General features: G+C 38.1%; 2 protein-coding genes across 4 annotated transcripts; one reads left to right on the plus strand and one right to left on the minus strand.

The window, feature by feature from the left end:
- Positions 1 to 31,581: 31,581 nt before the first annotated feature.
- Positions 31,582 to 33,763, minus strand: LOC102190109 (nucleosome assembly protein 1-like 3). The gene has a single exon (XM_005709617.3). The coding sequence runs from the start codon at positions 33,687 to 33,689 to the stop codon at positions 33,033 to 33,035; it is 657 nt and encodes a 218-aa protein (XP_005709674.3). The 5' UTR covers positions 33,690 to 33,763; the 3' UTR covers positions 31,582 to 33,032.
- FAM133A (family with sequence similarity 133 member A) lies at positions 33,433 to 74,288 on the plus strand. Of its 3 annotated transcripts, none has more exons than XM_005700113.3 (4): positions 33,433 to 33,511; positions 35,076 to 35,145; positions 52,756 to 52,842; positions 71,301 to 74,288. In XM_005700113.3, the coding sequence occupies exon 4, from the start codon at positions 71,404 to 71,406 to the stop codon at positions 72,154 to 72,156; it is 753 nt and encodes a 250-aa protein (XP_005700170.1). In that variant the 5' UTR covers positions 33,433 to 33,511; positions 35,076 to 35,145; positions 52,756 to 52,842; positions 71,301 to 71,403; the 3' UTR covers positions 72,157 to 74,288. The 3 variants fall into 3 exon arrangements, with proteins under 3 accessions (XP_005700170.1, XP_017899760.1, XP_013831584.1); XM_013976130.2 differs by lacking the exon at positions 33,433 to 33,511 and adding an exon at positions 34,540 to 34,653; XM_018044271.1 differs by lacking the exon at positions 52,756 to 52,842.
- The last annotated feature ends 69,891 nt before the right edge of the window (positions 74,289 to 144,179 follow it).

Below are 144,179 nucleotides of genomic sequence, written 5' to 3' on the forward strand. Positions count from 1 at the left end.
TTCTCCATAGTGGCTGTACTAGTTAATTATTGTTATTATATTCATTAAATTAGCCATGTTTATCTTAAAAGATACAGGAGAAGGACTTATTTGATGCTATGTTAGTGAACTAGCTTGATCTGTGATTGGTTATAAACTCCAAATTCAGGAGAACATGTATAAAGTAATCAAGGAACTGCTCTGTGATTAACCTCTGAGCTTTCTTAATTAGTTTATCTAAAGTTCACTTTCATTTGTCACCACCACCTATATCCCAGGCTCTTTTGTACGATCTAGGGAAATTATAATAAGTAATGAAACACACCACCTCAGCCCTTATGGATCTTAAGAGGAATAATAGGGAACAAATACTTATAAATGAGGGGAAGCAATAAAAGTTGTACTGAGGGTGCTCTGGAAAGCATACATTTGGTGACCTAACGTTCAAGTCTCTTATAGGCATATTTTTGTTTAGAATAGCACCCCAAGGAGAACAAAGGGCTTTAATTATTTATAAAATACATTTATCATTTCTTTCCATCTTCATTCCATCATCCCTCTTCTCTCAGTCATGCCTTTCCTCCAAATAATCTGTTAGAGAAGTGTTGATATTTTGAATGGTTGGTAGAAAGCAATCTGAAAGCATGTCAATGACAAAGGACAGGACTTATCATCCAAAGATCCATTTATTAACAGCAGTTATTCTTCTTTTCTCCCTTCCCTCACTTCTAACAGCCAAAACTCAAGACTATATGTTAGAATGGGAAACAGTAAAATATGATTATATCTCAGTCCACCTCAATATTTACCTGTTCTTTGTCAATGTAAATTGACTTCAACAACTGATACTTTTTTTAACCAGTTAAGTCATCAATCAGCACATTAACATACTTAACATTAGTATTTCTAATAACAACATTACTATCTTTGAAATAAACTGCCAACAAGGTACTCAGTAATAACTGACCTCACTACAACAGTATTCTTTTATATATGAATATTGAGTTAGTGATATTTGGTTTAGATTTAGAATGTGCAGCTGAGCTAACATGCCTTATCGACATGTCTCTAAGCATATGCCATTAAGAAACATGCATATTTAAAGAAGGGAGGAAACAAAATATTATATATAGCTATAAAAAATAAAATAATTACTGGCCTGTTTTTTGTTTTTAGTACTCAGAGAAGCATGCACCACTCCTGCCTCCACTCCATCACTATCCCTTTGCCTTTTTATACAAGTACATCGTTCTTTAATGACTTAATAAATATAGCCTCTTTCTAGCCTTTCTAAAAACACACCAGAAAGATATACAGTATTCCTATTCCTCCCTTATTGATTTTATTATAGATATTCACAATATAGTCATATCACCCCATTAACAAGCACATATTTTGTTTCAAGCATGTTAATGGGGGATAATTTCTAGCAGCCTAGTCAATCTATTACCATTCTTCTTAAAGACTGGAAGAGTTTCAAACCTGAAAATTTTATCATCAACCATGTGGGCCTCGATCAAAGAAAAGGCAAATCGAACACTGCATAAGAAGATCAAGTAATTTAAGCAGTAATTTAAAGCAGTGTAAAAAACGATCAGGGCCTTTAACTTATTTTCAATAGTACCTCTAGCTTGTTATAATCCTTCAAATTCTTTAGTAAAATAAGACATGGTCTATTTTGTGGTCTTCAATCTTTTGAGGTGAGGTTACTTTACATTTCCTGGAATAGCTACTATTTCTTGAATACCACCTTTAACAAGCCTTTCATATGTGTTCATTACCTTATATCCTACAATATCCCTACAAAATAGGTATTTTTTAAATGTACAATTTAAAGAAGAGGATCCAGAGAAATAAGATAACTCGCCCCCAGTCTTATAGACAGTAGATGGTGGAGATGGGAATTTGAACTTCAATTTCATCTGATTCTGGGGCCTGAGCCTCTGGTTACAATAGTGTACTGAAAAAAAAAAAAAAAGATTCCCAGGTACCTCTGAAGTTTGGCCAAATACATACAAAGTTGGTAGGAAGAAAACCTCAATGTCTGGAGGAGGAGAGAGAAAGATGCCTGAGGTTCCCTGAGTTCTGCTTTTTATCAGCACTGTTGAAGAGTTAACAAATCCCAGAGAGGGATGATAACAAATCCTGCAGAGGAATGGCTGTGGGGTGGGTGAGATCCTTGACACAGAAAAATCAAGCTTCAACAGAGATTCTTGTATCCAGGTTTGGTACAAAATTAGCTGTTTTCCCCCATACCTGACAGTTACTTAGGCTGGGATAATGGACATCTCAGTGGTATCTGTATGGACAAGTATCTGAAGACCAGAATGTCAGCTAAAATACTGGGACAACTTAAGACCCTAAATGTGTGACAAACTCTACAGAATACAGAACCTTAAACATAAGAGTTTACATGTCCACTATCCCTATGGAATGGAGACTAAGTAGAGATCATGTTATTACAGAAAATGATGTCATGTCTCTGGCACACTGAGTCCATCCATGCCTCTATACTTATTTCTACCTGCAGTGTTACAATATTTCCCATTTAACTAACACAGTATGTGAAGTATTAAGTGCTGAATTGCTAAGTATTTAGTACAGAACTTGGCATATAGGAAGTGCTCCATGACTATTAAAACAAGCACATACTAGATAATAATAAATACCTTTTGAGTAGACCTAAATCTATGCGTCCTACTAGTTATTTATTATACCTCTCAAATTCAGTTATTTCGATATAATATTAAAATCTCATATTCATTTTTAAAAACAAACTTTAAAGCAATGAACCTTTAAATCTGATTTCAAAATAGCTTTTTTATCCCTAAATTTAAATTGATGACACATCTAGTCTAAATACATTACTTCCTATTATAAATATGTTCATTAATATCTTACTCTCTTAGTGGAATTTGGATATAAGTGTGTATGTGTATATATATGCACACAATTTAAACATGCAAAATTCAACTTGGTCAACCTAAAATGCATGTATAGAGATATATATAAGGAAAATGTAAAGAAATCAAACAGTTCAATGTCATATAGTATTTATCAGATTTGTGTTCTAGTAATATAAAAAGAATTACAAGCAATGATGTATGTGTGTGCTGTTAAGCTGAGTCCAGATTATTTCAGTCCCATTTATGGTATTGGAGAAGTGAAGTGAAGTGATGTGAAAGTTGCTCAGTTGTGTCCAACTCTTTGCAGCTCCATGGACTATACATACAGTCTATGGAATTCTCCAGGCCAGAATACTGGAGTGGGTAGCCTTTCCCTTCTCCAGGGGATCTTCCCAACTCAGGTATCGAACCCAGGTCTCCCACATTGCAGGCAGATTATTTACCAGCTGAGCCACAGGGAAGCCCAAGAATACTGGAGTGGGTAGCCTATCCCCTCTCCAGCGGATCTTCCTGAACCAGGAATTGGACCGGGGTCTCCTGCATTGCAGGCAGATTCTTTACCAACTGAGCAATGAAAGTACTAAAGTGCTTCACAAATGTTTTCCATGTAAATTGTGAAAGCAGCTCACTCCTTCCTTGGAAATGCACTTACACTCTGTGCTAAAAAGCGGAACATATCTATAAACTATATTTTATATGCTATATTTTAATACAGAATTTGATGATTTTATATGAATACATTAAAGTAACAAACAGTAGAGAAACAGTAATAACAACAATGTATGAAAGTGTATCAACAAGCAGTAAACCTCCCCCTTTTCCTCACTCCAGTCATTACTGCTAATAGTTTCTTGTGTATTCTTCAGATATTTTTGTTTTACTATTTAAATTTTCATGCATATAGGATTTGTTTCCTGCCTTCCTAATTAGAGGCTGAGCTCATTAAGTACAGGGACTGCAGCATATATTTCTTCCATATTCTACATACTGTCTAACTCTGTGTGCTGGATACCTTATAAGCATGCAATAAAAAAAACCGCAGCTGTGATGGTTCCATTGACTCTCTTAAAAAGGGGGAGAAATTCAAATCACGCATATTATATGAAATCAGGGCAACATTCTAAGGCCAAGTAGTAAAAATTTTTGTTCAATAATCCCTGGGTCATAGTATTAAATTCTGATGGCTCATTTTTTAAAATTTGTAAAGAGAGGCACTCATTCGCTGAGTAAATTAATGCAGAATCAAACCTGGCTCTATACTGTGGGATATACAGAAGCACAACCATCTCATGAAGCAAGCATTATTAAGTTCATTTTATAGACAAAGAAACTGAGATATAGAAAGGTTAAGTATTTATTCAAGATTTATGCAATTAGTAGATGCCCAAGTTGGAATTCAAATTCAGGCAGTCAGGTTCTAAAGTATATGTCCCTTGAAGGAAAGGAATATACTAGAGAGTTGGCATAAAGTAAATATTAGAACATGCTTAGCAATCCATTCATTGGGAAGGGGTTGTGAAAGAGAAGTAGGCAAAATGATTGTGAGGTTTCAAGCTTGCATTTCTCAGGAAATAATTTGAGACACCTGCCAGACGAGTATTTCAAAACACCTATCAACATTGTATATCCTTTCTTGCAAATAAGAAATCAAGCTTCCTTAGTGATGATTTAATTTTAAAGTTATAAAATATAATTATCACTCACTAAATAACATCACTTTATTTTCCCTGTATCACTCTACTACCCATACAAGTATACTAGGATTTTTCACTTAATAATAATATAGGTAACTAAAATATTCTTGGCTAAATTTCAGCTTCTTAGCAGACTTACGTGAAGCAGATTAATAAATGATGCTTCCCTGGCTCAGAGGTTAAAATCTTACCAAATTCACATAATCATGGCAGGATCAACTATCTGTCAGTCAAGTATTCTTTCCAGAAGTTTCTGGGCATTCAATTCCATGTTTACTGCTAGTGTAGATTTAAAGAATAAAAAAAAAGGGGGGGGGCAGAAAACTGCAGCAGAAGTATGGAGAACAATATTCTTGTACCAATATACTTTCGGGATCACAGTTCAGTTCAGTTCAGTTCAGTTGCTCAGTCGTGTCTGACTCTTTGCGACCCCATGAACCACAGCACACCAGGCCTCCCTGTCCATCACCACCTCCTGGAGTCCACCCAAACCCATGTCCATTGAGTCGGTGATGCCATCCAACCATCTCATCCTCTGTCATCCCCTTCTCCTGCCCTTAATCTTTCCCAGCATCAGGGTGGATCACAGTAGGTGATCTCTATTTTTTCCTGATATTTAGAAGCTACATCTTGTTAAACATTATCCATAGGTTATCTAAAAATTGCATATGCAGATCCAAGGGTCAATAAGATTGAAAGAAATTTCACAACAGAAAAATTATAAGAATACTGTGACTTCCAGAGACACTGACAAATACGGAATACTATGCCAGAATGCCTATGTATGTTCTCATAAATGTACTTAGTGACTTCTACCATGTGAAAGAAGCCAGAATTCACTCAATTGGATATTAATTACTGCCTGGAAAACCCTTCTTCCATACTAATATCTCCATGAATGTTTCCCTTTAAATATCAAAGCTTTCCCTCTACGAAAACCTTGTCACATGCAGAGAACTGGTTAACCGGGGGGTGGGTGGCAAAGAGCTATTTGATAGGACTATTTTTACCGACATGCATCTAATCTGGAAATCTCCAACTTGAACACACACCTTTAAGCAAATTTGTACTTCAGAGACTTTGAAAAAGATCCTAAGTCCCAGCCTCTAGGAAAAAATTCATCTCCTGCCAGTATATTCCATAAAATGGAACGCTTCTGTGAAATATACTCATCATGAAAGTATTAAAGGATTTAGAGAAGATATGTTGTTGCTAATATTATTAAGCTACATCTGCATAGTCATGCACACTGGATAATAAAATAGGTAAATATATTCAGCTATATTTATTTGCCATGGTCCAGTCTAACCCTTATGATTATACAGTGGAAGTGAGAAATAGACTTAAGGGCCTAGATCTGATAGATAGAGTACCTGATGGACTATGGAATGAGGTTCTTGACATTGTACAGGAGACAGGGGTCAAGACCATCCTCATGGAAAAGAAATGCAAAAAAGCAAAATGGCTGTCTGGGGAGGCCTTAAAAATAGCTGTGAAAAGAAGAGAAGCAAAAAGCAAAGTAGAAAAGGAAAGATATAAGCATCTGAATGCAGAGTTCCAAAGAATAGCAAGAAGAGATAAGAAAGCCTTCTTCAGCAATCAATGCAAAGAAATAGAGGAAAAGAACAGAATGGGAAAGACTAGAGATCTCTTCAAGAAAAGTAGAGATACCAAGGGAATATTTCATGCAAAGATGAGCTCAATAAAGGACAGAAATGGTATGGACCTAACAGAAGCAGAAGATATTAAGAAGAGGTGGCAAGAATACACAGAAGAACTGTACAAAAAAGATCTTCACAACCCAGATAATCACAGTGGTGTGATCACTCATCTAGAGCCAGACATCCTAGAATGTGAAATCAAGTGAGCTTTAGGAAGCATCACTACGAACAAAGTTAGTGGAGGTGATGGAATTCCAGTTGAGCTGTTTCAAATCCTGAAAGATGATGCTATGAAAGTGCTGCACTCAATATGCAAGCAAATTTGGAAATCTCAGCACTGGCCACAGGACTGGAAAAGGTCAGTTTTCATTCCAATCCCAAAGAAAGGCAGTGCCAAAGAATGCTCAAACTACTGCACAATTGCACTCATCTCACATGCTAGTAAAGTAATTAATGCTCAAAATTCTCCAAGCCAGGCTTCAGCAATGTGTGAACTGTGAACTTCCTGATGTTCAAGGTGGTTTTAGAAAAGGCAGAGGAACCAGAGATCAAATTGCCAACATCTGCTGGATCATGGAAAAAGCAAGAGAATTCCAGAAAAACATATATTTCTGCTTTATTGACTATACCAAAACCTTTGACTGTGTGGATCACAGTAAACTATGGAAAATTCTGAGAGATGATAATACCAGACCACCTGACCTGCCTCTTGAGAAATCTGTATGCAGATCAGGAAGCAACAGTTAGAACTGGACATGGAACAACAGACTGGTTCCAAATAGGAAAAGGAGTACGTCAAGGCTGTACATTGTCACTGCTTATTTAACTTTTATGCAGAGTATATCATGAGAAACGTTGGACTGGAAGAAACACAAGCTGGAATCAAGATTGCTGGGAGAAATATCAATAACCTCATATATGCAGATGACACCACCCTTATAGCAGAAAGTGAAGAGGAACTAAAAAGCCTCTTGATGAAAGTGAAAGAAGAGAGTGAAAAAGTCGGCTTAAAGCTTTACATTCAGAAAACAAAGATCATGGCATCTGGTCCCATCACTTCATGTGAAATAGATGGGGAAACAGTGGAAACAGTGTCAGAATTTATTTGGGGGGGCTCCAAAATCACTGTAGATGATGACTGCAGCCATGAAATTAAAAGATGCTTACTCCTTAGAAGAAAAGTTATGACCAACCTAGATAGCATGTTGAAAAGCAGAGACATTACTTGGCCAACTATGATTCGTCTAGTCAAGGCTATGGTTTTTCCAGTAGTCATGAATGGATGTGAGAGTTGGACTGTGAAGAAGGCTGAGCACCGTAGAATTGATGCTTTTGAACTGTGGTGTTAGAGAAGCCTCTTGAGAGTCCCTTGGACTACAAGGAGATCCAACCAGTCCACTCTGAAGGAGATCAGCCCTGGGTGTTCTTTGGAAGGAATGATGCTGAAGCTGAAACTCCAGTACTTTGGCTACCTCATGCGATGTGTTGACTCATTTGAAAAGACTCTGATGCCGGGAGGGATTGGGGGCAGGAGGAGAAGGGGACGGCCGAGGATGAGATGGCTGGATGGCATCACTGACTCGATGGATGTGAATCTGAGTGAACCCCGGGAGTTGGTGATAGACAGGGAGGCCTGGCATGCTGCGATTCAAGGGGTTGCAAAGAGTGGAACACAGCTGAGTGATTGAACTGAACTGAACTGAGTGTAATCCTGAAGATTTCAAGAATTCTAAAAGCCACAGTGCTACCACCCTACCCAATCATCTCAGTCACAGAGAATAAGACCTGCTGGCCCAGTTCTCTAGTCAGAGTTGATAATAAACAATAGATAATGTATTGTGACAGAGAATATATTTTTCATGAAATATGCATGGAAACGTTTTGTTTAACAGGTATGTTACTTGTCTGGAGAAGATCTCCTGTAACAACATTCCTGTATTTTCATGTAGATGGACAAAATCATGTTTTGGGCCCATTGTTAAACTTTTTTTTTTTTTCAATAGCAATTGGAACTAGATTTGAACCCAAAAATCTAGAAATATTTGAACTACTAATTCCTAATTCTCTGAACTTTTTGTTAAAAGGTAAACTCTCATTTCTAACAAGTGCCTCACAATAGACTCAATGATCTGAAATATTTCCTTTATGTATATATGTATAATTTAATTGCAAAAGTTAATACATATAATATTTATTAACTTTTATTAGTATAATATTTTATTAATAGTATAAAGAATATGGACAGAGACATGATTCATAATTCATATATCCACTACTTTTAAAAGTGATTACCTTGCCCAAGATGACACAACTAATAACTGAAAAAGCAATATGCTTTTGAATCCCAGGTCATACTCACTCTAGAGTGAAAAATATAAAAATGTTATGGAGATTTTGCAAAGAACATACTTCTTTGTATGCAAAGAAAAAATTTAAAGCAAAGAAAAATTTAAAGCTTATTCATGCATGAATTTTTACTTTAGTAAAAATATAAGCAATGATCTACTTGAGCAACTGGAATGTAATATCATTAATAAATTTCCTTTGCTTAGAAACTCAAGAACAGGGGTTGTTTTATGACAGGTAATGATAAAGCTGTCTATTTTGTAAAACTGCACTCAAAATAACATCATTATTTGATCATAATTTTCACATAGAAAGTCTTAGGCATATACTTTGTGTGTGTGTATGCATGTGTGTATATATGGATGTATGTATATATATATAGTGGTATGTGGGATCTAGTTCACTGGCCAGGGATTGAACTCATGGTTATTATTATCAAAAGGAAGCACACACACCTATGATCAATTAATCTTTGACAAAAAAAGGAAAGAATATACAAAGGGAAAAAATCTCTTTGTTAAGTGGTGGAAAACTTAGACAGCCACATGTAAATCAAAAATAACACACCCTCTCACAAAAAAAAAATGCACAAAAATAAACTCAAAATGGCTTAAATACTTAAACATAAGACATGACAACATAAAACTCCTAGAAGAGATCACAGGCAAAATTCTGACATACATTGCACCAATGTTTCCTCAGGTCTGTCTCCCAAGGCAACAGAAATAAAAACAAATGAAAATAAACAAATAAGACATTTCAACCTCACAAGCTGTTTGTATATCTAAAGAAGCCATAAAGAAACAGAAAGACAAATTACAAAATGGGGGAAAAATATATGCAAACAATGTGATTGACAAGGGTTTAATGTCTAAAATATGCAAATACAACTTAACAACAAAACCAAAAAACCCAATTGAAAAATGGGCAGAAGATCTAAACAGACACTTCTGCAAAGAAGAAATACAAACAGCCAACAGGTACATGGAAAGATCTTCAACATCGCTAATTATTAGAGAAATGTATATCAAAACTACAATGAGGTTCCACATTATACCAGTCAGAATGGCCATCATTAAAACTCTTTTACTACAAACAACAAATTCTGGTGACAGTGTGGAGAAAAGGGAACCCTCCTACAATACTGGTGTGTATGTAAGTTGATATACCACTATGAAAAACAGAATGGAGGTTCCTCAAAAAAAGTAAAAACAGATTTATCAATTCAGCCGCTCAGTCGTTTCCGACTCTTTGTGACCCCATGAATCACAGAACGCCAGGCCTCCCTATCCATCACCAACTCCCGGAGTTCACTCAGACTCACGCCCATTGAGTCGGTGATGCCATCCAGCCATCTCATCCTCTGTAGTCCCCTTCTCTGCCTAACCCGAATCCCTCCCAGCATCAGAGTCTTTTCCAATGAGTCAACTCTTCGCATGAAGTGGCCAAAGTACTGGAGTTTCAGCTTTAGCATCATTGCTTCCAAAGAAGTCCCAGGGCTGATCTCCTTCAGAATGGACTGGTTGGATCTCCTTGCAGTCCAAGGGACCCTCAAGAGTCTTCTCCAACACCACAGTTCAAAAGCATCAATTCTTCAGTGCTCAGCTTTCTTCACAGTCCAACTCTCACATCCATACATGACCACTGGAAAAACCATAGCCTTGACTAGATGGACCTTTGTTGGCAAAGTAATGTGTCTGCTTTTCAACATGCTATCTAGGTTGGTTATAACTTTTCTTCCAAGGAGTGTGTTTTAATTTCATGGCTGCAGTCACCATCTGCAGTGATTTTGGAGCTCCAACAAATAAAGTCCGATACTGTTTCCACTGTTTCCCCATCTATTTCCCATGAAGTGATGGGACCAGATGCCATGATCTTCGTTTTCTGAATGTTGAGCTTTAAGCCGACTTTTTCACTCTCCTCTTTCACTTTCATCAAGAGGCTTTTTCGTTCCTCTTCACCTTCTTCCATAAGGGTGGTGTCATCTGCATATCTGAGGTTATTGATATTTCTCCTGGCAATCTTGATTCCAGCTTGTGCTTCTTCTAGCCCAATGTTTCTCATGCTGTACTCTGCATATAAGTTAAATAAGCAGGGTGACAATATACAGCCTTGATGCACTTCTTTTCCTATTTGGAACCAGTCTGTTGTTCCATGTCCAGTTCTAACTGTTGCTTCCTGACCTGCATACAGATTTCTCAAGAGGCAGGTCAGGTGGTCTGGTATTCCCATCTCTTTTAGAATTTGCCATAGTTTATTGTGATCCACACAGTCAAAGAATTATCATATGGTCCAGCAAACTGGCTCCTGGTATATATCTGGACAAAACTCTTAATTCAAAAAGATACATGCATCCTTATGTTCATAGCGGCACTATTCACAGCAATCAAGACATGGAAACAACCTAAATGTCCTTTAGCAGAGGAATGGATAAAGAAGATGTGGTACATACATGCAGTGGAATACTACTCAGCCATAAAAAATGAAATAACACCATTTGCAGCAACATGGATACAATAGAGATTATCATACTAAATCAAGTAAGGCAGAAAGAAAAACACATAAATACTATATAATATCACTGACATGTGCAATTTAAAAAAGACACAAAGGACCTATCTAAGAAATGGAAACAGACTCACACACATAGACAACAGACGGGCGATTACCAAGATGGAAGGGACTAGGAGACAGAGTGGGAGATTGATGTTAGCAGATGAAAGCTATTATATATGGAATAGATAAACACTAAGGTCCTAGCATATAGCACAGAGAATTATATAATGTAATGTATGATAGACCATAATGGAAAAGAATACTGTAAAAAATTATATCTATCTATCTATCTATATATGACTGAATCACTTTGCTGTACAGAAAACATTAACACAACACTGCAAATCAAAAATACTTTAATAAAAATAAAAACTTAAAAAGGAAGTAGATCTACTCCTTCCTCTTGTTCACTTTTAAAATGTCAATTGATAATCAATAATTATAAATCATCTTTTAGATCTGGCTCAACATCATTAGTCATCAAGAATATTCAAACCAAAATCATTTTGAGAAACCACTTCACACTCTCTAGAACCACTGGAATCAACAATAGAGATAATGACAATTATTGGAAAAGATACAGAGAAACGGATCCTTCATATTTAACTGGTAGGAATGTAAAATGATGCAACCACCTTTGAAAACAGCCTGTCATTTTCTCAAAACGTTAAACAGAGTTATCACATGACCCAGAAGTTCTGCTTTTAGATATATACTCAAGAGAAATTAAAACACATGTTCACGTAAATGTTCATAGTAGCATTATTCGTAATAGTCAAAAGTGGAAGCACCCAAATGCCATCACATTATACAAGAAAATGTGATATATCCATACAATGGAATATATTTAGCCATTAAGAGGAGTGAAGTATTAACTCGTGATACAAAATGGATGATCTTTGAAAACATTGTGGTAAGTGAAAAGTGCCAGTCATAAAAGGCCACATTATATATGTTTCTATTTATAGGAAATTTCCAAAACAGGAAAATCTATAGAGACAGGTAGTAGATTAGTGGTTGTCTAGGGCTGGAGAAAAGGAGAACTGGGAGAAATAAGGAGTGACCACTAGTAGGTATAGGATTTTTTCATGTGATGAAAAAAATGTTGATCATGGTGATCGTTTCACAATTCTGTAAATATACTAAAAACCATTAGATTGTATTATACATTGTAAAAGTAAATAGTAATATCCATGAACTCTCTCTCAAAAAAGCTATTATTTTCAAAAGGATAGAACAACAAAATAATAACTTTTGAGGGTTGGAGGAAGGAGAGGATTTCTTGATTTTTCCTTTGTGATCATGAAGAGGGAGGAAAGGGAAATTAGAAAGGGGAAAAAATGTGTGCTACTTTTACTCTAGTATTAGTTAAAATAAAAGTTATAGAGTTGTTTCAGGTATTTAGCAATTATAAAAACATATTAACAAGAGAAGCGGAAGTCTTAGAAGAATATAGAAGAAGGTATGTTCAGTATCAATATATACTCTATTTTGATTTCTATACTGGGGATGTTTGAATTTTTCAGGCATTTTCTGCTACTAAGGGTTCTGCTGTTAGTGCATTTTGTATCTTTATGAAGACAGTGTCTCTGTTGGGATGTCTTCTCATCTGAGATATTTAGAACCAGATAAATTGGCAAATCTATCATACTTAATTTAGAAGTAAAAACAATCCTCTTGTCTGAGAATTTCAATTCATCTTTACATATTATAGTACATTAACTATCAAAAAATGGTATAGAAAAGGAGTAAGTCAAAATTTACTTAATCATTTGTCTAGGAAGCAAAAAGCAACAGAACATGTGAAAAGAGAAGAGAAGGAGGAGTGAAGATAGACAAAGTTAGAGAAAAAGTAGAACACTAGAAAAAGTGAGAGACAAACTGAAATAAAGAGAACAAAAAAGAAGCAACTGAAAAGATGATTTAGGCCTTGCAACTGAAAATCCTTTGTTGGTTCACAAAATAATAACTTCAGAGAGTTTAAGGAAGGAGAGTAGTTGGATAATAGAAAAAGCAAAAGATCATAGAAAAAGGAAGAGAATTCCAGAAAAACATCTACTTCTGCTTCACTGACTACACTAAAGTCTTTGACTGTGTGGATCTCAACAAATGGGGGGAAACACTTAAAGAGATGGGAATACCAGACCACCTTGTTTGCCTCCTGAGAAATCTGTATACTGGTCAAGAAGCAACAGTTAGAACTAGGAGTATGACAACGCTGTATATTGTCACCTTGCTGATTTAACTCATATACATCATGCAAAATGCTGGACTAGATGAAGCACAACCTGGAATCAAGATTGCCCAGAGAAATATCAATAACCTCAGATATGCAAACACCACCACCCTTATGGCAGAAAGAGAAGAGGAACTACAGAGCCTCTCAATGAAAGTGAAAGAGGAGAGTGAAAAAGCTGGCTTAAAACTCAACATTCATAAAAACTAAGACCATGGCATTAGTTCCAGTCACTTCATGGCAAATAGATGGGGATACAATGGAAACAGTGACAGATTTTATTTTCTTGGGCTCCAAAATCTCTGCCAATGGTGACTGCAGCCATGTAATTAAAAGACGCTTGCTTCTTGGAAGAAAAGCTATGATCAACTTAGACAGCATATTAAAAAGCAGACATTATTTTTGCCGAAACAGGTCCGTCTAGTCAAAGCTATGGTTTGTCCAGTTGTCATGTATGAATGTCAGAGTTGGACCATAAAGAAAGCTGAGTGCTGAAGAGTTGATGTGTCTGAACTGTGGTGTTGGACAACACTCTTGAGAGTCCCTTGGACTGCAAGGAGATCAAACCAGTCAGTCCTAAAGGAAATCAGTCCTGAATATTTATTGGAAGGACTGATGTTGAAGCTGAAGATCCAATACTTTGGCCACCTGATGCAAAGAACTGACTCACTGAAAAACACCCTGATGCTGGGAAAGATTGAAGGCAGGAGAAGGGGATGACATAGGATGAGATGGTAGTATGTCGTCACCAACTCAATGGACATGAGTTTGAGCAAGCTCCGTGTGTTGGTGATGGACAGGGAACCCTGGCCTTCTGCAGTCCATAGGGTCTCAAAGAGTCAGGCATAACCAAATAACTGAACTGAACGTATATATAAAGACCAGACTGAGAAATATACTATTAAAAATATTCTATCTGGAACATTGTTGTGGCAATGATGGAGTTTCTGCTGAAGGAAATGAGGTTTTTAACTTTCCTATTGGCAAAACAGTCCTTTGACAAGGAGAGAGGAAGAAACTCCTTTTTCTCTAATCTCCAAGACCAATTAGAACCTTAATCACCTATAATGAAGAAGCAGGTCAAGAAACCCCAATGTGGGAAATAAGCTGGTGCTTGCAAGATATATGGCATCAGGGAGGACTGCAATTCAGGGACCCCTGTTCAGATGCACAGACAATGGACCTCTGATGGCTAGTTTTAAAATTTCCTGTTTCTAAAAACATAATAATAATAATAATCCAGTACTGCAGACATAGAAAACAAACATATGGTATGGGGGCACAGGCATAGGAAAGGTAGGTAGGATGAATTGGGAGATTGAGATTGACATATAGATACTACTATGTATAAACTAGATAACTAACAAGAACCTACTGTATAGCACAGGGAACTCAATACTCTGTGGTAACATAAATGGGAAGTAAATCCAAAAAAGAGGGGATGTATGTATACATACGGTTGATTCACTTTGCTGTACAGCAAGAAATTAGCACACTATAAAGCAACTATACTCCAATACAAACTAATTTTTTAAAAAACTTCCCTTTTCTGTCTGATAATTTTCTTCTGCCATTCCCAAACCATCAATAAATTATTGTTAAGCATTTAAGAGTCAGATATGAACTGTGTTTAGGGGTTTACTTTCTAGAGTGATGTGTTCATTCTTAGTGTAATGTGGGTTGGGTAAGAGGCAGTCGCATGAAGAAGAAGTTGTAAGACAGCACAAGATGACCAGTGGAAAAGTCCGAAGCACATTCCTTAAGAAAGAACTTTTAAATAACCATCAGGCACACTTTGGGAACATACGACCAAGCATTCGCTAGTATTTCTAGGAAATACTTAGAAAGGAAACTGGGCAGAGACTAGGTTACTTGATTAGGTTAGTTAGGTGACATGGGGGAAGGAAGGCTGAGGCTAGGTTATTTGGATATTTAAAAGGAAAAGCAGCCACTGAAGGTTAGAGAGGTTGGAAAAACTTGGATTCATAGTAATAGTTAATTATCCCAATAATGGAAAGGGAAAGCATTATGGTTTTGTAAACCTCTCGTTACCTGGTTGTTGCATGATCTTAGATGGTATTTAGATGCAGTAAGCCCAATATTATTCATCTATAAAATGAGGAAGTAGATCATCTTTAACATTCTGTTAGTGTCAGCATAATTGGAGTAAGTGTTTGGTCTTAAGGTGATCACTGGGAAGGAAACTACACTTGTGCATATACTTTAAAAAGTTAGTTTCCAATATTACATAGCCAAATATGCGCCTTATGGCACCTTCACAATTCCTCATTTATTTACTGACTCTACACATCCACATAATTGTTTATAATTCTAAAATGTTCCTATTTCTCCTGCTCTCTTTTCTGATCACAACAGTAAGCTCTGATCATTATATAAAATTTAGAATACCAAAAATCATGAATATAAATTACCTAAAGCTCCATTACACATAAATGACTAGCATCAACATTTTTGGGCACTACATATAATTTACATATATATGCATATATTTCCATATTTTGAGATGTTTTTCATTAAACAATTTATCTTAGCTACCTTTCAATGTTAGCATAGATTATTATTTTAAATGCCTTTACATTATTCAACTAAATGAATAAACAATAGCTTATAAATCGAATCCCCTCTTTTTGGACATTTAAATTGCTTCAGAAATCTCAGTATTGTGAGTTCAGTTCAGTTCAGTCGCTCAGTCGTGTCTGACTCTTTGCGACCGCATGAATCGCAGCACCCCAGGCCTCCCTGTCCATCACCAACTCCCGGAGTTCACTCAGACTCACGTCCATCGAGTCAGTGATGCCATCCAGCCATCTCATCCTCTGTCGTCCCCTTCTCCTCCTGCCCCCAATCCCTCCCAGCATCAGAGTCTTTTCCAATGAGTCAACTCTTTGCATGAGGTGGCCAAAGTACTGGAGTTTCAGCTTTAGCATCATTCCTTCCAAAGAACATCCAGGGCTGAGCTCCTTCAGAATGGACTGGTTTGATCTCTTTGCAGTCCAAGGGACTCTCAAGAGTCTTCTCCAACACCACTGTTCAAAAGCATCAATTCTTCAGTGCTCAGCTTTCTTCACAGTCCAACTCTCACATCCATACATGACCACTGGAAAAACCATAGCATTAACTAGACGGACCTTTGTTTGCAAAGTAATGTCTCTGCTTTTGAATATGCTATCTAGGTTGGTCATAACTTTCCTTCCAAGGAGTAAGCGTCTTTTAATTTCATGGCTGCAGTCACCATCTGTAAGCTTCACCAAAATGAATATTCTTATAACTGTTTTTGCTCACTATTATTTCCTTGAGATAAATTTCTTGAAGATTTGCCACATGAAAGAACATGCACATTTTAAAGGTTTTTATTAAATATTGCCAAATCATACTCCTGAAAATCTGTACCATTATACCTTCCCACTTGCAGCTTGTGGTCAGGTATTTTCTTCACATTTTGGAATGATGATGGAAAATTTTAAATTTTACTTTGCCAAGAAAACAGGTAAATAGCAGTATCTTAATGTTCATCTTTTTTATTAGTAGTATAGCAGACCATTTTTCATATATATTATCCAAAAGACTAACCTATAAAAATATTCTTCTGAATTACTTATTCATTTCCTTTCCAAATAATTTTCTCCTAAGATTTTCATTCCTCTTATACATTACCTTATAAATGGTGTTAGTGTGGTTTTAAATAGGAATTATCAAGACAGACTCTAAAATTGGATGAGAAATGTCAGCCTGTGTTCTCTCTCCTATTTTCCTTTAGGTACAAGGTACCGTTAGGAAAGTTATCACAAATCAGGTTGCTAGATAAAGAAGAAAAGCTAAATAAAAGCTCTTAGACATCAACAAATTCTGGTATTTAAAAAAAAATCATTTAATACATTTTTGGTAGATGAAAACTTGTTAATCTGCCCTGAGTAACAAAACTTTGACTCAACTGCACTTTACAATACACAAATACTTTTTGTGTACTAAAAAAGATGATAACATTAGGACAGAGATTTAAGCCATATTTAATATGAAATAAACGTTTCTGCAATAAATACTCTTTTTCACATATAAACATTATAGTAATTGAGGTAAGCCATTTGTGAGCTCTTGCTTCCTTGTGAAATCACTGATAATTATACTAATGGGAATATTTAAGAACATGAGCTAAACAAACCTAAACACAACATTTCAAAAGATCTAACTTATTTCCAAAACAGTTGTGCAGAAAATCAACTGGGTATTTCCCTAAACTAGAGAAATTTTATGATACTTTCCCATGTTCTGCTTAGAGACTGATCATTTAGTAAAGTTGCAACTGCAAAAAGTCGATCCATTTCCGTAAAGGCTCATCATCTATACAGATTTTTTTAAAATACCTATGCTCTTTTGCTAGGCCTTCAGCATAATTAAATGCAGCTGTAGTCTTCATGTAAAAGAATTTCTAACAATTAATTGGCAACCTACTGAAAGTAATTATGCTGTGAAAATTCAACTTTTCCAATATTCAAAAGTATATTACGCTTGTTGAAATGTTTTCCTAGCACCCTGAACCTAGTCAAAAATAATGAAAAAATGTTTAAGCTATATATTTGTTTTGGTGCCTTTTTAAATTTGTTTTTCAATCCAGAGACTGATGAATTCTATTATAACTTGAATTACACCTAAATAATTATAAGTAATGCATCATATTCCCATATTTTTACTGGATTAAAAGGGATGTTTTCCCTTAAAGCAAGACAGGCTGGTGCGAGTTAATACCAATTTCAACAGCTTTACAGCTGATATTTTATGTGAAGCTGTATATAGTCGTGACAGTTTAAAGAAATCATTACAAGAAAAATTTTTACTTTCCTCACATTTCATTTCTTACACAGTGCAATGCAAATGTTTTAAGTGATGCCATCTGCTATGCTACTTCTTGTGTTCTCTTAAACTTCTGCAAGAAGTTCTTATAAATGAATTTCCTGACCAAAAGAACATTTTTATAAACCATGGCCAAATAAATAAATAAATAAATAAAATCACTGATCTGACTTCTATGTTCCCAGTTAATATCCTGGTCAAACCTAAGAGGAGGTTATGGGGAAAACAGTTCACACTGGTGATGGTTTGTAAACCACTATCTTGCACATAAATGCATGTCTGGGTTCTGGGAATGGTCCAGATGTATTCAACATTACCAAAGAAAAGCATTTGTCATAGACTTTTAGTTAGAAAACAAACTGGGTAGAGTCCTGACTCCTTGGAGGAATGGATAAAAATTCAAATTCACCTTCAAGGACTGTAGACATAGGGAGTAAGGAAGTATGCAGGCAGGTTGGTGTTTACCAGGAATTAGTTCAGAGCTAGTGATTTAGGGAGGAAAAATTCAAGAAAGAACAGTAGTGGTTATATGAAATCCATGAAAGAAAGAGGATTTTCTTCCTTGAAGACAGACAAACCTAAATAAGTTAATATCAACTCTAACATCTTTAGCATTATGATATATTACCTGGAGTTATCAAGTAAAACTCAATTATCCTAAATATAGCAATAAATTCTTATTTGAGTGGTCACTGCATATCAAACACTCTAAAAGCACTTGATAAACAATATATCATGTAAACATTACAATAATTCTATGAGTAGTCAGATAACAAGCTTCCCAGGTGACTCAGTAATAAAGCCTGCCAAAGCACAAGGAACAGGAGATGTGAGTTGGATCCCCGGGTCAGGAAGATACCCTGGAGAAGGAAATGGCAACTCACTTCAGTATTTTTGCCTGAGGAATTCCACGGACAGAGGAGTCTGGCAGGCTATAGTTTATGGGGTCGCAAAGAGTCAGACAAGACTGAGTGACTGAGCACACACACACACGTACACATACATTCAGATAAATAGGCCCATTTTAGAGATAGGAAAAACAAGGATTAGAGAGGCTTCGTAACTTGCAAAAGGTCACACAGCAATAAGTGACAAAAGTGGGAGTCAATACCAAGACTAATAGACTTCAAATATGAGCTTTCATCCTCTATATTGCCCAATTCCTGTAAATGTCCCTTGGGTGCTGCTCAAGGATGCTTAGGAGTAAACCACATTTTCAGCTTTTTTTTCCCTTCTTACACCTACTGATTGTTAGACTCTTGCAGTTCAGTTCACTTCAGTCGCACAGTCGTGTTTGCAACCCCATGAACTGCATCACGCCAGGCCTCCCTGTCCATCACCAACTCCCAGAGTTCACTCAAATTCACGTCCATTGAGTCAGTGATGCCATCCAGCCATCTCATCCTCTGTCGTCCCCTTCTCCTGCCCCCAATCCCTCCCACCATCAGAGTCTTTTCCAATGAGTCAACTCTTTGCATGAGGTGGCCAAAGTACTGGAGCTTCAGCTTTAGCATCATTCCTTCCAAAGAACACCCAGGACTGATGTTTAGAATGGTCTGGTTGGATCTCCTTGCAAACCAAGGGACTCTCAAGAGTCTTCTCCAACACCACGGTTCAAAAGCATCAATTCTTCGGCACTCAGCTTTCTTCACAGTCCAACTCTCACACCCACACATGACTACTGGAAAAATCATAGCCTTGACTAGATGGACTAATGTCTCTGCTTTTGAATATGCTATCTAGGTTGATCATAATTTTCCTTCCAAGGAGTAAGCGTCTTTTAATTTCATGGCTGCAGTGACCATCTGCAGCAATTTTGGAGCCCAGAAAAATGAAGTCTGACACTGTTTCCCCATCTATTTGCCATGAAGTGATAGGACCAGATGCCATGATCTTCGTTTTCTGAATGTTGAGCTTTAAGCCAAATTTTTCACTCTCCATTTTCACTTTCATCAAGAGGCTTTTTAGTTCCTCTTCACTTTCTGCCATAAGGGTGGTGCCATCTGCATATCTGAGGTTATTGATATTTCTCCCGGCAATCTTGATTCCACCTTGTGCTTCTTGCAGCCCAGTGTTTCTCATGATGTACTCTGCATATAAGTTAATAAGCAGGGTGACAATATACAGCCTTGACGTACTCCTTTTCCTATTTGGAATCAGTCTGTTGTTCCATGTCCAGTTCTAACTGTTGCTTCCTGACTTACATACAGGTTTCTCAAGAGGCAGGTCAGGTAATCATGGAATGATTAAAAATACAAGCAGTTGAAAAGGTAAAATAAATCTTTAGTAGTAATGGATCACTATATATTTAATTGAAATAGAAACTTACTAAGTCGTTCTCATCAAACTTCTGTGTATGATAAATACGACCTTGGGGCTTATCATTACCCAGTGGTCTCACTAAGTTACAAAATTTGATAAGATTTCTCATACATGGGTGACAAATGGATTCAGGGGACACTACTGCTGGGGAAGTGGAAAGGCATCCCCTTTTCTTCCAGGTTGTACTTATTTCTTCTCTGCTGCTTCCCTTGGGCCTTATCTACTCCTAAGTATGGACAAAGAAGGTGCTTCTCTAGGTGGTATAGCATGGTAGACAGGTGGAATAATAGAGCAGTTTAGAACATGGACTAGAACCAGATTCCCAAATTTAAAGCCTGACTTTGTCACTTACTGATTGTATGTGCTTGGACAAGTTACTTAATCTCTCTATACGTCAGTCTCCCCATTTGTTAAATAAAAACAATAATTTACCTAATTAATAACACTGTAAGAAAAATTCAGTTCAGTACAGTTGCTCAGTCATGTCTGACTCTTTGTGACTCCATGGACTGCAGCACGCCAGGCTTCCCTGTCCATTGCAAACTCTCAGGGCTTGATCAAACTCATGTCCATCGATTTGGTGATGTCATCCAACCATCTCATCCTCTGTCATCCCTTCTCCCACCTTCAATCTTTCCCAGCCTCAGGGTCTTTTCCAGTGAGTCAGTTCTTTGCATCAGGTGGCCAAAGTACTGAAGCTTCAGCTTCAGCATCAGTCCTTTCAATGAATATTCAGGGCTGATTTCATTTAGGACTGACTGGTTTGATCTTGCAGTCCAAGGGACTCTCAAGAGTCTTCTCCAACACCACAGTTCAAAAGCATCAATTCTTTGGTGTTCAGCCCTCAGGTTTCTTTAGAGTTCAACTCTCACATCCGTACATGACTACTGGAAAAACCATAGCTTTGAGTAGATGGAACTTGTTGGCAAAGTAATGTCTCTGCTTGTTAATATGCTGTCTAGGTTGGCCATAGCTTTTCTTCCAAGGAGCAAGAGTCCTTTAATTTCATGGCTGAAGTCACTGTCTGCCATGATTTTGGAGCCCCCAAAAATAAAGTCTCTCATTTTTTCCATTGTTTCCCCATTTATTTGCCACAACGTGATGGGACCAGATGCCATGATCTTAGTTTTCTGAATGTTGAGTTTTAAGCTAAGTTTTTCACTCTCATTTTTCATTTTTATCAAGAGGCTCTTTAGTTCTTTGTTTTCTGCCATAAGGGTGCTGTCATCTGCATATCTGAGGTTATTGGTATTTCTCCTGGCAATCTTGATTCCAGCTTGTGCTTCCTCCATCCCGGCGTTTCTCATGATGTACACTGTGTATAAGTTAAATAAACAGGGTGACAATATACAGCTTTGATGTACTCCTTTTCTGATTTGGAGCCAGTCTGTTGTTCCATGTCCAGTTCTAACTACTGCTTTTTGACCTGCATACAGATTTCTCAGGAGGCAGGTAAGGTGGTCTGGTATTCCCATCTCTTTAAGGATTTTCCACAGTGCTGTGATCCACACAGTCAAAGGCTTTGGCGTAGTCAATAAAGCAGAAGTAGATGTTTTTCTGGAACTCTCTTGCTTTTTTGATGATCCAATGGATGTGTAATAAAGATTAATAAAGATTACACAAATAATAACATGTATACTCCTAGGGTACAGTAAGCACTGCATAAACATTTTCTGTAAGGAGACAAAACCAATCAATCCTAAAGGAGATCAACCCTGCATATTCACTGAAAGTACTGATGCTGAAGCTCCATACTTTGGCCACTTGATGTGAAGAGCTGACTCAGAAAAGATCATGATGCTGAGAAAGATTGAAGGCAGAAGGGGATGACAGAGGATGAGATGGTTGTATGGCATCTCCGTCTCAATGGACATGAGTTTGAGCAAGTGTCAGGAGATGGTGCAGGACTGAAGAGACTGGCATGCTGCAGTTCATGGGGTCAGAGTCAGACGTGACTGAGCTACTGAACAACAAGAATTAAACTTTCAGATTTTGGGAAGAAGGACCTTTTAATTATTCCCTTTGTCCCTATGGGAGGTTCTTGCCACTGGCAGTCCTGTTTCCTTTCCACTTGTTTTTATTCTCCTATGGTGGTTGTGGTGGTTTAGTTGCTAAGTTGTGTCTGACTCTTTGTGACCCCATGGACTGTAGCCTGCCAGGCTCCTTGTCCATGGGGTTCCCCAGGCAAGAATACTGGAGTGGGTTGCTATTTCCTTCTCTAGGGGATCTTCCCCATCCAGGGAACAAACCTGCATCTCCTGCATTGCAGGCAGATTCTTTACAGACTGAGCCACCAGAGAAACCCTTATTCTCCTATAAAGAGTCATAAATCAGTGATTAACATGCTGGAATACTATTCGGCAATAAAAAGAATAGCTTATTGATACAGGTACAAATTCTACGGATTGTAAGGTTATTTAGCTTAGCGAAAATATGTCATCCTCAAAAGGTTACATGCTATATAAATCTATTCATGTAACAATCTGTATAATTTTTTCATTTCAAAATTGAGAACAAAGTAATAGTTTTCAGAATTTAGGGGCAAGAGGAATAGTTTTGAATTTTGATTTTAGTAGTAGTTCCATGAATCTATACATGTGATAAAATGACAAGGAACTACACACAAATACACATTCACACTCATACACAGAGAGAGAGAGGAATGCATGTAAAATCTAAATCTGAATGACATCTGTAGACAATCCAATGTTAATTTCCTGGCTTGGGTATTTACTCATGTAAGATGTTATCATTAGTTGCAGCTGAGTGAAGGGTATACAGGAATTTTCTGTACTATTTTTGCAACTTTCTGTGAGTCATTAATTATCTCAAAATAAACTTTTTAAGTGCTGATTAAGGATGCTTTTCCTAGTAGATAAAGCTGGGCTAATTTCCTTATTTGTCCAAGGCCAAATTCACCAGACTGGTATTTCAGAACACTATAAGTTAGGAGAATTGTTAATAGCTGTGCTGCAGAAAAGCTTTCTGAGGTCAATACATTTAGGGAACATGACATATCCCATCCCCTCTTGGAGAGTCCCTTCTACATTGCTCTGTTTTTTTCAATCCTTCCTGTGGACCAGAATTATCCAAATAAAAATTAAAGGCAGAAATGATCTTTAAATCAAAGAAATCATCACAATCCTTAGCCACACACTAGAAATAATATCTTCTACTTACAATGAAATTTAAACAAAAATATTGTATAACTCTGAGCTAACGCTTGCTTTTCCCTTAAGTGTTCAAGCTGTGAATATCTGATTTAGGCCTGTGACAGACATTGAAAGCAGCAAGAAATGGCCTATTAGGAAAATAGCTTCATAAGATAGAACAAAAAGGGAGCTGGAGTTAAGGAGAAATTATACCAACACATCATCTTCATTTTCAGAAGGCAGCTAGAGACTGCTTCAATATGAGGAGACAGATAAGCAACAGATAACGAAAGATGCCAGCCAGTCTGTTGAGCAGAAATTAATGAGAAGATTGCCACAGAATACCTCTAAAGCAGGCATTTCACTGAGTCATGCTGACCTACTCAATCCAAAGCTGGCACTAGTGAGGGCTGAGAAAGTAGAGAATACCCTAACCTGAAGATAGAAATGGCCTCCAGCAGAAAATGAATACAGCAATTCAGAAAGAGAATGAGACAAACCTGAATTGAAGTTTCTGTGATGCACAGGCTCATTCCTCCTACCACTTCACACATCAGCAAATGCTTGCTCCCATTCAAAGCTGGAAATAAAAGGGACAATGCCTAAGCACAGATGATTTGAAAACAAGAAGCAGAACAGCATAAGCAAAAAGTAGATGAAGGAAGAAGAAACTGAAGAACAGGCTTTGAATATTCTTTAAAAGCCTCTTTTAACAGGTAAACTCTACAGTTCTACTGAAGGATATTAAACACAGCTTGTTCTTGGATAAGAAGACAATAATATGCTACTCCTGTTTCTCTGTCAATGAAATAATAAAATAATAATCAAAATATCAATAGGCCTTAGGGAGGGAGCCTGAAAAAAACTGATATTACAGTTCATCTCAGAAAATAAATAGATGAAAATATCCCTCTAAAATCTTAAAAACAAGTTTTATAAGGACCTTTCTTACCAAATAATAAAATGTATATGAGAAATTTGTTTTAGAAGATTTATACTGGCACAAGAATAACACTACTAAACAGAACAGTCCAGTTCAGTTCAGTTCAGTCGCTTGTCGTGTCCAACTCTTTGCGACCCCATGAATTGCAGCACGCCAGGCCTCCCTGTCCATCACCAACTCCTGGAGTTCACTCAGATTCACGTTCATCAAGTCAGTGATGCCATCCAGCCATCTCATCCTCTGTCATCCCCTTCTCCTCCTGCCCCCAATCCCTCCCAGCATCAAAGTCTTTTCCAATGAGTCAACTCTTCGCATGAGGTGGCCAAAGTACTGGAGTTTCAGCTTTAGCATCATTCCTTCCAAAGAAATCCCAGAAATTGGTACAAACACATAAGGGAATGGGTTACATAATAAAGGCAGGAATTAATTACATTGGATATTCAATATTCAATAATGGTGTCAAAACAACTGATTAGTTGTGTAGAAAGATAAAAAGTCATATAGCTATCTAAATTCTTGCTTGGGCTTGTGCTTACTCATTCAGTTGTGTCCAGTTCTTTGCAACTGCAACATTTTCCCTTAATTCAAAGACAGTTCTTAAAATTACCAATCAATTAGAAAAATTTGCTCTTAAAACTATACCCTTGTAACAGAGTTTGGGATTTCACTTTGTCCACTCCTGGCATGTCATTGTTTGTTATCAGAGCAAAAAACAAACAAACAAAAAAATAAGATTCTTCAAGTCAGACTCAGTGCACTACAATTATCTACAAAAGCACAGGGATAGAGAGGGAGGAAAAATGGCTAAGAGTAGATTTAAGAATCGAAAATAAAAAAAAAAGAAAGAAAGAAAACTCCCCAAATAATGATAGCCTGAGTTTTTATAGTTTTGGGGAAGAGATATGGAACATGGTGGTTAAAAGTATTAGATCTGGAGCCAAAACCTATGGTACATCCATAAAATGGAATATTCTTCATCAACAAATAGAAATGAGCCATGAAAAGACATCAATGAATGATAGATGCATACTGATAAATCAAAAAAGCTAATCTGAAAGGGTTACATACACTATAATTCCATTAATATGACACTCTGGGAAAGGCAAAACTAAAAAGATAGTTAAAAGCACAGTGGTTTTTGGATCTGCAAGCAATAAATGCTGGAGAGGGTGTGAAGAAAAGGGAACCCTCCTACACTGTTGGTGGGAATGCAAACTAGTACAGCCACTATGGAGAACAGTGTGGAGATTCCTTAAAAAATTGCAAATAGAACTACCTTATGACCCAGCAATCGCACTGCTGGGCATACACACCGAGGAAACCAGAATTGAAAGAGACACATGTACCCCAATGTTCATCGCAGCACTGTTTATAATAGCCAGGGCATGGAAACAACCTAGATGTCCATCAGCAGATGAATGGATAAGAAAGCTGTGGTACATATACACAATGGAGTATTACTCAGCCATTAAAAAGAATTCATTTGAATCAGTTCTGATGAGATGGATGAAACTGGAGCCAATTATACAGAGTGAAGTAAGCCAGAAAGAAAAACACCAATACAGTATACTAACACATATATATGGAATTTAGGAAGATGGCAATGACGACCCTGTATGCAAGACAGGAAAAAAGACACAGATGTGTATAACGGACTTTTGGACTCAGAGGGAGGGGGAGAGGGTGGGATGATTTGGGAGAATGGGAATTCTAACATGTATACTGTCATGTAGGAGTTGAATCACCAGTCCATGTCTGACGTAGGGTGCAGCATGCTTGGGGCTGGTGCATGGGGATGACCCAGAGAGATGTTGTGGGGAGGGAGGTGGGAGGGGGGTTCATGTTTGGGAACGCATGTAAGAATTAAAGATTTTAAAATTTAAAAAATAAAAAAAATTAAAAATTAAAAAAAAAAAAAGCACAGTGGTTGCCATGGGCTGGAGGGTGTAGTTAAATAGGCAAAGAATCTAGATTTTCTTTACATTTGTTAAAACCAATAGAACTTAATGGCACAAAGAATAATGCATACAAATCTTTAGATTTGTAAATAAAGTAAAACATTTAAGAAGTTGTTGGATCCCAAGATGAAATGATAACTGTAACAAGAATCTAACTGTATTACAACTATATGAAATAATTTCAATGAAGGTGGTGGTGGAAAAATGTTCTAACATAGGTGACCTTGGAAATTTAGACAAAAAATAATAATAAAGCAAAAAGGAACCATAGTCCTCTTTTGGGTAAAGTATTTCTCATGGAGAACTGGTTAACAATTTTGAAACTACTCACTTCAAATATATAGTGGGAAGAACAATTATGTAAAAGGATAGCAGATAGTCAAATCCATGTTTCTTACTGTTGGAGTGGTATGTTAGAAACAAGAGGGGAAGGCTAGATTAACATATATTAATCCATGTGTTAACAGATTAGAGTTGGAGGCATCAGTATGAATTCATGAGTACCTAAATATAGAAATGAGTAGTTAAATATAGAAATAGAAGTATAGGCATATGTTAATACATATACATATATTACCTTGTGCTCTCAGTTGAAATGGATTAGAAGCAAGAAAACCTATGGAACAAGCATACCCAGCTTCCAATGTTGTCTCCAATAAACAGAACCATGATCTTTGCAGAAATGGTTGTTTTTTAGGACCAGGGCAGAAATAAAAAAAGCAAACCTGGAGCATCTTATAGTCCCAGAAAATAAGAAAGTGATAAAAAAACAAGATGGATCTATCAAAGCGACACAGGATCCAACTGAAAGAGCTCCCAGTGGTCAAAGTGGAATTATGTTGTATTCAACAACATAGCCAAGGCTTAAATTTTATATGAAAAGATGAGACAAAATAAAATTATTGTGGAAAAGCAAGACATAGCTGGTGCATCAAATACATACAAGGAAATTCTATATGCTTGTAAAAGGGCATTAGGTAAAAATGAAGGCAATATGAATAAAACATTAATATATATTTAGTTAATAATTATGTATCATGTTCTTTATTAATTGTGAAAAACATACCATACTACCATAAGATCTGAATAGCAAATGAAATTAAATGTGGGATATTTGTAAACTCTGTGCTATCTTAACAATTTGTATATAAAGCTAAATTTTCCTGAAAAAAAAAAAGAAGAAAAAAGATTCTCCTAACCTAAATGCCCATAAGAAACTGATGAAACACATTATGATATATTATGTTAAGCAGAATGAAGTTTACATGCTCTGATTGAGAAAGGGTTCCAAAATATATCAAATGAAAAGTTAAAGGGATAGCAGTACATAAATAAAAATGATAAAAATATTTTCATGTGAAATGTGGTTATCTTTGAAGATAGGATTGTTTAAAATATTTTTTATACTTTTCAGTATATTTTCCATATTTTCTGTAATGAATGTATTTTATAATCAAGATATAATATAATAATAAAGTGATAACTTACAGTGAAGTATACTGCAAAAATATAATTAATACCCATAGTTTACATAACTTATGTCTAAAAGATGAGAAAACCACTTCCCAACACTTTTACTAGCAACACAGAAGGAAATAATATCTCCATTATATTTATTTTTTCTTTGGAAATATCTGTTATGCAAAATTTAAAAACATAAATAATTCAGAAGTGGTATTAATGTGTTATTAAAATTCATAACTCTATGCTTACTTTAAGTCAGTGATAATGTACTATATGTAAAGTACTATAGCATAATAAATAATTTATAATTTATAGAACAATAATAAGATACATCTGGTCGAAGTTGATTTAAACTCTTTGTAACTCTGAGGAGCAGACATCACACATGTAAACTGGCTCTGTAAAGTACTTTTTTTTCCTCAAGTAAATATTAGCTTCAGTGGAGTTCTGATAATTTTCCCAGTTACACTCTAAAAGGGCATCATAAGGACTAAACTATACAGAGGCTTTACAGAATGTGTTGTGTTCTACATCTCTTGTAAAGTAGTGTATTTCTAAACGCTGTGTGTTACAATACTTAAATTTTTCATTTTTAAATTTGAAAGACACAAGAAAAACACAATACATAAAATTTGAATGCATGTGTCTTGGAGTTATTATACTGCAGGTTGTCCTAATCCTCGTGAACACCTAATCAAGTGGGGATTTATCCTTTTTTCCAAAGCAGCCAATTCCTTTTTAAACTCAGCTTCTATCTCATCAATTAACCCCTGAAGCTCTTTGAGGTCTAGGACACCTATACCGTTAGACCCAGTCAGAATGGGAGCATTTGCATCACTTGACTATCTGTGTAGTCTCTTTCTTAACTCCTTTCTTCCCTGACCTCTTCAGGAGCCCCTGCTGCTGTTTAGGAAAGCCCTTCCATTATCTACGTTTGCCATGTTAAAGGGAAAGAACAAACTTTTAGAGTGACGACCTGGACCCTCAAGGCCAAATTCAGGTTGCTAAAAACTCTCAAAGGAGAAGGCGGGGACGACTGCAGCAGCGGAGGAGGTGAAGACCTTTAGGTCAGGCTCGGGGAAGAAAGGAAACGGCTGGCCTCATCCTTAAACACTGCCAAAGGAAAGAGCGCACTAGTAAGAAAGCACTGAGGAAGACCCCAGAAAACCCTTCTCACGCCCTGCCCCCTGCCAGTGAACTGCATTCCCAGCCGGCTTTTTTTTTTTCCTGGCATCATTCATTGGCTGAGAGTGTGATGGACAAACCTGCAGCCCAACGGACCTGCAAGCTCATGGGCTTTCCTGGCTCTTTTTACCTTTGACTTAGCCTAGGTAGTTGAAGCACCCACCTCCCACCTTTTGCATTCCCAGAATCCTAGCTATACTGATTAAAAAATCTAGGACACCTGCCCACTTCCCACCCAAACCCCCACCAGACTTAACCTGAAAAGACCAGTAAGTTGTCTTTCCAATTAGCTTCTTATGCCCACCCAACTTGATCTGAGAAAAGAACTTTTGGTAAAACCTAATTAAAGAGATGAACTGGAAGAAAATACACCAATCTCCGTACACCAATCTTCCTGTAGTGTGCTTCTGAATGATTATCTGCATTTCTCATTTTATTCTGCAAATATTTCATAATGACATGTGTTCCTTTAATACTGGAAAGTACAGAGAAGGAAGGGGCTAAATACTTCAGTAAATGTGCTAAGCTGCAATAAGGATGTTGCATTCCATGTAGAAATTTTAAGGGCTCTACTGTGATGTCTGGCAAGCACGGTATATGATCCCATTTGAGAATCTCTGCAGCAGTGACCCAGGTGTTGTGTGTGTGTGTCTGTGTGTGTGTTCAGTCATGTGCAACTCTTTGCGAGACCCCATGGACTACTAGGTTCCTCTGTCCATGGAATTTTCCAGGCAAGAATACTGGAGTGGGTTGCTATTTCCTCCTCCAGAGGATCTTCCTATACCAGGGATCAAACCCACATCTCTTGACTCTCTTACATTGACAGACAGATTCTTTATCACTGCACCACCTGGGTAGCCCATAGTGAGCCAGGTACATGCTTTTTACTACAGTCTTCTATTTGGCACTGGCTTATAAGTAAATCTGCTGTCACACCATTTTCTCGATGGATGTAAAAGTCTCAGAACTAAAATACAGGCACTCTCAGAATAGCACAGGTATCGCTAAAAGCAATCATTTGCTTCCTGATTTTGTATAAATCATAACCTAAATATCCAAACATGCATGACTGGTTAAACATATATTTCATGGGTTGGGACATTTTTACATTTATAGACACGAAGGGGCTTCACAGTGGCTCAGGTGTAAAGAATCTTCCTGCAATGCAGGAGACACCAGTTCAATCCCTGGGTTGGGAAGATCGCTTGGAGGGCATGGCAACCCACTCCAGTATTCTTGCCTGGGAAATCCCATGGACAGAGGAGCCTGGCAGGCTATGCTCCGTGGGGTCGCAAAGAGTCGGACACAACTGAAACGGCTGAGCACACAACAAACACATAGACATGAGGGGCCACTGTTAAGCAGGGATAAATGCAAGATACTAAACTATATATGGTGGGATCTGGGAAGACTATTGGGTAATTTCATGGCAAGAGACCCTGAAATTCGCAAATCCTGTCTTCCTCCTGCTGCAACTCTTTCCTGTAAGGTCTTGAAGAAAATATATGCAGTTGGGGAAATGGCAGATGTGAAATAAAGCATTATTTGCTGTGCTTGTGACTTTGTGCCTAGTACAAAGCACTCTGGTAAACTGAGTTTAACGGATCTCCTCCTTAAAATAAATTCAAACCAAAATCTTAGGATCATGCATAATATTACTTACAAGGAAAAATAAACCACACAAGGGAGGGAGACCTCCTCCCAAGTCACAGTGGAAGATGGGCCTGGGTCATTTCAGATCCTACTCTGGGAAGTGAAAACTTTTATTGATGTCCTTTCTGGGTGAGGCACTCCTGCCTATCTCCCCCCTTCCCCATCCCCACTTCTTCCCATTCTTCCCACTCCCTACCCTCCTCCCTTCCCTTCTCTCCTCTCATTTCCCATCCCTCTCTCTTCCACTCTGTTCTCCTTCCACCCCCCTCCTCCCCCTCCCTCCTCCTCCCCACTTTCTCTACTTCAACCCTCTTCCCCTTCTCTTCCTCTCCCCCATCCCATTTTTCTACAATCACTTGAATGTATATCCTCCAAAAAAGACCTAAAATCTAGCAAATGCATCAGAACATTAATTATAATCATATATTTTAAAATATCCCTTTTCCTAAGGATTCCCTACTTTTTCTATAATAAACAACACATTTTTATAGAGGCAAATATTGTAGATTTTTATAGCATGATACACTTTATTTGACATTTCTTTATTTTAGGTTGCAATAGAACACGAAAAACAAATACCAAATGATATAAAGTGATCATTTCCAGTGAAAGGCAAAGTAGAACATATTACAAAGAAAATGTGGTTAGTACCTTTAGTTCACAGTTACACAGGATAAGATGAGCAGAATTTTTTAAAAAATGCTATGTTATATTAACACCTCAGCAGTAAACAGTAACTTCATTATACTTAAATTTATAAATCACTATGTCACATTAACATGCTCAGTCATATCATACATGGTTTGATGGACATTATTAAATGTATGCTAATCTTTTTTCAAGCAGTCAAATTTCACAATGCACTGTGCAAGCTAGTATAATATTGTATTTCTGTAGCAAATGAAAGCACAGCTAGTACAAAGCAGATTTAAAGCCTTAGTCTTCCAGTCTGGAAAAAAAAAAAAAACTTGCATTGATATTTCAGGAACTTTGTTTTATTCCAAGGAAATATTGTCTTGGTTAACAATTCTTACAGTTTTCACAGCTATATTGTAATAGGAACACAACAAAAAATTTCACAAAAATTAAAACTTTGTAGCACCAAACAACATGCTTTAGACAACTGACAGCAAGTTACACGTTTTGAAGAATATTACACAACAACAGGCTAGATAGAATCAACTGATATTTAAGACAATTTAAGACTATATTTGAGGCTATGAAGAAAGTACAAAAACTCAAGACTATGAGGAATACTAGTGTTGAGATTACAGGGCAGGTTTTTTCAAAGCTATATAAACCTGTTTCATTTCTGCTTGAAATTTGAGATTCCTGAAAATTCTTTCATGCAGCCTCTTTTATATTTTCGTTATTTCCTATTTCCATAATCTTTATGGAATCATAGGTACCGTTGACTTCTCTTGTATAGTAATAGATTGATTTCAGGATGATGTTATCATGCAAAGTTTGACCAATTTCAAAATCTTCATCAAGGATAGCATCTTCTCGTGGTTCAAGCTTTCCGATAGTAGGAATCTCAGGAGGGCTAAAGATATTGAAGAATGATGCATCAGGAACCACTCTTGGCTGGGTTTCAACTTGTCCAGTAGCTGCTGTGCAACTCTGGGTGGTTGTCATCGTGACATCCTTTCCTCTTCTCCAATCTTACAGCCTTTGCAATCTTGGATTTCCCAGTCCCAAGAGAAGAAGGGATCATTGCGATCTGCCTTTGACTTTATTATATATCTCTTGGTCAGCACCTCATTCTTGAAGTATGGATTGGGTAGAAAGCAAAATTCAAATGTGTAACTTACAGGCCTGCTGGGTTTTTAAAACTTCAGGCTAACATCAGACAAGAAGTTCAGAATGGGCTCATCATACTTCTGAATCATGGGCCCCAGCTTGTCAACATTCTTGAACACAGTCAGCCAATAGTCAGGAATGCCTTTAGGATCTTATCTTTTAGGCTTTCCCTTTCGAGCTCTTTTAAGAGCTCTGTCTTTAGGCGTGACCTCAGGAACTCTTTTTGGAGCCTCTTTTCCTGGAGTCCTTGCCTTAGCCTCTGCTGCTTTAGCCTGCCCTTTATCTTCTGCCTTTGCCTGGAGGGCTTATTTTGGATCTTCTTTAACTTCAGGCCTGGCCTCCAGAGCATCTTTGGACTGTGCTTTTTCTTCAGTCTTTGCTTCGGAATTTTCTTTTGGTGTTACATTTTCTTCAGCCTTGACCTCAGGTTTTGCTTCCAGGTCATCCTCTTCTTCCTCACTCTCTAAAGCAGGCATCTCACTAGAGTCTTCCTGCATCTCTTCATCGCTGCTGAACACCTCATCCTCCGAATTCCATTCACATTTTTCTTCCGTGGGCTCATATTCTGCATTGATGATTTGGAATAGCCGGTTGTACAGAGGCCTATTGAGTTCGGCATATTTTCGTTCGAGATCGTGAACTGCCTTTAAGAACAGGGCGTCTACCTTGTCACATTCGTCTTGAATATTTCTGAGAGCCTGCACACGATTTCTAACCGCCCGAGGCAGCTGATCCACGAAACTTCTACCTGACGGAGCCCGCCTCACACTTCTGGAGGGCCCAGGTACACTTATACGTCTATAGAATGGGCTGCGGCCACTGCTGCTACTGCAACTACTGCTGCTGCTATAGCTGCTGCTGTCAGACTCGTCCCCAGAATCGCTAGACGAGATAGCTACCATCTCTCCATCCACCCCCTGGGCGGCAGGTTCCGAGACCCTGTTAGGATCCGCTTCTGCCATTCTGCAAGTCTGCAAACCTCTTAGGGTGGTCACTACCGCGTGCCCAGAGATGGGTAGAAAATGACTCACGGATGCTTGGGTGGTGGCGGCGGAAGCCGGGGCTGAGGAAGTGGCAGCGGTGAAGGCAGCAGGAGCGCTGGGCGGGGCGCGGCTGGGCCGAGGTGATTGCACCGGAGGTGGCAGCGGCAGCGGAGGCCTGGGCGACAGTGGTGGAGGGAGGCAAGGCCTCTCTGACCTGCAGCTGCGGCGGACTGAGGTGTGACGCAGCTGAATGTCGCACTGCGAGAGCCCGAGATCTCTTCACTGCTTACATCTTGAGCCCCCTCCCCTCGCAGTCAGACCTCCAGTTCCTTTAGTTCCCAGTGTGCCTTTAGCTCGCACCTCATTTGCTAGACAAACTCGATTGACCTTGATTGACAATGCCTCAGCCCAATAAGTGCGCAAGCACACCGCCGCCTCTAGGCTCCGCCTTCCTTTCCAGTCGCTCCTTGGTTGCTGAGGCACACACCACTGAAGACTTTTTTTCCCCTTAAAATTCTGTCTTTATAGTTTTATAATTTCAAAAAAAAAAAAAAAAGCTTAGATATGAGGTAAAAATACTAGTCATGGTTCCTAACAAGGGAAGAGGAGTACGCTCCCATCCACTCATCCTTAATTCCCGTTTGGTTTGTCAGGGGCCTCGTGACAAAAAGCTGTTCTTAAAAAATTGGAAGAAAATGCTCCAAATGGCATCATTGGATAGTATGATTATGGATTTTTTTTTAATTCTCTTTCTTTTATCTGAATGTCTTATGAGCATGTATTTTTACACTGGGTAAAAAGGGGGAGTCGTTTATTGGCGAAGGGGGGAGGGGCTAGAAAGCAGGCATATTGAATTCCACGTAGCAGCTTTAATAAGTGCTGTTTGTGATGTTTGGCAAGCCTGGTTTATATCCATCTACAAGGTTTGCGAACCCATGTTGCCGTGAGTCAGTTACACCATTTTTTTTTTTACTGTATTTCTCTTTTTAATCTGACATGTAATAGACCCCGTCCTTGCTGGTGATTTGCCACGTAGTCTTTCTCCATGCTTTTAACAACCTTGTAGATAAAAAGGATAAACGGGCGTTCAAATGTTAGGTAGTAGTATTTAAAAGCAGATGGTTTATTCTATACTTTCGTGCAGCAGCTTTTAATTTCACGAATAGCAGGATGGGAGGGGGAATCTGTGTTGATGAAACTGCATCCTCTGTCAGGGTGTATTTTACAATGTCATCTGCCACCAGTTTCCTTCTAACATTGTACAATTCTAGCCATACTGAAGTATGATTTACAGGTTCAGTAATAGATGAATACACTTTTGCAAAATGAAGTTTAAAAACAGGTATCTGTTATTTTTATTTACAGGATTCTTTTCTGCAACAGAACGACTCCCTTGGTACAACCAAAAAGACCAGTGTATACTTTTCATTGAAAGGTAAGGAACATATTTAGCCCTTTTTTATGAATGACAAGAATTACCTATCTATATTTGAATAAAAATTCACAAGATGTAGCCTTTTATTTGGAAGATATCTTGTTAGTTCCATGGAAGCAGAAAAATCCACAGAGGTGATTTGGAATACGAATGTAGAAAATAACCTAATTAATCACATTCACTTTTCTGAACTTGCTCATAGACTACAAGCAACAAATTAAAATATAAAATATAATGAATTATTCATTTCAAATGAGGAAAAGTATTAAAGTTAGATTAACTCTTATCTTTCCTTTTTATTACAGAATTTGTGCTTATTTAGTTGTATTTTTTAAGTTAGGAAACACTTTTATTTCTATTTTATAAATGAATTTACTTTTATTATTTATTCCTGATTGTCAAAGTATGTAAGCATTGTAAGGAAAAATACAGCATAGAAAATTTCAGTGATAATACAAACACAATCAAATGATAACCACTGTTAGAATTTTGATGCATTTTCTTCCAGAATTTTCTTTATAAATATATACATATGCCTGTTTATATATGCTGTTTTATCTATGTGACATCATATTGTGTTTTGTAATCTGCTTATTTATCAATTAATTGTGGCTATATTTTCACAGTAAATGGTTGAACATCTCATTTTTAAATAGATGCATATTCCATGAAAATATTTCCCATAGTTTAACCAGATTCCTATTGTACAGCAGCTACTTATACTACCTCTCTACTAGTACACATATTTTTCCTGTTACAAAATAGTTATCTCAGATACCACTTGTAAAAATTAGCCATATGATGAATTCCTAGAAATGAGAGTCCTGAAATAAACTGCCTGATCATTTTACTCTTTGATACATAGTGCAAAACTTCTCTCCAGAAAAAATTATCACAATTTGCAATTACGCCAACAATGCATCAGTTCATTTATTTAGTCATTCAACTATTATATTTTTGTGCCTGCCATGTGCCAGGCACATGTGGTAGAGGAAGATGATATAAGTCTCACTAAAACTTACTGGGTGCATATCCTTTCATTTTTATAATTTTAATTAAAATATATACTATGGAAACAATGATTTAAATCAATGAAGCTATGCTGTAAACATTGTTCTATAAATTATTATTTTCCCTTAAAATGATGGACACATTTTGTTAATGAAGGAAGTTATATTTTATAGTACTTTAATGGTTTAATATACATGTTAAGTTTTGTACCAACAAGAATTAGTATTTTGGTTCTTTTTTAATTTTTTAAATTTTCTTATATTACTTTACAATACTGTATTGGTTTTGCCATACATCAACATGAATCCACCACAGGTGTACATGTGTTCCCAATCCTGAATCCCCCCTCCCACTTCCCTCCCCATACCATCTCTCTGGGTCATCCCAGCGCACCAACCCCAAGCATCCTGTATCCTGCATTGAACCTAGACTGGCAATTCATTTCTTATATGATATTATACATGTTTCAATGCCATTCTCCCAAATCATCCCACTCGCTCCCTCTCGCACAGATCCAAAAGACTGTTCTATACATCTGTGTCTTTTGTTGTCTTGCATACAGGGTTATTGTTACCATCTTTCTAAATTCCATATGTATGCGTTAGTATACTGTATTGGTGTTTTTCTTTCTGGCATACTTCACTCTGTATAATAGGCTCCAGTTTCATCCACCTCATTAGAACTGATTCAAATGTGTTCTTTTTAATGGCTGAGTAATATTCCATTGTTTATAATAGCCAGGACATGCAAGCTACCTAGATGTCCATCAGCTGATGAATGGATAAGAAAGCTGTGGTACATATACCCAATGGAGAATTAGTATTTTGAAGTAAGCAATGAGTTTGGGATTCAGACTTTTTAATGTATTTTTATTAGCTAGTTAATTTTCTGAGTATCACGTATTTGATAATCTTTCTATCTCACACATATTTGAAGTGTCACCTTTATTGTATTAACTAAATCATTTGGTTCTGTTTCTGAATTCTGTTTTCTGATCCATTCTCCATAAAGTTAGTTAAAGTGTTAGGTGCTCAGTCATGTCTGCCTCTTTGCAACCGCATGGACTGTAGCATGCCAGGGTCTTCTGTCCATGGAATTCTCTAGGCAAGAATATAGGAGTGGGTAGCCATGACTTTCTCCAGAGGATCTTCCCCACCCAGGGATCAAACCTAGGTCTCCTGCACTGTGGGCAGATTCTTTGCTATCTGAGCCACCAGGGAAGCCTGATCCAATCTCCATAATTTATCTACAAATAACTAAGGAGGCAGTTTTTAAAATAACTTTATATTTTCTAGAAATAATATGGATTGAAGGAAGTCAGTATGTTGAATTCCAAAAAATAAATTTAAAATAACTCAAAACGTGCTGATAGTCACCATTCACATTTTAATAAACATCTCCAAGTTAATTTCTTATTATTATGCATTTGTATTTCTTAGATTAGTGGTAAATTGAATGTCTTTTCATATGTTTATCGTCCACTTGGGAATTGCTTATTCATATTCTTTGTTTTTCTGCTGAATTGAGAAAAAAACTAATCAGTGGTTGAAATCCTAAGGGTGAAATAATTTTGACCTTAAGACAACTGTGACTCATTTAGAAAATACCTCTCTTCTAATTTATGATATTGGATAAATATGGCTCAACCACAGCTTTCATTCTAAAATTACCTACTTAGAGCATTGTTTACATGCTTTTCAAGCATTAGTTTCTTAATCACTCGTGCTGATACAGAAAAATTTGGAATGGAACAGGGAGAGTAAAAAGAGAAAAAAGTACTTGTGAAAAAAACCTCATACAAAGATAATATATTAATGAGCTATGCTGTTTTTGATTGGAAGTATACCCTTCCCCACCAAGCCATAGATTTTAGGTGCCTATTTCTAACAATGGTCTATTTTTGATGTGCATGCACTACTTTAGGTATCTCAAGAAACACACTTATTTCTGTAGCTTTTTTTGGTCTATAAGTTAATTTTATAATGGCAGGTCCCTAAAAGAAAATAAATATTGTATTCATATAATGAATTTAATTTATGTATAATACCATTGTTTTTCTATTTTAAGTATTAGTGCTAGTTTTCTTCATATAAGGCTATCTGTAAATTTAATTTAGTTCAGTTCATTTGCTCAGCTGTGTCTGACTCTTTGTGATACCATGAATCATAGCACACCAGGCCTCCCTATCCATCACCAACTCCAGGAGTTCACTCAAAAATCATATCCATCTAGTTGATGAAGCCATGCAGCCATCTCATCCTCTGTAATCCCCTTCTCCTCCTGTCCCCAATCCCTCCCAGCATCAGGGTCTTTTGCAGTGAGTCAACTCTTCACATGAGGTGGCCAAAGTACTGGAGCTTCAGCTTCAGCATCAGTCCTTCCAAAGAAAACCCAGGACTGATCTCCTTTAGGATGGACTGGTTGGATCTCCTTACAGTCCAAGGGACTCTCAAGAGTCTTCACCAACACCACAGTTCAAAAGCATCAGTTCTTCAGTGCGCAGCTTTCTTCACAGTCCAACTCTCACATCCATACAATACCACTGGAAAAACCATAGTCTTGACTAGATGGACCTTTGTTGCCAAAGTAATATCTCTGCTTTTCAGTATGCTATCTAGGTTGGTCATAACTTTCCTTCGAAGGAGCAAGTGTCTTTTAATTTCATGGCTGCAGTCACCATCTGCAGTGATTTTGGAGCCCCCCAAAATAAAGTCTGACACTGTTTCCACTGTTTCCCCATCTATTTCCCAGGAAGTGATGGGACCAGATGCCATGATCTTAGTTTTCTGAATGTTGAGCTTTAAGCCAACATTTTCACTCTCCACTTTCAGTTTCATCAAGAGGTTTTTTAGTTCTTCACTTTCTGCCATAAGGGTGGTGTCATCTGCATATCTGAGGTTATTGATATTTCTCCTGGCAATCTTGATTCCAGCTTGTGCTTCTTCCAGCCCAATGTTTCTCATGATGTGCTCTGCATATAAGTTAAATAAGCTGGGTGACAATATACAGCCTTGATGTATTCCTTTTTCTATTTGGAACCAGTCTGTTGTTCCATGTCCATTTCTAACTGTTGCTTCCTGACCTGCATATAGGTTTCTCAAGAGGCAGGTCAAGTGGTCTGGTATTCCCATCTCTTGAAGAATTTTCCAGTTTACTGTGATCCACACAGTCAAAGCCTTTGGCATAGTTAATAAAACAGAAATAGATGTTACTTGTATAGTAATATGATCTCTGTTCCACTGTTATATGATATTCTTTTGCTGGGTTAAATGTTCTTTGTTCTACATGAGATGGTTAACACAGAAACTATTTCAGGTTGAACATGACTCTTGGACTTCTGTTTATACCTTCCCTATTATGATAATATACACAGTCCTACCCACCACCCCTGCCACACAAACATGATACACAATACACAATGAAAACTGCTCTAGCATTATCTTTTGTTGTAGATGTTTAAGAAGCCAAGCATTGCAAATTCATTTATTTTTGGAATTTTTTTTTAAATTCTTCTAGACAGATTTTTTCTGAGTAAAAAAAAAAATAGTTATTTTTAAAACAATTTTACTGAAGTATAGTTGACCCTGCAACAACAGTTTTGAGCTGCATGGACCCATGCATATTTTTCAATAAATATCACAGTACTACACAAGCCACAGTTAGTTGAATCTCAGGATGCAAAGATGTGGATACTATGGCACACTATAAAGCTATACACAAGATTTTTGACTGCACAGAGGATCAGCACCCCTATACCCAGAGTTGTCCAATGGACTGTGAAAGAAATACAATCATACATAAAGTGTGCAGTTTGCTAATTTTTTAAAATTTATTGATTTTAATTGGAGGCCAATTACTTTACTATATTGTAGTGGTTTTGTCATACATTGACATGAAGCAACCATGGGTGTACATGTATTCCCCATCATGTAGCCGCCTCCCATATCCTTCCTCATCCTATTCCTCTGGGTCATCCCAGTGCACCAGCCCTGAGCACCATGTCTCCTGCATCGAACCTGGACTGGCAATCTGTTTCATATATGATAATATACATATTTCAGTGCTATTCTCTCAAGTCATCACACCCTCAACTTCTTCCACAGAGTCCAAAACACTGTTCTATACATCTGTGTCTCTTTTGCTGTCTCACATATACAGTTATCATTGCCATTTTTCTAAATTCCATATATATACATTAGTATACTGTATTGGTATTTTTCTTTCTGGCTTACTTCACTCTGTATAAGAGGCTCCAGTTTCATCCACCTCATTAGAACTGATTCAAATGTATTCTTTTTAATGGCTGAGTAATATTCCATTTTGCATATGTACCACAGCTTTTATATCCATTCATCTGCTGCTGGAAATCTAGGTTGCTTCTGTGTCCTGGCTATTATAAACACTGCTGCCATGAACATTGGGGTACACATGTCTCTTTCAATTCTGGTTTCCTCGGTGTGTATGCCCAGCAGTGCGATTGCTGGGTCATATGGCAGTTCTATTTCCAGTTTTTTAAGGAATCTCCACACTGTTCTCCATAGTGGCTGTACTAGTTTGCATCCCCACCAACAGTGCAAGAGTGTTCCGTTTTCTCCGCACTCTCTCCAGCATTTATTGTTTGTCAACTTTTTGATAACAGCCATTCTGACTGGGGTGAAATGGTACCTCATTGTGGTTTTGACTGGTATTTCTCTGATAATGAGTGATGTTGAGCATCTTTTCATGTGTTTGTTAGCCATCTGTATGTCTTCTTTGGAGGAATGTCTGTTTATTTCTTTGGCCCATTTTTTGATTGGGTCATTTATTTTTCTGGAATTGAGCTGCAGGAGTTGCTTGTATATTTTTGAGATTAATTATTTGAGTTGCTTCATTTGCTATTACTTTCTCCCATTTTGAAGGCTGCCTTTTCACCTTGCTTATAGTTTCCCTCGTTTTGAAAAAGTTTATAAGTTTAATTAGGTCCCATTTGCTTATTTTTGCTTTTTTTCCCCATTACTCTGGGAGGTGGGTCATAGAGGATCCTGCTCTGATTTATGGCAGAGAGTGTTTTGCCTAGTTTTCCTCTAGGAGTTTTATAGATTCTGATCTTACATTTAGATCTTTAATCCATTTTGAGTTTATTTTTGTGTATGGTGTTAGAAAGTGTTCTAGTTTCATTCTTTCACAAGTGGTTGACCAGTTTTCCCAGCACCACTTGTTAAGACATTGTCTTTTTTCCATTTTGAACATGGTATATTTCTCCATCTATTTGTGTCCTCTTTGGTTTCTTTCATCAGTGTTTTATAGTTTTGTATATATAGGTTTTTTGTTTAGGTAGATATATTCCTAAGTATTTTATTCTTTTTGTTGCAATGGTGAATGGAATTGTTTCCTTAATTTCTCTTTCTTATTTCTCATTGTTAGTGTATAGGAATGCAAGGGATTTCTCTGTGTTAATTTTATATCCTAAAACTTTATTATATTCATTGATTAGCTCCAGTAATTTTCTGGTGAAGTCTTTAGGGTTTTCTATGTAGAAGATCATGTCATCTGCAAACAGTGAGAGTTATACTTCTTCTTTTCCAAACTGTATTCCTTTTATTTCTTTTTCTGTTCTGATTGCTGTGGTCAAAACTTCCAAAACTATGTTGAATAGTAGTGGTGAGAGTGAGAACCCTTGTCTTGTTCCTGACTTTAGGCGAAATGCTTTCAATTAATGTTTGCTGTGGATTTGTCATATATAGCTTTTATTACGTTGAGGTATGTTCCTTCTATGCCTGCTTTCTGGAGGGTTTTTACCGTAAATGAATGTTGAATTTTGTCAAAGGCTTTCTCTGCATCTATTGAGATAACCATATGTTTCTGTTTTTGTTTTTTTTTTTAGTGTTAATGTCAACTTCTTTATTTTTTTTTAATTTTTATTTTTACTTTATTTTACTTTACAATACTGTACTGGTTTTGCCATACATCGACATGAATCCACCACGGGTGTACATGCGTTCCCAAACATGAACCCCCTTCCCACCTCCCTCCCCATAACATCTCTCTGGGTCATCACCGTGCACCAGCCCCAAGCATGCTGTATCCTGCATCGGACATAGACTGGCGATTCGATTCTTACATGATAGTATACATGTTTCAATGCCATTCTCCCAAATCATCCCACCCTCTCTCTCTCCCTCTGAGTCCAAAAGTCCATTATACACATCTGTGTCTTTTTAGCTGTCTTGCATACAGGGTCGTCATTGCCATCTTTCTAAATTCCATATATATGTGTTAGTATACTGTATTGGTGTTTTTCTTTCTGGCTTACTTCACTCTGTATAATTGGCTCCAGTTTCATCCATCTCATCAGAACTGATTCAAATGTATTCTTTTTAATGGCTGAGTAATACTCCATTGTGTATATGTACCACTGCTTTCTTATGCATTCATCTGCTGATGGACATCTAGGTTGTAAAATATACAAGCAACTTATGCAGCTCAATTCCAGAAAAATAAATGACCCAATCAAAAAAAGGGCCAAAGAACTAAATAGACATTTCTCCAAAGAAGACATATGGATGGCTAACAAACACATGAAAAGATGCTCAACATCACTCATTATTAGAGAAATGCAAATCAAAACCACAATGAGGTACCACTTCACACCAGTCAGAATGTCTCTGATCCAAAAATCTGCAAGCAATAAATGCTGGAGAAGGTGTGGAGAAAAAGGAAACCTCCTACACTGTTGGTGGAAATGCATCCTAGTACAGCCACTATAGAGAACACTGTGGAGATTCCTTAAAAAATTGCAAATAGAACTGCCTTATGACCCAGCAATCCCATTGTTGGGCATACACACCGAGGAAACCAGAATTGAAAGAGACACATGTACCCCAATGTTCATCGCAGCACTGTTTATAATAACCATATGGTTTTTATTTTTCAATTTGTTAATGTGGTATATTACATTGATTGATTGTGGATATTGAAGAATCCTTGCATCTCTGGGATAAAGCCCCTTGGTCATATTTTTAATATATTGTTGGATTCTGTTTGCTAGAATTTTGTTAAGGGTTTTTGCATCTATGTTCATCAGTGATATTGACCTGTAGTTTTCTTTTTTGTGACATTTTTTTCTGGTTTTGGTATTAGGGTCCTGGTGGCCTCGTAGAATGCATTTGGAAGTTTATCTTCCTCTGCAATTTTCTGGAAGAGTTTGAGTAAGATAGGAGTTAGATCTTCTCTAAATTTTTGGTAGAATTCAGCTGTGAAGCCGTTTGGTCCTGGGCTTTTGTTTGCTGGAAGATTTCTGATTACAGTTTGGATTTCCATGCTTGTAAATGGTCTGTTAAGATTTTCTATTTCCTCCTGGTTTAGTTTTGGAAAGTTATACTTTTCTAAGAATTTGTCCATTTTGTCCAAGTTGTCCATTTTAGTGGCATATTGTTGCTGATAGTAGTATCCTATGATCCTTTGAATTTCTGTATTGTCTGTTGTGACTTCTCCATTTTCATTTCTAATTTTGTTGATTTGATTCTTCTCCCGTTGTTTCTTGATTACTATGGCTAATGGTTTGTCAATTTTATTTATCTTCTCAAAGAACCAGCTTTTAGCTTTTTTGATTTTTACTATGGTCTCTTTTGTTTCTTTTACATTTATTTCTGCCCTAATTTTTAACATCTCTTTCCTTCTACTAACCCTAGGGTTCTTCGTTTCTTCCTTTTTTAGTTGCTTTGGTGTAGAGTTAGGTTATTTATTTGACTTTTTTCTTGTTTCTAGAGGTAAGCATGTATTGCAATGAACCTTCTCCTTAGCACTACTTTTACAGTGTCCTATAGGTTTTGGGCTGTTGTGTTTTCATTTTCATACATTTCTATACATATTTTGATTTCTTTTTTTATTTCTTCTGTGATTTGTTGATTATTCGGAAGCATATTGTTCAGCCTCCATATGTTGGAATTTTTAATAGTTTTTCTCCTGTAATTGACATCTAATCCTATACTGCATTGTGGTCAGAAAAGATGCTTGGAATGATTTCATTTTTTTGAATTTACTAAGGCTAGATTTATGGCATAGGATGTGATCTATCCTGGAGAAGACTCCATGTGCGCTTGATAACAAGTTGAAATTCATTGTTTTGGGGTGAAATATTATATAGATATCAATTAGGCCTAACTAGTTTATTGTATCATTTAAAGTTTGTATTTCTTTGTTAATTTTCTGTTTAGTTGATCTATCCATAGGTATGAGTGTGGTATTAAAGTCTCCTACTATTATTGTGTTATTGTTAATTTCCCCTTTCATACTTGTTAGCATTTGCCTTACATATTGTGGGGCTCCTATGTTGGATGCATATATATTTATAACTGTTATATCTTCTTCTTGGACTGATCCTTTGATCATTATGTAGTGTCCTTTTTTGTCTCTTTTCACTGCCTTTATTTTAAAGTCTATTTTATCTGATACGAGTATTGCTATTCCTGCTTTCTTTTGGTCTCTATTTGTGAGGAATATCTCTTTCCAGCCCTTCACTTTCAGTCTGTGTGTGTCCCTTGTTTTGAGGTGGGTCCCTTGTAGGCAACATATATAGGGGTGTTGTTTTTCTATCTATTCAGCCAGTCTGTGTCTTTTGGTTGGGACATTCAACCCATTTACATTTAAGGTAATTATTGATAAGTGAGATCCCGTTGCTATTAACTTTGTTGTTTTGGGTTTCAGTTTATACACCCTTTCTGTGTTTCCTGTCTAGAGAAGATCCTTTAGCATTTGTTGGTTTGGTGGTGCTGAATTGTCTCAGCTTTTGCTTGTTTGTAAAGCTTTAGATTTCTACTTCATATTTGAATGAGATCCTTGCTAGGTACAGTAATCTCAGTTGTAGGTTTTTCTCTTTCATCACTTTAAATATGTCCTGCCATTTCCTCCTGGCCTGAAGAGTTTCTATTGAAAGATCAGCTGTTATCCTTATGGGAATTCCCTTGTGTGTTATTTGTTGTTTTTCCCTTCCTGCTTTTAATATTTGTTCTTTGTGTTTGATCTTTGTTAATTTGATTAATATGTATCTTAGGGTGTTTCACTTTGGGTTTATCTTGTTTGGGACTCTCTGGGTTTCTTGGACTTGGGTGACTATTTCCTTTCCCATTTTAGGGAAGTTTTCAACTATTATCTCCTCAAGGATTTTCTGATGGCCTTTTTTTTTTTTTTTGTCTTCTTTTTCTGGGTCTCCTATGATTCGAATGTTGGACCATTTAAAATTGTCCCAGAGGTCTCTGAGGTTGTCCTCATTTCTTTTAATTATTTTTTCTTTTTTCCTCTCTGCTTCATTTATTTCCACCATTCTATCTTCCACCTCACTTGGCCTATCTTCTGCCTCCATTATTCTACTGTTGGTTCCCTCCAGAGTGTTTTTTGCCTCATTTATTGCATTATTCATTATATATTGACTATTTTTTGTTTTTTTCTAGGTCCTTTTTAAATATTTCTTGCATCTTCTCAATCCTTGTCTCCAGGCTATTTATCTGTAACTCCATTTTGTTTTCAAGATTTTGGACCATTTTTACTATCATTATTCAGAATTCTTTTTCAGGTAGACTCCCTATCTTCTCCTCTTTTGTTTGGTTTGGTGAGCATTTATCCTTTTCCTTTACCTGTTGAGTATTTCTCTGCCTTTTCATCTTGTTTAGATTGCTGTGTTTGGGGTTGCCATTCTGTATTCTGCCAGTTTGTGGTTTTTCTTCATTGTGGAGGTTCCTCACTGTGGGTGGGGTTGGATGAGTGGCTTGTTAAGGTTTCCTGGTTAGGGAAGTTTGTGTCAGTGTTCTGGTGGGTGGATCTGGATTTCTTCTCTCCGGTGTGCAATGCAGTGTCCAGTAGTGAGTTTTGAGATATCTATGAGTTTGTTGTGACTTTTGGCAGCCTATATATTGAAGCTCAGGGCTATGTTCTGTGTTGCTGCAGAATTGTCATGGTATGTCTTGCTCTGGAATTTGTTGGCCTTTGGGTGGTGCTTGGTTTCAGTGTAGTTATGGAGGCTTTTCAATGAGCTCGTATTGATTAATGTTCCCTGGAGTCAGGAGTTCTATGGTGTTCTCAGGTTTTAGACTTAAGCCTCCTGCCTCTGGTTTTCAGTCTTATTCTTACAGTAGCCTCAAGACTTCTCCATCTATACAGCACTGATATAAAACATCTAGGTTAATGATGAAAAGCTTCTCCACAGTGAGGGACACCTGGAGAGGTTCACAGAATTACATGGAGAAGAGAAGAGGAAAGAGGGAGATAGAGGTGCCAAGGAGGAGAAGAGGGGGAATCAAAAGGCGAGAGAGCAAGCTAGCCAGTAATCAATTCCCTATGTGCTCTCTGCAGTCTGGACCCCTCAGAGAGGTTCACAGAGTTCTGCCAAGAAAGAAAGAGGGAGGATGGAGACAGAGGTGACCAGGAGGAGAAAAGGGGGAATCAAAAGTAGAGAGACAGATCCTGCCAGTAGTCAGTTCCCTAAGTGTTCTCCACAGCCTGGAACACACAAGGAGATTCACAGAGTTGGGTAGAAAAGAGATGGGGGAGGGAGAATATAGAGGTGACCTGGTGGAGAAAAAGGAGAGTCAAAAGGGGGAAAGGGCAATCAAGCCAGTAATCACACTCCCAAGTAAAAGTGGGTACTGAAGAGTGGGTTCTTAAATGTACAAAATTGATAACAAATACCAAAAAGCAAAGAGTAAAAATCTAGAGTAGGGGTTAGATTCTCAAAAAATACAATATTAAAAAAGAAAAAAACAAAGTCAAAAAAATTATTAAAGATATATATGAAGTTTTCTTTAAAAATAAGGTCTATTTTTTTCAAGCTAATAGTACATTATAAAAATGAAAATTAAAGGAGTAATAGAGGACTTAAAATAAAAAAAACTTTAAAAAATCATAATAGTAAAAATATATCTAGGAATTTATCTTGAGCTGTTGCGGACAGTGTGGAGTCAGTTCAATTTCAGATAGCTCCTTGATCTGGCTTATACTTCTTAAGATCTGTAGGCCCCTTCCAGTGTAGTCAGTGCTAACTATAGGGTTTTAATCTATTGCACCTGTCACTTCCAAGGAGGGTCCCTCTGTTTTAGCTTCTGTTTGCTGGTCTCTTCAGTGTCTAATTTCTACCCTGTCACAAGGGGGCGCAGGTGATCACTTATTTAGGCTTACTTGTTCAGTCATGCTGTGGGGAGGGAGGAACACTGCAAAGAAATCTCACTGGCAAGTGTGGGGAGAGCTCACAGTGTCTCGCCTGCATTGGGTTTGCCCCACTCACAGCGTGTGTGCTTTCCCAGTCTACATGTTTCAGGCTCTAGATTGCTCTGCCAAGGAAATGTCTGAGGCAGGCCCTGGGTTGCCTGTACTCCCCAGGTCTAAGCTGCTCAGGTTCAGGTTTGGGGGTACTTCACAAAGGCGCAGACTCAGTTGGGCCTGTGTTTGTGCCCTTCCCAGGTTCAAACAGGTCAGACAACCAGGTACTTGGTGAGTGCAGTCTCCCCAGGTGGGGAGTGCATCTTATCACCTCCCTGGTGATAAGCCTCTTGGTTTTCTGGGTGGCTGTGGGCGTGCCCATCCCAGGTGTGCCATGTGTCTCTTCTGGGGAGCTGATCTCTGGCTGCGACCCTCCCGGCGGATGTCAACTGTCCAGAATCCCAGCAAGTCTTGGTTAGCAACTGGAAGCCTGCTTGCAGTTTTGTAGAGGATGTCTCTCTGGGGCCAAGATTTCCCCTTTCCAGCTCTGGCTGCACCCCGCCTGCCTCCCTGTGTCTGGTGGGGGTTGGGGCCGTCTGCAGACACCTAGCTTTCCTCTGGTATTCACTCAGTCCTTTGTTCTGTGAGAGGGCCTGGCAGTGCCTTAGGTTAGGGCTTTTTGCGGGATAGTTCTTTCTTTTTTTTCCCTCTCTCTGTCTCTGGCTATCTTACAGTTTGGGTTGCTATCTCATGTTAGTTCCCTCAGATTGACCTCAGGGCATTCAGGCTGGGTCCTTACCCTAAGCAATGTATCTGGTGCCTCCCTGTTCAGTCCCAGCTTGCTGGTGGTGGATGCGAGTTCTAAGAGTTGCCATTAAGGATGTAATCTGTGGGTTTTATTTATTTTTTTCTTCCCCATTATGTTGCCCTCTGAGATTCTAAAACTCCCGACAAACCCGCCGGTGAAAGGGTTTCCTGGTGTTTGGAAACTTCTCCTCTTTTAAGACTCCCTTCCTGGGACAGATCTCCATCCCTATCTCTTTGTCTCTCTTTTTATCTTTTATATTTTGTCCTACCTCCTTTAGAAGACAATGGGCTGCCTTTCTGGGTGCCTGATGTCCTCTGCCAGCATTCAGAAGTTGTTTTCTGGAATTTGCTTAGCGTTTAAATGTTCTTTTGATAAATTTGTGGGGGAGAAAGTGGTCTCCCCGTCCTATTCCTCTGCCATCTCTGCCATCTTAGGACCACCTGCAGTTTGCTAATTTTTGATAAATCTGTGTAGCTGTGAAGTCATCACCACAGTCAAAATAATGAATGTTTTCATCACTCTCAAAAGTCGTTTTCCTATTTTGTTACTGAGTAGTTTCCCATTGCTTCGATATATTACAGTTTGTTGATGGGCAGTTGTGTTTTGAGCTTTAGACTATTATGAATAAAGTTGTTATGTTCATTTATATATGTCTTTGTATGAACATATAGTTTCATTTCGTTTAGAAAAATGCCAGACATGGTATGACTGCATCACGTAGTGTATGTTTAATTTTTTTTAAAAAATTAGCTGTTTTCCAAAGTGGTTGTAGAATTTTGCATTGCTGGTAGGAGTCCCAACATTTGGTATGGTCAGACTTTTTAATTTAACCATTCAAATAGGTATGTAAGAGCATCTCATTGTGATTTTAATTTGCAGTTCCCCTTTCTATGTACTGATTTACCATCTACTTACCTTCCTTGTTGAAGTGTCTATTCATATTTTGCCAATTTTTCTATTAGGTTGTTGTGTTACTCTTGAGTATTAGAAATTATTTTTCTACTCTGGATACAAGTCCTTTATCAGGGATAAGCTATGCAAATATTTTCTCCCCATACATGATTTTTTTTTCATACTCTTAACAGAGTCTTTCAGTTTTTTAGAGAGCAAAAATTTGTAATTTTGATGGTCTAATTTATCATCTTTTTTTGTTCCTTTTATGGTTTATGCTTTTTTGCCTAGGCCAAGGTCACAAGGATATTCTTTTTTTTTTTTAAGTTTTGTACTTTTAGATACTATATTTCAATCTGATCTATTTTTGTTCATGGTACAAGATGTGGATTTAAATTATTTTTATTTATTTACTTACATTTTTGCAAATGGATAACCAATCGTTCCAGCATAATTTGTTGGGAAAGCTCTACTGAATTACTTTTGCATCTTCATCAAAAATTTATTTTCCATGTATGTGTGGGTGTATGTTAGACTCTTTTCTGTTCCCTTGTATATTGATTTTAATCATCTAATTGGTAAATATTTGTTAGGTATATTTGAGAGGAAAATAGACTTAAATTATAGGATAAAAGAATTTCATTGCAGTGGAGACAGTTACAGAAGCTGGATCTTCATCTTTGGCCTTTCATTTCTGCTCTCTAATATCTGTGAAAAAGAGGCAAATAACAGCAGTAATAATCTAGAAAACCAATCAGCACAAGAAACATCAAATGCTCTTCTGTTTTCTGGAGTTGCCAGTGTATAGCTGTCTGTAGTCCAGCCATAGGAATGGTAGCTATTCAGGAGCTACCATTATTCAGGAGCACAAGTAATGCCACTATATTTCTTTCCTTTGATAGAGAGACCTGTTTGGTGAAATTAAATAGATACTGTTTTCAAGCTGTTAATAAACTGTGGTTTAAAAAGGAATAGTAATAAGATTGGTTATTATTTCACACTATTGTTTTTCAAGTCAAAATTATATCATTTCATACTCATTCCTAAGGTAGGGATACACATAAATGAATAGAATATGGCATATAGCTATAACTTTTTTATTTTTAAGAAGCTTGATTTAATAAACATATCAAACTTTGTGCCAGTAAACATGTATGATCTTTTCTGACACAAATGGAATATGCCCCCATAACATTTGATTTTTAAAAGGAACTATTTGTAAATTATGTTTCTGGCATTATAGACTTACCTGCATGGAATTTGTCAGGGTTATCGTTACCATCTTTCTAAATTCCATATATATGTGTTAGTATACTGTATTGGTGTTTTTCTTTCTGGCTTGCTTCACTCTGTATAATAGGCTCCAGTTTCATCCACCTCATTAGAATCTGATAACACTTAGCCTGGAATGAAATCTAGGACTCTGCAAAAAATAATAAAAAATAAAAATATAAAAAAACCCTATATAATTCTAAACTTGAGCATTAGTGGACTTTACCTTGAATAGCACTGTTTTACAGGAAAAAAAATTGCTATATTTAAATAAGCCTGTGGTTCTTAAAGCGATTTTTGACTGCTGGGCAAAATTCATGATTTCTGTTAGGTTTCTGTTATAATGACATCATAATCAGTTTCAGACCTCTAGTCAGAACTGTGTGTTCAAATCACAGCAAGGATTGAGGAAGTGGATGGCAGGTTTGTAAGGATAACAGACAGGGTCAGGACTAAGGGAAGACAAAATGGCTGCCATCTTCACTGTACTGTGTGCCCCAAGGTGAGGAAAAGAAAGTAGAATCCTTTGAAGTCTTCCCTGTTCAGGAGCAGAAGCAAATATGTAAGTGTTGATGCAAAGATGCAGCCTAGGCAATATAAGCCCCTTCCAAATTCTTATCATCTCCACATCTCCAAGTGAGACAATATAAGTAAAATCAATGTGCTTCCTATGAAAATGCAACTTTTAAGTCCATAACTTTTCCTGATAAGAAGAGCTGACTCATTGGAAAAGACCTTGATGTTGGGAAAGATTGAGGGCAGGAAGAGAAGGGGATGATAGAGGATGAGATGATTGAATGGCATCACTGCCTCAGTGGACATGAGTTTGAGCAAACTCCAGGAGATGGTGGGAAACCTGACGTGCTGCAGTTCAGGGGGTTGCAAAGAGTTAGACACAACTTTGTGACTGAACAACAACTTTCACTCAGAGCCAGATTGCTGCCCCTAAATACCTCTTATATACAAAATTTCCAGCTTACTCTGGAAATGAGGAAGTATTTACTTGAGTATGTGCAATTGGAGGAGGATTCAGGAGATGCAAGTGAGGGGAAAGTAAGAGTAAGAAATTGGTTGGTAGAAAGTGGTATAGGTTAGGATGACAAACAAGAAGTAGCAGAACTAGAGTTTGAATCCACCAGACTCCAAAGTCTATATATCTCTTTAGTAAATTCTTCTAACATTAATATATTTAAGAATTACCTGAGGGTCATGTTAAAAAGATATGTTCATGACCCCAGAAGTTATGATTTAGTAGGTCATATATGGAGTCCAGAAACCTATATTATAATCAAGTATCACAGATATTAATAATTCTGATGCAGATGGTCAGTGGACATGAATATTTTCTTAGAGGAATAGTTCTGAAACCATTTGGTTTAAGGATCCCTTTACACTATTAGAAATTACTGAGAATCCCAAGGAGCATGTGTTTATGTGGTAAAGAATATCTGATAAATAATAGCTATTGATATGTATGGTATTAAAAACTAAACAGAAAATTTAAAATATTAATCCATTTGAAAATGCCAATAATAAAACCATTAAATTTTAACTAGATAACATTTTGTGAAAAATAATTATATCTTCAAAATTAAAAACAGCTAATGAACAGAGATGTATTAGTTTACCATTTTTCAAATCTCTTTTATGCTGACTTAATAATTCTCATATATATTTCTACATTCAATTTTTGTGATGCAATTTTTTGGTTGAAGTATATGAAAAGAAAGAAAAAAAAACACTCAAGCCTCACACAAAAAACATATTTGCAGATAATGTGTAAAGATCCTGGAGACTCCCATGGATACAGGCATCACACTTTGACTTAGCGTCTTAAAGTAATAGCTATTATTGCTATCAGAAATGGTTATGTTCTTCAGTCTGTATTAATCATCAAAGTTTAGGGACCCTAAAGAAGGTAGAAAAATTAATTTGTTCCTTAGACTGTGTGGAGTTGTTAAATGATTTCATAAAATTTATCTTAATATTGTTCTTTTATTAATTTGCTTTATACATTTGAAAGCACTATAGAAATATAAAATAGGAGTCCAGGTGTTTGGGCAGAATTTTGTTTAAAGAAATTGGGATTCAGAACAAAGATTTCTTTCAGGGTAGAAGAATATCAATAGGAAATGAGGAAGAAATACATTAGGTGAACATAGGAATACATAGGTAGGAAAAGTATAAAAGCAGCAAATAATCTGGAGTTGTTTATAGTGGATATTTACAATTGAATAAATAACTATAATGGTGAGAATGTGCTAATCATAACCTTTTAAGGAGAGTTATTACTTTACCTGAATAAAAGAACCCTTTCTTCTGGTCAGCACACCTCTTCGAAATTGGTTACTTTTTGTTGTTGTTGTTACTTTAAGTTTTAGTTCTGTAACCTAAAACTTGCTGCCAAATTATGCAAAGACTTTAACAAATATTATCTCATTTCTTATCTTTGGTCAAAGTGGAAACACCTGAAAAGGAGATTGGGAAAAGGCAGCTGGGAAAGTGAGAGAAAAATTGAATGTTTGTAATCTTGGCAGCCATTTGAGGTAAGTGTTTCAAGGAGGAGGGAGGGAGTAATCCAATGTGTCAATTGATGCTGATTGATGAAGTTAAGATAGAAAATGAAAATTGATCATTAGATTTACTGACATGAAGGTGATTAATGACCTGGACAATAAAAGTTCCCATGGAGTGGTTGAGGTGGAAAAGCCCCAAGGTGGTTTTCATTGGTTTAAGTGATACAATAGCATGTTTCTATGCTAATGTGTTTTTCAAGAGCTTCAGTAGTGGACATAGTACATACAAATCTTTTCCTTATAGAACCTATAATCCAGTAATTCAAGCTGATGAAAAGCAAGTTTTCTTCCGTTTCAGCATGCTGTACACATACAACATGCCCAGGTAGCTCAGTGGTACCACTGCCTGCCAATGCAGGAGCCGCAGGAGACTTGGGTTCGATCCCTGGGTTGGGAAGATCCCCTGGAGGAGGCAATGGCAACCCACTCCAGTATTCCTGCCTGGAAAATTTCATGGACAGAGGAGCCTTGTGGGCTACAGTCCATGGGGTCGCAAAGAGTCAGACATGACTGAGCAGTGTCATGCAGATACACATTTTAGATGTTTCTCTAATTTTTAGGATATCAAATTTATTTTCAAGATGAGAAATTTCATGCTAAAACAATTTGGGATAGATCAGCCAAATAGATTACAAAATTTTGATAGGCCTGCTTATCAGAGGAGTTAAAGGATTACATAAGTAATCTGTGTGCTCACATTCAGTGCTGTTCAGCAATTTGGGGTTAGAATTGACTCATTCAATAGAGAAAAATAGTTATCTAGAGTTACTGACTCTGAGGTAAATCAAGAAAATGTACTGAGATCTTCAGGTTCCTGATTCAGACAATGATACAGGCAGATTATTTCAGTGTCTGTCAAAGGGTGAAAAAGATTCAGGGGAATCTAGGTATAAGACAGCTGACTTCCTAGTGTGAAATTTCCTATATTCCTGTCTACTGCATGATAACTGCTTCTGGCAATGATATGACAAATAGGTAAAAATAGCTGATATGACATGTTAAATATCAGGTTAGCAAATTCTTTGACTCAGAATATCTGCGAAAGTAGTGGACAGAGAGCATGGTAATCTGAGAAGTACTACAGTCTTTACTCTTTAGGAATCTACAATCCAGTGAGGGAAAAGGAAATTACAAGTGACATTCTACATATACATGGCAGGAAGATAAACAGCCATGAAAAGGGACAGAGACAGGTAATAAGTAATCTGGACTGTGCACTTCTCTGCTGGCTCAGCTGGTAATGAATCCGCCTGCAATGCAGGAGACCAGGGTTCGATCCCTGGGTTGGGAAGATCCCCTGGAGAAGGGAACAGCTACCCACTCCAGTATTCTGGCCTGGAGAATTCCATGGACTGTATAGTTCATGGGGTCTCAAAGAGTGACATGACTGAGTGACTTTCACACACAATCTGGTCTATTAAGGGAAGAAACTCTTAGTAATTTATAGATTATCTAGGCTGTTTTGAATAGTTTCCATTTGCTTTTTGCTGATTATAATTAACACTGTTCCTTGAGCATCCCCATACTTGCAGATGTGAAGAGAGATGGGAAAACTTGAATCAGTCCATTTTAGCAACTCTGTTAACCAGGTTGGGTAAAGAAAGAAATGAAAATAGTGAGTGAAATGGTGTTTTTGAGTTTTCTATACATTTGTATTTTCCAAAGTTATCTTCATTATCATTAAAGTTAGTTGTATCCACCACATGGTTATGCAGAAAAACATATTGACTAGTTTAAGCTATACTCCCACACCCAATAAAGATTTATGCTTCATGTATCTGAAAATTCTAGATTAATATGGCAATTAATAGAACATCTGCTACAGGTTGTCCCAGTTTGTAGAAACTGATATTATCAACCAATTTAAATTTTGTTAACATTAGACACTTTCCTGCTCTTTCAAGGGAGCATTTGTCCTGTGACCTTCTGAACTTAAGGGATAGATGTAAAGCTGCAAATAATCATCATATTTTCAATAGAGTCCTCAGCTAGAATTTGCAGCCATTTTTTCATGCTATTAATATAACATTCTTTAACAATGCAGGCTTTAAATCAGGCTGCCAGGGGTCCAATATTGGTTCTACTACTATCAGACATTGGAAAAATTATTTAACCTTCCTGAGACTGACTTTGCTCATCTGTCAAATGGGAAAATAATAGCATCTACTTCATGAAGTAGTGAGAATTCAATGCGATGATCCATGTAGACCACTTGAAACAGTACCCATTCATGGTGAATACTGAATAATAGAAATCGTTATTACATGACTGGTGGAAATAGTCATAGGAATATCAAGTCTTTACATTTATATAGACTTTAATACTTTTCAGACTACGGCCAAAAAATATTTCATTTGAACCTGGGAGGAGGTGACAGGATTGAAAACTGAGACACAGAGAAGTTATGTAATTTGTCTGAGAGCACTCAGTAAGTTAAGAGGGAAGCTGGTCCCTCACCTCTATAATGATACTGAATTCTAATGATGATTGCTTCATCAGTGAAGTTAAACAGCTTGCCTAGTGTATTTTCCTAAAATACTTTATCTGCCTTCATCAAGCCAACTCTTCCTCAGTGTTTTTCTTGGAATTGAGAACTAATTTTTCTTCCCCTTGAGGTGAATACTGAGTTATCTCTTTCACATGGTTTTCCAAATCAGGCAAGTCCAGCATACTAAACTATTATTAATACAAGTTTTCACACTTTCCAATGCTTTTCAGTATACCTCATTATTGTTTCAAATAAGCATCTATAAGTTAGTTACTGTAACAAGTCTGTATGATCTGGCCTTTGAACTTTTAGGAAACTTGCATATATGGTCATTTGTGAGATGAGAGGTGACTCATGTAAATGTACCTAGCTGTGCTACTTTTAGTTTATAGCCAATATATTCATATGTACTGCTGCTAAGTCACTTCAGTCGTGTCCGACTATGTGCGACCCCATAGACGGCAGTCCACCAAGCTCCCCCGTCCCTGGGATTCTCCAGGCAAGAACACTGGAGTGGGTTGCCATTTCCTTCTCCAATGCATGAAAGTGAAAATTGAAAGTGAAGTCGCTCAGCTGTGTCCGACTCTTAGCAACCACATGGGCTGCAGCCTACCAGGCTCCTCTGTCCATGGGATTTTCCAGGCAAGAGTACTGGAGTGGGGTGCCATTGCCTTCTCTGATTCACATGTACACATTACATCAAATTATCTATTCTGTTTTTAGAAATATACTTTAAAAAATTCATGTAACAGTAGCAGAGTACAGAAGGTAGTAATTGAAGCATTAATAGATGAAAAAAACAACTAAAGCTATTTAAAGCTGTGCATAAATAAATGTGTTTTGAACTGTGTTTACTGGTGAAATAATAGCTTCCCAGGTTTGCTTCCTATGCTTAGGACTTATCTTTCATATGTTGTTGGAAGAGCTGACAAGTGTATCCTGGCACAACTAGATACAGGGAAAAGTTGACAGATTTTAAACTACAACTGAGTTTGGATTCACAGTGCATTGCATCAATAAGCATCTCATGATTCTCTTATATAAAATATATCACTTTTAACACAAAATGTAGATAAAATTATAAGGAATAAATGAAAGGTACAAGTCTATCTCACTTTGAACTTCTAATATCTGAGTTATATTCCATTTGCATGACTGATCAGATGTGAATGAAATTGATTTTATATGTTCAGTGCTGAAAAACACAGACAAGCTTTGTGACTTGAAGTATCTTGTCAAGGGTTTACATAAAACTTATTTATTAAATAGAAATTGGGACAATGGGGAGAAAAGATATGGCAAAACTTACTTGGAGAGTCTATTTTCATAGAAGTAATATCACACATTTGAAAAGAAACTAGTATTCAGTTAGCATTGGTTCATGTAAGGTGATCCCTTGAGTAGAGGAACTGGAATTTTCAGTGGTCCTAGGACGTTTTGGTTATGTTATGTATAATCATGAGTTATCACATCTAAAGACACACAACAGGGCAAAATCTGTTGTTAAAGAAAACTCAAGAAAGTAATTAGTGAGCATCCAAAACTTATCAAGTGCACTGACAAAATAAGTACCTTTTTGGCAAATGCTTAGTTGAATTTGGTGTGTGTGTGTGTGTGTGTGTGTGTGTGTGTGTGTGTGTGTGTGTGTATATAAATAATGGTTTTCTACAGAATGCCTCTTATTTTGTTCATGGCTTCTTGACTAGGGCAAAATGTTAAAGGGGCAAAGTTGTTCTTCTGAGAGCCTTTGCCCTTTTCTTTAACTATACTCAGAATTTTCAAACATTTTCAGAAATGTAGGCAGGAGAGTGCCATTCCTACTAGTTGAGAAATAACCATGATATGGACTCTATTGATGATAAGTCAGTCATGTCACCTAGATGCCATGTTATAGTAAACACAGTGTTTTGTGTTCCATCTCCAAACAATTTATATTTGTCATCCAAGTGCCAGATACTTAGTTCAAGCTTAGTATGTTATTGAATAAATTAAATTCACTTCCTATTTCCTATCTCTGTCTGCTGAAAGTGTCCAGAAGCAGCAATATTACAATGGGGGCTCCTGCAGAGGATATACAAGATGATCCTAGAGTGTCTTGTAGAATCAGAAAGTAAGGAAGTATTTAGGAGCCAAAATGATAAGGGTGTGTCAAAAGGATACAGAAGCCAACTAAAAGAGCCCCTAAAGGCCAACACTGAAATAATTTCAACAACAAAATAAGTAAAGTAGTATCAAAATATTGCCCAAAGTATAAACCTAATTAATACTCATGATTTATACTGATACAGTGATCAAATCTCCCATACAAAAGAATTTAAAATATTTTATGTGGCTATTTCCCATTAAGGAGGTAGAGCATAAATCTCCATTACTTAAGTGTGGATTGGACATACTGACATCCTTTCAAAGAGTACAGTATGGAAACAGAGTATGATCTTGCAGTGGAAAAAGCTGGCAAACATTCACTACCTCAGTCTTGTGATCAACATTAACATCAATGATAAGTCACCTTCACATGTAATGCAGTGAGAATAGTTCTTGACTTGTGTTCTTTGTTCCAAGAACTTGCAGTCTAATTCTAAACATGAAAAAAAAAAAATCAGACAAAGCCAAATTGAAGAGTGTCCTGAAAAATCAACATCTGATCAATACTCCTCACAGCAAAGAAAATTCTGAGTAACTGCCAGTCTAGAATAGCCTGGGAGAAATGATTAATAAATGTTATATGGTATACTGGATGGATTCCTGGAACAGAAAAAGGATATTAACTTAAAAACTAAGGAAATTTGAATAAAGAATAGACTTTAGTTAATATGAACGTGTCAGTATTGGTTCATTAGTTGTGGCAAATGTACATAGTAATGTAAGACATTATCAATAAGAAAACTAGATGCAAAAGATTCTTTACTTGCAACTTTATTATAAATCTAAAGATATTCTAAAACAGAAAGTTTGTTTTAAAAAACATTTTACTTCATCATCATAAAAGCTAAATAATAACAATGATTTGTTTTTCTGAATATAAAATCCAAAATATATTAGTATATTAAGAGAAATAAGAGAGTGAAGTACTCATTTCTTTAAAATAAACAATTATCTAAAATTTATACTTAGCCTTTCTTTTCCATTTTATATCTTGTATCTGCAAAATTTTATTGCTGCTCTACACTTTCTGGTATGATTGTTAAGATATTAGAGACTGATCTCTTGCCATTTGACAATTCTGTAGACAGAAAACAAGGCAGTATTTCAGATTCTACACCTTTTCCCTGGAAAGATAAATGTACCATGACACAGCTATGCTAGAGGGAATTCACCTGAAGTGAAGGCTTTTAACATAGCACAGCTTTGTATCATGTTGATTCCAGTCAAAATAAGGGATAATTTCTCCCTCAGAACAGTCATGTTACCAACTAGAATAGAATGTGTTGTTGCTTGAGTTTTATTTGGAAGAAAGATATCATTTTATATATACTTGCTAAAACTAGTATTTTCAGGAAATTTTCAAGTATCATTAACGTCCCCATAAACCCTCTATTTTTTCTTATTTGGCCTGTGAATTCCATAAAACTGTGACGATCCTCTATATTATCAGTCGGTGTGAAATAGCAGAACATAATGATAATTAAAGGTATTGGTAGTATATATGTATGTATATATGTGCATATGTCATGCAGTCAGTTCAGTTATCAGATGTGTCCGACTCTTTGCGAACCAATCAACTGCAGCACACCAGGCCTCCCTGTCTATCACCAGCACCCAGAGTTTGCTCAAACGCAAGTCCATTGAGTCAGTGATACAATCAAACCATCTCATCCTCTGTCATCCCGTTCTCCTGCTGTCCTCAATCTTTCCCAGCATCAAGATCTTTTCAAATGAGTCAGTTCTTTGCATCAGGTGGACAAAGTATTGGAGTTTCAGCTTCAGCATCAGTCCTTCCAATGAGTATTCAGGATGGATTGCCTTTAGGATGGACTGGTTGGATCTCCTTGCAGTCCAAGGGACACACAAGAGTCTTCTCCAACACTGCAGTTCAAAAGCATCAATACTTCAGTGCTCAGCTTTCTTTATAGTCCAACTCTTACATCCGTACATGACTACTGGAAAAAATAAAGCATTGACTAGAAGGACTTTTGTTGGCAAAGTAGTGTCTCTGGTTTTTAATATGCTATCTAGGTTGGCCATAACTTTTCTTCCAAGGAGTAAGTGTCTTTTAATTTCATGGCTGCAGTCATCATCTGCAGTGATTTTGGAGCCCCCCAAAATAAAGTCTGACACTGTTTCCGCTGTTTCCCTATTTCCCATGAAGTGATGGGACCAGATGCCATGATCTTCATTTTCTGAATGTTGAGCTTTAAGCCATATTTTCACTCTCCTCTTTCACTTTCATTAAGAGGCTTTTTAATTCCTCTTCACTTTCTGCCAGAAGGGTGGTGTCATCTGCATATCTGAGGTTATTGATATTTCTCCCAGCAATCTTGATTCCAGCTTGTGCTTCTTCCAGCTCAGTGTTTCTCATGATGTACTCTGCATATAAGTTAAATAAGCAGGATGACAAAATACAGCCTTGACATACTCCTTTTCCTAGTTGGAACCAGTCTGTTGTTCCATGTCCAGTTCAAACTATTGCTTCCTGACTTGCATACAGATTTCTCAAGAGGCAGGTCAGGTGGTCTGGTATTCCCATCTCTTTCAGAATTTTCCATAGTTTATTGTGATCTACAGAGTCAAAGGCTTTGGCAAGCAGAAATAGATGTTATTCTGGAACTCTCTTCCTTTTTTTCATGATCCAGTGGATGTTGGCAATTTGATCTCTGGTTCCTCTGCCTTTTCTAAAACCAGCTTGAACATCTGCAAGTTCATGGTTCACGTACTGCTGAAGCCTGGCTTGGATAATTTTGAGCATTACTTTACTAGCTTGTGAGATGAGTGCAGTTGTTCAGTAGTTGAGCATTCTTTGGCATTGCCTTTCTTTGGGATTGCAATGAAAACTGAACTTTTCCAGTCCTGTGGCCACTGCGGAGATTTCCAAATTTGCTGGCATATTGAGTGCAGCACTTTCACAGCACCATCTTTCAGGATTTGAAACAGCTCAACTGGAATTCCATCACCTCCACTAGCTTTGTTCATAGTGATACTTTCTAAGGCCCACTTGATGTCACATTCCTGGATGTCTGGCTCAAGGTGAGTGATCATACCATCATGATTATCTTGATCATGAAGATCTTTTTTGTACAGTTCTTCTGTGTATTCTTGCCACCTCTTCTTAATATCTTCTATTTCTGTTTGGTCCAGACCATTTCTGTCCTTAATCGAGCCCATCTTTGCATGAAATGTTCCCTTGGTATCTCTAATTTTCTTGAAGAGATCTCTAGTCTTTCCCTTTCTGTTCTTTTCCTCTATTTCTTTGTATTGATACCTGAGGAAGACGTTCTTATCTCTTCTTGCTATTCTTTGGAACTGTGCATTCAGATGCTTGTATCTTTCCTTTTCTCCTTTGCTTTTTGCTTCTCTTCATTTCACAGCTATTTGTAAGGCCTCCTCAGACAGCCATTTGGCTTTTTAAATTTCTTTTCCATGGGGATGGTCTTGACCCCTGTCTCCTGTACAATGTCACGGACCTCCGTCCATAGTTCATCAGGCACTCCATCTATCAGATCTAGGCCCTTAAATCCTTTTCTCACTTCCACTGTATAATCATAAGGGATTTGATTTAGGTCATACCTGAATGGTCTATTGCTTTTCCCTACTTTCTTCAATTTCTGTCTGAATTTGGCAATAAGGAGTTCATGATCTGAGCCACAGTCAGCTCCTGGTCTTGTTTTTGTTGACTGTATAGAGCTTCTCCATCTTTGGCTGCAAAGGATATAATCAATCTGATTTTGGTGTCGGCCATCTGGTGATGTCCATGTGTAGAGACTTCTCATGTGTTGTTGGAAGAGGGTGTCTGCTATGACCAGTGTGTTCTCTTAGCAGAACTCTATTAGCCTTTACCCTGCTTCATTCTGTACTCCAAGGCCAAATTTGCCTGTTACTCCAGGTGTTTCTTGACTTCCGACTTTTGCATTCCAGTCCCTTATAATGAAAAGGACATCTTTATTGGGTGTTATAAAAGGTCTTGTAGGTCTTCATAGAACTGTTCAGCTTCAGCTTCTTCAGCATTACTGGTTCAGACATAGACTTGGATTACTGTGGTATTGAATGGTTTGCCTTGGAAATGAACAGAGATCATTCTGTCCTTTTTGAGACTGCATCCAAGTACTGCATTTCAGACTCTTTTGTTGACCACGATGGCTACTCCATTTCTTCTGAGGGATTCCTGCCCACAGTAGTAGATATAATGGTCATCTGAGTTAAATTCACCTATTGCAGTCCATTTTAGTTCACTGATTCCTAGAATGTCGACATTCACTCTTGCCATCTCCTGTGTGACCGCTTCCAATTTGCCTTGATTCATGGGCCTAACATTGCAGGTTCCTATGAAGTATTGCCCTTTACAGCATTGGACTTTTCTTCTATCACCAGTCACATCCCCACCTGGGTGTTGTTTTTGCTTTGGCTCCATCTCTTCATTCTTTCTGGAGTTATTTCTCCACTGACCTCCAGTAGCATATTGGGCACCTAATGACCTGGGGAGTTCCTCTTTCAGTATCCTATCATTTTGCCTTTTCATACTGCTAATGGGGTTCTCAAGGCAGTAATACTGAAGTGGTTTGCCATTCATTTCTCCAGTGGACCACATTCTGTCAGACCTCTCCACCATGACCTGCCCATCTTGGGTGGCCCCACAGGGCATGACTTAGTTTCATTGAGCTAGACAAGGCTTTGGTCCTAGTGTTATCAGATTGACTAGTTTTCTGTGATTATGGTTTCAGCGTGTCTGCCCTCTGATGCCCTCTTGCAACACCTACCGTCTTACTTGGGTTTCTCTTACCTGGGACATTGGGTATCTCTTCATGGCTGCTCCAGCAAAGTGCAGCTGCTGCTCCTTACCTTGGACAAGGGGTATCTCCTCACTGCCGCCCCTCCTGACCTTGATTGTGGAATAACTCCTCTAGGCCCTACTGCGCCCATGCAGCCACCACTCATTGATTGTGGGGTTACTCCTCCCAGCCGCTGCCCCTGGCCTCGGGCATGGGGTAGCTCCTTCCGGGTACCACCCCTGACCTCAGACGTGGGGTAAAGTCTCAGAGCTATTGCCACCTATTTACAAAGATTTTTCAGATGAAGTTCCTATGTCTGTGAGAGAGAGTACGTTGCCTACAGCTTGACATATCATTAAAAATTGAATGAAATGATTTGTAAAATAGAGAGGCTCTTTAATGTAACTAGCCTTGGTGATAGTGACAATTGAAATTAAGACTGTGAAACATCAAAATATGCTTTTAATCAATTTGAATTCATATTGACTTTCACCTGAGCATGTTCAATGAAAAATGGTGTTGATAAACTCCCTTTTAACATGGAGAATTGGATATGATGACTGGTTTACAACAGCATAGTAACGTGAATATATGCATTGCATTTGACTTTTCCTTTTCACCTTGGGGCCTTAGCATCTGATATTCCTTGTGACTGGAACACACAGTCAACTTTGGCTCTTTTATTACTCTTTTACTCTTTAATCACCTTCATCTGCTGCTGCTGCTGCTAAGTCACTTCAGTTGTGTCCGACTCTGTATGTCTCCATAGAGGGCAGCCCACCTGGCTCCTCTGTCCCTGGGATTCTCCAGGCAAGAACGTTGGAGTGGGTTGCCATTTCCTTCTCCAAAAAAGTGAAAAGTGAAAGTGAAGTTGCTCAGTTGTGTCTGACTCTTAGCTACCCCATGGACTGTAGCCTACCAGGCTCCTCCATCAATGGGATTTTCCAGGCAAGGGTACTGGAGTGGGGTGCCATTGCCTTCTTCACGCCTTCATCTGGCTAGCTCTAATTTATCCGTCAAGTCTCAGATTACATGTTAATTGTATGTTAGTATCTCAGATTTGACCTTCTATTCTAAATTAGTTCACCTATTATCCATAGTGACCTATGCTTTTCCTTTATCATTCTAATCATGATTATGATTAGTACTCACTTGTTTGATATTTGTGTAATGACTTTTACCTTTACTAGATCATAGTCTCCATGGAATATAACATAGTATCTGGTGTATAATAGATGATCAAAAGGGAGTTGCTATAAAAATGAATGAACAGATAATTGTTATAACACTTAGATCACCAGCAAGGCTGTTACAATTTGTATCTAATATTTATATAAATTCAGCATACTTCATACAAATGAATAGAGATAAAGAAAATACAGTTTAGCTTCTAAAATAGAAACAGAAAGTAAGCCACAGTACTTTTAAGACAGAGTACTTGAGTAGGAGACTTTGTTGCTGTTATTATTATTATTATTATTTTCTCCCACAACACTTGTCTGGTATTATTCCAAATTGCAATTATTTTTCTCAAAACTCCTATGCTATCTCAACCTGTCAATCTTAGTAGATGATCTTGGCATGTATGATTGAGTGAAAATGAAGGCTCTTATTTGAGAAATGCTTCAAATTTTCCCCTTTCATCTTCCCTGTCACTAACAAAAGAAAAAAAAATATACCCATACTCTTTATTCTTTTCCTCTGCTCTTTCAAGAAGGGAGTTCCTCCAACTATCCCTTTGATTCCTCTCTGTTTCTTATATGGCTTTGCCGCAAAGAATTATTGCCTCTCTTTCCTGTCTTCTTTAAAGTCTTTCTATTTAAACATTGTCAGCCTCTGAATATGTTCAGGTTTCTTCTATGATAAAAACAAACAAGAGTAAAAAAATATTTTTTGAAAATTCTTCATCTCTCTTTGGGCTTCACTGGTGGCTCAGCTGGTAAAGAATCTGCCTGCAATGAAGGAAATACAGGTTCAATCTCTGAATCAGGTAGATCCCCTGGAGAAGGGAATGGCTACCCACTCAAGTATTCTTGCCTGGAGAATTCCATGGACAGAGAAGCCTGGCAGGCTACACTCCATGGGGCTGCAAAGAGTCAGAAATGACAGAGCAACTAACACATACCCTAAGTCTCTAATTTCTCACCTCCAATTTACTCTTTAACCCTCTGTCATCTGGTCTCTGCCCTAACTAATTGAAATTGTGTTAGCAAATGTTGCCAATAATTTCTTCACAAATATAATGGACATTTTCAGATTTTATCTTATTTGACCTATTTGACTTAGTATAGTTGTCCATAACATCATTTTTTTCTGGATTTTTTTAAAGTTAAACTTAATACCTGCTCATTGTAAAAAAAATATAAATAGTATAGGAAAACTTACAAAAGGAAATAATGCTTTCTCATATGCAGAGATAACCAGTAGTTACATTGGTGAACTTTCTGTATGTGTGTACTATAATTCATACAACCTGTTTGTTATTGATGAACATTTAGGTTTTTTCCTCAAATTTCTAAACGAAATTCCTCAAGTGAAATTTATGAATCTTTAAGGATGATTTCCCTCACCTTGAAACTTTGCTCTCCTCACTCTCTTTCTGTGACCTTACTTTATATTCTGATACTACTGTAGCTCTTTCCACTCTGGCTAATTTTCTGATGTCTTCTTTGTAAGTTTTACTTTCTCTGCCAGCCCCTTGTGTGTTTTTCATTCGGACCCAGTGCTCAAACCTTTTTTCATATGAAATCTTCCCTCAAGGTAATTTAATTTTCTCTCATGACTTTAGCCATCATACAGTGACTGCCAATCCTGTATCTCTAACTCAGGTCACATTCCAGAGTTTTATCACCCATACATCCAATTTCCTACATGTAGGTTCATTCACATGTTTCAAGCTTTATAAATCTAACATTGAACCTAGAACATTACTCAAAGTCTATGTCATTTCCTATAGTATCCAGTCATTGGCCTTTTATCTTGTCTCACCAGCCAGAAAAGGCAGAGGAACCAAAGGTCAAATTGGCAACATCTGTTGGATCATAGAAAAAGCAAGGGGATTCCATGAAAAAACATCTACTTCTGCTTCATTGACTATGCTACAGCCTTTAACTGTGTGGATCACAACAAACTGTGGAAATTTTTTTTAAAGAGATTGGAATACTAGACCACCATACCTGCCTCCTGAGAAACCTGTATGCAGGTTAAGAAGCAACAACTAGAACCAGACATGGAACAACAGGCTGGTTCCAAATTGGGAAAAGATTATTTCAAGGCTGTGTATTGTCACTTACTTATTTAACTGTTATGCAGTGTACATAATGAGAAATGCCAGGCTGAATAAATCACAAGCTGGACTCATGATTGCCAGGAGAAATATCAACCACCTCAAATATGCAGATGATACCACTCTAATGGCAGAAAGCTAAGAGGAACTGAAGAGCCTCTTGATGAGGGTGAAAGAGGAGAATGAAAAAGCTGGCTTAAAACTCAACATTCAGAAAACTAAGATCATGGCATCCAGTCTCATCACTTCATGGCAAATAGATGTGGAAAAATTGGAAATAATGATAGATTTTATTTTCTTGGACTCCAAAATCACTGTGGATAGTGACTACAGCCATGAAATTAAAGACTTTTTGCTCCTTGGAAGGAAAGCTATGACAAACCTAAACAGCATGTTAAAAAGCGGAGACATCACTTTGATGACAAAAGCCCATATAGTCAAAGCTATGTTTCTTCCTGTAGTAATGTTACGGATGTGACAGTTGGACCATAAAGAAGGCTGACCACCGAGGAATTGATGCTTTCGCAATGCTGAGAATCCCTTGGATTAGAAAGAGATCATACCAGTCAATTCTAAAGGAAATCAACCCTGAATATTCATGGGAAGGACTGATGCTGAAGCTGAAGCTCCAAAGTATGGCCACCTGACGTGAAGAGCCAACTCATTGGAAAAGACTCTGGTTCTGGGAATGATTGAGAGCAGGAGGAGAAGGGAGCGACAGAGGATGATGATTAAATGGCATCACCAACTCAATGGATGTAAGTTTGAGCAAACACCGGGAGATATTGAAGGATAGGGAAGCTTGCCATCCTGCAATCCATCGGGTGGCATAGGGTTGGACACTGAGTGACTGAACTACAACAACAAGCCAGAACCTTGCCCTAGATTCTTTTCTCTTCCTCATGCTTTGTATCTAATTGCTCATTAATTCCAGGAGAATTTCCTTAGTATGGATGATATTTCCCCCTTTTTCACCCATAATACCACTGTTTTTATTTCAGACTCTTTTCTTATCTGTATGAATACCTGAATTAACCTCATTATCTTCAGGTTTACCTACCTCCAGCTCATCTTTCATACTGTAAGAAATTGTCTCTTAAATACTCACATGTGATCATATCACTCTCCTGCTTAAAATAGTCACTATCTCCCCATTAGCTTCATTATAAGTCGCATAGAATAAATTAAAACTTCAGCATCTCATTCAAATCTTTTTGAACTGGTCTTTGCCTGTCTTTCTAGATGATATTAGGACTAAGTTTCAAGGAACTGTAATTAGGATGGATTATGTGGAAAATTCTGAGAGATGGGAATTCCAGACCACCTGACCTGCCTCTTGAGAAATCTGTATGCAGGTCAGGAAGCAACAGTTAGAACTGGACATGGAACAACAGACTGGTTCCAAATAGGAAAAGGAGTACGTCAAGGCTGTATATTGTCAGCCTGCTTATTTAACTTATATGCAGAGTACATCATGAGAAACGCTGGACTGGAAGAACCACAAGCTGGAATCAAGATTGCCAGGAGAAATATCAATAACCTCAGATATGCAGATGACACCACCCTTATGGCAGAAAGTGAAGAGGAACTAAAAAGCCTCTTGATGAAAGTGAAAGAGGAGAGTGAGAAAATTGGCTTAAAGCTCAACATTCAGAAAACAAAGATCATGGCATCCGGTCCCATCACTTCATGGGAAATAGACGGGGAAACAGTGGAAACAGTGTCAGACTTTATTTTCTTGGGCTACAAAATCACTGCAGATGGTGACTGCAGCCATGAAATTAAAAGACGCTTACTTTTTGGAAGAAAAGTTATGAGCAACCTAGATAGCATATTCAAAAGCAGAGACATTACTTTGCCGACTAAGGTCCGTCTAGTCAAGGCTATGGTTTTTCCAGTAGTCATGTATGGATGTGAGAGTTGGACTGTGAAGAAGGTTGATTACCGAAGAATTGATTGGCTTGAACTGTGGTGTTGGAGAAGACTCTTGAGAGTCCCTTGGACTGCAAGGAGATCCAACCAGTCCATTCTGAAGGAGATCAACACTAGGATTTCTTTGGAAGGAGTGATGCTAAAGCTGAGGCTCCAGTACTTTGGACACCTCATGCGAAGAGTTGACTCATTGGAAAAGACTCTCACGCTGGGAGGGATTGGGGGCAGGAGGAGAAGGGGAAGACAGAGGATAAGATGGCATCACTGACTCGATGGACGTGAGTCTGAGTGAACTCAGGGAGTTGGTGATGGACAGGGAGGCCTGGCGCGCTGCGATTCATGGGGTCACAAAGAATTGGACACGACTGAGTGACTAAACTGAACTGATGCTATTCCAAGTGTGCAGTAGTGGAAACAACCACCAATTGAACGTGAACTAAAATCCTTAAAGGCATTTGATGATCAAATATGGGAAACAATGATATTTGACAGACCTTTGGGTTCCAGTAAGAAGGAAAATGACAAAAATACCCAAGAGAACTGAAGAGGAGGGACAGTAAGTTAACACAACAAATAAAATCCAGAAACTATTACCAAGAGTCACTGTAAAAATCTGTGGCATTGAGCTTATGGTGGGTAGGTATATTAGGTCGACTTAAAGGGTCAAATTCAGGATGGAGAGTGACAGAAAAATCTGTGATATATCTGATCAGCTTTCTCTTCAGACTTTGTGTTGGCTTCCTAACAACTATAGGACAAAATCTAAGATGTTAAAATGACCTAAGAAGGCCTCTATGATCAGGCTATTTACTTCCTATGCAGCCTCACCTCCTGCTACTGCCCTCTTTCACTTTAGGCTCCATCAACACTAAATACGGTGATCTTTCAAGTCTCTTTGTTTTTCACGTTTTTTTTTTTTTTCAGGTAAATCCAAATTTTATTTTTTAAATTTTTTCCAAGTTTACACTTTATTTATATATTTTTAAATTTATTTATTTTAATTGGGGGCTAATATCTTTACAATATTGTATTGGTTTTGCCACACATCAACATGAATCTGCCACAGGTGTACACGTGTTCCCTATCCTGAACACCCCTCCCACCTCCCTCCCCGTAACATCCCTCTGGGTCATCCTAGTGCACCAGCCCCAAGCATCCTGTATCATGCACCGAACCTGGTCTGGTGATTCGTTTCTTATATAATATTGTACATGTTTCAATGCCATTCTCCCAAATCATCCCACCCTTTCCCTCTCCCACAGAGTCCAAAAGACTCTTCTATACATCTCTGTCTCTTTTGCTGTCTTGCATACAGGGTTATCATTGCCATCTTTCTAAATTCCATATATATGTGTTAGTATACTGTATTAGTGTTCTTCTTTCTGGCTTACTTCACTCTGTATAATAGGCTCCACTTTCATCTACCTCATTAGAACTGATTCAAATGTATTCTTTTTAATGGCTGAGTAATACTTCATTGTGGATATATACCACAGCTTTCTTATCCATTTGTCTGCTGATGCACATCTAGGTTGCTTCCATGTCCTGACTATTATAAACAGTGCTGTGATAAGCATTGGGGTACGTGTGTCTCTTTCAGTTCTGGTTTCCATGATGTGTATGCCCAGAAGTGGGATTGCTGGGTCATAAGGCAGTTCTATTTCCAGTTTTTTAAGGAATCTCCACACTGTTCTCCATAGTGGCTGTACTAGTTTGCATTCCCACCAACAGTGTAAGAGGGTTCCCTTTTCTCCACACCCTCTCCAGCATGTACTGCTTGTAGACTTTTGGATAGAAGCCATTCTGACTGGTGTGAAATTGTACCTCATTGTGGTTTTGATTTGCATTTCTCTGATAATGAGTGATGCTGAACATCTTTTCATGTGTTAGCCATCTGTATGTCTTCTTTGGAGAAATGTGTTTAGGTCTTTGGCCCATTTTTTGATTGGGTCATTTATTTTTTTTGGAATTGAGCTGCAGGGGTTGGTTGTATATTTTTGAGATTTATTATTTATCCATTGCTTCATTTGCTATTATTTTGTCCCATTATGAAGGCTATCTTTTCACCTTGCTTAGAGTTTCCTTTGTTGTGCAGAAGCCATGTATTGTTTCTTCTGCCTAGAATGTCCTTCAGTTCCTCATTTCTTCAGTGAACTCCTATTTATTGTTTAAAACCTTGTACTGACATCACCAACTTCAGGAGCCTTTTCTGAACGCACCTCTCTCACAGAGTTACCCATCCATCAATCCACTCATTTGTTTGTTTATTATTGAGAAATATTTATTGAGTACTTAGTGTGGACCAGATGCCATGTAAGGTACTGGGAACATCATGGCTAGAAGACAGGCCAAATGTGACCTTTACCCTCCTTGGCCTTATATTTAGAAGTGAATACACATATGCATATGCACGTGAACACACATGCATCACACACACACACACAAATACACATTCAAATAGATAAAGAAAATAATCATCAGTTTTTTTAAGTGCTATGAATAAAAGAGGCAAGAAACTGTTATACAGAATAATGAGTGTAAGGGATAGATACAGAAGCAACATAGTATAAGGTTGACCCATGTGAAATTGCTAGTATTTGAGTATTTTTGTTCCACATAATTGATGATTTTATATAGTTCAACCTAATAGTTGCCTTTCTGAGGAACTGACTTTAAACTTAGATCTGAAGATGAGGTAAAACTGGCTAAGGTGGCTAAGCTTGAAGCTTAGCATGTTTCAGAAACCAAGAGAAAACTGAAAAAGATAGAATTGAGAAAACTGTTGAAATGTAAGAACTATAAGCAGGACAGATTGTATTGGATCTTTATAGGAATTTGGATTGATTTTCATTGAAGTATAAAGCCACTAGATTATTTTAAAATCCTTCTGATTTCAGTGTGGTACTGAAAGGGAAGAGAATAAGGGCAAAAAATAGGGCTATCGAGAAATTGATATCAAGAGGCAATATAATGTTGTACTAAGTGTGCAGGGTTTGCCCTCATGCTGCCTTGATTTAAATCCTGGTTTTACCATTTGCCATTTATTATGTCACTTTATGCAAGTTACTCAAACTCTCTAAGCTTCAGTTTTTTTCATTTGTATCATAGGATAATAACAGGATCATCTTCATAGGACGTTGATCTATGACTAACCTCTAGATTAGTCTAGAGACTGAATAAGATTATCCACTGCACAACACTGAGCAGTCCCTGGCATCTAATAGAGATTAATAATCCAAATGACAGGTGACAGTACCTGCACTATTTTGATGACAGCATATTTGAAGAGAAGTGAACAAACATGAGACCTCTTGTTGTGGGGGTTTAAGCAGCAAAATTTATTAATGAATTGGATATGTGAATTGAGGGAGAAGGATTTTTCAGGCATCACTCCTAGGTTTCTGTCAAAGAAAGGAATGGATTGTGTTGCACTCTACTAAAATGAGGAAGGTCTGCCTGGTACATTATTTGGCTACAGAAATTTCTCTTTCATTATATCATATAAGGCAGAATGAAAGAAAGCAAAAAGGTAAGTACCATATAATATAAAAATAAATAGTTATTTAAAATTTAGATAATAGAACCCTACATGAGATATGAAAAACAATTTATTTTATATTTATTCCACAATGTCTAAAACATGTAAAACTTTTGTGTATATATTATTTTTTCTGAAACTCTAAGATTTTGTAAATCTTTTTACCATACTATGTGATAAACAGTGAACAATTAAACTTATGTGCTTACTTTGTCTTATATTAAAGGCGTTTTGTAATCATTCCATCTGCTTCTCTCATAGAATGGAACCTTCTTGGTATACCAGCAGATGAAGAATTTAAGGAGGGTGTCTATCTTTATTCTCTTTAGCAACTGAGAGTCTGCTCTGAGAACCATCAGGCACCATGGGTAAGCGGGACAATCGTGTGGCCTATATGAATCCTATAGCAATGGCCAGATGGAGGGGCCCATCTCAATCTGCAGGCCCAACAATACAAGATTATCTGAATCGACCAAGGCCTACCTGGGAAGAAGTGAAGAAACAATTAGAAAATAAAAAGAAAGGCTCCAAGGCATTAGCTGAATTTGAAGAAAAAATGAATGAGAACTGGAAGAAGGAACTAGAAAAAAGCAGAGAGAAATTATTAAGTGGAAATGAGAGCTTATCCAAAAAAAGAGACAGAAAGAAAAAGAAAAAGAAGAAATCTTGTCGGTCTTCATCTTCTTCTTCATCAAGCACTGATTCTTCAAGCAGTTCTCCAGATTCTGAAGATGAGGAAAAGAAACAAGGAAAAAAGAGAAAGAAAAAGAAGAATGATTCATACAAATCATCAGAAAGCTCTCCATGTGATTCTGAATCAGAGAGCAAGGAATCTGTAAAAAAGAAAAAGAAGTCAAAGGATGAAACAGAGAAAGAAAAGTGTATTAGAAGTCTCAGCAAAAAAAGAAAGAAGACTTGTTCTGAGGATAAACCTTTATCATTGGAGTCCTCATCAGAATCAGATTATGAAGAAGAGATGCAAGCAAAAAAGAAGAGAAGACGTGAAGAGCAAGAAAAAACAACAGAAAAAGCAAAGAAGAAGAAGAAGAAGAAACAGCACAAAAAACATAGTAAGAAGAAGAAAAAGAAATCAGGTTCAAGTCACAAATCAGGATAGTATGAAAAAAAAAAAAAAAGGAAGATTTACCTGTTGAAAAAAGCAAGGAAGGTCTATAGGAAAATTCAACTGTGAGTGTTAGAGCATATGTACCAAAATGCATGAGTTCTCCTGTGTTAGTAGAATTATTCCTGGACTTTGTTGCCAGTCAAATGCCACTGTGCCAGAAAGGGCCTTAATTGTTGCCTGCAGCTTAAATGTAGGGTTTTGTTTTGTTTACGTGTTTTCCCTACACTGGCTAATTTCTCTGAGAGCTAAAATCGTGTTGTCGTACTAGTGGTTAAAATGTTTAGAATTAAATTAAATGTTTTAGATAATAAATAATTCTGACCAAACAATGTATCTAATGTCAAAAGTATCTAATTTGGATACATCTTTAAAATGTATTCAGAAATATCCAGGCAACAATACCTTTTTGAAGCATAGACTTAACATTAATGTCTCAAAATATTTATGTTTGAAAAGTAAAATTTAGTTTATTTTTCTTTTCTCCATAATAAACTTTTGTTTACATGGGGAAAGGGCTTGTGAGGGGAAAATAGTGTGCTATCACTTTGGCGAGCTGAATAGTGTGCCTTTGATACTTATACATCCTATTTTTGCTAGTGCAGCAGCCATTCTCTTCTTACTTAGTAATGTATGCTGCTTCACATGAACAAGAAAGACAGCAACTTACCATATATGTAAAACCCCAGTTTTATAAAACTTACCTCCACTTCAACAGTACTGAATAATATTTAGTGTTAGAGTGTTACATGATTTGAATTAACTTTGATACCCTTTGGAGGAGAATCATTTTAAATAGACCTGGTATTTTTTTTATTAATGAATCTTTATCCTGAAATGTTCTGCATGTTTTATGCTATTAAGTTTTGATTATCCAGGGACGTTCTAATCCTGGATAAGATTATCCCGGACGCTATAATCAGTAATCCTTTTTTAATATGATTTATGCCTACGGTACAAGTTTCAAGTTTTTAATATACTAATTTTACTATATTAATTTTATTACTGTGTTTGATTGCATACTTTCCAAAATATTTAGCATGTAAAAAGAAGGTTATAAAAAATATTTAATGCCTTCATATTGAAGCTGGTTTACTGTAAGCAAGTTGAGTGCCAGACCTCTAGTACGCTATATGTCTTGTTATATAAAACTACTGCCAAAATCTTAGTATGCTGTTTAAACATTTGCTGTCTTAAGCATTAATTTGAATTAAAATAGGAGTTAAATTAGGAAATTATAGTTTGTTTCATATTTTACTAAGATTTGGAGTTTGTTGCCAATTCATGTTTACCACTAAGCTGAAATAAGTTGAAATTTATTTTTGCTTTACATATTTTATATAAGAGCAATATGAATTATAAATTGATGCCTAAAAACACCCATTACAGAGGATGTGCTAATTGTAATGTCATATGTTCAAAGTATTTTGGCATGAGGAGAGAATAGATAGCTATTTTTTTAAGTAGGTGATTTTATGTCAGCTCCCTTGTATCACAAGTAAAATTATTATAAAGATAGAAAACATCTGGTAGATAAATATCATATTGACTCCCCCAATTTTTGCAGTGTATACATCAGAATCTCTCAGTAACATAATTGGAACATTATAATGCCTTGTTAGGTCACACTGAAGCTTCATAACTGTAGCTGTTTCCTAAAACATAGCTATATCTATATGCCAATAAAAACTATTATATTTAAGGGATATTTTTATCCATATAGAGTTTTCAAAAAATTATTTTTTATTGAAATATTAAAAAGCATGTATTATTTGTAGAATGTGGCAAAGACATTAACAACTATCAAATATCTATGGGCTCGCATTCACTTCCCAGCCCCTTGTAGTTAGGCAATGTCATTTATTACTTCTAGCAGAGGGATTACAGAGAGATTGTTAACAAAAGTGATGTTTCGTTTCAGTACCAGTACAGTAAAAAGTCTTGTGTGACCCTCCAGCTCTCTTTACCTGTCATGTGGACCTGAAAGCAGTGTGCTCCAAATAGTGTACCTACAAGATGGATGCAACCTGTATCTCTAAGTCTCTGTAAGGGACCTGCCCTGAAGAGCTGATGGACTTGGTGTGAATGTTTTGAGTGTGAGAAATAAACTGTTATGTGTTAAGCCACTGAGATTTTTGGGTCTTCCTTTTCATTACTGCAGCAATCAACTATTGTATTCTGAATAGTAACATACAACTCTAGAATGTCTGTTTCATTATTTACATAAAATGCCTCACTTATTTCTATCACATCTTCATGTAGTCAGCAGAAAGATTAAAAAGTAATCATTTATGCCATAACAGAAGGAAATGTTATTTTATTTGCATTGGTTTTTATGTAATGACTGAATAAGAGGGTAACCTAGGATATTTCACACTTATCAGCAATGATAACTGTTTAGGAAGTAAAACTACTTCATTATTCCTCTGATTATGGCCAAAACAATCTTCTAGTAAAGGTTTTTGGAAGGCAGTTTTAAAGCACTCATAGAAATCAATGAAGAATAGGGATGCTATTTTTTACATATAAGTATAGACAATGATTAAAAAAAGTGATAAGGAAATAAATAGAAGACAATAGACTAAGTAGATTTAGGTGAACATTTAGTATGTTGCCTGCAAACTAAAAGCTAAATATGTTATCCCTTATGTGAAAAGCACTACAACTGTTACTAGGATTGTGCACTATGTGATTCATAAGAATAGCTTTAGACAAAATACTTAAGTGAATTTGTGTGATGAGAAGCAGTGGGAAAGTCAATAAGAAAGTAGACAAGAGATGGGGGAAAATCAATACAATCTAGATTAAGAATGTGATTGCAAGCAGAAAAATAAAAAATTAAAAGATCTGACTGAAGATAGAGATTATATTGGAGATAAGGAGAATGAATAGAATTGGTGGTTCTGGTTTTGTATCTTGTGATCCTTTCTTTGGCTATTACAAATTTGTTTTGAGAAAGGTTCACCTTTGACATTGTAGTTCTGTGATCATTTTCTGTTTGACCATATTTACTTTACCGAAAAAAGAAGTATTTAATTTGTGATGTAGGTTTGAAGCTACTTCATGACTCATGAAAATTGTAGTCAAACATTCAAGCATACCTATGTACTTCAGAGCTGAACTAGTTTTCTTAGTCCTACTTGAGCTGCAAATAAGATGTGTTCTTTCTTCAAATGACTCTATCACTTTTGATTCTCATGACAAATACATCAATCTACCTTTTTCTTATTGTTGTTCAGTTACTAAGTTGTGACTGATTTTTTGCAAGTTCATGGACTACAGTATGCCAGGCTCCTCTGTCCTCCACGATCTCCTGGAATTGGTTAAAATGTATGTACATTGAGTCAATGATGATATCTAGCCATCTCATCCTCTGCTGCCCCCTTCTCCTTTTACCTTCAATCATTCCCAATATCGGAGCCTTTTCCAATGAGTCAGCTTTTTGCATGACATGGCCAGAGTACTGGAGCTTCAGCTTCAGCCTCAGTCCTTCCAATAAATATTCAGGGTTGATTTCCTTTAGAGTTGGTTGGTTTGATCTCCTTGCAGTCCACGGGACTCTCAGGAATTTTCTCCAGCATCACAATTCAAAAATATCAATTCTTCAGCACTCAGCCTTCCTTATGGTCCAACTCTCACATCTGTATATGACTACTGGAAAAACCATACCTTTGATTATATATAATCTTTCCTGATAACTTAGTTGGCAAAAAATTCACCTGAAATGCAGGAGACCCTGGTTCAATTCCTGGGTTGGGAAGATCCACTGGAGAATAGATAGGCTACCCAGTCCTATATTCTTGGGCTTCCCTGTGGCTCAGCTGGTAAAGAATCCACCTGCAATGTGGGAGACCTGGGTCTGATCCCTAGGTTGGCAAGATCCTCTGGAGAAGAGAAAAGCTACCCACTCCAATATTCTAGCCTGGAGAATTCCATGGACTGTATAGTCTATGGGGTCACAAAGAGTCAGACACGACTAAGTGACTTTCACTTTCACTTTGATTATACAGACCTTTGTCATCGAAGTGATGTCTCTGCTTTTAAATATACTATCTAGGTTTGTCATAGCTTTCCTTCCCAACAGCAAGTCTTTAAATTTCATGGCTGCACTCACTGTCTGCAGTGATTTTGGAGCCCAAGAAAATAAAATCTGTCATTCCTTCCAATTTCCCCCCCTCTATTTGCTGTGAAGTGATGGGACCAGATATAATGATCTTAGTCTTTTGAATGTTGGTTTCCAGCCAGCTTTTTCACTCTCCTATTTCACTCTCATCAAGAGTCTCTTCAGTTCTTCTTTGCTTTCTGCCATAAGGGTGGTATCATCTGAAGGTATTGATATTTCTCCTGGCAGTCTTGATTCCAGCTTGTGCTTCATCCAGCCCAGCATTTCACATGATGTACTCTGCAAATAAGTTAAATAAGCAGGGTGACAATATACAGCCTTGTCTTACCCCCTTCTCAATTTTGAACCAGTCAGTTGTTCCATGTCTGGTTCTAACTGTTGCTTCTTTACCTGCATACAGGTTTCTCAGGAGACAGGTAAGGTGGTCTGGTATTCTCCTCTCTTTAAGAATTTTCTAGCTTGTGATCCACACAGTCAAAGGTTTAGTATAGTCAATGAAGAAGAGGGAAGTATTTTTCTGGAATTCCCTTGATTTCTTCATTATGCAACAAATATTGGTAATTTAATGTCTGGTTCCTCTGTCTCTTTTAAACCCAGCTTCTACATCTGGAATTTCTGGCTTCACATACTGCTGAAGCCTAGGTAGAAGGATTTTGAGCATAACCTTACTAGAATGTTAAATTAGTGCAATTGTATGGTAGTTGGAACATTTTTTGGCGCTACCCTTCTTTGGGATTGGAATGAAAACTGATCTTTTCCAGTCCTATGACCCCTGCTGAGTTTTCCAAATTTGCAGGCATATAGAGTACAGCAGTTTAACATCATCTTTTATGATTTGAAATAGATCAGTTGGAATTCCATCACCTCCACTAGCTTTGTTTGTAGTAATGCTTCCTAAGGCCCACTTGACTTCACACTCTAAATCTCTGGCTCTAGGTGAGTGATCATACCATTGTGGTTATCCAGGTCATTAAGACCTTTTGTGTATAGTACTTCTGTATATGCTTGCCAACTCTTAATCTCTTCTTCTTCTTGCATGAAATGTTCTTGATATCTTCAATTTTCTTGAAGAAATCCCTAGTCTGTCCCATATCTTTTGTTTTCCTCTATTTCTTTGCATTGTTCATTTAAGTTGGCCTTCTTGTCTCTCCTTGCTATTCTCTGGAACTCTGGATTCAATTAGGTATATCTTTCCCTGTCTCCCTTGCCTTTTGCTTTTCTTCTTTCTTTCACTAGTTGTAGAGTCTCCTCAGACAACCACTTTGCCTTCTTGCATTTGTTTTTCTTTGGGATTTGTTGTTGTTGTTCACCGCCTCCTGTACAATGTTATGAACCTCTATCCATAGTTCTTTAGGCACTCTGTCTACCAGATCTGATTCCTTGAATCTAGTCATCATCTCCACTCTATAATCATACAGGATTTTATTTAACTCATACCTGAATGACCTCATGGTTTTCTCTATGTTCTTCAATTTAAGCCTGAATTTTGCAATAAGGAGCTCATGATCTGAGCCACAATCAGCTCCTGGTCTTGTGTTTTAGTTTCTTCACCTTTGACTACAAAGAGCATAATCAATCTGATTTCGATATTGAGTGATGTCCATGTGTAGAGTCATCTCCTGTGTTGTTGTAAGCAGGTGCTTGCTATGACCAGTGTGTTCTCTTGACAAAACCCTCTTAGCCTTTGCTCTGCTTCATTTTGTACTCCAAGGCCAAACTTGCCTGTTTTCCAGATATCTCTCGACTTCTTACTTTTGCATTCCAATCCTCTGTGATAAAAGGGAAGTATTTTTTTGGTGTTAGTTCTATAAAATGTTGTATTATGTATTTTGCATATGCAGGCTCAGGTTGTTAAGAGCGTTGGCTCTTGGATAAGTACTAGTTTAAAATTCTCACCCTGCCATTTCTTGATATGTGACCCTAAGTAAGTTAGTTCACCTATTATGTGTGTTTCTTCAGATACAAAATCAGAAAAACAACAATATCTGTCTCTGTGACTGCTATGAGAATTAGATAAAATAACATTTAAAGCATTTAATACAGTTTTGGGGACATAGCAAATACTCAATGAATGCTACTTCTTTCCTTCTCTTCCTAACATCATCATTACCATTATTTTATTATTATATCATCATTTTCATTTCTTCATTGTAGTCTCCTGAAAAGTAGAGGCTGTTTCATCTTTTATCTCTTGCAATGATGGTGCACAGTATTTTGCATATGATAGGTGCCTCATAACTTTCGTTAAATTGAATTAGCTGGTAAAGACCTTGGACAAATGAGAGTCTGAATAAATCCAGTGTACCATTGCTATGTATCTGCTCCCTGACTCAGTTTGTAAATGGCTTATTGAGATAATTCATGTGTCATTCAATCCATATTTAAAAATATGTAATTCAGTGTTGTGTTTAGTATACTCACAGATATATACAAAGATAACCACAATCCATTAGGACGTTTTAATCACTTCAAAAAAGAAATCCTACCTCCTCATTACCCTTGAGCCTCCACATACTTTCTGTTTCTATAGATGTCATTTAAATGAGATTATACAGTATGTGGTCTTTGGTGGGTGGCTTTTTTCACTTAGCATAATATTTTCAAGGTTCATAAAATGAAAGAAAATCTAATGTATCTTACCAAATTTCTACTAGAACAAAGGGAAACACTACTTTCCATGCATAGATATACTGGGCATAATTAATCTGACTTGCACATCTTTATTTTTCTTTATTTTTTAATTATTTTCCATTATGGTTTATTATAAGATATTGAATATAGTTCTCTGTCCTATACAGTAGCACCTTGTTATTTATCCATTCTTTACATGAAAGTTTGCATCTGCTAATCCTAACCTCCCACTCCATCCATCCCCCAGCCCTCTATTCCTTGACAACCACCAGTCTGTTCTCTATGCCCATGATTCTGTTTCTGTTTCAGAGATGGGTTCATTTGTGTCATATTTTAGATTGTACATGTAAATAATACCATATGATATGTGCCTTTCTCTTTAAACTTACTTAGTATGAGAATCTCTAGGTCCATCCATGTTGCTGCAAATGGCAATATTTTATTTTTAATGGCTGAATAATATTCCTTTGTGTATTTGTACTATATCTTTATCCATTCATCTATTGATGGACATTTAGATTGTTTTCATGTATTGACTATTGTGAATAGTGCTAACTTGCACTTCTTTTCTTTTATATATAAATTTATTTATTTTAATTGGAGGCTAATTACTTTACAATATTGTATTTGTTTTGTGATACATTGACATGAATCCACCATGGATGTACATGTGTTCCCCACCCTGAACCCCCCTCCCACATCCCTCCCCATCCCATCCCAATGGGTCATCCCAGTGCACCAGCCCCGAGCATCCTGTATCATGCATCTAACCTGGACTGGTGATTCATTTCACATATGATAATATACGTTTCAATGCCATTCTCCCAAATCATCCTACCCTTGCCCTCTCTCACAGAGTCCAAAGGACTGTTCTATAAATCTGTGTCTCTTTTGCTGTCTCGCATACAAGGTTATCATTACCATCTTTCTAAATTCCATATATATGTGTTAGTATACTATATTGGTGTTTTTCTTTCTGGCTTGCTTCACTCTGTATAATAGGCTCCAGTTTCATCCACCTCATTAGGACTGATTCAAATGTATTCTTTTTAATGGCCAAGTAATATTCCATTGTGTATATGCACCACAGCTTTCTTATCCAATCGTCTGCTGATGGACGTCTCTAGGTTGCTTCCATGCCCTGGCTATTATAAACAGTGCTGTGATAAGCATTGGGGTACACGTGTCTCTTTCAGTTCTGGTTTCTTTGGTGTGTATGCCCAGCAGTGGGATTGCTGGGTCATAAGGCAGTTCTATTTCCAGTTTTTTAAGGAATCTCCACACTGTTCTCCATAGTGGCTGTACTCGTTTGCATTCCCACCAACAGTGTAAGAGGGTTCCCTTTTCTCCACACCCTCTCCAGCATTTATTGCTTATAGACTTTTGGATAGCAGCCATTCTGACTGGTGTGAAATGGCACCTCATTGTGGTTTTGATTTGCATTTCTCTGATAATGAGTGATGGTGAGCATCTTTTCATGTGTTTGTTAGCCATCTGTATGTCTTCTTTGGAGAATTGTCTGTTTAGTTCTTTGGCCCATTTTTTGATTGGGTCATTTACTTTTCTGGAATTGAGCTGCAGGAGTTGCTTGTATATTTTTGAGATTAATTATTTGTCCATTGCTTCATTTGTTATTATTTCCTCCCATTCTGAAGGCTGTCTTTTCACCTTGCTTATAGTTTCCTTTGTTGTAACTTGCACTTCTTTGAAATCCTGATTATACAGCAAGCTATTTGCTGAATTATATTTTCTGGATGTAGAAATGCTCAAATAGGTATTCATAATAAATTAGATCAATTTTTACGATGGAGGCTGATAATATTAACACACCGTGAGTATGATTTTGTGCTCAGAAACTTGCTAAGAGCAGAACTGTTTTAGGACATCTTGAATATGCTAATATTTCTTCCAATAAACTACTATGAATGGTATAATCAAGAACTCTTATAAATGATGTTTTTAGATATCTTTTCTCAGAAGTTGTTTACAAAAATTAAGAATATTTCTATGATAAAGCATTTTATTGCTAGTTATTTTTAGTATCTTATTTCCCATTTGGAGAAAATAAAACTTTTATTTTTCCTTGAATTTAAGCTGACATAAATTTATAGAATTACTTTGTATACTTAAAAATTCATCACCCATTTTGCTATCTTACTGAGAATTCAAAATTCTATAGCTCTTGGAAACTTATGAAATATAAATAGATTAGAAACGAAATTACTCATCATTAAAATAACCATTTGTATCAATTAAAATAGTTATTAAGTCATCAAATATTTATATGAACTTGATTTTTTTTTTAAAATATTGATCAAATGTTTTTAGCTATAGTACTATCTAAGAATAACTGGTTAAAATATCTTGTAAAATCCAGGTTATTCTCTGCATGTGGAGAAAAACCTGGGTGAATTGAGAGTCTCTGCATTGGTTTGTACATCCTACTCTGTGACAGGCCTGCAGACTATGAGGTTAGTATTCCCACCATTCAGATTATCCCCTGATATTTTTAGGTTCTGTGGAATTGCATCAAAGAGTTTTAGATAAGGATGCTGACAACTCAGGAAAGTATTCTTTCATTTACTACTTTACTTATGGAGTCTGATTATATGTAGTACTTTCAGGAAAAGCCTGTTTCATGGGAATAATTTTAAAGGATATCTTCAAAAAATTCAGTTGATACTAAAAATTAAAGGTTTTGAAAAAATAAAGGTTATGAACCCTGTTCCCTTTCTCATTTCCTTTGACAGCATTGTATCAACCTTATACAGAATTAAAATACATAGTCTGTCGAAAGGACCCCCCACCCCACATTCTCCGAAGGGCTACTGTATCAATTAAGTCTTCCACCGAAGGAACTTTGTATTTTCTCCTCCCCAACTTCATGGCAGTATTATTTTTGTATATATTTAAAATAATTACTTATGTCTTTCGTTGTTTCCAGACTTGAAAATCCCTTTTCATATGAGTATTTCTAAATATTTTCTATACACAGTTACAGCTGTCTGTTGTAGCCATGAGACTACCTTCTTCTCATCCCAATTCAGAACCTAAGCCAATCATTTTACTGCCAATCGTTTCACCTAGGCATAGTTATTATATAATTGACATTAAATGCTATGAAACAGGAGCTTGGTAAAACTCAGTAGTTTTGATTAATATGTTGCAGTTTTTACCATAAACTTTATTTGCCAACTGAAGTGCAAAAACTTAATGCCAAATTTGGAGACAGTACAGTGTAGAAATGCAGGCCTTAAAGACCGCCTGCCTCACAGCAGCCCTACAGTTAAATGAGTTAATCCATGGAAAATATTTAGGCTTTAAGACTCTCCAGCTTTTCAACCACTACTATCTTTTCCATTTCAAAAGTAACAGATACCCTTTGCATCCCAGTATAGCACCTTACTGCCTCCCAATTCTTATATTCTTAACACTCCTTTCCTTTATGTATGTGTGTATGTATCTACATCAATACATCACCAAAGTGCAAATAGTAAAATAAATTCCCTGCATTTTTAAGATCTCATTTTCTCCTGTCTTCTCTTCATGAAACAGATTTTCTTCTTTCGCAGAGGTAATTATAATCCTCTTTCTGTCTTCAGTGGCCCAGAGCAACTTAATTATTTTGTTGTCAGTATATCTCAGTTTCAACCCATCCACCCAAAAATGTAATCTTTATTCTATTTGTTTACCTATTTATTAAAATGTACATTATTCAGTCCTTATCCCAACATTCAGAGTATTAATTTTATAGATCAATCTTCTTCAGATATAATCCAGAGAAATATGTTTCCCTTATTATAGCCTCTTTACTCAGATAAAGATTTGTAAGTACAGAAAACTTAATAGAAAGTGAAGAACCATATTATAACCCCTTACACCTATCACAAATGAACAGGATGGAAAGCAGTGAATAAAATACATGATGTAGTGTAACTCAAAGCAACCTCAATAATATGTCAGTGCATAAAACAAGATAGAAATATGAATATCAACCCATCAGGTGTGAAGATTATATATATGTCATTAAGCAGTCATTTAATGTCTGCTGAACCATGATGGCTGTGTATTTTTAGACCTAACCAAGAATCCCATATGAATGATTTCTATAGGCCCAATAGTCCTATGTAATATTGAATAAATATTTAACAGTCAAATTCTAAAAGATAATTGCAATTAAGTAATGAGACAAAAATCAATTGCTATATATATATATCTCCATATATGTGCATAAAAATTTTATAAACTGACTCTACATATCTGATAGCCTGATAGCTCAGTTGGTAAAGAATCCACCTCCAAAGCAGGAGACCCCGGTTTGATTCCTGGGTGGGGAAAATCCGCTGGAGAAGGGACAGGCTACCCACTTCAGTATTCATGGGCTTCCCTTGTGACTCAGCTGGTAAAGAATTTGCCTGCAACGCAGGAGACCTGGGTTCAATCCTAGGGTTGGGAAGATCCCCTGGAGAAGGGAACAATTACCCACTCCAGTATTCTGGCCTGGAGAATTCCATGGATTGTACAGTCCATGGGGTTGCAAAAAGTCGAACACGACTGAGCGGCTTTCACTTCACATAGATATCTGGCTTGTACTCACCCAACCATAGATATTAGACTCTACCAAGAGCACTGCCCAGGGGATTGTATCAATCACAGATCTAGTCATTTAACAGAATGCACACACAATTTAGGATAATTTAAAAGGGTTTATTTTATTATTGTTTTAGTTTTGGAGGTTCCAGATATGTCAATCAAAGAAGAAAAAGAAGTAAAAGCAATTCAGATTAGAAAAGAAAAAGTAAAACTAAAACTCATTGTTTGCAGATGACATGATGCTATACCTAGAAAACCATAAAGAGGCCACTAGAAAATTACTAGAGCTAATCAATGACTATAGTAAGGTCACAAGATATAAAATTAATGCACAGAAATACCTTGCATTCCTAGATACTAACAATGAAAATCATAAAGCAAAAGCAAAGAAACAATTCCATTCACCATTGCAACAAAAAGAATAGAATACCTAGGAATAAACCTACCTAAGGAGACAAAAAGCCTATATACAGAAAACTATAAGACACTGATGAAAGAAATCAAAGATAACACATACAGATGGAGAAATATGCCATGTTCTTGGATTGGAAGAATCAATATTGTGAAAATGACTGTACTATCTAAGGCAGTCCACATATTCAACGCAATCCCTATAAAACCACCAATGGTATTTTTCAGAGAACTAGAACAAAAAAATTCACAATTCATATGGAAACACAAAAAATCCTGGATAGACAAAGCAGTCTTGAGGAAAAAAAGAAAACAGATCTGGAAGAATCAGGCTCCCTGACTTCACACTATACTACAGGGCTACAGTACTCAAGACAGTATGATATTGGCACAAAAACAAAAATATAGTTCAATGGAACAGAATAGAAAGCCCAGAGATAAACCCATGCACCTATAGTTACCTAATCTATGACAAAGGAGGCAAGGATATACAATGGAGAAAAGACAGCCTCCTCAATAAGTGGTGCTGGGAAAACTGGACAGCTACATGTAAAAGAGTGAAATTAGAGCTCTCCCTAACACCACAGACAAAAATAAACTCAAAATGAATTAAAAACCTAAATTTAAGTCCAGACACTATAAAACTCTTAGAGGAAAACATATGCAGAACACTCTTTGACATAAATCACAGCAAGATCTTTTCTGACTCACCTCCTAGAGTAATGAGAATAAAAACAAAAATAGACAAATGGAGCTTAATTAAACTTCAGAGCTTTTGCATAGCAAAGAAAACCATAAACAACAAAAAGACAATCCTCACAATTGGAGAAAATATTTGGAAAGAAGCAACAAAGGATCAATCTCTATAATATGCAAACAGCTCATGCAACTCAATATCAAAACAATAGATGATCCAATCAAAAATTGGTGCAAAACCTACATAGACATTTCTCCAAAGAAGACATATACATAGCCAAGAGTCATATGCTCAAAATCACTAATTATTAGAGGAATGCAACTCAAAACTACAATGAGATATCACCTCACACCTGTCAGAATGGTCATTATCAAAAAATCTACAAACAATAAAATGTGGAGAGGGTGTGGAGAAAAGGAAACCTTCTTGCACTGCTGGTGGGAATGTAAGTTCATACAGCCACTATGGAGAATAGTATGGAGATTCCTTAAAAAAATAAAAATAAAACTACTATGTGACCCACCAATTCCACTACTGGGCATACACCAGGAAAAAAAAAAACATAATTCAAAAAGACTCACATGCACCCCAATGTTCATTGCAGCACAATTTACAATAGCCAGGGCATGGAAACAGCCTAAATGTCCATCAACAGAGAAATGGATAAAGAAGATGTGATATACATATACAATGGAATATTACTTGGCCATGAAAAGGAACAAAATTGGGTCATTTGCAGTGATGTGAATGGATTGTCTTATAGAGTGAAGCAAGTCAGAAAGAGAAAAATATTGTAAAATTACACAGCAGGAATAGAGGCACAGATGTAGAGAACAAATATATGGATACCAAGTGGAAAGAGGGGAATGCAATGGATTGGGAAATTAGAATTAACTATTGATAGTATGAATAAAATATATAACTAATGATAACGTACAGTGCTGCACAGGGAACTCTACTCAACGTTCTCTGTTGACCTGAATGGGAAGGATTTTTTTTTTTTAAGAGGGTATTTGCATATGTTAGCTGTTTCACTTTGCTGCACAGTAGAAACTAACACAACATAGTAAAGCAACTATACTCAAATAAAATTTTTTTAAAAAAAAACTTTAATAGAAGGGTTTATTTATAGAAGAATTATTTACAAAAGTGTTGGCAGAATGTAGGAGAACCATATGAGATAGTGTGGTAACCTAGGGCTAGTCATAATGGGTTGTTACAACTTCTAGACCTGAAGAGGTAACAGTTGTGTATATAAGACCACCTTGGATTGACCCTGGTCACAGTCAGCCTGATCTGACATTTCAGAGAACAAATTCCCTGATCTCACTTTGTCTTTCTTTCTGATCTCCTGTTCTGGTTCCCCACTAGCTCTACCTGACTGGAAATCAGAAGTCATGGGATCTTGTCAATATAGTCCAACATAGGTCAGCCTCCTGGGGCACCAAGTCAGTTGAAAAAGGGTAGAGAGAAGAGCTGGAGGGTCAAATGAAAGCTAATCATCACTGGTGGTGGTTTAGTTGCTAAGATGTATCCAACTCTTGTGATCCCGTGGACTGTAGCCTGCCAGGCTCCTCTGACCATGGCGTTCTCCAGGCAAGAATACTGGAGTGGGTTACCATTTCATTCTGCAGGGTAGCTTCCTAACCCAGGAATCAAACCCAGGTCTCCTGCATTGCAGGCAGATGATTTACCAACTGAGCTATGAGGGAGGCCCATAATTAGCACCATAAACCTCTTTTACACCTCAGCATCCATTCTTGTCCTTCATCTGAGTGAAAATTTCATGTCTCCACCCAAGGAGTTGCATGAAGTTACAGAAGCTACCATATCACTGCAAGGTGGTATCATTTCGATCATACTGCCTGTAAAGTATTAGCCACTACTGTTCATTAAAATAGTGATGGAGAGCAGGGGAAAAGTTAAAAGGAACGAAAAGCATAGTTGGTATCCACAGCTGCCTTTCCTCTCCCATTCCCTGGTTGCCTTACCCTCTGTCAGCACCTGAATGGATGAGGTTCCTTACCTAGTTGGGTGTAACAAACCTTCATTCCTGAGGGATCTGAATCCTATGGCCCTGACTTTGTTGGGTTGTTGCAGTTTTCAGTTGATGTGGACAATTGAGCGATGAAGTAACAAGAGACACAAGAAGGGTTGCCTCTTGTTACTCCCTTTCCCAGTTGTCAAGGCCCCGGATTCTGAACATAATCCTCTTTGTCCCATTGTATAGCAACAACTAAAGTTCCTCCTAAAATTAGAATCAATTACTTAGTTCAATACAGTGACTCCCTTCTTTGCATGTTGCTTTAGTGGCGTGCGTACAGTGCAAGCTAAGTCACTTCAGTCGTGTCCGACTCTGCGACACTATGGACTGTAGCCCGCCAGTCTTCTCTATCCATGGGATTCTCCAGGCAAGAATACTGGAGTCTGTTGTCATGGCCCTCTTCCAGGGGATCTTCCTGACCCAGGGATCAACCCCTCATCTCCTGAAGCTCCTGCACTGCAGGCGGATTCTTTACCACTGAGCCACCGGGGAAGCCCTGCTTTAGTAGCATAAAGAGCTAAAAAAGGGGGAAAAAAGCCTACAAAGTAATTCCAGCTTGCCATCTGTCATTACCTTATTTCCTTGTGGAAATATTCCTCCCTTATACACTAGGATTTTCAAGCCCACCAAGCCCAAGATTGTGGGAATGGAAGCTAAAATTCTTCAAGTATATCACAAACTGTAGTTGTAGGAAAGTCACTCCTACCCACCACTTAGTTCCTGGTTATGGGAGAAATTTCACCATTTATTGGTCACTGGTTTGAGACATACATTGGCATCCTTTAGGACAGCATCTTAAACTTGCCGGTTTTTTTTTTTTTTCTATTCATCATAAAAAATGAATCTTCAGCAGATGACATAAGACACATAATATGTGTGTGTGTGTGTAGGTGTGTGTTCAGTTACTTCAGTCATACCCAATTCTTTGTGATCCCATGGACTGTAGCCCACCAGGCTCCTCTGTCCATATGATTCTCCAGGCAAGAATACTGGATTGGGTTGCCATGCCCTCCTTCAGGGGATCTTCTTGGCCTGGGGATTGAACCCTGGTCTCCTGCATCTCCTGCGTTGGCAGGCAGATTCTTTACCCACTGAGCCACCTGGGAAACCCAAGGCACAAAATAAAACCAGTCAATTCATTCTATGTGAGCCCATTGCTCTAAAATGTATACCCCAGCTAGAGATAATATTGTGTGGGATACCATGGCAATTGATACAGACATTCTATAAGTCCATGTATAATGGTGCTGGCACAATCTTTCCAGGCAGAGAAGGGAAATCTATATCTAAAATATGTGTCTATCTCATGAAGGGCAAAGTGTTGCCTCCTACATAAGAAGATTATCTACTATAATCAGTTGGACACCAGAGGTCCACACTGCTGGTCCGTTGGAAATGATAGCATATTTGGAGCTCAAAGTTTACCTCTGGTGTGAGCAGGTTAGTCACTCAAAAGTGGTGATCAGCTCGAACAATGGAAATAACATATTTTTGAATCCATGTATAGCTTCTATCCCTGCCACCACGGACCTACTGAATAAGCATCAGGGTGATTGGGAAAGGAGGTTGACTAACGAAAAGAGCCATTCATCTTTTCCATTTGATTATTGAGAGCTTTCTTGATATAAATGACCTTTGGTTGGTATTTGCATGTGTGTGTGCATGCTAAGTAGCTTCAGTTATGTCCGACTCTTTTGCAACCTCATGGACTGTAGCCTGCCAGGCTCCTCTGTCCATGGGGATTCTCCAGGGAAGATACTGAAGTGGGTTGTCATGCTCTCTTTCAGGGGATCTTCCCCACCTGGGGATCAAACCTGCATCTCTTATGTCTCCTGTGTTGACAGGCAGGTTCTTTACCACTAGTGCCACCTGGGAAGCCTCAGTATTTGCATAGGCTACAAATATCTAAACAGTCATTGCTCATATGAAGAGGTCTTTTCAAACAACTCCCCACCTACTGTAATTTCTTTGTTGCTAATTTCCCAATTCTGATATTTGTAAATGCCTAACCAACCTTTTAGTCTTTGCTCATGAATTGATATAGATCCATACTTCAAGCCGTCTCTCCTCCCACTGATGACAAAGTCATATATATCTCTGAATATTCTGTCTACTGGAAGGATTTCCCTTCACGAATGATTTTCACAGCCATTCCTTCTAGGTGGTATTGACGTGTCTTGTAGTTCCATCTGTAAATCAGGCCCAGTGCCTTTTCCTCCTCATTAACTACTCATAAGGAGCCCCTCAGAAAGTAATAGATGTGTTTGAGGGAGAGGTGATAAAGCAGCATAACCAGATGTCATGAGAACCTGAGATATCTGCTCATAAATTTTAATAAACTTTATTTGTAGAGCAGTTTTAGGTTCATAGCAAAATTGAGTAGAAAGAACAAAGAGTTCACATACATCCTCTTTCTCCACAAACACATAGCTTCCCTCATTATCAAATCAACACCAGAAACATGTGCTTGTTACAATTGATGAACCTACATTGATCCATTATTATTACCCATAGTTTGCCCATTAGAGTATGTTCTTAGTGCTGTACAGTCTTTGGGTTTGGAAAAAAATGTATAATAGCACATATCCACTATTGCAACAATATATAGAATAGTTTTACTTCCTTAAAAATCCTCCATGCTCTACCTATGTATTCCTTCTTCTCTCATACCCTGGCAACCGCTGATCTCTTATTGTCTCCATAGTTTTGCCTTTTCCATAATGTCATATTGTTGGGTTCATACAATATGTAGGCTTTTCAGATTGATTTTTTTCACCTAGTAATATGCACCTTAAGTTTCCTCCTTGCCTTTTTTATGGTTAGAAAATGACTTTCTTTATAATGCTGAATAATATTCCATTGTTTAGGCCACAGTTTATTCTTTCACCTACTGACAGACATCTTGGTTGCCTTCAAGTTTGGGCAATTATCCTAAAGCTGCCATAAACCTCCATGTGTAAGTTTTTATGTAGATATTGGTTTTCCATTCATTTGGTTAAATTCTAAAGAGCACAATTACTGGATCATCTGCTCATAGTCTTTACATTTCCTTCCAGATATGTTTAACCCAAGTATATACTACTTCCAGTTTATAGTGAAATGCTGCTCTACACATCCAAATTCAATGTTGTGTGAATCAGACAACACCAGTTCATAATCAATAATAATCTCTTTTAGGGCTTATTCTTAAGTCTGGAACTGTTTTGTTTTTAAATGGAAAATAGAGGAGACTTCCCTGGTGGTCCAGTAGTTAAGAATTTGCCTGCCAATTCAGGGGACATGGATTCAATCTCTGATCCAGGAACTAAGATCCCACATTCCATAGGACAACTTAGCCCATGCACAACTACTGAGCCTGTGACTCTAGAGCCCATGCTCTGCAACAAAAGAAGACACTGCAATCAGAAGCCCATACACCACAGCTAGAAACTAATCCCCACTTGCTACAACTAGAGAAAGCCCTTGTGCAGCAATGATGACCCAGGACAGCCAAAAATAAATGAATAAACAAATATTTTTGAAATAGAAATAGAGTAAGATATTTCTCCTAAACCAAATTGTTCTGTGCTATTGTCTTCCCATTGGGGTTTGCCAGAGACTCCATATAACATGTTTGTCTGCCACAGAAACTGCCTGTATTTTGGGGACCTCTGGTTCATTAAGCCTTAGTAGTAAAACATGTTGCCCTACAGCCTGGAACTGATGCAGAGTCCATTCTTTTCTAGAATCCACTTAAAATGAGATGTATAAGCTGTAAAATGAATTTGTCAGAGCAGCACAAATGTGTTTTCTGTTGCCTCCCAAACCCAAAGAGGACCACAAAGCGTTATGCCTATTTGTGTGTGTGTATTAAAAGGTGAGACAACTTATCTCTTATTATGGAAGGAAATATCTGAGTGTACTCAAGACCAGAACTTTGCATGGTTTATCTCCTACTCTCTGGTATGCATATGTCTTACTAAGAAGTCTGTAGCAGTGCTCCTGAAAATATGCTCCATGGACTCATGTCAGTTCCTACATTGTCATTTGTCTGCAACAAGATCAATATAGAAATGGATAGAAATGCCTAAAAACTTAAACAGCAAGTTGACATACTTGCAACATCTAATCATACAGATTTCTAATAAACTGTGCTTATTATATTTTACAAAAGTATCAGTCCTTGGTAAAATGAAAAAAATAAAACTTTTAAAATTGGAAATTAAAAAAAGAAATTACCCTTTACCAATGAAGTTTGATAAAAACTGATCTAGGTGCTTGCTACTTCCTATTCTGTAGGTCCAGTTAACATAATATCAATCTAACAGGCCAAGATGATCAAAGTTCCTCTGGACTATATTATGCTTGAGAACAGGAGAGTTCCTTGCCCTGATGCAATACAGAAAAGAATATATCACTGTCCATGCCATGCAAATGTAAACTATTCCTGATATTCTATACTAATTATAAGGTAAAATAAAGCATTTTACAGGTCAGTAGCTGCATACTACATTCCAGAGTCTGTGTTGGTTTGCTTCAGTAAATATACTACATTTAAAACCACAGCTGCAATTTACATCAGTTCCTGATTATTTGTAATAATCTACTGTCATTTTCCATGATCCATCTGGCTTTTTCAACAGCCAAGCAAGTGTGATAAATGGGAGTGTTATAGGAATCATTTACCCTGCATCTCTAAAGTATTTGATAGTGGCACTAATCTCTTAAATGCTCTGAGGGCTTTTTGGTTTGTGATCTTGGAAGAGGTCCCCACTTCACTTTTTCTGCAATAAGAGTCCTCCATGAAACTATTTTGTCTTCCATAATAGCCCTCCCGCTTGACATATCATCACTTTACAACTTGATCATTTCTATGAAGTATTTCAACTTAACTCTGAGACAAGGAGATATTATGAAATTCTGCTAGCTATTAATACTTAATATATCTATTCTCACTATGTACACTGCAACCAGAGAAGTAACAGAAAAGGTCTACATTCCAAATGGATGTATTGTGGAATGGATGTGAGCCAAGATTACATCTCTCACCTGATTTCACTAAGTCCCTACTTTGACCAGTGGACTACAGTGGCATTTTTGTCTCTAGAAGTCATTAATCTAAATTCCAGGTAAGTAGCTATTAATCCCAAGAAGGTTACAGTATTATCCTTTTACCAATGCATAGTTACTTGGATCCAGGTCTTAACTGAAGAAGGATTGAGGAACGTTCATGGTGTAACATGAACTGCTACATTGCAGGGTCCCTCCTCGAAGGTTCACAATTTGCCCCTGAGTTGAAAGCATTTGACCCAATTATATTTTAGGATTTGGAGAAGAGGCCATGGATTCCCATGATAGTGACTCAAGCTAGGTTTCTTACTTGATTTGGAGTTTTTCATACTTTTATCATCAACTAGCAACTCAGTAGGCTTCCAACATATTTACTTCTGTATTTACTCTGTGGTCAATTGATAATTGCCATAGTTTGCTTCAGGTCAAAACACTCTCTGATTATCATTACATTGTTTGGTTTATTGAGAAATTGCACACACTTTGTCTCTGGCAGTTAAATATTACTACTAATATATAACCTCTACCACAACAGGATCCCATTGTTCCCAATGATATCAGGGAATTCAAATCCACCACAATATCCCTTATTGTTATCTCTGACTTACAGAGTTCAGCTGTGACAGAAAACAGTCCTGACTGCATGTTGGATTTATCCCTTTATCTGTCTATACCTCTGGTTATTCTGGCTCTGTACTTTGTAAAGCAATGTTGCCTATACCCTGAAATGCACATAATAACCCTTTCTCAAGGGTCTGCCTCCAGGGCTTGATCTTTAGCTATAACATGTTTCATTCATATAGAGATAAAAAATTGCAGAACAGAGAATAACATTTGTCTTGTTGGAGGTTTACAGGAGCACGGTGACCAGACCTACGTGGACAGCTGCAAGAACAAAGGTTTATCACATCTCCTCTAGAGTCTGAGGGGGAACCAAAAGTTTGCAACAATCAGCTACATGCCCTCCCCTTCTAGTATAAATGAAGCCTGAATTCTAACTCGAGTAAGATGGTTCTTTTGGACACAAGTCCACTGTCTTCTCCATTTGCTGGCTTTCTGAATAAAGTCGCTATTCTTTGATCCTCTCAAGTCTGTCAAAAGATAACTGGACAAATAAGGAGCATTAAAAAAGTGTTGGAGCTGGGAGGGTGAAACTGGTGAATTTAAAAGTCTAAATTGAAATAAGAAACTGCAATAATTAACAGGAAAAAGGAAAAATAAATTTTATTGTAGGCATACAATGAAGTAGTATAAAGAACTGCATGTTTTGTTTTGGTAAATAAAGCTTATTGAACGAAGTTCTTAAAAATTGCTTAAATAAATTTTAAAAATTTACTTGAGTAAATCTCTCAAAATAATAAAATCCAGTCATGTTGGACTTTTGTTATGAATTATGGCTACAACTGTCTTTTCATCTTGTGTCTGACATACTGTACTATCAACCACTCAACTCATATTTATAGATTTTTTTTTACAACATTCTTCTAAAACTAACTTTGACATTGATCTTGGAGGGAGAGCAGTGAAGAGAAATCTTAGTTCCCTGGCTAAGGACTGGATTTAGATAACCTGGATGAAAACTGAGTTCCTAGCCACTAGACTACCAGGGGCTAAAAGCAAAATGGCCCTGGCTTTTTCCACCATTTGAAAGCAAGAATGTTTCAAAAAGGCAAAAATTGTAAAGCAGATACAAATTTTACTATTAGAGGGACAGTATAATGTATGAGAGGCTCACAGAAAAACAGTTTATTTATTTGTCAGAGGCAAGGCAGTGATACACACTAGGCGAGGAGTGCAGGCATCCTAAGTGAGAAATGCTGTATGTCAGAAGCTAGGCAGAGACACACACCGAGAGGAGTGAGGGCATTTTGAATGAGGAAGAGAGCAGTAAAGAGGTGATGTAAATCACTTATATAGGACAGTCCTTCTGGGTCTTTGTTTGCTGCTGCTGCTAAGTCACTTCAGTCGTGTCCGGCTCTGTGCGACCCCATAGGTGGCAGCCCGCCAAGCTCCCCTGTCCCTGGGATTCTCCAGGCAAGAACACTGGACTGGGTTGCCATTTCCTTCTCCAATACATGAAAGTGAAAAGTAAAAGTGAAGTCACTCAGCCACGTCTGACTCTTTGAGACCCCATGGACTGCAGCCTACCAGGCTCCTCCATCCATGGGGTTTTCCAGGCAAGAGTACTGGAGTGGAGTGCCATCGCCATCTCTCAGGTCTTTGTTTAACTTTGGCCAATTATCTTGTTTCTTTCTTCACACCTGACTGGTCCATGGACCCTCCCCAAGATGCATACACAACTTTTTTCTATGATGGATCGCACTGCAGAGTCCAAAGGCTACATGTTTTCATTTATCATGGAGCAGGGCACTCTCCCTTTTCGACCCTCAAGAAGCTTCCCCGTGCATATGCAGACAGAGAAGTTTTCCTTATCCTCAGGAGAGGGCACCCTATCTATTTGCTTTAGCAGAACTCAGCTTTTGCCACTAGCTTTGTCCTTGGAGGGTCTGAGTGAAAAGGGAGCTTTAATTTTACTCCACTTGACAAATTCCAGGTGTCTGGCCCAGAAGCCCACTACATCGTACCTCAACATGATTAGATGATTGTTCATTGTAACAAAATCTATGTCAGAAATGAAAGTTGCTAAAACAGTTATAACAAGTATGTATTTCAAGTCATTGCTTATACATCATTAATCTATCCTTAAGCATTTTATTTTCAAGGAATTTTTTTTTCAAAATGCTATGTTCATTTTTTTCTGGAATTGAGCTGCAGGAGTAGCTTGTATATTTTTGAGATTAGTTGTTTGTCAGTTGCTTCATTTGCTATTCTTTTCTCCCAATATGAAGGCTGGCTTTTCATCTTCCTTAGAGTTTCTTTGGTGTGCAGAAGCTTTAACTTTTAATTAGGTACCATGTATTTATTTTTGCTTTAATTTCCAGTATTGTGGGAGGTGGGTCATAGAGGATCTTGCTGTGATTTATGTCAGAGAGTTTTTGGCTATGTTCTCCTCTAGAAGTTTTACAGTTTCTGGTCTTATATTTAGATCTTTAATCCACTTTAAGTTTATTTTTGTGTATGGTGTTAGAAAGTGTTCTCAGTTCAGTTCAGTTCAGTCGCTCAGTTGTGTCCAACTCTTTGCAACCCCATGAATCGCAGCATGCCAGGCCTCCCTGTGCATCACCAACTCCCGAAGTTCACTCAGACTCACGTCCATCGAGTCCGTGATGCCATCCAGACATCTCATCCTCTGTCGTCCCCTTATCCTCCTGCCCCCAATCCCTCCCAGCATCAGAGACTTTTCCAATAAGTCAACTCTTCGAATGAGGTGGCCAAAGTACTGCAGTTTCAGATTAGCATCATTCCTTCCAAAGAAATCCCAGGGCTGATCTCCTTCACAATGGACTGGTTGGATCTCCTTGCAGTCCAAGGAACTTTCAAGAGTCTTCTCCAACACCACAGTTCAAAAACATCAATTCTAGGGCACTCCAGCCTTCTTCACATTCCAACTCTCACATCCCTACATGACCAAAGGAAAAACCATAGCCTTGACTAGACGGACCTTAGTTGGCAAAGTAATGTTTCTGCTTTTGAATATGCTATCTAGGCTGCTCATAACTTTTCTTCCAAGGAGTAATCATCTTTTAATTTCATGACAGCAGTCACCATCTGCAGTGATTTTGGAACCCCAGAAAATAAAGTCTGACACTGTTTCCACTGTTTCCCCATCTAATTCCCATGAAGTGATGGGACCAGATGCCATGATCTTCGTTTTCTGAATGTTGAGCTTTAAGCAAACTTTTTCGCTCTCCACTTTCACTTTCATCAAGAGGATTTTTAGTTCCTCTTCATTTTCTGCCAGAAGGGTGGTGTCATCTGCATATCTGAGGGTATTGAATTTCTCCTGGCAATCTTGATTCTAGCTTGTGTTTCTTCCAGTCCAGCATTTCTCATGATGTACTCTGCTGCTGCTGCTGCTGCTGCTAAGTCACTTCAGTCGTGTCCGACCCTGTGTGACCCCATAGACAGCAGCCTGCCAGGCTCCCCCATCCCTGGGACTCTATAGGCAAGAACACTGGAGTGGGTTGCCATTTCCTTCTCCAATGCATGAAAGTGAAAAGTGAAAGTGAAGCCGCTAAGTCATATCCGACCCCCAGCGACCCCATGGACTGCAGGATGTACTCTGCATATAAGTTAAATAAGCAGGCTGACAATATACAGCCTTGAGGTACTGCATTTGTTATTTGGAACCAGTCTGTTGTTCCATGTCCAGTTCTAACTGTTGCTTCCTGACCTGCATACAGGTTTCACAAGAGGCAGGTCAGGTTATCTGGTCTTCCCATCTCTTTTGGAATTTTCCACAGTTTATTGTGATCCACACAGTCAAAGGCTTTGGCATAGTCAATAAAGCAGAAATAGATGTTCTTCTGGAACTCTCTTGCTTTTTCCATGATCCAGTGAATGTTGGCAATTTGACCTCTGGTTCCTCTGCCTTTTCTAAAACCAGCTTGAACATGAGGAAGTTCACGGTTCACATATTGCTGAAGCCTGGCTTGGAGAATTTTGAGCATTGCTTTACTAGCATGTGAGATGAGTGCAATTGTGTGGTAATTTGAGCATTCTTTGGCACTGCCGTTCCTTGGGATTGGAATGAAAACTGATCTTTTCCAGTCCTGTGGCCACTGCTGAGTTTTCCAAATTTGCTGGCATATTGAGTGCAGCACTTTCACAGCATCATCTTTCAGGATTTGAAACAGCTCAACTGGAATTCCATCACCTCCACTTGCTTGTTCATAGTGATGCTTTCCAAGGCCCACTTGACTTCACATTCCAGGATGTCTGGTTCTAGATGAGTGATCACACCATTGTGTTTATCTGGGTCGTGAAGATCTTTTTTGTACAGTTCTTCTCTGTATTCTTGCCAACTCTTCTTAATATCTTCTGATTCTGTTAGGTCCATACCATTCCTGTCCTTTATCGAGCCCATCTTTGCATGAAAAGTTCCCATTGGTATCTCTAATTTTCTTGAGGGGATCTCTAGACTTTTCCATTCTGTTCTTTTCCTCTATTTCTTTGCATTGATCGCTGAAGAAGGCTTTCTATCTCTTCTTGCTATTCTTTGGAACTCTGCATTGAGATGCTTATATCTTTCCTTTTCTCCTTTGGTTTTCACCTCTCTTCTTTTCACAGCTATTTATAAGGCTTCCCCAGACAGCCATTTTGCTTTTTTGTATTTCTTTTTCATGGGCATGGTCTTGATCCCTGTCTCCTGTACAATGTCACGAACCTCATTCCATAGTTCATCAGGCAATCTATCTATCAGATCTAGCCCCTTAAATTTATTTCTCACTTCCCCTGTATAATCATAAGGGATTTGATTTAGGTCATACCTGAATGGTCTAGCGGTTTTCCCTAGTTTCTTCAATTTGAGTCTGAGTTTGCTAATAAGAAGTTCATGATGTGAGCCACAGTCAGCTCCTGGTCTTCTTTTTGTTGACTCTATAGAGCTTCTCCATCTTTGGCTGCAAAGAATATAATCAATCTGATTTCAGTGTTGACCATCTGATGATGTCCATGTGTAGAGTCTTCTCTTGTGTTGTTGGAAGAAGGTGTTTGCTATGACCAGTGCATTTTCTTGGCAAAACTCTATTAGTCTTTGCCCTGCTTCATTCCACATTCCAAGGCCAAGGTGGTACTTGACTTTGTACTTTTGCATTCCAGGCCCCTATAATGAAAAGGACATCTTTTTGGGGTGTTAGTTCTAAAAGGTCTTGTAGGTCTTCATAAAACCGTTCAACTTCAGCTTCTTCAGCATTACTGGTTCAGGCATAGACTTGGATTACCGTTATATCATATGGTTTGCCTTGGAAACGAACATAGATCATTCTGTCGTTTATGAGATTACATCCAAGTACTCCATTTCGGACTCTTTGTTGACCATGATAGCTACTCCATTTCTTCAGAGGGATTCCTGCCCACTGTAGTAGATATAATGGTCATCTGAGTTAAATTCTACCATTCCAGTCCATTTCAATTCGCTGATTCCTAGAATGTTGACGTTCATTCTTGCCATCTCCTGTGTGACCACTTCCAATTTGCCTTGATTCATGGACCTGACATTCCAGGTTCCTATGCAATATTGCTCTTTAATGCATTGGACCTTGCTTCTATCACCAGTCCAATCCACAGCGGGGTATTGTTTTTGTTTGGCTCCATCCCTTCATTCTTTCTGGAGTTATTTTCCACAGATCTCCAGTAGCATGTTGGACACCTACTGACCTGGGAAGTTCCTCTTTCAGTATCCTATCATTTTGCCTTTTCATACTGTTCATGGGGTTCTTAAGGCAACAACTGAAGTGATTGCCATTCCCTTCTCTGGTGGACCACATTCTGTCAGACCTCTCCACTATGACCCGACCATCTTGGGTAACCCTGGAGGCATGGCTTAGTTTCATTGAGTTAGACAAGGCTGAGATCAGTGGACAGATAACTCCAGAAATAATGAAGGGATGAAGCCAAAGCAAAAACAGTACCCAGCTGTGGATGTGTCTGGTGATAGAAGCAAGGTCTGCTGCTGTAAAGAGCAATATTGCATAGGAACCTGGAATGTCAGGTCCACGAATCAAGACAAAATGGAAGTGGTCAAACAAGAGATGGCAAGAGTGAACGTCGACATTCTAGGAATCAGCACACTAAAATGGATGGGAATGGAATTGTTTCCTTAATTTCTTTTTCTACTTTCTCATTATTGGTGTATAGGAATGCAAGGGATTTCTGTGTGTTGGTTTTATATCCTGCAACTTTACTATATTCATTGATGAGCTCTAGTAATTTTCTGGTGGAGTCTTTAGGGTTTTCCATGTAGAGGATCATGTCATCTGCAAACAGTGAGAGTTTTACTTCTTCTTTTCCAATTTGGATTCCTTTTATTTCTTTTTCTGCTCTGATTGCTGTGGCCAAAACTTCCAGAACTATGTTGAATAGTAGCGGTGAAAGTGGGCACCCTTGTCTTGTTCCTGACTTTAGGGGAAATGCTTTCAATTTTTCACCATTGAGGATAATGTTTGCTGTGGGTTTGTCATATATAGCTTTTATTATGTTGAGGTATGTTCCTTCTATTCCTGCTTTCTGGGGAGTTTTTATCATAAATGGATGTAGGAATATATCTACCTAAAGAAACTAAAGACCTGTATATAGAAAACTATAAAACACTGATGAAAGAAATCAAAGAGGACATTAATAGATGGAGAAATATACCATATTCATGGATCAGAAGAATCAATATAGTGAAAATGAGTATACTACCCAAAGCAATTTACAAATTCAATGCAATCCCTATCAAGCTACTAGCCACATTTTTCACAGAACTAGAAAAAATAATTTCAATATTTGTATGGAAATACAAAAAACCTCGAATAGCCAAAGCAATCTTGAGAAAGAAGAATGGAACTGGAGGAATCAACCTGCCTGACTTCAGGCTCTACTACAAAGCCACAGTCATCAAGACAGTATGGTACTGGCACAAAGACAGACATATAGATCAATGGAACAAAATAGAAAGCCCAGAGATAAATCCACACACATATGGACACCTTATCTTTGACAAAGGAGGCAAGAATATACAATGGAGTAAAGACAATCTCTTTAACAAGTGGTGCTGGGAAAACTGGTCAACCACTTGTAAAAGAATGAAACTAGATCACTTTCTAACACCGCACACAAAAATAAACTCAAAATGGATTAAAGATCTAAATGTAAGATCAGAAACTATAAAACTCCTAGAGGAGAACATAGGCAAAACACTCTCAGACATAAATCACAGCAGGATCCTCTATGATCCACCTCCCAGAATTCTGGAAATAAAAGCAAAAATAAACAAATGGGATCTAATTAAAATTAAAAGCTTCTGCACAACAAAGGAAAATATAAGCAAGGTGAAAAGACAGCCTTCTGAATGGGAGAAAATAATAGCAAATGAAGCAACTGACAAACAACTAATCTCAAAAATATACAAGCAACTTCTGCAGCTCAATTCCAGAAAAATAAACGACCCAATCAAAAAATAGGCCAAAGAACTAAATAGACATTTCTCCAAAGAAGACATACGGGTGGCTAACAAACACATGAAAAGATGCTCAACATCACTCATTATTAGAGAAATGCAAATCAAAACCACAATGAGGTAACACTTCACACCAGTCAGATTGTCTGTGATCCAAAAATCTGCAAGCAATCAATGCTGGAGAGGGTGTGGAGAAAAGGGAACCCTCCTACACTGTTGGTGGGAATGCAAACTAGTACAGCCACTATGGAGAACAGTGTGGAGATTCCTTAAAAAATTGCAAATAGAACTACCTTATGACCCAGCAATCCCACTGCTGGGCATACACACCGAGGAAACCAGAATTGAAAGAGACACATGTACCCCAATGTTCATCGCAGCACTGTTTATAATAGCCAGGACATGGAAACAACCTAGATGTCCATCAGCAGATGAATGGATAAGAAAGCAGTGGTACATATACACAATGGAGTATTACTCAGCCATTAAAAAGAATTCATTTGAATCAGTTCTGATGAGATGGATGAAACTGGAGCCAATTATACAGAGTGAAGTAAGCCAGAAAGAAAAACACCAATACAGTATACTAACACATATATATGGAATTTAGGAAGATGGCAATGACGACCCTGTATGCAAGACAGGAAAAAAGACACAGATGTGTATAACGGACTTTTGGACTCAGAGGGAGAGGGAGAGGGTGGGATGATTTGGGAGAATGGCATTCTAACATGTATACTATCATGTAAGAATTGAATCGCCAGTCTATGTCTGATGCAGGATACAGCATGCTTGGAGCTGGTGCATGGGGATGACCCAGAGAGATGTTATGGGGAGGGAGGTGGGAGGGGGGTTCATGTTTGGGAACGCATGTAAGAATTAAAGATTTTAAAATTTAAAAAATAAAAAACAAAAAAAAATTAAAAAAGAAAATAAAAAAAAATAAAATGGATGGGAATGGGTGAATTTAACTCAGATGATGATTATATCTACTACAGTGGGCAGGAATCCCTCAGAAGAAATGGAGTAGCCATCATGGTCAACAAAGAGTCTGAAATGCAGTTCTTGGATGCAGTCTCAAAAATGACAGAATGATCTCTGTTCGTGTCCAAGGCAAACCATACAAAATCACAGTTATCCAAGTCTATGCCCCAATCAGTAACACTGAAGAAGCTGAAGTTGAACGGTTTTATGAAGACCTACAAGACCTTTTAGAACTAACACCCCAAAAAGATGTCCTTTTCATTATAGGGTACTGGAATGCAAAAATAGGAAGTCAAGAAACACCTGGAGTAACACGCAAATTTGGCCTTGGAATGCGGAATGAAGCAGTGTAAAGACTAATAGAGTTTTGCCAAGAAAATGCACTGGTCATAGCAAACACCTTCTTCCAACAACACAAGAGAAGACTCTACACATGGAAATCACCAGATGGTCAACACCGAAATCAGATTGATGATATTCTTTGCAGCCAAAGATGGAGAAGCTCTATAGAGTCAACAAAAAGAAGACCAGGAGCTGACTGTGGCTCACATCATGAACTTCTTATTAGCAAACTCAGACTCAAATTTAAGAAATTAGGGAAAACCGCTAGACCATTCAGGTATGACCTTAATCAAATCCCTGATGATTATACAGTGGAAGTGAGAAATAGATTTAAGGGGCTAGATCTGATAGATAGAGTGCCTGATGAACTATGGAATGAGGTTCGTGACATTGTACAGGAGACAGGGATCAAGACCCTCCCCATGGAAAAGAAATGGAAAGAGGCAAAATGGCTGTCTGGGGAGGCCTTACAAATAGCTGTGAAAAGAAGAGTGGCAAAAACCAAAGGAGAAAAGGAAAGATAAAAGCATCTCAATGCAGAGTTCCAAAGAAAAGCAAGAAGAGATAAGAAAGCTTTCTTCAGCGATCAATGCAAAGAAATAGAGGATTTATCTCTGTGCTTCCTATTTTTTTCCATTGATCTATATTTCTCTCTTTGTGCCAGTACTATACGGTCTTGATGACTGTGTTTTGTAGTAAAAAATGGGCCAAAGAACTAAATAAACATTTCTCTAAAGATGACATACAGATGGCTAACAATCACATGAAAAGATGCTCAACATCACTCATTATCAGAGAAATGCAAATCAAAACCATAATGAGGTACCATTTCACGCCAGTCAGAATTGCTGCGATCCAAAAGTCTACAAGCAATAAATTCTGGAGAGGGTGTGGAGAAAAGGGAACCCTCTTACACTGTTGGTGGAAATGCATGCTAGTACAGCCACTATGGAGAACAGTATGGAGATTCCTTAAAAAAAAGTGGAAATAGAACTGCCTTATGACTCAGCAATCCCACTGCTGGGCATATATACGAAGGAAACTAGAATGAAAGAGACACATGTACCCCAATGTTCATCACAGCACTGTTTATAATAGCCAGGTCATGGAAGCAACCTAGATGTCCATCAACAGACAAATGGATAAGAAAGCAGTTGTACATATACACATTGGAGTATTAATCAGCCATTAAAAAGAATACATTTGAATCAGTTCTAATGAGGTGCATGAAACTGGAGCCTATTATACAGAGTGAAGTAAGGCAGAAAGAAAAAATACCAATACAGTATACTAATGCATATATATGGAATTTTGAAAGATGGTAACGATAACCCTGTATATGAGAGAACAAAAAGTCTTTTGGACTCTGTGGGAGAGAGAGCGGGTGGGATGATTTGGGAGAATGGCATTGAAGCATGTATAATATATAAGAAACAAATTACCATTCCAGGTTTGATTCAGGATACAGGATGCTTGGGGCTGGTGCACTGGGATGACTCAGAAGGATGGTATGGGGAGGAAGGTGGGAGTGGGGGTCAGGATGGAGAACACGTGTACACCTGTGGCGGATTCATGTTGATGTATGGCAAAAGCAATACAATATTGTAACGTAAAAAAAAACAACAACAATGAAACAATATATATATATATATATATATATATATATATATATAATGTTCAGATTACATATATCAGAATCACAAGAGGCACCTGTTAAAAATAGACTTCTGATCCTCATGCTAGATCATCTGTATCAAACTTTGTAAGTATAGATGTGAGAGTCTTCATTTTAGTCTTCCTGTAATGAAGACTTCATTTAGTCTTCATTTTCTAATCCAAAACTTCAACATTATCTTCTAAGAAGTAGTTTATGAAATGAAAAGGAAATTAGGGATGTTTGCTGTAGATGGCGTTTTTACATGAGTTAGTAAAATGAAACCTTAATAAAATTGAACTTTACTAGGTGGAATATCCATCCAGCATACATTTAAAGAGTTCTTACTTTGTGTCAGGCACTGCTAGGAACTAGGGATACAGCATTTATTATCACATGGACCTAATGGAGGAGAGAGATATGCAGGTTGATCATTATAATTAATTGTAATTAGTGAATTTATAGTGATAGACAAAGAAGAGAAACACCTAACTCAGACTGTGGAAATCAACAGGGTCTTTTTGGAGATGGTGATACCTGAGCTGGATCTTGAAGAATAGGTCTAAGATGATTCAGTAAAGGGAGACATATTTGAGGTATGTGCATTCCAAATGAAAGGGATGGATGAAACATATTGGAGATTATCTGACTTGTAGAAGAGTGAACCTGAAGCCTTGTCAGTTACAATTTTCTTAACACTTTTGCTCTATAATCGCTCCTTCTTTGATGCTGCCAACTTTTGCCCAACATTTTCCTATACTTATTTTTTGAAAGTAATTTCTTGGACATCCCCCATTTCTAGGGAGGGACATGGCACTTCACTCAGTTTTCCATTCATTTTTTCTCTTGTCATCCTCAGTAAATATGTCTTCAGCAAATTCAAAATCATGAAGACTTATCTAACATCTTCAGTTCACAATGCTGATATCTATCTTTTAGTTCGTCAAAAATTCTCTCCAGCATGCCTATAGGTCCCTCTCATGGCCACGCCCTAGAATTTGTAAACATCTTCAAGAGTACAAGCTCTGAATTCTTGAATTCTGAAACTTTTCTCTCATCACAGTCTCATATCTTTCCACTTCTTCCACTTTCTCATTTCCCACTCTTCAAACTTCTATATAGGTCTTTGATAACTCCCAATTCACCCAGTCTGTCAGGCTCCTCCAGGTTTTACTACCTGCCCATTCTAGGCTAGATATCTTTTCAACTTAATTTTAGGTATACAGTTGTTGAATTTTCATTTTTATTCACCTTCGAACTTTATCTTGAAAGAGTCTTTATTTTGTCACTTCTCGTTCTTTACCTTGGAAACAAACAGATCATTCTGTTGTTTTTGAGACTGCATCCAAGTACTGAATTTCAGACACTTTTGTTGACTAGAATGATCTCAAATGACAGAATGATCTCTGTTCATTACCAAGGCAAACCATTCAATATTATGGTATTCCAAGTCTATGCCACAATGAGTAATGCTGAAGAAGTTGAAGCTGACCAGTTCTACAAGAACTACAAGACTTTCAAGAATTAACACCAAAAAATAAATAAATAAATAAATGTTCTTTTCATCATAGGAGACTGGAATGCAAAAGGAGGAAGTCAAGAAACACCTGAAGTAACAGAAAAATTTGGCCTTGGAGTACAGAATGAAGCACAGCAAAGGCTAATAGAGTTCTGCCGAGAGAATGCACTGGCCATAGCAAACACCTTCTTCGAACAACACAAAAGAAGACTCTACACATGGACATCACCAGATGGTCAACACCAAAATCTGATTGATTATATTCTTTGCAGCCAAAGATGGAGAAGCTCTATACAGTCAACAAAAACAAGACCAGGAGCTGACTGTGGTTCATATCATGAATTCCTTATTGCCAAAACCAGACATAAATTGAAGAAAGTAGGGAAAACCACTAGACCATTCAGGTATGACCTAAATCAAATCCCTTATGATTATACAGTGGATGTCAGAGATAGATTTAAGGGACTAGATCTGATAGACAGAGTGCCTGATGAACTATGAACAGATTTATGACACTGCACAGGAGACAGGGAGCAAGACCACATTCAAGAAAAAGAAATGAAAAAAAAAGCAATATGGCTGTCTGAAGAGGCCTTACAAAGAGCTGTGAAGAGAAGAGAAGTCAAAAGCAAAGGAGAAAAGGAAAGATATACCCATCTGAATGCAGAGTTCCAAAGAATAGCAAGGGGAGATGAGAAAGCCTTCCACAGTGATCAGTGCAAAGAAATAGAGGAAAAGAATAGAATGGGAAATACTAGAGATATTTTCAAGAAAATTAGAGATACCAAGGGAAAACTTCATGCAAAGATGGGATCAGTAAAGGATATAAATTGTATGGACATAACAGAAGCAGAAGATATTAAGAAGAGGTGGCAAGAATACACAGAAAAACTGTACAAAGAAGATCTTCATGACCCAGATAATCACGATGAAGTTATCAGTCACCTAGAGCCAGACATCCTGGAATGTGAAGTCAAGTGGACCTTAGAAAGCATCACTATGAACAAAGCTAGTGGAAGTGAGGAAATTGCAGTTGAGCTATTTCAAATCCTAAAAGATGATGCTGTTAAAGTGCTGCACTCAATATGCCAGCAAATTTGGAAAACTCAGCAGTGGCCACAGGACTGGAAAAGGTCAGTTTTCATTCCAATCCCAAAAAAAGACAATGCCAAAGAATGTTCAAACCACTGCACAATTGCACTCATATCACTCACTGGTAAAGTAATGCTCAAAATTCTCCAAACCAGGCTTCAGCAATATGTGAACCATGAAATTCCAGATGTTTAAGCTGGTTTTAGAAAAGGCAGAGGGACCAGAGATGAAATTGCCAACATCCACTGGATCATGGAAAAAGCAAGAGAGTTCAACATCTATTTCTGCTTTATTGACTATGCCAAAGCCTTTGACTGTGTGGAACACAATAAACTGTGGAAAATTCCAAGAGAGGTGGGAATACCAGACCACCTGACTTGCCTCTTGAGAAATCTGTATGCAGGTCCGGAAGCAGCAGTTAGACCTTGACATGGAACAACAGACTGATTCCAAATAGGGAAAGGAGTGTGCCAAGGCTGTATATTATCACCCTGCTTTTTTAACTTATATGCAGAGTATATCATAAGAAATGCTGGGCTGGATGAAGCCACAAGCTGGAATCAAGAATGCTGGGAGAAATATCAATAACCTCAAATATGCAGATGACACCACCCTTATGGAAGAAAGTGAAGAGGAACGAAAAAGCCTCTTGATGAAAGTGAAAGAAGAGAGTGAAAAAGTTGGCTTAAGACTCAATATTCAGAAAACGAGGATCATCGCATCCGGTCCCATCACTTTATGACAAGTAGATGGGAAAACAGTGGAAACAGTGGCAGACTATTTTCTTGAGCTCCAAAATCACTGCAGATGGTGACTGCAGCCATGAAATTAAAAGGTGCTTACTCCTTTGAAGAAAAATTATGATAAACCTAGAGTCTGAGTGAACTCCAGTATTTGATGATGGACAGGGAGGCCTGGCATGCTGCGATTCATGGGGTCGCAAAGAGTCAGACACGACTGTGTGACTGAACTGAACTGAGACAGCATACTAAAAAGCAGAGGTGTTACTTTGACAACAAATGTCCATCTAGTTAAGGCTATGGTTTTTCCAGTAGTCATGTATAGAAGTGAGAGTTGGACTAGAAACTCTATGAGCACTGAAGAATTGATACTTTTGAATTGTGATGTTGGAGGAGACTATTGTGAGTTCCTTGGACTGCAAGGAGATCCAACCAGTCCATCCTAAAGGAAATGAGTCCTGAATGTTCATTGGAAGGACTGATGCTGAAGCTGAAACTCCAGTACTTTGGCCACCTGATGCGAAGAGCTGACTTGTTAGAAAAGACCTTGAAGCTGGGAAAGATTGCAGGCTGGAGGCAAAGGGAATGACAGAGCATGAGATAGTTGGATGGCATCATTGATTTAATGGACATGAGTTTGAGTAAACTCAGGGCGTTGGTGATGGACAGGGAGGCCTGGCGTGCTGCAATCCATGGCATTGCAAAGAGTCGGACATGACTGAGCGACTGAACTGAACTGATTATTTACCTTCTACTTGAGAATAACATCTATTTATGAATATGACAGTCTTTACCCTGAAGGAGCTCAAAGTCTTGTTTTAATAGGCATATATGTAAAGAGATTGATTTTACATAGCAAGGTAAATTATTCCAACAGTTAACTAGGGGCTGATGTTCCCTAGCTTTAAAATTTTAGCCATAATATTTTCTCCTAAGCCTTAAACTATATATCAAAAACTCTGTTGGATAACTTTATTGTCATATTCACAGGCACTTCTAACCTGAGATGCCTCAGGTGAACTTGTTTTATCCCTACACAATTTTTGGAGGTCTCAACCTTATGAGTGTTTCTGAAAAGTCAGTAATTTCCTTTTCCTCACTACAAAAGAAGCCTCTAAAGTTAATCTACTTTTTAATATTTTTGCCAGTATTATTCCCTATAAAGTGAGAATTGTTATAATAGGAATAATTATACACACAAATATCACACAGAGTCATGTAAAGGTACAAAAAGGTTAACATATTAATAAAGATCTTGAAACAATGTCATATATTGTGAAGGATGTGCTGTGCATATTCTCTCAGTCTTGTCCAACTCTGTGACTCCACGGACTGTAGCCCACAAGGCCCCTCTGTCCATGGGGTTCTCCAGCCAAGAATAATGGAGTGGGTTGTTATGCCCTCCTTCATGGGAATCTTCCCAACCCTGGGATAGAACCCAGGTCTCCCACTTTGCAGGTGGATTCTTTATCGTCTGAGAAGCCCAAGAATGCTGGAGAGGGTAGCCTATCCCTTCTCCAGGGGATCTTCCCAACCCAGAAATTGAACTGGATCTCCTACATTGCAGGCAGATTCTTTACCAATTAAGCTACCAGGGAAGCCCGCTAGTAAGGGATACATACATATTTTCTAAACATTAAGATAATAAGATATATTTAATATAGCATGTGACCAACTAATTGTTTAGGAGTACATCATTTTGTTTCTATGCATTTGATCTCTTTTGATATTACTAATTTTAAATTTTGTTATCAAAAGTTAGCCTGTGTTATTTCTGCACATTTGACTTTATTTACATTTTCTTGGTAACAATATAAATTTTTACGTACAAAGAGAAACATTTTGACAAAAAGGTATAATCTCAGTGGGTTACAGGCTTCAAAGCATGCTTGCTAATTCTCTTATTTATTTGATTTAATTTATTTCATGTTATTTATTTTTTTATTTGTATTATCTGTTGTAGATTGATAAGTTGAACATATCATGCTACAATTTTGTCTCCCTCAATTTCTCCTTGTTTCTGGTATTTTCCAACTACTTAACATATTACTGAGTTTTATTTTTAACTCACTCTGAGGTGCTAAATGATTTAATGGATGGATCTTGGCCACTTGTGTTCTTCGTGATAATTATTATACTTTGCTACCAGGTTAGATCAGAGTTTGTTTAATTATTTATTAATTTTCAAAGGATATCTAATTGCTATTGTAGTACCAAGATCTTTGTTTCCTTGCTGACTGACAGCTGGGGCAGGACTTTGCTCATAAATGACACCTATGCTACTTCTCACACTTCCCATGTTTTCCCCTTCTGCAGCAGGGAGTTGAGGAGTCCCTCTCATTCTTTAAATCTGACATTCCCTTATGTCACATCTCTGACTTCAAACGAAAACGAAAAACTGTTTCATTTAAGGGTTCATGTAATGACATTGGGTCTACTTAGATGATCTAGCTTCTCGGGTGGCTCAGCAGTAAAGAATCTGCCTGCAATGCAGGAGTCACAGGAGACTCAGGTTCGATCCTGGCTTGGGAAGATCCCCTGGAGGAGGACATGGAAACTCACTCTAGTATTCTTGCCTGAAGAATCCGACAGATAGAGGAGCCTGTCAGCCCACATACAGTCCACAGGGTCACAAAGACTGAAGTGACTTAGCACACAGGCACTTAGATAATCAAGGATAATCTCTATATTTTAATGTAGTGACATTAATTAATTCTGCAAATTCCTGTTTATCACATAATGTAACATATTAAGAAATTCCTGGTATTAGAATTGTGGAACATTTGGGGGATATTCTGTCTACCATAGTACATCTGGCCCACTGAGATCCATGTCCCTTCCAAATGAAAACTATATTTACTTCACCCAAAGGTCCTCAAAGTTCTCATCCTATTATAGCATCAATTCCAAATCCAAAGCTCACATACAAGTCTCAGCAACTCAGTAATTCCAAGTCTCATCATCTAAACCAGGTGTGGATGAGGCTTTGACTATAATCCATTAAGTCCAACTCCTAGGGCATAGTTTCTTTACATCTGGAGACCTGTGAAACTGAAAAAACAAGTTTCTGCTCCCAACATAAACTTGTGGCATCGGCATATGATACCAGATTATAAATATTCCATTTCCAAAAGGGGATATTGGATTGTAAAAAAGAATCACCAGTCCAAATGAGTTTTGAAATCGAGCTGTTCAAGCTCACTTATTGTTCAATACCTGGAAGTAATTTTTTGTAGCTCTCAGCTTTGCCCTCTAAGTTCTTCTCTCTTGTCTGTTTGCTCTGCCCTGAGTCATCTTTCCTTTTTCATGAAAAGTAACACGTGTTTGCAGCTGAGTAGTTTTATTAACCTGCTTACCACCAGTAGCATTTTGAAGGTTCAGCAGCCTTCTTCCATTCTGTACTCTCTCTGTCCTTTTCAATCTAAGTTAGCAGTGTTTCTGCTGATATAAAATTTCAAGAACTTTATGGGTCTCCTGTGGATGTCACAAAAATTCAGCTCATTAAACAGAAGTTAGGCCTACACATCTTTCTGAGAATATCCCTTCTCCATTTTTGGCTTCTGCTGAGATGTCAAAAAGATAATATTCTTAAAATTCCTAGACGCTCCCTAATTTCTTCCAGGGAATCTGAATCATGCCCTCAATCTTTTCGAAGAATATTTTGTCTGACTGAATATTTTGACATTTTGGCATCTGAGTATGCTAAGAATTTCCTGAATCATTAAGTCTTGATTCCTTTTTCTTTCACAGTACTTCCTTTAATTTGTCCCTTTTCTTGCATTCTACCATAAACATCAAGAGAAAACCATCTTCAACACTTTCCTTGAAAATCACATCTAATTGTCCAGACTTTCATTTACAAATTCTGCTTTCAATATCACTGAAGGACAATTCCACTGAACTGTCAGCCAATGCATGACATGGGTCCCTTGTCCTCCGGTTTCTAAGAACATGTTTCTTTCTTTCTATTTTTTTTTTTTTCTGAGCCTTCACCAGTAGTATTCTCCAAGTCCAGATTTCATGGTGATGTGGACTTTCTCTAAATTGTTTAGGATTTCTTTGAAATTTCCTCTCTTCCTTCTGAGCCTTTACAAGCAGCATTCATATTTCTATTCACAGGGTGTTTGGGCAAGATAGACTTTTTTTCCTATCATACTCTTCAAAATTCTTCAAACCAGCACTCTCAAATGATTCCAAACCTGTTTGCCTATTTGTCTTGTATTTCTTTGTATAACTACCTCACTTCTGATACCTAGACATGAATTCTTTTCCCTCTGCTGCCTTAACAAATTACCACAAACCTTAAAACAGCACTCATTTATGATTCCACAGTTCTGTAGGTTAGAAATAAAGGCACAACATCATTCAGCTGGGCCTTTTGTACAAGTTCTCACAAAACCTAAGTCAAGGTGTCAGCAGAGCTGCATTGCTTACTGAAGAATCGGGGAGAATCTACTTTAAATTCAGGTGTTGGCCGAGTACATTTCCTTGAATCTGGACCTCTCAAGTTCCCATTTCCTTGCTGACTGTCAGCTGGGGTCGGTCTTTTCTTCTAGAAGCTGCTTGCATTCTTTCTCATGCTATCCATGTGTCTCCTTCTAGCAGTGGCACATTGAGACCTCACTTACTTTAAATTTCTCTGACTTCCCTTTCTTCTGATTTCAACATCAGTCACGACCTTAGTTGCATCTGCACTGTGCCTTTTCCCCTGTAACATACCATAATTACAGGTTCCAGGCATTAGTGCATGGGCATCTTTGGTGGCCATTCTACCTACTTTAATTTTTTAAGTAAATTAACAGGAAGAAAAATACTCTTTTATCTTTACCTCTGGTAGTTGCTTTTTACAGTTTTCCCAGAGTTCTTAGTTGAAATCAGTGGAAGAGAGAGACTATAGTTGACTTACTGAATCTTGACTGGCAGCAGAAGTCCTAATCTTTGATTTTTAATTAATTAATTAAAAAGCAAGTGTTTACTGAGTAACTTCTATGCACTTAGCACTGTGAGATACCAGACAAAACAAAAAAAGATAAGTTATTGTTCCTAATCTTAAAAAGTTGGTAGTCTTTGTAATGAAGAATAAAATATCATTAAATTCTGATATTGGGGAAGTCTAAGCTATATTCCTTCTTAAAAGAGCTGTTTTTCTTCAAGTTTTTGACTCTGTCTTCCTGTAGCTAGAATTCATTAATAGAATTTCATCAGGAAAAGAACAAGGCTTGAAATATCAGCATATTCATGAATAGCTGCTTTAATTTTCTGATTGACCTTAAAAAGCTGTACCAGTTGCAAAAGAAAAAAAAAAATCAGCTATTTGAAAGCTGCTGCTATAGAAACAGGTTTATTTCAGCACTTCCAAAAGGTTATTTAGTTAAGTTTGAGGGTGAATTTTGGGGAGAGAATGAGAGCTAAAAAAGAAACATGTACACATACAAAAGGGATTTTACACATATATATTATGAGATGGAAAGAAAAGAGAGAAATTGAGTGAACATGTGAGGAATTCTTCCAAGGCTGAGGTAATGGCTTTAGTCGCAGAGTCAGTGCTGTTAAGGAGACAGTGTTAGTTACTTGATTGACAGTTCACAGGAGGAATTACCCATTCTATTCTCAGCATCATCAGAGGAAACTTCAACTGTTTGTCACGGACACTTCAGGAAGATTTCTCTGGTATAGAATTCTTAGGAAATGATCTCCTTGATATAGCAAAGTAGCACCAGTGCATTGATTAAGAGCCCAGTTTCTTAAGAGAGATGGTCTAGAATTGAATCCTGGTTCCAGGCAGTCTTTGAATACTTTGGCAAAGTTACAAAGTGCCTCTGTATCCTGATTTGTAGGATGGGAACATTAGTAATTGCCCCTGGCTCATTAGGTTTGTGACGATCAGATGAGGTTTTTTTTTTTTAATATAAATTTCTTTTAATTGGAGGCTTTCTTCCACTGTGTACACGTGTTCCCCATCCTGAACTTTCCACCTCCCTCCCCATACCATCCCTCTGGGTCACCCCAGTGCACCAGCCCCGAGCATCCTGTATCATGCATTGAACCCAGACTGGCGATTCGTTTCACATATAAGAGACACAGATGAATTTTTAAATGCAAAAACTTAGACTAGTATCTGGAACAAAGTAAATACTTTGCTAGTTGCTAGTCAGCAACAATATTATTTGGCACTTTGGAGTCAATGTACAACTAGCAGGAGATATCCTCCACCTCAATCATGACCTTTTGGAGTTTTGTGGGTAACTTAAAGGCAAAGACGTTTGGCAAACAGAACATTAAAATATTTTCTTGAATTCACAGTGTCTTCAATGCCATAGCTATGAGGTCAAGTCCTAGTTCAAGTTTGACTGATAGTGAAGGAGACAAAAAGAAGGGAAAACATACATTTTCACCAGGGTTCACAAGAAAGTGAACTTTATAAAAGTAGTGATTTTCTTTTGTTTCACTCCCTCCCCCAACATAGTGTTAATCATCTATATGATTTTGGGGTAAACAAACATTAAAGGCAACTTACTTATGTAAGTGAAGATAATTACTAAATTTCTCCCATCATCATAAAACATATCACCTCCTATTTTATTCAAAAGCTTTTTGTCGTTTGATATTCCAGATAGGCCATGACCAGACATCTAGGGATCCCAAGCCAGCTATTAAAAAGCCTATTGAGTTGGCCAAAATGTTTGTTAGTATTTTTCCATAAAATGTTGGAAAAGCCTGAATGAACATTTGGGCCAATCCAATAGATGTATCCACTTTTCCTAATATGTAGCCATTTTTTAACAGGCAGAGGTCAATGGTATTTCAAATTAATTAAATGTGCATTAAAGGAAAAAAGAAAAGTCATTAAGCAGATAACTGCCCATTCAAAGCAACCAGTCCTTAAATTCATTATTTCCTTCATTTTGCTAATGCAGTTTGTTTTTTCTTTCAAATTTTAGCATGGATCAGAATCTTCTAGAAGGTAGCCTAAAACAAAATGTTGGCCTTCAGTCACACCAGTTTTGATTCAGTTGTTCTGAGATGGGGGCCCAATGATTTACATTAAGGTTTTTTTTTTTTTTTTAAGTTGAAGTATAGTTGATTTTTTTTTTTCCCTTGAAGAAGTAAATGGCAACCCACTCCAGTATTGTTGCCTGGAAAATTCCATGGAAGGAAGAACCTGGCGGGCTACAGTCCGTGGGGTTGCAAAGTGGCAGACATGACTGAGCAACCTACGCTTTCATAGTTGGTTTACAATGTTTCAGATATACAGCAAAGTGAATCAGTTATATATGTACATATTCTTTTTCAGATTCCTCCCTGTTCTAGGGCATTACAAGATATTGAATATAGTTTCCTGTACTATGCATTAGGTCCTTGTTCTTTATTTTATACATAGTAGTGTGTATACTTTAATCCTAAACTAATTTATTCCTCCCCCAAACATTTCCTTTTTGATAACGATAAGTTTGTTTTCACAGTCTGTGAGTACATTTCTGTTCTGTAAATATAGTAAGTCTCCTACTTACAAACCTTCAAGTTGCAGACTTTCAAAGATGCAAACATGGGTTCCATCAGCATCAGTCTCCATCAACATCAGGCATGAGTGAAACTGCAGCTTGCCATTTGTCTCCTATTGCTCTTCAACGCTATCATCTTCTACCTCCTCTCCACCGCCTCCAATCAGTAACTCTTCTAGCCTGTTCACTCAAGGCTAGCCCCTGTATGCCAGCTGTTGTAATGTACTACTATAATTTTCATGGCACTGTACTGCAAGATTCAAACTTTATTTTTGTGAACATTTTAATGTTATTTGTGTGAAAGTATTTTAAGCCTATTACAGTACAGTACTATACAGTATAGCCAATTGTATTAGTTGGGTACCTAGATTCCCTTTCTTGAACTTATGAACAAGTGGATTTATGAATGAGCTCTTGGAATGGAACTCATTTGTATGTAGGAGACTTACTGTAAGTTCATTTGTATCATTTTTTATATGTCATAAATATGATATCATATGATATTGTCTTTCTTTATCTGACTTACTTCCCTGGTGGCTCAAGACAGTAAAGCGTCTGTCTACAATGCCGGAGACCTGGGTTCAATCCCTGGGTTGAGAAGATCTCCTGGAGAAGGAAATGGCAATCCACTCCAGTATTCTTGCTTTGAAAATCCCATGGACAGAGGAGCCTGGTAGGCTACAGTCCATGGGGTCGCAAAGAGTCAGACACGACTGAGCGACTTCACTCCCTTAGTATGATAATCTCCAGGTCTATCCAGTTGCTGCAAATGGCATTAATTCATTTTTTATGACTGACTATTATAATTCCATTGCTTATGTATGTACCACATCTTCTTTATCCATTTATCTATCAGTGAATATTTATGTTGCTTCCATGACTTAACTATTGTAAGCAGCTCCCCAGTGAACATTTGGGGTGCATGTGCCTTTGTGAATTACATTTTCCTCTGGCTGTATGCCCAGGAGTAGGATTGCTGGATCATATGGTAGCTCTATTTTTAGTTTTTTAAAAGCCTATTTCTTGATTTCTGAAATGAGGATGAAGAACTAAAAGGCATTCTCTGAAAGCATACCTTTTCTTTTGGGTAAGATATTCCATGTGTTTACTTATCCTCTTTCTGTATTGTGCTTTGCTTCTGCATCTAACCTTTGGTATGTAGGGATACCTCAGATCTACATCTGGAGAAGGTAAAAGTGGGACATTCTGAATGATTTTTTTTTCTCCCATGTCCCTTTACTCAAATATTGCTTTCATCCTGATGAACAATAGGAGACTTAGTGGATTATCCAATCTAAATTCTGCTCCCTGAATCTCCCCTCATGGCATAATTCTCCTCAAACCATTTCCTCGTAGCATCAATCTATAGGTTTTTCTTTTGCTTTTCTTCTTTCCTTGCTTTTGACACTGTTTACACACACACACACACACACGCACACACACACACACACACACACACACCATAAGCCTTTTGCTCTGTTGCACTCGAGCTTTTACTTCATTTGTTTTACATACCCAGTTGCTAAGACAATTATTTTGCTCACTATGCCATATAAATACAAACCTCCCTATTTTAGTTATTTATCAGTTTTCTGCTTAGCTTACCAACTAATTTCATACTTTTCTGATTGATAAATTAGAATGCAACCACCTGGAGTGTTGAGACCCCATAACAAGCAGAATTTCTTACCTCTGCATCAACAGCAAATCTTACTTCAAACTGTAATCATTTGAAAGAGGAAATCAGTTCTGCTCCTTTTGCAGCTATGTGAGCATGAAGAAAAATATGCTTTAAGAGCAGCAAGTTATGAACGGTACTTATTAAAATCAATTATCACCTGCAACTGACGTAGGTTTACAGTCATGATTTTTCTTTCTGGCCATTTATTATATCAGTTCTCTGAAAGAATGGAAGCAATACTATTTAAAATTTTTCAAAGAAAAACTATTCTAAAATTTCTCCTTAATTACTTGAATTTCAGAGTTTTATTTACTCGCCTGTCTTATTTGTTTTGCCTTTGTAATAGCACATTTATCTCAATTCAGTGTCATGTTTCTGTGCAGTTTGACAATCATTTGGACAAAGAGGACACTACGCAGGAAGATTCTGATGAAATGAGAGGAGCGGTTGTCAAGGAGAGTTCACATAATTAGACAGTGGTACGGTGTGTGCCACATATGCAGGCACAAGGAGATATAGGAGGAGGAAAAACACATTTGCACTGATGCTTCCTTCAATTTCTTCATGTCAAGCTGCTAACTCTAAGTTGGGAAGACATACACACAGATAAAATCAATTTAGAAACAGAAAATGGATGGCAGATGCATCTTAAAATAGCACCTAAGGAACACATGAATATAGAACAAAGAAAGACTTTAGTTAAGGAAAGTATTCTGCAGCCTCTAATGGTGACCAATGCCAGGTTTACAGAATCATTGGATCAAGCTCCTCTTTTTCTGAGACTGAGTTAAGGATATTACTGAAATATGTCATGGATCCTTAAAATATTGTGGCAGATAGTTGAGGGAGTGTGATAGGATATAGAGGCAGAAACACTCTTTGATACGAAGATAGCTGACATCTTACTCCAAAATGCTAAAAACATTACTTGATCACAATTTCAGTATTAGCCATATCTTTGAAAGATGGTGAAGAGTTCTGTTAAAATGCTTGAGCTAGATAGGAGTAGAAATCATTAATTCATTAACAAAATACTTATTGAGTGCCCGTTATGCACTAGATGTTGTGCTTTGTGTGGTTGGTGCAACAGTGAATAGAACTGGGTCTCTAAGTTCAAGGAATGTCTAGTCTGATAGGAGAAGTAGACAAGTAAATGTGCCATTACATTGCAAGCTGAACGGTGTGGGTAGGGGTGATGGGCTAAGTATAGGTGGCTGAAAGATCACAGAGGAGTGCCATCTTACTCAAAATGGAGGTTGGGTCAGGAATGGCTTCTGAGAGGAAGTAATGTCTTTAGCTGAGACAAACAGCACACATAAGGTTGAAATACTAAATAAGAGGTCACTGCGTAAAGCAATTAGAGATAGAGGGGAGTTTTCTTCTTTTTCTGCTATTCTTTTTAATTAAAATATTTTAATTGAAGTACAGTGGATTTACAATGTTGTATTAATTTCAGGTGTATAGCAAAGTGATTCAGTCATATATATTTATATATACAGGAAGGAACGTCACTCAGTCGTGTCCGACTCTTTGTGGCCCCATGGACTGTAGCCTACCAGGCTCCTCTGTCCATGGGATTTTCCAGGCAATAGTACTGGAGTGGATTGCCATTTCCTTCTCCAGGGGATCTTCCTGACCCAGGGATCGAACCTAGGTCTCCCGCATTGTAGACAGACGCTTTACCCTCTGAGCCACCAGGGATAAAAGTATATATATAATGCATATATGCATATGTATACATACGTATACACACATACCTATGTTCTTTTCAAATTGTCTTCCGTTATAGGTTATTCCAATATATTTAGTATAGTTCCCTCTGCTGTACAGTAGACCCTTGTTGTTTATTTAATATATAGTAGTGTATATATGTCAGCCCCAATCTCCTGATTTATCCCTCCTCCCCAACCTATCCTCTTTGGTAACCACAAGTTTGTGTACTATATCTGTGGGTCTATTTTTGTTTTGTAAGTAAACTCATTTGTATGAATTTTTTATTTATCATTTAAGTGATATCATATGATATTTGCCTTTCTCTGTTTGGCTTACTTATGATCATTTCTGGGTCCTTCCATGTTACTGCAAGTGGTATTATTTCATTCTTTTTTATGTTGAGTAATATTCTGTAATATGTATATACCACATCTTTATTTTCAATAGAAGATTTTAATAAATTAGTATCTATTAGATGGGTAAAGGAAGTAATGGAGAAATATATGGAGAGCAACACATGAGGTAGTATGCATACACACACATGCAGACAAATAAAAGTTATTCAATATTGTGGCTCCTTGGCATGCCATTTAAGATCAAGCACCATTTTGACCCTTCCCTTCCCTTCCCTTCCCTTCCCTTCCCTTCCCGTCCCTTCCCTTCCCTTCCTATCTCATTTTTCACAATCCTGCCAATCCTAAACCTTCTCAGTTTAGGCAATATTTTCATCATAAAACAGAATTATTCGATTCCAATTTTGTTTTCTGTTTTGTTATTGTAGCTTTGTTTTAATTCCTTGAGATTAAAATTTGTGATCTATTCCTTCTTCATATGCTTAAACTCGTCAGATATTAAAAGAAACAACAAGCCTCCTAAAATAGCAGATTGAAGGCTTTAATTGTACTCCTACAAAATATTTAAGATATAATATTGTAGTGTTCAAAAAAGAAATGCATTGAAAATCAATGCATCTTTAGGGTTTCAGAACCTTGTATCATAAGGAGAGAGCAATTTGGAAGGACATTTTAGCAGTGTGTTTTGTCTTCTGGCTATCTCTTGAACTGGAATGAGTATTTCTGATAATTTAAACATGACAATTGTAGTATAAATAATTAATTTTCTTTCTCAGCTACTACTATGAAAATAAGACAAAAATTCCAATGAGCTAGAACTATGCACAACTAGAATGACTAAAATTAAAAAGACTGGAAATGGCAAGTTTTGGCAGGAATGTGTTCCAATTAGAGCCCTTCTTCCCTGCTCCTGGGAATGAAAAATGGTACATCCACTGTGATAAACACTTTGGCAGTTTCTTAAATTGTTAACCATCCACCTATCATACAATCCAGCCATTGCAGTCCTATGTAATTACACAAGAGAAAAAGAAACATATGTCTATTCCAAGACCTTATATGAATGCTCATAGTGACATTATTCATAATAGCCACAAACTAGAAACAGCTCAGCTGTCCATCAATAGGTAATGGATAATGGATTAAAAGAATTGAGTTATATACATACAATGTACTACTTGTCAGCAATAACATGCAATGATATTAATGAATCTTAAAAGAATTATGCTATGACACAAGCTTGACAAATGACTGCATACTATATGACTCTATATATGAAATTCTAGAAAAAGCAAAAATATAGAAATGAACAACAACAAAAAAATAGATGAGTAGCTTTCAGAACCTGGGAATTTACTACAAAGGAGCATAAGGAAACTTTCTGGGATAATGGACATAGTTTATAGCTTGATTATGATTTTGATTATATGACTGCATACATTTGTCAAAACTCATTGAAATCTGCATTTTTAAGGAGCAAATTACATTTTAAATAAATTATACCTCAAGGATTAAAAAGTAGACAATAGCTTTGGATTGTGTATTTTCTTACTAAGACATTAAAAAATCAGATTATAGTCTCTAATAATGCTATAGAATGTGGGGTGAAGTAAAACTGTAACAATTACTCTCATAATAAACAATTCTGCCTTTTGTTCTTCTTATCCCCTAGTAATAAGTCAGGTAGTCAAGTAGTTAAAGACTCACCTCCAGTTTCCAGTTGGGATGTTTGGTAAGCAGTAGTTTTGTTGTAGATTTCAAGAAAGAACCATTAAGAAAGAGATCAAGGAAATTGGTATGAGATGGAATTACATTATATCAGTAATAGTGTGTGTGCTTTTTTTTTTTAACAAATATGGGTTTAACTGCTTATTAATTAATTTAGTGGATCATGGCAATTTGTTTTTGTTTTTAAATAGAATAAAGGAGAATTGAAAATGTAACAGTACATCTCAAGTAATAAGTATTATTCTGAACTTTTGGCTTATGTGTTTGTGTGTTTAACCAAGCAGGACCCTATGAGGCCTTCCCAGAATAGACCCCCATCCATGCCCTTTGCCTGCCTTTTGTATGTAGAAAAACTTGAAAGAATAAATTTAATCAGAGAAATGAGAAAATGCAGAAAGAAAGGAAAACAGTCAAGCAAGAAAAAATAATAATACTTTAGCCATTAAAAAGTTAAGGACCTTTAGTTCTTCTCAGGGACTGCAGGTAATATTCTGAGCTATGTTCTTTGAGCAGCTTTGAAACTGAAACCCCTACCAGGTGGAACAAGTTAACTGTACGCTGATCACAAGCATGTTGGCTCCAGACCAGTTGGAATCAGAAGGTTGATGATGCTGATTCCCTATTACCTCACCTCCAACCAATCAGAAGAATGTCCATGAGCTGGCCTCACCCTGATCCTTGAACACTATAAGACTTCTCATTATCCCCTCCATGGCAGGACACACAGTCTTGACATTAGTCTACTGTGGTTCCCTTTGCTTGGTTAAGCAATAAAGCTTTTTCTTTCTACTTCACCCTAAACTCTGTATTCAATATTTAAACTGGCATCAATGTTCAGTTCAGTTAAGTTCAGTTCAGTCGCTCAGTCGTGTCCTACTCTTTGCGACCCCATGAATCGCAGCACTCCAGGCTTCCCTGTCCGTCACCAAATCCTGGAGTTCACTCAAACTAACATCCATTGAGTCAGTGATGCCATTCAGCCATCTCATCCTCTGTCGTCCCCTTCTTCTCCTGCCCCCAATCCCTCCAAGCATTAAAGTATTTTTCAATGAGTCAACTCTTGGCATGAGGTGGCCAAAGTACTGGAGTTTCAGCTTTAGCATCAGTCCTTCCAAAGAAATTACAGGGTTGATCTCCTTCAGGATGGACTGGTTGGATCTCCTTGCAGTGCAAGGGACTCTCAAGAGACTTCTCCAACACCACAGTTCAAAAGCATCAATTCTTCAGCGCTCAGCCTTCTTCACAGTCCAACTCTCACATCCATACATGACTACTATAAAAACCATAGCCTTGACTAGACGGACCTTAGTCGGCAAAGTAATGACTCTGCTTTAGAATATACTATCTAGGTTGGTCATAACTTTTCTTTCAAGAAGTAAGCGTCTTTTAATTTCATGGTTGCAGTCACCATCTGCAGTGATTTTGGAGCCCAAAAAGATAAAGTCTGACACTGTTTCCACTGTTTCCCCATCTATTTCACATGAAGTGATGGGACTGGACACCATGATCTTCTTTTTCTGAATGTTGAGCTTTAAGCCAACTTTTTCACTCTCCACTTTCAATTTCATCAAGAGGCTTTTTAGCTCCTCTTCATTTTCTGCCATAAGGGTGGTGTCATCTGCATATCTGAGGTTATTGATATTTCTCCTGGCAATCTTCATTCCAGCTTGTGTTTCTCCCATTCCAGCGTTTCTCGTGATGTACTCTATATATAAGTTAAATAAACAGGGTGACAATATACAGCCTTGACATACTCCTTTTCCTATTTGGAACCAGTCTGTTGTTCCATGTCCACTTCTAACTGTTGCTTCCTGGCATGCATACAGATTTCATAAGAGGCAGGTCAGGTGGTCTAGTATTCCCATCTCTTTCAGAATTTTCCACAGTTTATTGTGATCCTCACAGTCAAAGGCTTTGAAATAGTCAGTAAAGAAGAAATAGATGTTTTTCTGGAACTCTCCAGATCCAATGGATGCTGGCATTTTGATCTCTGGTTCCTCTGCCTTTTCTAAAACCAGCTTGAACATCAGGAAGTTCACAGTTCATGGACTGTTGAAGCCTGGATTGGAAAATTTTGAGCATCACTTTACTAGCATGTGAGATGAGTGCAATTGTGCAGTAGTTTGAACATTCTTTAGCATTGCCTTTCTTTGAAATTGGAATGAAAACTGACCTTTTCCAGTCCTGTGGCCACTGCTGAGTTTTCCAAATTTGTTGGCATATTGAGTGTAGCACTTTCACAGCATCATCTTTCAGGATTTGAAATAGCTCTACTGGAATTCCATCACCTCCACTAGCTTTGTTCGTAATGATGCTTTCTAAGGCCCACTTGACTTCACATTCCAGGATGTCTGGCTCTAGATGGGTGATCACACCATCGTGATTATACGGGTCATGAAGATCTTTTTTTTACAGTTCTTCTGTGTATTCTTTCCACCTCTTCTTAATATCTTCTGCTTCTGTTAGGTCCATACCATTTCTATCTTTTATCGAGCCCATCTTTGCATGAAATGTTCCCTTGGTATCTCTAATTTTCTTGAAGAGATCTCTAGTCTTCCCATTCTGTTCTTTTCCTCTATTTCTTTGCATTGATCGCTGAAGAAGGCTTTCTTATCTCTTCTTGCTATTCTTTGGAACTCTGCATTCAGATGCTTACATCTTCCCTTTTCTCCTTTACTTTTCCCTTCTCTTCTTTTCAAAGCTATTTGTAAGCCTTCCCCAGACAGCCACTTTGCTTTTTTGCATTGCTTTTCCATGGGGATGGTCTTGATCCCTGTCTCCTGTACAATGTCATGAACCTCATTCCATAGTTCATCAGGCACTCTATCTATCAGATCTAAGCCCTTAAATCTATTTCTCACTTCCACTGTATAATCATAAGGGATTTGATTTAGGTCATACGTGAATGGTCTAGCAGTTTTTTCTGCTTTCTTCAATTTCAGTCTGAATTTGGTAATAAGGAGTTCATGATCTGAGCCACAGTCAGCTCCTGCTCTTGTTTTTGTTTACTGTATATAGCTTCTCCATCTTTTGCTGCAGAGAATACAATCAGATTTTGGTGTGACCATCTGGTGATGTCCATGTGTAGAGTTTTATCTTGTGTTGTTGGAAGAGGGTGTTTGCTATGACCAGTGCATTTTCTTGGCAAACTCTACTAGTCTTTGCCCTGCTTCCTTCCGCATTCCAAGGCCAAATTTGCCTGTTACTCCAGGTGTTTCTTGACTTGCTACTTTTCCATTCCAGTCCCCTATAATGAAAAGGACATCTTTTTGGGGTGTTAGTTCTAAAAGGTCTTGTAGGTCTTCATAGAACCGTTCAACTTCAGCTTCTTCAGTATTACTGGTTGGGGCATAGACTTGGATTACTGTGATATTGAATGGTTTGCCTTGAAAACGAACAGAGATCATTCTGTCATTTTTTGAGTTTGCATCCAAGTACTGCATTTCAGACTCTTTTGTTGACCATGATGACTACTCCATTTCTTCTGAGGGATTCCTGCCTGCTGTAGTAGATATAATGGTCATCTGAGTTTAACTCACCCTTTCCAGTCCATTTTAGTTCACTTGTTCCTAGAATGTGGACGTTCACTCTTGCCATCTCCTGTGTGACCACTTCCAATTTGCCTTGATTCATAGACCTGACATTCCAGGTTCTTATGCCATATTGCTCTTTACTGCATCGGAACTTGCTTCTATCACCAGTCACATCCACAGCTGGGTATTGTTTTTGCTGTGGCTGAATCCCTTCATTCTTTCTGGAGTTATTTCTCCACTGACCTCCTGTAGTATATTGGGCACCTACTGACCTGGGGAGTACCTCTTTCAGTATCCAACCATTTTCCCTTTTCATACTGTTCATGGGGTTCTCAAGGCAAAAATACTGAAGTGATTTGCCATTCCCTTCTCCAGTGGACCACACTCTGTCAGCTCTCTCCAAGAAAGTGTTCTTGTTTCCCTCTTTTACAAGTGGTTGACCAGTTTTCCCAGCACCATTTGTTAAAGAGATTGTCTTTTCTCCATTGTATATTCTTGCCTCCTTTGTCAAAGATAAGGTGTCCATAGGTGTGTGGATTTATCTCTGGGCCTTCCATTTTGTTCCATTGACCTATATTTCTGTCTTTATGTCAATATCATACTGTCCTGATGACTGTCTTTCTCTTATCCCATCTCTAGAAAGTGATCTGCTCCAGCAGCAGGAGAAACTTCTCCATCTCGGAGATCTGCGTCAAGTTGGAGGACTCTTCCTCTGATAATAATCTCAAAGGTGGTGACCCTAAGATGGAGGTAGGCCATGATTTGACTTCTCTTTCCAACACTCGACAGTTATACTTCATAGTGTTCTCCCATTTAGTTCTCAGACAGCATCAGCTACATCTTGGAGATCTTCAAATTCAACAAATGCAAAGCCGGGAGGGTTCCAAGCAACCCAGACCCTTCAGAGTGGACCATAATTGTCAAAAGCTCGCTCCAATTCAGACTTGTTACCCTTATTTCCAGAATTACCTACATAAATTTTATAGTCCAATAGACAGGAATCATGATACATTTAGAGATCTTAGGTTAGCAATGTGGAGGTACAAATCCATACAACCTAGGCTAACTTTTCCCAGTTTGTTCCCTTCCACCTGGCATTCCGGGATGCTCTTGCATACCCAACATCCACGAAATGGCGAACTAACTCCTTCTTTCCCTTATTTATATGTTATACATCCTGGAGTCACATGATCTGATGAGCTCACCCAATGAGAGGTGAAGGAGGTCGAGACATAATGGCTACAAACGCTACAAAAATTGAGGTTGCTAGGAGCATTCTCTGGTCATACCTCCTTGCTGGAGACAGGTGGTGTCAGGCTTCTGGTTAGGCCTTCTGTTAGGCCAGAGCTCCCTCAGGTTTAATCCCCACTAGATGACATCCAATTTCGGAAATTTTTTTAAATTAACTGCTTCAACTGTTTTATATGAGCTTACAGATGGAGGAAGGGATAAATGGGAATGATCATGTATAAAAAATGAGTTAGAGCAAGGGAAGTAGTTTTTGATGAAAAACGTCAGGGAAAAGGGGGCTATTTTAATTCTTTAGTCACTCCCCTGCAAGACATACGTATAAGAAAAACAAAAAGAGAGAGAGAAAAGAGGGCTATGCATGGTTAATTTACTTCATCAGTACAAGCTGAAGTGTAAGCACAGCACAAGTTGAAGTGCCCTGTTTTCCAAGAAGCTCTGTGACAAGATGTTGAAATGGAACATGCACTAATGGTAGAAAGCAAATGTCAGGGTCATTCAACTGTGCTGCCTTCTCAGCAGGTGGCAGACCAAGAGAGAGCACTTGGGTCCAGTGTTGCTAGCAGTGACAGAGGAGACCCAGTTTATTGCTATTTATTGTGTAGGCAGTAATAGTGATGCTGGATGATTCACTCATGCTGTATGGACAGAGAGTGGGCTTAGGGGAAGGAGAGGTGGTGTGTTGTGTGTGTGTTTTCCATAAAGACAATACTGCCCCCGCACACTGAATTAATATAGATATGCTTTACTTTTCTCCAAACATAAAGGCAGTTGAGTTCCTCCTTTACTTTTCTCCCATAGACAGACAAATAGACAAACAAATACTGCAACAATCCCCACCCCAATACATAGAAAATGAGTAACTATATCTGGACTTGTGCCTTTCAAGTTTTCTCACAAATTGATGGCTCAAAAAGATGAGTTCTCACTGTGAGGCTGCAGAGAGATGTGGTCTTGAATTCCTAATGAGAAAATGCTGCAGTCTTCTTTCAGGCAAAACCTGCCTTGTATGCAGAATGAGGATCAGCAGCCATTTCTTGTTCAAGTTCCCTACAGAAAGCATTTGAAAGTGAGGGAAGAGGATCAATCAGTGTTAAGGGATTTAGAAAGCAATTAACTCTTTCAGGTTCCAGAAACCTTAAAGCCTAATGTCTGATAATAATAGCTCTTTTGCTGTTGGCTTCTGGGCACAAAAGCCTTTCTGTGTCCCCCGTTTCTTATTTTCAAGAAATAGGCTTCATTCAGCCCATATGACCTTCCCTAAATCTCAAAGGGTGGGTTCAAACAGTTGCTAATCATGGAAGGGTGGGGATGGGTAACAAGAGAGGAGCAGTAAATAAACAATAGTGCAACCTTGGGGCAGGGTCCTGGTTCCCTCTGAAGGGATACACATAATAATATCTTTGAGTTATTTTGCAGATACTGAAACTGTGTGCTGCCCGCAAACACAGACCCCAGACCAGTTGGAACCAGGTTGATAATGCTATTAATTACCATGCCACCAAGCAATCAGAAGAATATCCATGAGCTGATCATACCCTCCTCTCTGAACCAATAGTATAAAGCTCCTCACTAGTCCCTCCAGGTCAAGACACAGTTTTGAGGGCATTAGATCACTTTGGCCCCTTTTGCCTGGCAAAGCAATAAAGCTATTCTTTTCTATTTCACCTTAAACTGTCTCCAAGTTTCAATTTAGTAGTGGTATACAGGGGCCAAATTCAGCTACATTTTTGGTGTACTTACCAAGTGTCAGGCACTTTTGTAAATGTTCATCATAGATAATTTCTTTTAATCATCATAACTGTTAGTGAGTTTTTTAATGGAGAATAAAATTTAGGGAATCTGATTCTAGAGCTCCAAGTCTAAAGCCCTATGAGGACTGCCAGATAGATAAACTAGGGACTCAGACAGCTCTAGATTAAAATGTAGTTTCTGTCAAGCATATGACCATATTTAGCTGCATTTCCTCATCTGTAAAATAGGGAAAAACATTACCTGGATTACAGAATTATCCAAGGCTTATATGAAATAAATCTCACACTTAAGCATTTTGCAGTGTCTAACCCAGAGTAATTCCTCTCTATATGGTAGCAATTATTACAAGCAACTGATGCTCCATTATATATTTATTATATACATCCTTAATAACTTCTGCACAGAGAATGGTGATAAAGTTATATAGGTAGGCAATGGCCAAATCAGAAAGGATCTTGTCCATTTTGTTCCCCAAAAGGGATATTATAAATATATCTGCATTTTAAAAATATAATTCTGCAGCACAGTAAATGGTGAGTAAACTTTGAGGCCAAGAAAATGAGTTAGGATACTACAATAATAGTCCAATGGAGAAATAGGAACTTAAGAGAATAGTAGTATAACAGAGATAAGAAAATAGATATGAAATATTTTAACTAAATCATATTAAAATGACCTAAGGATTGCTTGGATATGGGGGGTGGGACTAACAAAGGGATAAGTGAGGTGGAATTAGCAGAGACGTCACCCAGATTTCTGACTTGGTAGTCTGATAGTGGGATAATTGTTTTCATTGACTGAAATAGGAAACAAAGGATTAAAAGTAGGTGTGTAAAGGAATCACTTTACTTGGATAAAGGTGAGCTATATTTTAGATGTGTTGAAATGGAGTTATCTGTGGGATAATTGAAAATATATGGGTTGTTACTTTGGAAAAACTATGAATGGAGACATAGATTTGGGGTGTCAACACACAGGTTGAAATATTAAATGTGATTGGAATCAAACTAAAGACCATGTTTTAAGACAGGTAGGCTGAGGGCAAAATTCTTGGACACACCAATATGTATGAGGTAGGTAGGGAGAGGAAGAAAAGTGACAAAAATTCAAGGAAGAGCAATCAGGAAGGCCAGAGAAATAATAAAGGGCAACAATGTATAAATCACTGGAGTGTGTATGATGGTCAGAACGTCTCAGAGGATCAAATGTTACAGAGACCAAACAAGTTTAAGAATTGCATGGTGGTCGTGAGATCTAAGAGCATGGCCATGCTGCCCATCTCCTGGAGAGCTCTTTAGATCCAGTCTTCACCCTTCTTCAATATACTGTGTTCTATGCCTGGGCAGTTGATACGTATGAACTTCATCAACAGACTTTGAATTAGGCTCAAATGTTGAGGAGTTTTGTAGATATGTGTGAAAGAGAAGAGTGAGGTTTGGGTGTTTATTCACCTTACTATAGTTACTAAACCCAACTTGGTCAGCTCGCCTGGGCATGCAGTAAAGTCTTCTGACAGCAGGTTGTGGAGGAAGAAATTGCAGCATTTATTACAAGGTGCCAAGCAAGTTGTCCATTTCTTTTCTGCTGAAGTCCTGACTGATACTTGGAGATGATTGGAAGAGTTTCAGTGTGGAAGTGGGGACAAAAGTGTAACCAAGCAGGACCCTATGGGGCCTTCCATGTCAGGCCTTTCCCCCACATCCTCTGCTTTCGCTCCTTTCTGAAGTACATAGATAAAGGTATCTGATGTACATTTTCTCAGCTCTTTTACAGATATTAAAATTCCCACTAAATGGGAACTATTAACTAGTTGACGACTGAGTATATAACCTCCTGGAGCCTAAAAATTGATGATGTTACCCCCTGTGACACCACTCTGTTACTTCACCATCAACCAATCAGAGAATTGTGCAGGTGCTGATCGCATACCCTGTGACCTTCCTCCCTCACCTAGCTTTTAAAAATGCTTTGCTGAAACCCTTCAGGAAGTTCAGTCTTTTTGAGCATGAGCCATATCTCCTTGCATGGTCCTGTAATAAACCTTTCTCTACTCCAAACTCCAATGTTTCAGTTTGCTTGGCTTCACTGCATCAGGCACACTGACTCAGGCACACTCACGGTTGCTAACAAAAGCTATACTATATGGAAATGTGGAACAACTGAAAGGTGAGGGAATGGAAATAGTGAGTACAGAAAACCCTTTTAAGGTTAATAGTTAAAGTGAAAAGAGGGGCTAGTAGCTGGAACAGGCCACAGAGGGAGCAAGGGCTTAATATTTTAAATATGTGGGAGGTTTTAAAGTATTTATAGGCCAAAGTGAGCCAGCCAGAAAAGAGATGCTAGATTGAAGATGTAGTACAGGCAAAAACTAGAGTTAGAGTAAGATTTCAGAGGAGACAATAAAGGATGTATTCTAGAGCACAGGAAGAAACATTCATCTTGGAAAGAAAGAGATTGAACTGATAGAAATAAGTTTATATATAGATAGAGATAAGTTTGCAGGTTGGGGACAGAAAATTGCAGTAGTTTTGCCTGAAGACATCTATTCTCTGAGATGAATAGGGAATTGTGAAGATTTCTATTCTCCTCTGAGATGAGTAGATAATTGTGAAGAATCAGTGATGTTGGAAACAGAAGAAAGATCTTCCTAGGGACACTTGAGAAAAATTACCATGCTCTTCTGAGAACTCAACTGTGGTTGGAATCAATAAACTTGTGGTCATACTGATATTCAAAATTATGGGGAAATGGTCAGTCTCAGTGACTTAAGGTGGGAATGAAGGAGTTAGTAAGTTGGCTTGATCCAGCTTTTGGAATTTTACAGGTCAATATCAGTGTGAGGGAGTGGAAGATACTAACAAGAGAAGAGTTGAAGGTTCATAGGGTGAGTTGAATAAGGAGGAAAATGAGATTAGAAGTAAGCAGATAACTTGTGGAAAATGGAAAAAGAATGAAGGAGCTATAAGAGTGTGAAGGAAACATGTTGCCCACTGTATCAGCAAAGGATGACTCAACCATCAATCCATCAGTCACTTCTGCCTCAACCGCTGGGCCCTGAGGGAGCTCAGAATGGCGGCAAATGGGCTGCTGGCTCATAGTTGTACTTTCTTGTTTTCTGCATATTGTTTACAAACTGTTATTTATCAACTCATGCATTTTTACTAGTTTTTACCTGGATAAATATCTATATGATGCTATTAATATGATTTTTTTTTCTCAAATTCATAACTATTTATAAAAACTTAAGCCCTCAGCCACTGCAGCAACCCCCAATGGTGCAATCCCAGAAGATGAAGAATGGAAAAGGTCAGGACACTGGCTCCACATAACTAAGGTATATATCAAAAGAATGCTTTCTATAAGCCCAGATTCTTGCATCCTCCCATACATAAAAAATAAATACATTCAATAATTTGAGATATTTGGTTTCCTTTGATTAATAGCAATCTTTTGATGTTCTGACTTTCTAACTTTTGTTGCAAATCTCCTATATATCTTGGCTCCTCACTTACTTCTTCATAGCAATCCCTCAGAGCAATCTGAGAAGCCGTATTCTGGGCTTCAGTTCAGTTCAGTCACTCAGTCGTGCCTGACTCTTTGCGACCCCATGAATCACAGCACGCCAGGCCTCCCTGTCCATCACCAACTCCCGGAGTTTGCTCAGACTCACGTCCATCGTGTCAATGATGCCATCCAGCCATCTCATCCTCTGTCGTCCCCTTCTCCTCCTGCCCCCAATCCCTCCCAGCATCAGAGTTTTTCCAATGAGTCAACTCTTCGCATGAGGTGGCCAAAGTACTGGAGTTTCAGCTTTAGCATCATTCCTTCCAAAGGAATCCCAGGGCTGATCTCCCTCAGAATGGACTGGTTGGATCTCCTTGCAGTCCAAGGGACCCTCAAGAGTCTTCTCCAACACCACAGTTCAAAAGCATCAATACTTCAGCGCTCAGCCTTCTTCACAGTCCAACTCTCACATCCATACATGACTACTGGAAAAACCATAGCCTTGACTAGACGGACCTTAGTCGGCAAAGTAAAGTCTCTGCTTTTCAATATGCTATCTAGGTTGGTCATAACTTTTCTTCCAAGGAGTAAGCGTCTTTTAATTTCACGGCTGCAGTCACTATCTGCAGTGATTTTGGAGCCCCAAAAAATAAAGTCTGACACTGTTTCCACTGTTTCCCCATCTATTTCCCATGAAGTGATGGGACCGGATGCCATGATCTTCGTTTTCTGAATGTTGAGCTTTAAGCCAACTTTTTCACTCTCCACTTTCACTTTCATCAAGACGCTTTTTAGTTCCTCTTCACTTTCTTCCATAAGGGTAGTGTCATCTGCATATGTGAGGTTATTGATATTTCTCCTGGCAATCTTGATTCCAACGTGTGTTTCTTCCAGTCCAGCATTTCTCATAATGTACTCTGCATATAAGTTAAATAAGCAGGGTGACAATATACAGCCTTGATGTACTCCTTTTCCTATTTGAAACCAGTATGTTGTTCCATGTCCAGTTCTAACTGTTGCTTCCTGACCTGCATACAGATTTCTCAAAAGGCAGTCAGGTGGTCTGGTATTCCCATCTCTTTCAGAATTTTGCATAGTTTATTGTGAATCTGGGCTTAACACCTCAGAAATTTCACCAAATAAAACAAAATTCTCAATTTTTACGTTGTGTATTTTTTTTCAGTCAATAAAAGCTTGTTAAGCTAACAAACAAACAAACAAACCAAAAACAAGTATAGTGGAAATATGGAAAGAAGAGCACTGAAAGCAAGGTTGGCAGGCTGGTTTCTAATGAGGCAGCCTGAACAATGACATGGTTTAAGGTATTGCAACCAACTTGTAAATAAACTTGACTTACAAAACATACAAGAGAATATTATGTTAACCATATTTTTTCTTGTTTTCTTATATTGTTTAGAGACTCTTATTTACCAACTCATGTATTTTTTTTTACTGTTTTATACTGGGATAAACATTTATATGATACTATTAATATGAATTTTTTTCTCAAATTCATAGTTATTTATACAAACTTAACAAATATATTGTAGTAATGTTTTCTTGGGCTCCAAAATCACTTCAAATAGTGACTGCAGCCAAGAAATGAAAAGATGCCTGCCCCTTGGAATAAAAGCTATAACCAACCTAGACAGCATATTAAAAAGTAGAGAACAAACAAAGGTCCATATAGACAGAGCTATGGTTTATCTAGTAGTCATGTATGGATGTGAGAGTTGGACCATAAAGAAAGCTGAGCGCCAAAGAATTGATGGTTTTGAACTGTGGTGTTGGAGAAGACTCTTGAGAGTCCTTTGGAGAGCAAGGCAATCAAATCAATCAATATTAAAAGAAATCAGTCCTGGATATTCATTGGAAGGACTGATGCTGAAGCTGAAGCCCCAGTACTCTGGCCACCTGATGTAAAGAACTGACTCACTGGAAAGACCCTGATCCTGGAAAAGAAGGCAGGAGGACAAGGGGATGACAGAGGATGAGATGGGTGGATAAAATCACTGACTTTATGGTCCTAAGTTTGAGCAAGCTTCAGGAGTTGGTGATGGACAGGGAAGCCTGACATGCTGCAGTCCATGGGGTTGCAAAGAGTCGGACACAACTGAGTGTTCTGAACTGAATAATGTTAAAATATTAAATGTCACTTTTAATAGTCCCTAAATATAAAAGATTTTACTAACAGATGCTCTTTTCTAAATTTTAAAATTGAGCAATTATTCATTTTATATATAATAGTAGACAAATTTCTTTTCCTGCTAGCATTTTGTACCCTGCCAGGATCAGTTATATCTCTTGATTGTTTATGATTAATGCCTGACTAATTGGTAGCAGAAAATAGTATGGTAGGTCTTTTGGAGATTTTCAAATAAGATAGATGTATAATAAATGTTATTTATGTAATTTTAGCTAGAGATTAAAGGTAGATCTTATTTTGGGAGAAGAACATTTATTCTCTTCCCGCCTTTGCTTTCATCCATGTGGAGGAAATTCCACTAGTGATTTTTGTGAATGATGAGTTTGGGGAAAGGAACTGAGCTTGTGTCGCTCAGTGATCAATTCATTCTGATGCTGCCAGCAGCCTTGTAGGGGTGACATGGCACAGTGGTTAAGAGCAGGTCATGGAATTAAACTGCTAGACTTATACTGAATGGCACTTATACCACATACTAGGCATTGTGATTTTGAGCTAAATTTTACTTCACTTCTCTGTCCTTAAATTTCTTAATCTATAAAATGGACATTGTAATAGTACCTACCACATACAGTTATTTAGATGAAATGAGGTAATACATTTAAAATACTTAGATCTGTGCCTGGAACCTAGAAGCACTCAGTTAGCTGGTATTATCATTTCCACTTTGGAGATAAAAATCAGAGTTCAGAAAACACATGTGGCTTGCCCAAAGCCACTAGTTTGTAAACAGAACCAGAATTATAAACCAGGTCTTTTGGGTTCTCAAACTCTCATTTTCTATATCTCAGTGTCCTCTTGGGAGGGTTTGGTTCATCCATCCTGTTTTAGTGCAATTTATTAGTCTCCTGGAAGAAAGGCATGAAACCAAAACATCCAATCCACTTGGAATCAAGCCTACATCTGTGTGTTATCTATGATGCAAAATCCAGTGCAGTGAGTATATGGATAATTGTGTCACATTTTCTTCATATGCTTTTATGATGGCCTATATTTGCTTTCACAGCACTCAATAGACTCTTTAGTCCATTATCAAAGAGCAGTTGGCATGAGCAGCATCTGCATCACTTGGGAACCTGTTAGAAAAGCAGGATCCCAGGCCCCACCCCAGATTGAAACAGAGTCTGCAGTTTAATGACAGCCAGTTAATTCATACTTTCATAACTGAGAAGTATTTCTATAGTTAGTAGATAATAGTAGAAATTAATTAAATGGGTATTTGACATGCTGTATTTTCTGTATATTTACAGTCATACTTTAATGTCTATTATGAAGGAAAGTTACATGGCTCAAAATAGCTTGGAGTTAAAACTCCCCTCCAGGTCCTCCCCACCATTCTGTGCAAAACAAAGGACTCTCTCTCTCGAAGGTAAAAATGGACATTAAAGTTGATTATGCCCAGCTCCCAGCTGGTCCAGCCTCTAGCCGATCTCCGAAATCCCTTGCCCCAGCCTTTTAAGAGATAACTACTCCGAACAACCTTGGAGAAGAACAGGCCCCCTTAAGACAGTAACTTTCTATATATATGCCTATATATACTTACTCATTTCTTAGGTTAGTGCAGCAGCTCACTAATCTGACTTCTGCCCCTTCTCACCTCATTAAAGGTGACCTGTTCCTGTAAAGTGCTGGTCTTGTTCTTTTTCTGAACCTCGCCTTCTTTAACTCCCTTACCTTACATTTTTGGTGCTGAAAACTGGGAGGTTGAGGTTCCTTCTCGTTCTCCATGGCCAGCTCTTCAGAGTGTGGAAACTTGCCAAGCTCACTTTCCCGCCCTCGAGAGGACGCCCTATGCCTTTGTGAGAAGTACAAGTCCTGTGTAAGGGCTTTATTGGTTTTTCATGTAACCCGAAAAATATTGGCCTCTCTCTCTTTCTCTCTCTTCCTTTTTTCTCTACACTTTCTTTTCCATGAGACCAACCAACTCCAGGACAGAAGCCTTTTGACATTTGACCACTCTACATGCAATATTCCACTCGAGCCAGCCTCTAGATTAGGGTAAAATCCAGACGGTGTTCTAGAGGCGCCCTAGAACCCAGTCCTTTCTGGATCCCAGAGACCCCAGGCCTAGGGCCACTCTGTAGGCGATGGTGGGAGACGCTCCACCTCAACACAGAGGTCTTTTCTCGTTACTCCTATTGTGACTATGGGTGACGACTCGAGTTCCCAATAAGAGCATCTGCTTGCCTTTCAATTATGTAGTCTGACCAATCTGTCCCAAAAGATTCCCCTCTGGCCTGTATTCTCAAAAATCTCAAACCACTCTTACTCACTGAACTCAAAGCTAACCGCTTAAAACAACTCTATACAGATCTAGCCTCAATACCAATTAGACAACCAAAATCACTGGTCTGAGTTTGGGACTTTGGATTTCAATATTTTATTAGATCTCAGTAACTTCCTCAACTAGAATGGCAAGTGGTCAAAGGTCCCCTATATTCAAGACTTCTGAGACCTTAAAAGCTGTCCTTCTCTCTCCTCTGCTCTCTCTCCCCCTCCATTACAAAAGAATCCAAATCTAAAGCCCCTAAAAGGCCCCCTAAAAGGCCCCCTAAACATTTAGCCCCCAATTTTGACCAGACAGATGAGCCTTCTCCCTACCTCTCCCCCCCAAAAAAAGCTTCCAGAGACGAGACTGAGACCCCATCCTTTAGCTCTTCCTCCTCCAAAACAGAAAGTGATGACTCCAAAACCCCAAAAGAGATTTCCACCCCACCTGCATCAGCCAGGACCCAAAGCAAACACATTTCCTCAGAGAGATAGTGAGAATGGAGGGCCCTACACGGGTTCATGTGCCTTTCTCAATTTCTGATATGAGATCCTTTTTAAAAAATCCTACTAGATACAGAAAAAAATTCCTCTTCCTTACACAAACATATCATTTAATCTAGAATGATCTTTATTATATCCTAAATGCCACTTTAACCCCTGATAGAAAAAAACAAAAAGAATATGACAGGCAGCCTGGACTCATGCTGATTAGCTCCATAATCAAAATAAGACTAATTCAGTGACTGATGATACAGTCCCTTTAACTGAGTCACAGTGGACATATCAAGCAGGCAATGCCTACATCTGGTACCTACATCATATGATCACCTGTTTAATAAATGAAATGCTAAAAAGCTCTCACATTCATGATAACTACAATAAGATTAGAAAAATGACTAAAAAAAAAAAAGGATAAAAATCCTGCCCTTTTTCTTTCACAGCTTACTGAGGCAGTCCAAAAATATACTAATCTAGATATTTCCACCCCTGCCAGACTTCTGTACCTACATGTCCAGTTCATAAGCCAGTCAGCCCCTGATATTTGCCAAAAACTATGCCAGTTAGAGAGGGCCCTGAGACCCCCCCCCCAAAAGAGACCTTCTAAAAATAGCCTTCAAGAAATTCAATAATAGAGAGGAAGAGGCTAAGAGAGAAAAAGGCCATGAGAGAAAAGCTAAATATGCCTTTTTGGCGGCAGCAATTAAGATCAGCCCAGACCAAGTCATCCCAGACTGAAACTTAAGACCCCCCCCAACCCCCCCGGACCCTGCTTCTGATGCAACCTGTCAGGATACTGGACAAAGACATGTCCGAACTTGCAGACCCCACAAAAGCATGCCCAACCTGCGGTCAGTGGAGATACTAAAAAGTGGACTGTCCCCAGAGATGCCCTGACACCCCTGTGGAGGTCCCCACCTCCCAGACCTGGAAAGTGAAATGTCCACAGGGAAGCCCTGGTGCCCCTGGAGACATCCCCATTTCTCCCCAAAACCCCAGCCCAACCCTAGGAGAATTTTTCTAATAATGAGACCCAGGTTTCAGCCCCCCAGTCCGTGTCCCGGATACGAGCTCAGAACTTAGGGTAGATGTGTTAATGGCCAGAAAAAAGACCTAATTTATAGTAGACACTGGAGCCGCTTTCTCTCTCTTAACTTCCTACTCTGGCCCAACTCAAGACTCAGAACTCAGAATCAAGGGGGTCTCTGGAGTTCCTTTAAGGCCAAAAATCAGCCCTCCGTTACTCTGTCAATTAAAAAATCCACCCTCATACACTCATTCCTCATAATGCCGAAGTGCCCAGTGACACTCCTAAAGAGAGATTTGTTATCCAAATTGGGGGGCTTTATTGCCACACTTCCCCTTGATACAGTTTCTATATTCTACATGCAGATGACACCTACACCTCACCCCTGACATTCCCTTGGATCTACCTGCGTTATACCCCCAAGTCAGGGACACTGATCACCCATCCATAGTCAAACATCCCCCAGTCCACATTACCCTGAAAGACCCCTAGACTATAATCACCCAACAGCAGTACTCTCTCACCCCAGGGGCCCACAAGGGACTTAAGCCTGTCATAGACCATCTTCTTCAAGCCTCTATCTTAATTCCTACCCATTCACCACACAACACCCCTATTCTGGCAGTAAGAAAGAGACCAAACTCTTAGAGATTGGCCCAAGATCTGTGAAAAATCAATGAGGCTATTATGCCGACATTCCCGGTAGTCCCTAACCCTTACACTCTTCTGTCCTCCATGCCCCTGACTGTAACCCACTTCACGGTATTAAATCTCAAAGATGCTTTTTTTGACATCCCCTTCCACCCCCTCTCCCAACCCCTTTTGTCTTCACCTGACAAGACCCCAAATCTCATGTTTCCCAACAACTAACATGGACAGTGGTCCCCCAGGTGTTCAGAGACAGCCCCCACTTTTTTGGACAGGCTTTACGAAAGGACCTACAAACACTCGACCTAGCTCCAAGTCATCTCCTACAATATGTAGATGACCTTCTCTTTTGTAGCCTAACCCACAAACTCTGCCTCCAACATACTGCCAAACTCCTTGGGGCCCTGGGATCCTGGGGTTATCAGGTATGCTGATCCAAGGCCCAAATAGTACAGACAAACATCACCTACCTGGGGGGTCTCCATATCCCACCAACAAAGAACTATTCCCCTAGATAAAATCCAGACCTTAATTAACTGTACACTTTCAAAAACAGAAAGAGAACTCCTGTCTATCCTTGGCCTCCTAAACTTTTTCCATATCTGGATCCCTAACTTCTCCTTCATTACAAAGCCACTCTATGAGGCAACGGAAAGATGTCTGGATGAGCTTCTCTTTAACCCTTCCTTGCTGGCCAATCCTATTCACCAGCTCACCCAGAGCCTCCTCTGAGTGTCAAATCTCCACCTGCCAGATCATATCAAACCATTCTTTTTCTGTGCCCATTCCAACCAAGGACAGGCCCTGGGACTTCTATGTCAGTGGGTGGGCCAGAGAAACCTGGGCCTATCTGTCAAAACAGCTTGACATGGTGAACAAGGAGTGGCCTCCCTACATACAGGCCATGGCTGCTATAGCAACCCTCATACCCGAAGCAAATAGACTCTCTAGACATGCCTCTTTAACAGTCTGTTCTCCATACACCTTCCGAGACTTACTATCACATCGGGCTTTCCTCTCCCTTCCCCCTTCCAGGGTACAGATCCTATAGGCCTTTCTCCTCGACCCTCGGCTCTCATTCTCCCCCTTCTCTCCCCTTAAACCCACCAGCTTATTACCAAGGTCCTCTACAACAGACCCTCTCCTACATAGCTGCAACCTCCCTCTTTAATACCTGAAGCACAAAAACTAACCCCAAATGCTCCTCTAAATGTATGCTTACCTCATTCCTTCAAAGATTTACTCTCTCATTGGGCTTTCCTTTCTCTGACCCCTGCTTAACTACAAATCCTCCACACACACCTCCTCGACCCATCCTTTTCTTTTATGCCTTGTAAACCTCTTAATCCTGCTAGATTACTCCCTACCCCAGATCCAGAATCAGAACACCTATTTCATGACTGTGTTCAGACCTTAGATATGACACTTAATCCTTTTAAACATATAACTTATCGCCCCTTACTAACCCCAAAGTCCCATTCTGGTTAATAGATGACAATGCCCCAAAACAAGCCCCATCGGGGCTGGATGTGCGATAGTTCAGAGACAGCCAAGTAAAGTTATCCTCCCTCACCTCATCAAGTCAGCCACCCTCTCAACTCACACATCCTCACAACAGCCTGAACTGATAACTCTTATACAAGCTTTGACCCTAGCCAAAGACCAAAAGATAAACATTTACACTGAATCCAACTATAACATATTACATTCTAACACTATAATCTGGAAAGAGAAGAGATTGCTCACTCAAAAGAACACATCTATTCTCAATGCTTCTTTTATTTCTGAACTCCTCCATGCGGCTCAGCTCCCAGAAGAAGGTGATATAATACATTGCTGGAGACATCAGTGACATAGTCCTATCTCCTTTTATAAAAATATGACAAAAAACGAAACAAAATGACAAGCTGCCTCTGTTAGTCCTGTCTTTCAGTTCAGTTCAGTTCAGTTGCACAGTAGTATCCGACTATTTGCGACCCCATGAATCGTAACACACAAGGCCTCCCTGGCCATCATTATCTCCCTGAGTTCACTCAAACTCACATCCATCGAGTCGGTGATGCCATCCAGCCATCTTATCCTCTGTCATCCCCTTTTCCTCCTGTCCCCAATCCCTCCCAGCATCAGAGTTTTTTCCAATGAGTCACCTCTTCGCATGAGGTGGCCAAAGTACTGGAGTTTCAGCTTTGGCATCATTCCTTCCAAAGGAATCCCAGGGCTGGTCTCTTTCAGAATGGATTGGTTGGATGTCTTTGCAGTCCAAGGGACTCTCAGGAGTCTTCTCCAACACCGCAGTTCAAAAGCATCAATTCTTCAGTGCTCAGCTTTCTTCACAGTCCAACTCTCACATCCATACATGACCACTGGGGGGTGGGGAGGGAAACATAGCCTTGACTAGATGGACCTTTGTTGGCAAAGTAAACTCTCTGCTTTTCAATATGCTGTCTAGGTTGGTCATAATTTTCCTTCCAAGGAGTAAGCAAGCGTCTTTTAATTTCATGGCTGCCATCACCATCTGCAGTGATTTTGGAGCCCCCCCCAAATAAAGTCTGACACTGTTTCCCCATCCATTTCCCATGAAGCGATGGGACCAGATGACATTATCCTAGTTTTCTGAATGTTGAGCTTTAAGACAACTTTTTCACTCTCCTCTTTCACTTTCATCAAGAGGCTTTTTAGTTCCTCTTTACTTTCTGCCATAAGAGTGGTGTCATCTGCATGTCTGAGGTTATTGATATTTCTCCCAACAATCTTGATTCCAGCTTGTGTTTCTTCTAGCCCAGGGTTTCTCATGATGTACTCTGCATAGAAGTTAAACAAGAAGGGTGACAACATACAGCCTTGTCGTACTCCTTTTCCTATTTGGAACAAGTCTATTGTTCCATGTCCAGTTCTAACTGTTGCTTCCTGACCTGCATACGGGTTTCTCAAGAAGGCAGGTCAGGTGGGCTGGCATTCCCATCTCTTGAAGAATTTTCCACATTTTATTGTGATCCACACAGTCAAAGGCTTTGACATAGTCAATAAAGCAGAAATAGATGTTTTTCTGGAACTCTCTTGCTTTTTCGATGACCCAGTGGATGTTGGCAATTTGACCTCTGATTCCTCTGCCTTTCTAAAACCAGCTTGAACATCTGGAAGTTGACGGTTCATGTATTGTTGCAGCCTGGGTTGGAAAATTTTGAGCATTTCTTTACCAGCGTGTGAGATGAGTGCAATTGTGCAGTACTTTGAGTATTCTTTGGCATTGCCTTTCCTTGGGATTAGAATAAAAACTGACCTTTTCCAGTCCTGTGGCCAGCACTGAGTTTTCCAAATTTACTGACATATTGAGTGCAGAACTTTCACATCATCATCTTTCAGGATTTGAAATAGCTCAACTGGAATTTCATCACCTCCACTACTTTTGTTCCTAATGATGCTTCCTAAGGTCCACTTGACTTCACATTCCAGGATGTCTGGCTGTAGTGAGTGATCACACCATCGTGATTATATGGGTCATGAAGATTTTTTTGTACAGTTCTTCTGTGTATTCTTGCCACCTTTTCTTAATATTTTCTGCTTCTGTTAGATCCACACCATTTCTGTCCTTTATTGAACCCATCTTTGCATGAAATGTTCCCTGGTATCTCTAATTTTCTTGAAGTGATCTCTAGTGTTTCCCATTCTATTGTTTTCCTCTATGTTTTTGCGTTGGTAACTAAGGAAGGCTTTCTTATCTCCCCTTCCTATTCTTTGGAACCCTGCATTCAGAAGCTTATATCATTCCTTTTCACCTTTAATTTTCACTTATTTTCCTCTCACAGCTATTTATAAGGCCTCCTCAGAAAAACACATTTTGCCTTTTTGCATTTCTTTTTCTTAGGGGTGTTCTTGATCCCTGTCTCCTGTACAATGTCACAAAACTCTGTCTATAGTTCATCAGGCACTCTGTCTATCAGATCTAGTCCCTTAAATCTATCTCTGACTTCCACTGTATAATCATAAGAGATTTGAGTTAGGTCATACCTGAATGATCTAGTGGTTTTCCTACTTCTTTCAATTTAAGTCTGAATTTGGCATAAGGAGTTCATGATCTGAGCCACAGTCAGCTCACAGTCTTGTTTTTGCTGACTCTATAGAGCTTCTCCGGGCTTCCCTGGTGGTGCAGAGGTTAAAGCGTCTGCCTGCAATGTGGGAGACCTGGATTCGATCCCTGGGTCGGGAAGATCCCCTGGAGAAGGAAATGGCAACCCACTCCAGTACTCTTGCCTGGAGAATCCCATGGATGGAGGAGCTTGGTGGGCTACAGTCCACGGGTCGCAAAGAGTCGGACACGACTGAGCAACTTCACTTTCATTATGGAGCTTCTCCATCTTTGGCTGCAAAGGATATAATCAATCTGATTTTGGTGTTGGCCATCTGGTGATGTCCATGTGTAGAGACTTCTCATGTGTTGTTGGAAGAGGGTGTTTGCTATGACCAGTGCGTTCTCTTGGCAGAACTCTATTAGCCTTTACCCTGCTTCATTCTGTACTCCAAGGCCAAATTTGCCTGTTACTCCAGGTGTTTCTTGACTTCCTACTTTTGCATTCCAGGCCCTTATAATGAAAAGGACATCTTTTTTGGGTGTTAGTTCCTGAAGGTCTTGTAGGTCTTCATAGAACCGTTCAACTTCAGCTTCTTCTGTGTTACTGGTCGGGACATAGACTTGGATTAGCATGATATTGTATGGCTTGCCTTGGAAATGAACAGATATCATTCTGTCGTTTTTGAGATTGCATCCAAGCAGTGAATTTCAGACTCTTTTGTTGACTATGATGGCTACTGGATATCTTCTAAGGGATTCCTGTCTGTAGTAGTGGATATAATGCTCATCTGAGTTAAATTCAACCATTTCAGTCCATTTTAGTTAATTGGTTCCTAGAATGTCAACGTTCATTTCTGCCATCTCCTGTTTGACCACTTCCAATTTGCCTTTGTTCATGGACCTAACATTCCAGGTTCTTATGCAATATTGCTCTTTACAGCATCAGACCTCACTTCTATCTCCAGTCCCATCCACACCTGGGTATTTTGCTTTGGCTCCATCCGTTCATTCTTTCTGGAGTTATTTCTCCACTGAACTCCAGTAGCATATTGGGCACCTACTGACCTGGGGAGTTCATCTTTCAGTGTCCTACCTTTTTGCCTTTTCATACTGTTCATGGGGTATAGCTTTAGTTTAAAGGATTGTGATGTTTATTGAAAAGACCAAGGTCTCAGAGTCCTACACTGACTTCCTAGTACTATCTATCTTACTGGGTTCTCTTACTCTCCTGCTCTCCCCACAGGCACCACTTCCCAACAAAGTCTCTTGCTTTGTCAGCATGTGTGTCTCTTTGGGCAACTCATTTCTGAATGTTAGGCAAGAGCCTATTCTCAAGCCCTGGAAAATGTCTTTCTTCCTACAACGAATGGCAACTCTGGTGGGACGGCTTCTTCACTATTATTGACATCCTGAAAACCTGGGGTACTCAGGGACAAGCTTACCTGTCAACAGATTAGATCCAGCAGCTGGCAACTAGGACACTTTGTCCCTGGTTTCCTCCTAATGTAAATGACTGGCCAAAGTTCCCTGACTGGTTAAAGAGCAAGAACACTTTATTGACCTTTTCCCCCCTTCCCTCTCTCTTTCTTCTTTTCAACTCCTTCTCTCCTACCTTTTATTCTTCTGTCCTGGTCCTGGATGTAGGGGTCTGATTGAAGCGACATAGCCTCATCTGAGTTTAAATAATTCAAATTATGATCTTATATCTGGGATCTTCTTTCTGGTAGGGCTTAACTTCCATCCTGCCTTCCAGAAGGTGCAGGGAAAAGTCCTACAACCCCTGGGCATCTGCAGGTGGCAGGAAATGTCCATAAAGTCACCTGTTTTGTCCCCCTTTCTTCACCTCTTTCAAAATGGCATCCTTTCCTCTCTGAAATATTTCCATTTATACTAATTGTAAGTACTTGGCTGTGTCTTTATAGGAGTTATTCTTTTTTTTTTTTTTGAGAGAGAGACTTCAATCTTATATTTAAGAGAGTGTCTGATTATTATGACTGTGCCTGTGTGTGTTTTATACTTTATGTTCTGTGTTGCAATTTGTGACTGTATTTCTGACTTGTGAAATGAGAAATTCTGGTTCTGTTTCACTGCGGAACCCTTGTGAGCAAATTATAACTGACTGGAAAGAATCTAGCTATGAGCACATGGCTAAGAAAGAAACATCAGAACTCCTAACTTGGGGACCTGGCAAAGGGACTGGGAATCCCCAGGAAACTTGACTTTGAAGGTCAGCGGGATTTGATTACAGAACTTCCATAGACTGGATGAAGTAGAGACACTTGGAGGGCACACACACACACACACACACACACACATTCACACACACAAACGTTGTGCACACCAGAACCCAAGGGAAAGGAACAGTGATTAAGAGATTAAGCCAGACCTGCCTGTCAGTGTTTGGGTGTCTTCTGAAGAGGCATGGGTCAATAGTGTCCTGCTTCAGGGTCAGGAACACTAAGTCCTAGGAGACACAAGTTTGGCATAAGTCTTCTTGGAGGAGGTCACCTTTAGTCATAGCAAAGAACCTGTAGCCACACCATAGAGACTTCAGACTCCAGGACTGACTTGCTTCAGGCCAAACAGCTAGCAAGAAGGGAGTACAGCCCCATCCTTCAGCAGAAAATTGGATTAAAAATTTACTGAGCATGGCCCTGCTCCCAGAGCAGACCCAGTTTTCCCAACAACCAGTCCCTCCCATCAGGAAACCTGCACAAGCCTCTTATACTCATCCATCAGAGGGAAGACAGAAGAAGCAAAACTTACAATCCAACGGCCTCCAGAATGAAAGCCACAATCACAGAAAACTAACCAAAATGATCACAAGGATCACAGCATTTTGCAACTCAGTGAAACTATGAGCCATGCTGTGTGGGGCCAACCATGTGGCCACACATGGGGCCACAAATGTGATGGGTCACAGCAAACAGTTCTGACAAAACATGGTCCACTGGAGAAGGGAATAGCAAACCACTTCAATATTCTTGCCTTGAGAACCCCATGAACAGTATGAACAGGCAAAAATGTATGACACTGAAAGATGAATGCACCCCCAGGTCAGAAGGTGTCCAATATGCTACTGTGGAAGAGTGGAGAAATAGCTCCAGAAAGAATGAAGAGCTGAGCCAAAGCAGAAACAATGTCCAGTTGTAGATGTCTCTGGTGGTGAAAATAAAGTTCAATGCTGTACAAACAATATTGTATAGAAACCTGGCATATTGAGTTCCTGAATCAAGGTAAATTGGATGTGGTCAAACAGGAGATGGCAAGAGTGAACAACAACATTTTAGGAATCAGTGAACTAAAATGGATGGGAATGGGCAAATTTAATTCAGATAAGTGCTATACCCACTACTGTAGGCAAAAATGTCTTAGAAGAAATGCAGTAGCCCTCATAGTCAACAAGAATCTGAAATGCAGTACTTGGATGCAATCTCAAAAACAACAGAAATATCTCGGTTTGTTCCCAAGGCAAACCATTCAACATCACAGTAATCAAAGTCTATGCCCCAATCACTAATGCTGAAGAAGCTGAGGTCAAATGGTTCTCTGAAGACCTACAAGACATTCTAGAACTAACACCAAAGAAAAGATGTCCTTTTCATCATAGGGGATTGGAATGCAAAAGTAGGAAGTCAAGAGATACCTAGAGTAATAAGAAAATTTGGCTTTGCATTACAAAATGAAGTAGGGCAAAGGCTAACAGAGTTTGTGGAGAAGATCCACTGGAGATAGCAAATGTTCTCTTCCAACAACACAAGAGATGACTCTACACATGGACATAACCAGATGGTCCAATACCTAAATCAGATTGATTATATTCTCTGAAGGTGAAGATGGAGAAGCTCTATACAGTCAACAAAAACAAAACGTGGAGCTGTCTGTGGCTCAGATAATTAGCTCCTTATTGCTAAATTCAAACCTTAAATTGAAGAAAGTAGGAAAAAACACTAAGCCATTCAGGTATGACCTAAATCAGATCCCTTATGATTATACAGTGGAAGTGACAAATAGATTCAAGGGATGTTATCTGATAGACAGAGTGCTTGAAGAACTATGGGCAGAAGTTCATAACAATGTACATGAGGTGGTAACCAAAACCTTCCCTAAGAAAAAGACATGCAAAAAGTAAAATGGTTGTCTGAGGAGGCCTTTAGCTGAGAAAAGAAAAGAAGTGAAAGGCAATGGAGAAAGGGAAAGATATACCCATCTGAATACAGCGTTCCAAAGAATAGCAAAGAAAGATGAGAAAGGCTTCTTAAGTGAACAATGCAAAGAAATAAGGGAAAACAGTAGAATGGAAAAGATTAAAGATCTCAAGAAAAGTAGAGATACCAAGGGAA

Source organism: Capra hircus (genome assembly GCF_001704415.2).
Source record: "Capra hircus breed San Clemente chromosome X unlocalized genomic scaffold, ASM170441v1, whole genome shotgun sequence".
NCBI classification, from domain to species: domain Eukaryota; kingdom Metazoa; phylum Chordata; class Mammalia; order Artiodactyla; family Bovidae; genus Capra; species Capra hircus.

Excerpts from the sequence above, each read along its gene's own strand:
- LOC102190109 (XM_005709617.3), bottom strand. The coding sequence starts at position 33,689 with ATGGCAGAAGCGGATCCTAACAGGGTCTCGGAACCTGCCGCCCAGGGG.
- FAM133A (XM_005700113.3), top strand. The coding sequence starts at position 71,404 with ATGGGTAAGCGGGACAATCGTGTGGCCTATATGAATCCTATAGCAATG.